The sequence below is a fragment of the Oncorhynchus keta genome, chromosome 19, assembly GCF_023373465.1.
Source record: "Oncorhynchus keta strain PuntledgeMale-10-30-2019 chromosome 19, Oket_V2, whole genome shotgun sequence".
Lineage (NCBI taxonomy): Eukaryota > Metazoa > Chordata > Actinopteri > Salmoniformes > Salmonidae > Oncorhynchus > Oncorhynchus keta.
In genome coordinates, this window is record NC_068439.1 from 17,903,468 (window position 1) to 18,025,363 (window position 121,896).

At 44.7% G+C, this 121,896-nt stretch overlaps 4 protein-coding genes and 3 long non-coding RNA genes across 11 annotated transcripts; 3 read left to right on the forward strand and 4 right to left on the reverse strand.

Annotated features, from left to right (window-relative positions):
- Positions 1–6,634: 6,634 nt before the first annotated feature.
- On the reverse strand, positions 6,635–22,678 carry LOC118375653 (ubiquilin-4-like). Its single transcript, XM_035762244.2, has 11 exons — positions 22,481–22,678; positions 20,847–20,998; positions 20,340–20,494; positions 19,914–20,176; positions 12,911–13,069; positions 12,497–12,722; positions 10,530–10,669; positions 8,914–8,997; positions 8,645–8,760; positions 8,143–8,344; positions 6,635–8,046 (listed from the first exon to the last, which is right to left on the reverse strand). The coding sequence occupies exons 1-11, from the start codon at positions 22,676–22,678 to the stop codon at positions 7,894–7,896; spliced, it is 1,848 nt and encodes a 615-aa protein (XP_035618137.1). The 3' UTR covers positions 6,635–7,893.
- LOC127909277 (uncharacterized) lies at positions 13,696–19,611 on the reverse strand. Its single transcript, XR_008070587.1, has 6 exons — positions 18,033–19,611; positions 17,783–17,996; positions 16,709–16,816; positions 14,821–14,892; positions 13,963–14,356; positions 13,696–13,818 (listed from the first exon to the last, which is right to left on the reverse strand). It is a non-coding gene; the product is annotated as an uncharacterized LOC127909277 (long non-coding RNA).
- Positions 22,654–26,966, forward strand: LOC118375654 (lens fiber membrane intrinsic protein-like). The gene is made up of 6 exons (XM_035762245.2): positions 22,654–22,801; positions 23,166–24,345; positions 25,092–25,306; positions 25,753–25,902; positions 25,989–26,123; positions 26,443–26,966. The coding sequence occupies exons 3-6, from the start codon at positions 25,132–25,134 to the stop codon at positions 26,505–26,507; spliced, it is 525 nt and encodes a 174-aa protein (XP_035618138.1). The 5' UTR covers positions 22,654–22,801; positions 23,166–24,345; positions 25,092–25,131; the 3' UTR covers positions 26,508–26,966.
- A 2,656-nt stretch (positions 26,967–29,622) lies between these two features.
- On the reverse strand, positions 29,623–121,598 carry LOC118375655 (tubulointerstitial nephritis antigen-like). The gene is made up of 18 exons (XM_052469918.1): positions 121,420–121,598; positions 112,682–112,992; positions 101,736–101,802; positions 75,108–75,200; positions 72,661–72,775; positions 64,446–64,572; positions 61,771–61,921; positions 61,329–61,515; positions 58,929–58,942; positions 48,075–48,106; positions 45,980–46,103; positions 37,622–37,667; positions 36,138–37,505; positions 35,838–35,949; positions 35,390–35,725; positions 35,059–35,198; positions 34,751–35,002; positions 29,623–34,666 (listed from the first exon to the last, which is right to left on the reverse strand). Exons 1-13 carry the CDS (start codon positions 121,524–121,526, stop codon positions 37,347–37,349), a joined length of 1,533 nt encoding a protein of 510 aa, XP_052325878.1. The 5' UTR covers positions 121,527–121,598; the 3' UTR covers positions 29,623–34,666; positions 34,751–35,002; positions 35,059–35,198; positions 35,390–35,725; positions 35,838–35,949; positions 36,138–37,346.
- On the forward strand, positions 86,366–86,639 carry LOC127909280 (uncharacterized). The gene is made up of 3 exons (XR_008070592.1): positions 86,366–86,407; positions 86,441–86,515; positions 86,582–86,639. It is a non-coding gene; the product is annotated as an uncharacterized LOC127909280 (long non-coding RNA).
- LOC127909279 (uncharacterized) lies at positions 113,156–115,342 on the forward strand. 4 transcript variants are annotated; one of them, XR_008070590.1, is made up of 4 exons: positions 113,156–114,762; positions 114,811–114,954; positions 115,002–115,097; positions 115,168–115,342. It is a non-coding gene; the product is annotated as an uncharacterized LOC127909279 (long non-coding RNA). The 4 variants fall into 4 exon arrangements; XR_008070589.1 differs by lacking the exon at positions 114,811–114,954 and having other exon boundaries at positions 113,156–114,786; XR_008070591.1 differs by lacking the exon at positions 114,811–114,954 and having other exon boundaries at positions 113,156–114,786; positions 115,002–115,073.
- Positions 118,076–120,247, reverse strand: LOC127909278 (uncharacterized). 2 transcript variants are annotated; one of them, XM_052469917.1, is made up of 2 exons: positions 119,927–120,247; positions 118,076–119,789 (listed from the first exon to the last, which is right to left on the reverse strand). In XM_052469917.1, the coding sequence occupies exons 1-2, from the start codon at positions 120,207–120,209 to the stop codon at positions 118,750–118,752; spliced, it is 1,323 nt and encodes a 440-aa protein (XP_052325877.1). In that variant the 5' UTR covers positions 120,210–120,247; the 3' UTR covers positions 118,076–118,749. The 2 variants fall into 2 exon arrangements, with proteins under 2 accessions (XP_052325877.1, XP_052325876.1); XM_052469916.1 differs by having other exon boundaries at positions 119,867–120,247.
- Positions 121,599–121,896: the final 298 nt, after the last annotated feature.

The window sequence follows — 121,896 nt, forward strand, 5'->3', positions numbered from 1 at the left end:
TATAGTGTTGAGTCATCCGCATACATAAACACATCCAAAGCCAGTAGCATGTTGTTAGTAAATATTGACAAAAGTAAGGGGCCTAGACAGCTGCCCTGGGGAATTCCTGATTCTACCTGGAGTATGTTGGAAGAAGAACACTTTGTGTTCTGTTAGACAGGTAACTCTTCATACACAATATAGCAGGGGTTGTAAAGCCATAACACATACGTTTTTCCAGCAGCAGACGATGATCGATAATGTCAAAAGCTGCAATGAAGTCAAGCAAAACAGACTGCTTTAGTCCCCCACAATCTTTTTATCATACATTTCTCTCAGCCAATCATCAGTCATTTGTGTAAGTGCTGTGCTTGTTGGATGTACTTCCATATAAGTGTGCTGAAAGTCTTGTCAATTTGTTTAATGTAAAATATCATTGCATCTGGTCAAACACCATTTTTTCCCATGAAAACAGCTGGATGTAATGATGTCACACAAAAAAAAGTACATTTTAAGTGGTTGAAGTGTTTCCATGATCCATTTAGGAAAGTTTCTCCTTAATAAATTGGCGACAGCCTGTATGCCCTCCCACCTATCAGTTTCATGTCTCAGGTAGCCTGTGAAAGCCAGCATGGATAGAATGCAAGAATTGACTAATATTTGACATATTCTAATTCTATTGTGTCAAAGTATCGCCACGGTCTGTGTGGTGGTGAAACTTGCACTCCTGTAGATCTGAAATAATTGGATGGTGAAACTTACCAACCAACCAGAAAAGGAAGGCGAAGCAATTCTGCCATTCTTGAAAATCAGGACAATCCCTGTACTGCAAAGAAAGATTATTTTTATAGTTGAAAAAAATGTATTTTGCAAGAGGTAGGCATTTAGAATGAATTGTGGAGTCAAGCATTATGGTTACGAGGGTGACATCACATGCCCCGCATAGGCCAACCCATCAAAATGATTTGTCAATAATAATGTATTCGAAAAACACAGTTTACATCATTTGTCGCAAGAAAGAAAGTTAGTTAGACAGAAGAAAAATATACCCGTGGAACGGATGAAAATATTGTTAATAACATTTCTCCTATTGACCTATCTGCTGTTTCCATTACACATATCACAACATTGATTTTATCAAATAAACCTGGGTCAATGGAAACCTGCCTCGTGTTGTTCGGAACCCACTGCACGCAAGTTGTCAAGTTTGTCACTCCACACACCATTGGTTGCCAAGGCCAGGGACCATGGCAAAGTCTCAGCTCACTCAACAAATAGCTGCAGATGAGCATTTGCCTGTTAGCTCTTATGGGAAGGCTCTGAAAACCCCCTCTGACTTTAAATATCACAGGGGGCTTGGACTAATGCACCTAAATGTGTGAAGTATGATTTAAAAAATGGACACAATTGACATTTGGGTACAGGACTTATATCCTGACATTCTGGTTCTCTTGGAAACATGGTTAGATGGTTCTGACTCTGACAAAGACATTGAAGTAAATTATTGTAATGTATTTAGATGAGACAGATTACAGAAAGGGGGAATGAGTGGCCATATATGTCAAATCTAATTTCATGGAATCTCAATCTTTAAATATTTCTGATCCTTATAAATTTCAGCTCCTGGTTGTAGATGTGTCCATAAATCAGAATACACATGTATTTGTTGCTGGGATTTTACTGCCCCCCTGCTGCCATGGTGGATGCTATTGGTGCTATATCAGAGTGTTTAACACATTTTCTGTCCTCAGTTGGTCATTTTAGGGGATTTGACTCTGATTGGCTATCTCTGGCCTCAGATCAATTTAAAAATATATGCATTCCCTGGGGTGGCAGGGTAGACTAGTGGTTAGAGCGTTGGACTAGTAACTGAAAGGTTGCAAGTTCGAATCCCCGAGCTGACAAGGTACAAATCTGTCGTTCTGCCCCTGAACAGGCAGTTAACCCACTGTTCCAAAGCAGTCATTGAAAATAAGAATTTGTTCTTAACTGACTTGCCTAGTAAAATAAAAAATAAATAAAAATTCATTTGAATCTGACTCAAGTGATCTGAAAGCCCTATTCTCTCTTTATTTAATTATTTAAATCTAATATTTGTCTAGTGGTGTATTTGCATATGATCTCAGTGATCATTGTCCCATAGTATGTGTTAGAGCTGGTGTACTCAACTCTTACCCTACGAGATCTGGAGCCTGCTGGTTTTCTGTTCTACCTGATAATGAATTGCAAACACCTGGCATCCCAGGTCTAACTCAGTACCTGAATATGGGAACAATTTTTAAAAATCCAGTGGAACTGGTTTCGAGGTCCAGAGTTGAGTTTGATGGCATTAGAGTTACAAAACACCAAAACACTTATCTACGTTTTAGAAAATACATTTTTTAAATGTTTTCTGCTCAAGGGTTTTTACATGACATAGTCTGCTCTCTGATTTAACCACGTTCTCTTGTATTTCTGACTCTGAGTTGGCTACAAAAAAATGTATAATCCATATTTATTTCTCTGGCAGATAAGCACGGCCCTTTTAAACAATTAACAGTCAGAGATAGATCGAAGCCTTGGTTTTCTTCAAAGTTATCTGAGCTCATTCAGATGAGAAATCAGGCCTGGGACAAGGCAAGGGAAAACTGTCTCCGTAGTGGACTGGCAATCTTTCAGACAATTGAGAGACAGATGTACTATCTCGATTATAAAAGCTAAATCAAGCTACTTTTAAGCTCTCTCTGACTCTGCTGGTGATCCTTCAAAATGTTGGAAAACAGTAAATGCACTGAAGCGTATAAATTCCTCATCTTCCGTGCCTAAGCAAGTTCTGTCTGACTCTGGCATCATAACTGAGATGAATGGGATAAGTTATGCTTTTAATCATCATTTTTATCTCGGCAGGCTTTTTATTTGAGAGAAACGGTGGTGTAGTTGACCCTGGTCAGTCAATCAACTGCTCTTTTCTCTGCCAGCCTCTAGCTGACTCCACAGTTAACCCGTCAACTTCAAGTCAATCTTCTGTTTATATTTCAACAATTTACTAGACAGACATTTTATTGCTCAGCATTTGCAATACTGTGTATCCATATCCACTGGCACTGATATGATTCATCCATTTTTGCTGCAGCTCTCTGCCCCCCGATAGCTGAATCATTTACTCATATTTTTAACCTGACGATTATATCTGGTACTTTCCCCAAGATTTGAAAGACGACCAGTGTGGTCCCCCTTCACAAAGGTGGTGACCCTTGTGACCTAAATAATTAAATCGGCCTATTTTTAAACTATCTTGCCTAGCTAAAATATTTGAATCCTTGATTCATTCTCAGCTAAGATGTACATCAGTTGGGATTTAGACCAGGTCATAGCACTGCTGCATCCTTATTTATAAATGATGTGGTTAACTGTATGGATAAAAGGCAACATTTTGTTGCCCTCTTCATAGACCTGACAAAGGCTTTCCATACTGTTGATCACTCAATGTACAGTGCATTCGGAAAGTATTCAGACCCCGTGACTTATTCCACAGTTTGTTATGTTATTCTAAAATGGATTACATAAAACAATTCCTCAGCAATCTACACACAATAACCCATAATGACAAAGCAAAAATAGGCTGAGAAATGTGCATTTATATATAAAAAAGATACTGAAATCACTTATTTACCTAAGTATTCTGCCCCTTTACTATGACTCGAAATTGAGCTCAGATGCATCCTGTTTCCATTGATCATCCTTGAGATGTTTCTACAACTTGATTGAAGTCGACCTGTGGTAAATTCAATTGATGGGACATGATTTGGAAAGGCACACACCTGTCTATATAAGGTCCCACAGTTGACAGTGTATGTCAGAGCAAAAACCAAGCCACGAGGTCGAAGGAATTGTCCGTAGAGCTCAGAGACAGGATTGTGTCGAGGCACAGATCTGGGGAAGGATATCAAACATTTTCTGCAGCATTAAACGTCCCCAAGAACCTGATGGTCACTCTGGAGATGGGAGAACCTTCCAGAAGGACAACCATCTCTGCAGCACTCCACCAATCAAGCCTTTATGGTAGAGTGTCCAGACGAAGTCACTACTCAGTAAAAGGCACATGACAGCCTGCTTGGAGTTTGTCAAAAGGCACCTAAAGACTCAGACCATGAGAAACAAGATTCTCTGGTCTGATGAAACCAAGATTGAACTCTTTGGCCTGAATGCCAAGCGTCACGTTTTGAGGAAACCTTGCATCATCCCTACGGTGAAGCATGGTGGTGGCAGCATCATGCTGTGGGGATGTTTTCAGCGGCAGGGACTGGGTGACTAGTCAGGGGAAAGATGAACGGAGCAAAGTAGAGAGACCCTTGATTAAAACCTGCTACAGAGCGCTGAAGACCTCAGACTGGGGCAAAGGTTCACCTTCCAACAGGACAATGACCCTAAGCACACAGCCAAGACAACGCTTTGGGACAAGTCTCAATGTCCTTGAGTGGCCCAGCCAGAGCCCGGACTTGAACCCGATTGCACATCTCTGGAGAGACCTGAAAATAGCTGTGCAGCAATGCTCCCCATCCAACCTGACAGATCTTGAGAGGATCTGCAGAGAAGAATGTGAGAAACTCCCCAAATACAGGTGTGCCAAGCTTATAGCGTCATACCCAAGAAGACTCGATGCTGTAACAACTGCCAAAGGTGCTTCAACAAAGTACTGAGTAAAGGGTCTGAAAACGTATGTACATTAATTTTTTCAGTTTTACATTTTTTGCTTTGTCATTTTGGGCTATTGTGTGTAGCTTGATGAGGGGGAAAAACACATTTGAGTAGGTGTGTCCAAACTTTTGACTGGTACTGTTTATAATATCTATGCCAGAAGAGCATTAGTGAGGTCGGGCACTTATGTTGGGGGATGAGGCCTGGCTTGCAGTCGTGGTTCCAATTCATCTCAACTGTGTTTGATTGGGTTGAGGTCAAGGCTCGGTACAGACCAGTCAAGTTCTTCCACACCGATCTCGACAAACCATTTCTGTATGGACCTCGCTTTCTACACGCGGGCATTGTTATGCAAAAACAGGAAAGGGCCTTCCCCATACTGTTGCCACAAAGTTGGAAGCACAGAATCATCTAGAATGTCATTGTATGCTGTAGTGTTAAGATTTCCCTTCACTGGAACTAAGAGGGCCTAACCCGAACCATGAAAAACAGCCTCAGACCATCATTCCTCCTCCACCAAACGTTACAGTTGGCACTATTTTACTGGGGCATGTAGCGTTCTCCTGGCATCCACCAAACCCAGATTCATCTGTCGGACTGCCAGATAGTGAAGCGTGATTCATCACTCCAGAGAACACGTTTCCACTGCTCCAGAGTCCAATGGCAGCGAGTTTAACACTTCTCCAGCTGGCGCTTGGCGATCCCATTTCATGAAGCTCCCACTAATAGTTATTGTCCTGACGATGCTTCCAGAGGCAGTTTGGAACTCTGTCGTGTGTGTTGCAACCCAGGACAGATGATTTTAACGAGCTACGCGCTTCAGCACTCGGCAGTCCCGTTCTGAGCTTGTGTGGTCTACCACTTTGCCGTCGTTGTTCTTAGGTTTCCACTTCAAAATAACAGCATTTACAGTTGACCAGGCAAAAAGTAATTGAACTGACTTGTTGGGAAGGTGGCATCCTATAAAAAGGTGCCACGTTGAAAGTCCCTGAGCTCTTCAGTTAAGCCATTCTACTGCCAATGTCTGTCTATGGAGATTGCATGGCTGTGTGGTCAATTTTTATCTACCTGTCAGCAACAGGTGTGGCTGAAATTGCCAAATCCACAAATTGACCATGTAGGGTCAACTTCTTTTGGCCATGTTGTGTATATGGCTCTGGTTTCTCCTGCTTGACCACCCTGTATGGAGCTCACACGCACCCGGTATCCAAACTTACATGGCTTGAGCTTTGCGGTCACAAGTCGAGTGTGTGTTGCTAGCTAACTAGTAAATATCAACAGTACTGCCACAGCAGCATGACATTTGTTTAACATTTGATTTAGCCTTCATCATCAATATTTGGTCTGGTTGGCTGATATCCACAGCAAAGAGATGCAAAAAGACAAGTTAATTCACAATTCTTAAAAGAGCATGTGAATCAATCAACAACGATCAGCTGACAGCCCACACTCTTTTCCCCGAGGTCAGTCATGTCTTTAGGAGGCATTAAGTAAATAGCTTGCTTACAATTTGTGATGATTAGTGTGTTGTTGCAGAAATAAATAGGCCTATGCTATTTGTAGTTTTTTTTTTTTTTTTTCCACTACAGAGGCATTTGGTATGTTATTAGATATTATTATAATATTATATATTATGAAAATAATTATCAAGCGGGGATGGGGGTGCCCATTTTTCATTTTGAGCACCTGCCCACTGAAAGGTCTGTGCACGGCCCTGACTACAGAGGTGCACTAAACTAAATGACAGTTTCAATGCACCGTGACAAATCCTCACTTGACAGGTAGATACTACAGTAGACAACAGTATAACATCGAGGAGCCTCCAGGCTACCAGGAAAATGCATTATTCATTCAACTTAAATGAAACTGTTTCACTACTTCCAGAATAAGTGATGTATAAGTGGAGTGGACTGCTGAATGGAACGCGCAGTATAATTCTGTTCTTCATACTACAAGTCAGGATGGTCACAATTTGAAATAGGGTTCTTATTGACCAACTTAGTTTTATTTTGTAGTACAGTACTGTTAAAAGTTAGTTCAAACATGTTGAATTGGGTATGGATTTTTAGCTGAGGCCAACAGACAAATCACAGCTATGGAAGCCATTGCCAAGGTTACCACAACTACAATGCTAAAATAAAAGCAAAAAGCCAGAACCTAAATTTACAACAACGTATGGTGCCACACCATACCAAAAATGTAAAGCCTTTTTTCATAATATTTTATTCATACATTTTCCAGGAAGAGTTTTGTTTAATGAGACAAAACAGATTATCTATAGGTAGGTACGACTTACACCTCAAATTAAAATACATAATGAATCGGATTAAATTGAAAAGGAAATCTGTCTCGTCTTTGTCTTCCTCAGAACCACACCTTTCTTCCTTCATTAACGATTATCATGACATTTCTCAATCTTATCAAAGGTCTCAATCTTGTGGCACCGCCTGTGTGAAGTCAATCTACACCAGCAGACTCATTTGATTTGAAGTGTGGGGGATGTGGAAGTGTGGGGGATCTTTTCTTTTCAGCACTAGCAATAAATAGAAAGGGTTTTGGACGGTTAAAGTAGTGGAAAGAGGGGGAAGGGATTGGAGCCTGATATCCGTGTGAGATTGACAACTATTTTGTATTTCTCTCTTCCTTCCCTCTCCATATACCCTGCAGATCAGGGGTTTGGTCAAAATGGTGGATTGTTCACATCACTGTAGACAGAAATGCAACATATAGACAGGAAACAAATGCGTCATAACAGCTCTATGCAATGCAGTGAATGCATTTCTATCTGCCGCACTCTGAACTCTCATCTCATCTCATTGAATAAACCCCTCAGATTTATTAGAGAGGAAGATGGATGAATGAATCTTGTTGGGTAAAGCATCCCTGTTTAAGAGAGGGTACCTTTCGCCCCCTTCCCTTTCGCACCCTTCTGTTGAGGAGGTCTGGTCAGTCTGGTTCTGCTGGGCAGAGCTCTGTGGATGAGGCTAAGAACAGGGGATATAGGTGTGTGGGGGAGGGGCATGATCTGACAGGAGGCTGCGGTGGATGTTTAGAATGGTACATATCCTGACCGGGTCTCATCTGTGTCGGTTTGGGACGGTTCATTTCACTTCTTGGTTCTCTGTAGACAGTATGTGTGTGTGTTTATCCCTTGCTACCCAGAGCTGGATAGTATGTATGCGTGTGTCTGTATCGACGTATGCTTATATACGTAACTGTGTGTGTGCGAGTGTGTCTTTATGAGGGCTGAGAGCCCAGCAGTCTCTCAATGGCAGCGTTGACATCTCCTCCTGTAGCGATGAGGGCCTGCAGGTTGGCCTCTCGGTTGATGAAGCCCATAGCACCCAGCTGCTCCAGCTGCTGCTGGAACTGTACCTCCGGGGTCTGGCTCTGTAGGGGGGACCAGTCACAATCACTCAATCAAATCAGTCAACCAATCAAACAGTAAAACAGAATGAGGGAAGACAGGATGTGTGTGGTACATACCGAGGCATTCCCTCCTGCGAACATTTGGAGCATCTGCTGCATCATCAGCTGCTGGGCGGGGTTTGTTCCAGCGCTCGGCGAAGAGGCGGGGTTCTCTGGAGCCACACCCCCTCCTACGGACAGGGGGGTTGTGGGTATTCCACCTGGTAATCCACCTACTAGCCCCCCTGGTAGACCACCTGGCAGCCCACCCGGTGCCAAACTGGGAGACACAAAGGTGTTAGGCAATATGTTCTCTGAGTCTGTACTAACAGAGGATTCAGGCTACTACCCAAAGTGTCTCAGTGTGTGTGTCAGTATTTGTCAGCAGAGGCTGCTGAGGGGAGGACGGCTCACAATAATGGCTGGAACAGAGCGTTTGCTGTATTTGATACCATTCTGCTCCAGCCAGTACCACGAGCCCATCCTCCCCAATTAAGGTGCCACCGACCTCCTGTGGGGTGTGTGTGTGTATATATATACAAAAGTGTGTGTGTGTGTGTATATATCAGTGTGTGTGTACCTGGGCATGAGTCCCGGTGCTTCTGTCTGCAGCGTCTGTAGACCCTGTTGTATCTGGAGGAGAGCCTGCATGGCTCGGGGGTTGGTCATGACAGAGAGCGCCTCTGGGTTCTGCATCTAAACAACATCAGTCACAATCAAACTAACAATGAATCAATTAACATTCTGAAACAAATCATCCAGTCCAGACTAAATTTAATCAAGTCCTTGGGACAGGTTCAGCTCTCTGTTTGATATGTATGTATGTGTGTATGTGTGTGTTGTATATACCTGCTGCAGGAAGACAGGCAGCTGGCTCCTGAACTGTTCCTGCAGTTGGGGGTTTCCAGCAAAAAGGGGATTATTCATCAACACCTGCGGGAGACACAGAAGGTGAGAGAAGATCAGGGTCCTGTCGTTCGCCAGCTGCAACCTGCTGCTTCCCCTGTGGGGAGGTTGTTCACCCTCCTCCTCACATCGGTCTATCTATATGGAGACAGGTAAAGCACTGCCAGCTGGACCTGTTCTAGATACCTCGAGGTACAGCACTGCCAGCCAGCTAGACCTGTTCTAGATACCTCGAGGTACAGCACTGCCAGCCAGCTGGACCTGTTCTAGATACCTTGAGGTACAGCACTGCCAGCCAGCTGTACCTGTTCTAGATACCTCGAGGTACAGCACTGCCAGCCAGCTGTACCTGTTCTAGACACCTCGAGGTACAGCACTGCCAGCCAGCTGTACCTGTTCTAGATACCTCGAGGTACAGCACTGCCAGCCAGCTGTACCTGTTCTAGATACCTCGAGGTACAGCACTGCCAGCCAGCTGTACCTGTTCTAGATACCTCGAGGTACAGCACTGCCAGCCAGCTGGACCTGTTCTAAATACCTCGAGGTAAAGCACTGCCAGCTGGACCTGTTCTAGATACCTCGAGGTAAAGCACTGCCAGCTGGACCTGTTCTAGATACCTCGAGGTAAAGCACTGCCAGCTGGACCTGTTCTAGATACCTCGAGGTAAAGCACTGCCAGCTGGACCTGTTCTAGATACCTCGAGGTAAAGCACTGCCAGCTGGACCTGTTCTAGATACCTCGAGGTAAAGCACTGCCAGCTGGACCTGTTCTAGATACCTCGAGGTAAAGCACTGCCAGCTGGACCTGTTCTAGATACCTCGAGGTAAAGCACTGCCAGCTGGACCTATTCTAGATACCTCGAGGTAAAGCACTGCCAGCTGGACCTGTTCTAGATACCTCGAGGTAAAGCACTGCCAGCTGGACCTGTTCTAGATACCTCGAGGTAAAGCACTGCCAGCTGGACCTGTTCTAGATACCTCGAGGTAAAGCACTGCCAGCTGGACCTGTTCTAGATACCTCGAGGTAAAGCACTGCAAGCTGGACCTGTTCTAGATACCATGAGGTAAAGCACAGCCAGATGGACCTGTTCTAGATACCTCGAGGTAAAGCACAGCCAGCTGGACCTGTTCTAAATACCTCGAGGTACAGCATTGCCAGCTGGACCTGTTCTAGATACCTCGAGGTAAAGCACTGCCAGCTGGACCTGTTCTAGATACCTTGAGGTACAGCACTGCCAGCCAGCTGGACCTGTTCTAGATACCTCGAGATACAGCACTGCCAGCTGGACCTGTTCTAGATACCTCGAGGTACAGCACTGCCAGCTGGATCTGTTCTATACAGCTGCCAATGAATTACAGACAACCCATTCCCATCGATTCCTATGGATCCCCCTGCGTTCAGATTAATTGCGTCCCAGATGTCACCCTATTCCCTTTATAGTGCACTACTTTTAACCATGGCCCCTATGGGTGCACTATAAAGGGAATAGGGTGCCGTATGACACACTTAAAGTGACTTTATGAACCATGATAACCCCCACTACTCTGTTGCTACAGACCTGGGAGGCCATGTCTGGATTCTGGGCCAGAGACTGCATCATACTGCGCATGTAGGGAGCAGACAGCATGTTCTGCATCAGCTGGGGGTTCTCTGAAATCTGCTGCATCAGACTCTGCATGCCTGGACTGCTGAACATGCCTGGGAGACACACACACACACACACACACACACACACACACACACACACACACACACACACACACACACACACACACACACACACACACACACACACACACACACACACACACACACACACACACACACAGAGGGAGGGAGGTTGGGTAAGTGCCGTTGTGTGTGCGTGTGCTTACAATCCCCAAACTGACATACAGCGCATTCGGAAAGTATGCAGACCTGCTTGACTTTTCCCAAAAATCTGTTAGGATACATCTACACACAATACCCCATAATGACAAAGCGAAAACAGGTTTAGACATTTCAGCAAATGTATTAAAAATAAAACAGAAATACCTTATTGAATAAGTATTCAGACCCTTTGCTATGAGACTCAAAATTGAGCTTGGTTGCATCCTGTTTCCATTGATCATCCTTGAGATGTTTCTACATCTTGATTGGAGTCCACCTGTGGTAAGTTAAATGGATTGGACCTGATTTGGAAAGGCACACAACCAATTTCTACAGCATTGAAGGTCACCAAGAACACATTGGCGTCCAAGTTTGGAGCCACCAAGACTCTTCCTAGATCTGGCCACCCTGAAAAACTGAGCAATCGGGGGAGAAGGGCCTTGGTCAGGGAGGTGGCCAAGAACCCGATGGTCACTCTGACAGAGCTCCAGAGTTCCTCTGTAGAGATGGGAGAACCTTCCAGAAGGACAATCATCTCTGCAACACTCCACCAATCAGGCCTTTACGGTAGAGTGGCCAGACGGAGGTAAAAGGCACATAAAAGCCCGCTTGGAGTTTGCTAAAAGGCAACTAAAGGACTCTCAGACCATGAGAAACAAGATTCTCTGGTCGGATAAAACCAAGATTGAACTCTTTGGCCTGAATGCCAAACGTCACATCTAGAGGTTCTTCTACACCTGCATTGATTGTGTTTGGGGTTTTAGGCTGGGTTTCTGTACAGCACTTTGAGATATCAGCTGATGTACGAAGGGCTATATAAATCAATTTGATTTGATTAGAGGAAACCTGGCTCCAATCCTACGGTGAAGCATGGTGGTTGGCAGCATCATGTTGTGGGGATTTTTTTCCCCAGAGGCAGGGACTGGGAGACGAGTCAGGATCAAGGGAAAGATAACTGAGCAAAGTAGAAAGAGATCCTTGATGAAAACCTGCTCCAGAGCGCTGAAGACCTCAGACTGGGGCGAAGATTATCCTTCCAACAGGACAACGACCCTAAGCACACAGCCAAGACAACGCAGGAGTGGCTTCAGTCCCTGAATGTCCTTGAGTGGCCCAGCCAGAGCCTGGACATGAACCTGATGGAACATCTCTGGAGACCTGAAAATAGTGCAGCGATGCTCCCCATCGAACCTGATAGGGCTTGAGAGGATCTACAGAGAAGAATGGGAGAAACTCTGCAAATACAGGTGTACCAAGCTTGAAGACTTGAGGCTGTAATTGCTGCCGAAGGTGCTATAACAAAGTACAGAGGGTCTGAATACTTACGTAAACGTGATATTTCCGTTTTTAATTTGAATACATTTTCAAAAATGTCTACACTTGGTTTTTTTCTTTGTCATTGTGGGGTATTTGTCATTATGGGGTATTGAGGAAAACATATTTTATCCCATTTTAGAATAAGGCTGTTACGTAAAAAAATGTGGAAAAACTCAAGGGGTCTGAATACTTTCTGAATGCACTGTATGTATGGGTGTCACGGACTGATAAGTATGCATTTAGGAATTCACGTCCATGTGATATTGCAGTATGTGAAGCTGTAGTATATCAACTGAATGCTGTCACTTTAACAGGAAGTCAGTCTATGTATTACCGTACCATTTCCCAGACTGGCAGAGTTGACACCCAGAGGGTTGGAGACACTGGGGTTGGTGCTGCCAGTGGTAGAGGAGCCTGTGGTGCCCGTGCCCCCTCCACCCTCAGAGGGGTTGGTGGAGCTGGGGAGGCCCCATGGGTTGGGCAGTGGTTCCCGGTTCTCTGTCCTCGATGGCTGCACCCCCCCATCAGAGTTGCCCCCCAGGGCTGAGAAAGGGTTGTTTCCAAACTGGGAGAAATAAGTCATTATCAACTTCTTGAATACCAATGGAGTTTATGTTCAGCACTCTCCACAGGATAGCGTAGAGTTCGTTTCAGAGTCGGAAAAACTTTTTTTTTAAATGGGTGAATCTCTGGTTTGAATTTTAACTTAGTCGTGATGTCAACTAATTTTAAATCATTGTCATCAGTGGGTACCTGGTCTCGTGCGGCGCTGAACATGGGTTCCTGGATGTCTGTGTACATCCTTCGCAGGGCGTTGTAGCCCCCCGGGATGCTCTCCAGGTTGCTAAGCGCCCGATCCTGGTTACGCATCATCTCCTGCATCATAGCAGGGTTCCTGGCCAGCTCCATGGTCTGAGGAGAAGGGAACAGGAAGGGGTGGACAGGATTTTTTCAGCTTGGCTGGGTTCTGGGGTACAGGGACTAGAAGGGCAAGGTAGACCCAAACACCATTCCCAGACACAGATAAGGCTAAGCCTTATTCTGGACAAAAATCATTTTCAATTTTCTCAATTGAGCTTTCTTTTTAGTCCAGGACTAAACTTAATCTGTGTCTGAGAAACCTATATCTTTAAATAATTAAGAATGCAGCTAAATGTAAAGATTCCTCTCAAAAAGCAGTCGACTTTAAAAAATAAATGAAAAAAAAACAGCAGCTGCTACATTATTTGCCAAATCTAACTTCTTTGTACACTCCAGGCATCCCAAATCGTCATTAACACAGTACACTCCAGGCATCCCAAATCGTCATTAACACAGTACACTCCAGGCATCCCAAATCGTCATTAACACAGTACACTCCAGCCAATCACAACCTGTCAGTGACACAGTACACTCCAGGCAATCCCAAATCGTCATTAACACAGTAGACTCCAGGCAATCACAACCTGTCAGTAACACAGTAGACTCCAGGCAATCACAACCTGTCAGTAACACAGTAGACTCCAGGCAATCACAACCTGTCAGTGACACAGTAGACTCCAGGCAATCACAACCTGTCAGTAACACAGTAGACTCCAGCCAATCACAACCTGTCAGTAACACAGTAGACTCCAGGCAATCACAACCTGTCAGTGACACAGTAGACTCCAGGCAATCACAACCTGTCAGTAACACAGTAGACTCCAGGCAATCACAACCTGTCAGTAACACAGTAGACTCCAGCCAATCACAACCTGTCAGTGACACAGTAGACTCCAGGCAATCACAACCTGTCAGTGACACAGTAGACTCCAGACAATCCCAACCTGTCAGTGACACAGTAGTCTCCAGCCAATCACAACCTGTCAGTGACACAGTAGACTCCAGCCAATCACAACCTGTCATTAACACAGTACACTCCAGCCAATCACAACCTGTCAGTGACACAGTAGACTCCAGGCAATCACAACCTGTCAGTAAAACAGTAGACTCCAGCCAATCACAACCTGTCAGTGACACAGTAGACTCCAGCCAATCACAACCTGTCATTAACACAGTACACTCCAGCCAATCACAACCTGTCAGTGACACAGTACACTCCAGCCAATCAACCTGTCAGTGACACAGTAGACTCCAGGCAATCACAACCTGTCAGTAACACAGTAGACTCCAGCCAATCACAACCTGTCAGTAACACAGTAGACTCCAGCCAATCCCAACCTGTCAGTGACACAGTAGACTCCAGCCAATCAACCTGTCAGTGACACAGTACACTCCAGCCAATCAACCTGTCAGTGACACAGTAGACTCCAGCCAATCACAACCTGTCAGTAACACAGTAGACTCCAGGCAATCACAACCTGTCAGTAACACAGTAGACTCCAGCCAATCCCAACCTGTCAGTGACACAGTAGACTCCAGGCAATCACAACCTGTCAGTAACACAGTAGACTCCAGCCAATCACAACCTGTCAGTAACACAGTAGACTCCAGCCAATCCCAACCTGTCAGTGACACAGTAGACTCCAGGCAATCACAACCTGTCAGTAACACAGTAGACTCCAGCCAATCACAACCTGTCAGTAACACAGTAGACTCCAGCCAATCCCAACCTGTCAGTGACACAGTAGACTCCAGGCAATCACAACCTGTCAGTAACACAGTAGACTCCAGCCAATCACAACCTGTCAGTGACACAGTAGACTCCAGGCAATCACAACCTGTCAGTAACACAGTAGACTCCAGGCAATCACAACCTGTCAGTAACACAGTAGACTCCAGCCAATCACAACCTGTCAGTGACACAGTAGACTCCAGCCAATCACAACCTGTCAGTAACACAGTAGACTCCAGGCAATCACAACCTGTCAGTGACACAGTAGACTCCAGCCAATCACAACCTGTCAGTGACACAGTAGACTCCAGCCAATCACAACCTGTCATTAACACAGTACACTCCAGCCAATCACAACCTGTCAGTGACACAGTAGACTCCAGGCAATCACAACCTGTCAGTAACACAGTAGACTCCAGCCAATCACAACCTGTCAGTGACACAGTAGACTCCAGCCAATCACAACCTGTCATTAACACAGTACACTCCAGCCAATCACAACCTGTCAGTGACACAGTACACTCCAGCCAATCAACCTGTCAGTGACACAGTAGACTCCAGCCAATCACAACCTGTCAGTAACACAGTAGACTCCAGCCAATCACAACCTGTCAGTAACACAGTAGACTCCAGCCAATCCCAACCTGTCAGTGACACAGTAGACTCCAGCTAATCAACCTGTCAGTGACACAGTACACTCCAGCCAATCAACCTGTCAGTGACACAGTAGACTCCAGCCAATCACAACCTGTCAGTAACACAGTAGACTCCAGGCAATCACAACCTGTCAGTAACACAGTAGACTCCAGCCAATCCCAACCTGTCAGTGTCACAGTAGACTCCAGGCAATCACAACCTGTCAGTAACACAGTAGACTCCAGCCAATCACAACCTGTCAGTAACACAGTAGACTCCAGCCAATCCCAACCTGTCAGTGACACAGTAGACTCCAGGCAATCACAACCTGTCAGTAACACAGTAGACTCCAGCCAATCACAACCTGTCAGTAACACAGTAGACTCCAGGCAATCACAACCTGTCAGTAACACAGTAGACTCCAGCCAATCCCAACCTGTCAGTGACACAGTAGACTCCAGGCAATCACAACCTGTCAGTAACACAGTAGACTCCAGCCAATCACAACCTGTCAGTAACACAGTAGACTCCAGGCAATCACAACCTGTCAGTAACACAGTAGACTCCAGCCAATCCCAACCTGTCAGTGACACAGTAGACTCCAGCTAATCAACCTGTCAGTGACACAGTACACTCCAGCCAATCAACCTGTCAGTGACACAGTAGACTCCAGCCAATCACAACCTGTCAGTAACACAGTAGACTCCAGGCAATCACAACCTGTCAGTAACACAGTAGACTCCAGCCAATCCCAACCTGTCAGTGTCACAGTAGACTCCAGGCAATCACAACCTGTCAGTAACACAGTAGACTCCAGCCAATCACAACCTGTCAGTAACACAGTAGACTCCAGCCAATCCCAACCTGTCAGTGACACAGTAGACTCCAGGCAATCACAACCTGTCAGTAACACAGTAGACTCCAGCCAATCACAACCTGTCAGTAACACAGTAGACTCCAGGCAATCACAACCTGTCAGTAACACAGTAGACTCCAGCCAATCCCAACCTGTCAGTGACACAGTAGACTCCAGGCAATCACAACCTGTCAGTAACACAGTAGACTCCAGCCAATCACAACCTGTCAGTGACACAGTAGACTCCAGCCAATCCCAACCTGTCAGTGACACAGTAGACTCCAGCCAATCAACCTGTCAGTGACACAGTAGACTCCAGCTAATCAACCTGTCAGTGACACAGTAGACTCCAGCCAATCAACCTGTCAGTGACACAGTAGACTCCAGCCAATCACAACCTGTCAGTAACACAGTAGACTCCAGCCAATCAACCTGTCAGTGACACAGTAGACTCCAGCCAATCAACCTGTCAGTGACACAGTAGACTCCAGCCAATCACAACCTGTCAGTAACACAGTAGACTCCAGGCAATCACAACCTGTCAGTGACACAGTAGACTCCAGGCAATCACAACCTGTCAGTGACACAGTAGACTCCAGGCAATCACAACCTGTCAGTGACACAGTAGACTCCAGCCAATCAACCTGTCAGTGACACAGTAGACTCCAGCCAATCAACCTGTCAGTGACACAGTAGACTCCAGCCAATCACAACCTGTCAGTAACACAGTAGACTCCAGGCAATCACAACCTGTCAGTAACACAGTACACTCCAGCCAATCAACCTGTCAGTGACACAGTAGACTCCAGCCAATCACAACCTGTCAGTAACACAGTAGACTCCAGGCAATCACAACCTGTCAGTAACACAGTAGACTCCAGGCAATCACAACCTGTCAGTAACACAGTAGACTCCAGGCAATCACAACCTGTCAGTAACACAGTAGACTCCAGGCAATCACAACCTGTCAGTAACACAGTACACTCCAGCCAATCACAACCTGTCAGTGACACAGTAGACTCCAGCCAATCACAACCTGTCAGTAACACAGTAGACTCCAGGCAATCACAACCTGTCAGTAACACAGTAGACTCCAGGCAATCACAACCTGTCAGTAACACAGTAGACTCCAGCCAATCACAACCTGTCAGTAACACAGTAGACTCCAGCCAATCCCAACCTGTCAGTGACACAGTAGACTCCAGGCAATCACAACCTGTCAGTAACACAGTAGACTCCAGACAATCACAACCTGTCAGTGACACAGTAGACTCCAGCCAATCCCAAACTGTCAGTGACACAGTAGACTCCAGCCAATCACAACCTGTCAGTAACACAGTACACTCCAGCCAATCCCAAACTGTCAGTGACACAGTAGACTCCAGCCAATCCCAACCTGTCAGTGACACAGTAGACTCCAGACAATCACAACCTGTCAGTAACACAGTAGACTCCAGGCAATCACAACCTGTCAGTGACACAGTAGACTCCAGGCAATCACAACCTGTCAGTGACACAGTAGACTCCAGCCAATCACAACCTGTCAGTAACACAGTAGACTCCAGGCAATCACAACCTGTCAGGGACACAGTAGACTCCAGCCAATCACAACCTGTCAGGGACACAGTACACTCCAGGTATCCCAAAACGTCATTAACACAGTACACTCCAGCCAATCACAACCTGTCAGTGACACAGTACACTCCAGGTATCCCAAAACGTCATTAACACAGTACACTCCAGCCAATCCCAACCTGTCAGGGACACAGTACACTCCAGCCAATCACAACCTGTCAGTGACACAGTACATTCCAGCCAATCACAACTTGTCAGTGACACAGTACACTCCAGCCAATCCCAACCTGTCAGTGACACAGTACACTCCAGCCAACAATACCCTGTCAGTGATCCCTCCAGCCAATCCAAACCAGTCAGTAACACAGTACACTTCAGCCAATCCCAACCCGTCAGTAACACAGTACACTTCAGCCAATCCCAACCCGTCAGTAACACAGTACACTTCAGCCAATCCCAACCCGTCAGTAACACAGTACACTTCAGCCAATCCCAACCCGTCAGTAACACAGTACACTTCAGCCAATCCCAACCCGTCAGTAACACAGTACACTTCAGCCAATCCCAACGCCAATTGCAACCTGTCATAAACACAGTACACTCTAGCAAATCCCAATCTGGATGTTACACAGTACACTCCAGCCACAGTACACTCCAGCCTGCCACGCAATCTGCTCGTGGATTGCAATGTAATCGTCGTCCAAAAAAAGCAGATTACCGATTGTTATGAAAACTTGAAATCGGCCCGAATCAATCTGCCATGCAGATTAATTGGTCAAGCTCTAATCTCTATTGCACTCCACACTGCCCTTTCCCACCTGGACAAAAGGAACACCTATGTGAAAATTCTATACATTTACCACAGCTCAGCATTCAACACCTTAGTGCCCTGAAAGCTCATCAATAAGCTAAGGACTCTGGGACTAAACACCTCCCTCTGCAACTGGATCCTGGACTTCCTGAAGGCCACCCCCATGGGGTAAGGGTAGGTAACAACACATCCACCACGTTGATCCTCAACACGGGGGCCCCTCAGGGGTTCGTGCTCAGTCCTCTTCTGTACTCCCTGTTCACTCATGACTGCACGGCCAGGCACGACTCAAATACCATCATTAAGTTTGCCGATGACACAACAGTGGTAGGCCTGATCACCGACAACGACGAGACAGCCTATAGGGAGGAGGTCAGAGACCTGGCCGTGTGGTGCCAGGCCAACATCCTCTCCCTCAACGTGATCAAGACAAAGGAGATGATTGTAGATAACAGGAAAAAGTGGACCGAGCACACCCTCATTCTCAGTGACGGGGCAGCAGTAGAGCAGGTTGAGAGCTTCACGTTCTTTGGTGTCCACATCACCAACAAACTAACATGGTCCAAGCACACCAAGACAGTCGTGAAGAGGGCACGACAAAACCTATTCCCCCTCAGGAGACTGAAAAGATTTGGCATGGGTCCTCAGATCCTCAAAAGGTTCTACAGATGCACCATCGAGAGCATCCTGACTGGTACACATCACTGCCTGGTATAGATACTGCTCGAACCTCCAACCGCAAAGCACTACAGAGGGTAGTGCGAATGGCCCATTGCATCACTGGGGCCAAGCTTCCTGCCATCCAGGACCTCTATACCAGGCAGTGTCAGAGAAAGGCCCTAAAAATTGTCAAGGACTTCAGCCACTCTAGTCAGACTGTTCTCTCTGCTACCGCACTGCAAGTGGTACCGGAGCGTCAAGTCTAGGTCCAAGAAGCTTCTAAACAGCTTCTATCTCCAAGCCATGACCCCTGAACATTAATTAAATGGCTACCCAGACTATTTGCATTGCCCCCCCTCTTTTACACGGCTGCTAATCTGTTGCTATCATCTATGCATAGTCACTTTAATAACTCTACCTACATGTACATACTACCTCAACTAACTGGTGCCCCAGCACATTGACTCTGTACCGATAACCCCCTGTATATAGTCTTGCTATTGTTATTTTAATGCTACTCTTTAATGACTTGTTACTTTTATCTCTTATTCCTATCTGTATTTTTTTTAAACTGCATTGGTGGTTAGGGGCTCTTAAGTAAGCATTTCACTGTAAGGTCCCTCACCTGTCTCATAAGCTCGGGGTTGTTGAGCATGTGGGATATCTCGGGGTTACGCTCCATCAGCTGCTGCATCTGAGGGTTGGCCACGATCATCTGCCTCATCAGGTCTGGGTTGGACATCATGTTCTGCACCAGGGGGTTCTCCATGATCTGAGACAGCATCTCTGGGTTGGACATTAGCTGGCTCTGCATCTGCTGCTGCAGCTCCATGAAGTTAGCTGAGCCCATGCCCATACTGCTCAGGCTGGACAGGTCACCGAACCCGGCTAGGAGGGAGGGAGAGGGGCATAGTCAGAGGTCGTGATGGTGATAGTAATGATCTTTGGAAATTGTTGTCGGATGTCTTTTTCAGTATAAACTGTTGGGGGTGTGTGAAGGGGTGGATAGATAAGATTAGAAGTCTGTACTTATTAAGCTTTGTAAACTCACTCAGTATGTTGGGGGTCTGTGGGGGTGCCGAGGCAGGGCCTCCAGTGGACCCTACTGTGGAGGAGTGGGCTGCAGAACTGGGGCCCGAGGAGCTGCCACTACTGCTGCCTATCTGGGAGGTGCAGGAGGTGGAGGAACTAGCACCATCTCCTGCCCTGGAGGGACAATGCACTGATCAGTTATTTTTCCAAATTCACATTAAAGCTACAATATGCCATATGAATTTGGCGACCCGACCAAATTCACATAGAAATGTCAGTTATAGATCTGTCAGCTCAAACTTGCAATACTATTCTGCAAAACACGTGACCGGCCACTTTAATACATACTAACCAGTTGCGTTACCGAAAGCTATTCAGCGATGCAAGTGGAGACACTACATATAGCCTATTCACCTATTCAAAAGTTGACCAAGCAATTCCTTTTCCAATTTTCCCTTCCTGCCAAATGTCCGAAGAAGACGACAGTATCCAACTAAAACACAATATCCATTTTGCATCATCTTACTTGTGTGCCGTCTTTATGACCAGGTGGACTGTCAGGCCGTCCTTGATGCCGTGTTGGTTGAGCGAGTCCCCGTCTTTCAGTATCTTCCCTGCAAAGATCAGAACCAACTGATCCTGCTTGGCTTTGAACCTCCTCGAGATCTCCTCCTTAAACTGGGAAAGGAGAAAGATATATAGAGAGAGGAGGGATGGACAGCAAGAGAAAGAGGGCGGAAGATGAGGGAAGAAAGGGAAACAAAGTGACGTAGTCAAACAATTCTAAATTAACTGATTTTAATTCTAAAGCCTTGTTTCTGGGTAAATCCTCATTGCTTATCTCTGGGTAAATCCTCATTGCTTATCTCTGGGTAAATCCTCATTGCTTATCTCTGGGTAAATCCTCATTGCTCATCTCTGGGTAAATCCTCATTGCTTATCTCTGGGTAAATCCTCATTGCTTATCTCTGGGTAAATCCTCATTGCTTATCTCTGGGTAAATCCTCATTGCTTATCTCTGGGTAAATCCTCATTGCTCATCTCTGGGTAAATCCTCATTGCTTATCTCTGGGTAAATCCTCATTGCTTATCTCTGGGTAAATCCTCATTGCTCATCTCTGGGTAAATCCTCATTGCTTATCTCTGGGTAAATCCTCATTGCTTATCTCTGGGTAAATCCTCATTGCTTATCTCTGGGTAAATCCTCATTGCTCATCTCTGGGTAAATCCTCATTGCTTATCTCTGGGTAAATCCTCATTGCTTATCTCTGGGTAAATCCTCACTGCTTATCCTATTACAATAATCATACTACCCGATCACAAATACCAAATCACTCTTAGTGTTGTGCCTCCAGTGAGCACAAGAATACTACACATATGAGAGGCATATTAAACAGGAGTAAAAAATAAGCTGTAGGCCATTTAGCTGTTCAGGATATCAAATCAGGACTGGAGTGACCGGGAGAAAAGAGACATTAGCTGACAGATTCATAACACATCAGCTTGAATGTAACAGGGGGACTTGTGTATGGGAGAGATGATTCACATGGACAGAAATCTAAAGTCCAGTAACTGATATTCAGAACAATGAGGTTCCGTTACATTCTGAAGAAGAAGACTGTTTATAGAGTACCAAGGCCAGCACAAAGTTGTTTCTGGAGAAACAGCTAAGAAACTAGATAGCTAGCATTTAGCTAACAACATTTATCCAACGTTAGCTAACAATTTACCTAGTTAGCTAACTACTTCGTTAAAATCTTTTTTTTTTATGACTAACATACAAAAGTCACACGATACATTGCCTTGACTGTGCAGGGAATCAGCTGTCATTTGTTGAGTTGGAAAGCCGGTTAGCTAACGTTAGCTAGGCTACATAAAACAACTAAGCACCTAACAATATGGAGGACTAGAGTATTTGAGAGTGGTATTATAACAAAGTTAGTGAATAGTTTGCTAAGTAAATAGCTATAAATATCGCTACACCGTCCAATTCTGGAATATTAGCTCGCTAACTAACTACACACACACACACACACACACACACACACACACACACACACACACACACACACACACAAGTGGGCATGATGATGATGTAGCATAGCAGCTAACGTTTGTGGCCGCTCGCTAGCAAGCTACGGATTAACAAAATAAACGAACCTGAGTGACCGAGGCATCTTCCGATATGGCGATTTCTTCCTTATCTTTCGGGGTTTTGACTGTAACCTTAATAATAGATCCATCCGAAGATACCGTTGTATCATTGTTGTTATTAACAGGATCTTCACCGCCGTTGTCCTCCATTTTTACTCCTCCGATAGAATCGCTCGGATTTGGCGTCCAATTCCGGGTCAACATAGGTCACCACTTCCTTTCCAGAAAATTTGCCTCATGATGACGGAAATTTGAACCAAACACAGACCGCAGTACATGCCTTTGCACAGGGACGATAAAGCCGCTGCCTTAGCATTGTCGTCTATGGTAGGCTAGTGAAATATTCAAATGCACAACATTTAATATAAACATTTAATATATACATCACACTTGGCAACAGGGGGTAAGCCATCCTCAAACAAAAATATACAATTGCAGGTTGACAGCAATGATGTATACCGTGCAAAGGCTACCTAAATGCACCAGACCGGATGACAAATGTAATAGCTATTTCACTCCACAAGGCTATACCTGGTCCTGATGACTATCTTACATGTTGATTTGACTGGCAACGTTTTCTTTGTGTTCCAAACTTATTCAAATCAATATTTTTAAGTTGTATATGTCAATATAATCTATATATAACTGTTATAATATAAACATGTATTATTGTGTTAATCTCTTCCCACAGCTGCTGACACAACAAGTGCCCCTGGAGAAGCTCATGAGTCTGTCTAGCAAACAAGAAGACTATGGTGTCTGTAGCCTACCACACAAACCAAGTGTGATTTGGAGTTCCAGTTTGAAAAAGCTGTTGTAGCCTAATTTTTTAAAGAAAAATACCAAGCAGATAGCATATGTACCTCCATATGCACAGCCTTTAAAAAAAAATGCACACCACTTTTCACACCGTCAAAACATGCCCTGAAATTGTCAACCAGCGCTTTTACTTTAAATTATCCCCACCACTCACCTTGCATAATGAAGCAGTCATAAACAGAACCTTATCTGCATGTTTGGCGTCTGCATCCTCTGGACATAAATGCTAATACTGATGTATTGGGAAATTAAATGGCAGTCATAATTGCTATGTTTTGATCCACTGATTCTGTTAAATGACACATTGATGTTGGCTTTTGAAGAAGGGTATGACATTTCTGTCACTGAAAGATGGCCTATCCCTTAATCAGACCTCACAGACTGTCTGTATCTGTCTTTAGGTGGCAGTTTGTGAGCGTGTGTGTGTGTGTGTCTAAAACATTCACTGTATAAATACTGTCATGGAAAACTATGATTGCAGAGTATTCAATTTACAATGTATTTAAAAACAGTATTATGAGGAAGCAGGTGAGCAACATATTACAGATATATTCTGTATATTAGAGAGAGGACGACCAGATAGACAGAGGGGCTTTCCATCCCTACACTGTATGTGTGTCTGACAGTCTATCCATGCCGCCATAGCCACACATCCATTGAAAGAAAAAATGTTGGCTTCAGCATGTTGCATTGACTCCAACAGTACTGCATACCTATGCACATCCACAATTCTAGAACATACCAAATACAAACCAGCCAAAGCCCCTACTCTAACCCCCTGACCCCCTCCCAGCCGCCTACACTGAAAGGGCTGTGGGGGTCACATGATCCCGTGACCCTAGTGATGGCTTGTTCAATTGCATCTGTTACATGGGGACTGATTGTTTAAGAATTTTGCTTCCATCAACAGAGGGGATAGCCCAGTGGAGTCCTCTTCCACTCTCCTATCTCTCCTAGGCTTGCAACGTCTCTCTCTCTTTCCCTCTATCCCTCTCTCCCTTTCTCCCCAGAAAGGTAAACGATTAAGAGGGTGTTTTTACTGAAGAAACAAGGTAAGGGGCATCCTAAATACATTATATCTATATAATGTTCCCTTGATAAAAATGTATAGTTGTGCCAAAGACACAGTTATTCATAAACTGAAGTCTGAAAAGAAGACAATGGTGAACTAGTGGTTGAATAAACACTGATCAAACTCAATTAAGTGCTTGGCAGAACTTACTTGGCGAAAGAGCTGTTTAAGGGTATTAGTTGTAAATGTGCATTCTATGACAATGTAAAAACTGCATGCGTGTTTGTTTATGCTATATGGAGCAAATGTTCATATATGTTAACAGGTGTCGTATAAAGCTTAGATTGTATCTGACTTATTGTCTGTGCCATAGAATCATATGAAGTAGTGCTTATGAGTGAGCTCAACTGATAATAATTATAAACTCTGTAATATATATGATCCAAAAATTACCAGTATTTTGAGACTACTGTGATTCAGCAATTTGTACTTTGGCTTTCAAATATTGTTGTCCATGTAACAGTTATTTCCTGTGTCAATAATTGTACTGAATTTATTTCTGTTTCTATTACATTCTTTCCAGTATGGAATAATAATTATTCAAATTGAGTGTGTTCTACATACGTAGATCATACCATATAGGTACAGGTGTGTCTGTCTAGCATCATCATCTCCCTCCCCAGTATGAAGAACTACAAAGTGGCCAGAGCAAACTGAGTGTGTGTCATACAAAACATTGTATAATCCAGGTGTGTTTTACCCACCCTCCTTCGTCTTCCCATGCAGTATCAGGTACCACACAGTGGCCACAGCAGCTTCTCTTAGGATGTACAGTTTCATGGGAGGGGGCCTGTTCTGTGCCATGGTGGGGAACATCCTGCTGGTGGTCTCCACAGCAACAGACTACTGGATGCAGTACCGTCTGTCGGGCAGCTTCGCCCACCAGGGCCTGTGGAGGTACTGCATGTCGGGAAAGTGTTACATGCAGACGGACAGCATCGGTGAGAACACACATCAAGCAAAACCTCCCAAATGGCACCCATAGGGCTCTGGTCTAAAGTAGTGCACTATATAGGGAGTAGGGTACCATTTGGGACACAGACTAAGAGAGCAATAGTAATTAAAACTATGTTTACCACTCCTGTACATGGCCCAAGAGAATAGGCTACCTGCAGCATCTCAGTAGTTAATAGAGGCTTCCTCCTAGTCTAGTTAAAGTAATTTGTCAGAGACATCTCATCAATGGCTGCTTTGTTTCATGGTACAATCCTGTTGTCACAAACCCGTTACTGGAATGTATTTTAGAGTAATGTTGCACATGAGGAGAAATATGGCGCCATCTAGAGGCTGAGAATGGTACTAGGTTTAGTTGTCAAACTGCCTGAAGGAGGGATGCTGGGGCTCTGTTGTTGTTTTCCTGTTCACCTCTCTGTCTGTCCCCTTCTAGCATATTGGAATGCCACCCGGGCCTTTATGATCCTGTCAGGGATGTCGTGCTTTGCGGGCATCATCGCAGGCATCCTCTCCTTCGCCCACTTCTCCGCCTTCGAGAGGTTCAACCGTTCCTTTGCTGCAGGGATCATGTTTTTCGTCTCCAGTGAGTCTCACACATGCACACACGCACACACACACACATGTTTAGTACAGCATATTTACCTGTTATATTCCCCTGCCTTCTCCCAGCCTTATTTGTTCTTCTGGCAATGGCCATCTACACGGGTGTGACAGTGAACTTTCTGGGCAAGCGTTTCGGTGACTGGCGTTTCTCTTGGTCCTACATATTGGGCTGGGTGGCACTGCTCATGACCTTCTTTGCAGGTAAGAACTGACATACAGGGTCAATCACAGTACTCAAAACTGGTTCCATACCAACATGCCCAATATTTCTATTGCCCGGTCCAAAAACAACTCACAAGCCCTGAGTCCCCCAGCATTAGCAGATCTGAAGAGTCTGATGAAAGCAATATGGTGATGATTTCCCCTAGCCTTCCAATTGGTTAGGGGGGCCTTGCTCCATCATAGTGCTGAACCTTCAGACCTGATAGATAGTGTAGGTGCTGATGGGAGGCTTGTGTTTTTTTGGGTGTCTACAGCTGGTCCATTGTCCATTAACCTGTGTGTGCTCTGTGTGTTCCAGGGATATTTTACATGTGTGCCTACAGAATGCATGAATGTAGGAGAGGAGGCGGCCCTACACGCTAGAGAGAAAGACACAGCAAATCCCACAAACTGTTTAAAAAAACAACATTTAACACTGAATGAATGACCTTAACATATGACAGAAAGCCTTCGTGCCTACATGGGCCTCCATCCCCTGATGCTTCCAATGGATTTCCTGGATAAATAAAGACTTGATAGAAAAATATACAACAGCTTTCTGCCATTCACATGAAAAGAAGAATGATAACAACTTTATTTAGAAAGACAATTCCACTAGCTTCTTTATCTATGTACAGTAAACAGGAAAATATGTTTCCCAATGGCTAGCACTGCAATGGTTATGGTATCTCCTTAGTGCCCTTTTCAAGCATATATGCGAGATGAGAACAGGCATTTTGTACATGCAAATGTAGCCTATTGTAGTTTTGGTTAGGAATATGGGCAGGTGGAGCCATGCTGACTAGGCAAGTTCTCATATTTTCCAATAAAGTTCCTCTCTAAATGCTCTGTTGTCTCTATGTTGATACTTAGTGCACAGTCCACCTTTTTAGGGTGTATTTAGTGATGGCTGTCATATACATGATGCACACAAAGTTTTACCACAAGATGGCGGCCCTAAACCAGCTTTTATTAGCAGGGCTTCTTTGCACATACTGCTAGACAAGTTGCTTCCATTGCCTGGGATGCTTCTGTTGCCAGGCAAATCCCAAAGCCAAAGCAACTGCCTGAAGCTGAGAGGGCCACATCTTGCAAAAGGTAAAGATTTGTCATACATTTTCTGTAACATTGACTGGTATTATGCAGATTTTCCCCGTTCAATATTTACCACAATTAATAATGTTTTACTTTCCCCAAGGCAAAGAGCTAAGAAGTGGACCCAAGGTGGCCCCAGACACAAGCTAATACATGAGACCTCCAGGACATGTTTTTGCATTGTTATGTATAGTTTGTAATGAAGAAACTACTGCACAACCAAGTGGAAAACAATTCCCTAGGGCTACATTAACTGGCATGATGTCAACACTAATAGGAGATAAGAATCCCACACGTTAAGGGAAACCAGTCTCCTTTATTTCACAACTTAGTTTTTTGTGAGAAAAGGCTTCCCTCGAACCCCAACCCTCATCCTGTGGAAACTTCTATTGTCCTTTACAGTTGTTGACATCTTCAAGAATACTCTAGGTTTCACATAACTACTGAAGGAACCCATGGAGGGTTCTAGAACACCCTGTAGACAATGAGAGAAGAATTGGACAGAATGTGATGGATAATTCCTGGACCACTGGGGTGGGTTGGCGATGTGTTTGTTGCAATGCATATGTCCACAGTCACAGCTTACACCTCGATTGAGATATTTGGCAATTGTCATAATCTGGAAGGTTAAAGAAACAGTAGGCGTTGAGGTAATGGGTGATTGGGCTATTCCTGAACCAGGGACAATGGGAGAAATGTAAATATGTTGTTATCGAATGCATGCCTCTGTCCACATTTCCTTACTTGGCCCCCTTGGTCCACACGGTGAACTGTTCTGGACAGATTTATTCATTGCCAAAAACAGGAAATCTAAATAAGCAAAAATGTCATGTGTCCGCACTGCAAAATACATGACATAAATCTTACTTTTATTAAATTAATTTCAATGCATCATGGATAGCATATCTGTTGTTTTGGCTTAACAGCCATCTTAGCGTGAAGGTCTTCATATCACCAACAGTCAGTTCCCTAGCTACATATAAGAAACAAAATAAACAGATATACAGTATCAGTTCAAAGTTTGGACACACCTACTCATTCAAGAGTTTTCCTTTATTTTGACTATTTTCTACATTGTAGAATAATAGTGAAGACATCAACCATGAAATAACACATATGGAATCATGTAGTAACCAAAAAAAGTGTTAAACAAATCCAAATATATTTTATATTTGAGATTATTCACAGTAGACACCGTTTGCCTTGATGAAAGCTTTGCACACTCTTGACATTCTCTCAACCAGATTCACCTGGAATGCTTCACCAACAGTCTCGAAGGAGTTCTCACATATGCTGAGCACTTGTTGGCTGCTTTTCCTTCAATATGTGGTCCGACTCATCCCAAACCATCTAAGTTGGGTTTTGTGGGATTCGGGGGATTCTGAAGCCCAGGTCATCTGATGCAGCACTCCATCCCTCTCCTTCTTTGTCAAATAGCCCTTACGCAGCCTGGAGGTGTATTGGGTCATTGTCCTGTTGAAAAACAAATGATAGTCCCACTAAGCCCAAAACAGATGGGATGGTGTATCGCTGCGGAATGTTGTGGTAGCCATGCTGGTTAAGTGTGTCTTGAATTCTAAATAAATGACAGACAGTGTCACCATAACACCTCCTCCTCCGTGCTTTATGGTGGGAACCACACATGCAGAGATCATCCGTTCCTGTGGCGGTCCTCATGAGAGCCAGTTTCATCATCGCGCTTGATGGTTTTTACGACTGCACTTGAAGAAACTTTCAAAGTTATTGAAATAGTTCCATATTAAAGTAAAGATGGACTGTCGTTTCTCTTTGTTTATTTGAGCTGTTCTTGCCATAATATGGACTTGGTCTTTTACCCCCACCCCCTTATCACAACACAACTGATTTGCTCAAATGCATTAAGAAGGAAATAAATTCCACAAATTAACATTTAACAAGGCACACCTGTTAATTTAAATGAATTCCAGGTGACTACCTCATGAAGCTAGATGAGAGTGTGCAAAGCTGTCATCAAGGCAAAGGAGGGCTACTTGAAGAATCTCAAATATTTTTTAAACACTTTTTTGGTTACTACATGATTCCATCATGTTATTTCATAGTTTTGATGTCTTCACTATTATGCTACAATATACAAAATGGTAAAAATAAAGAAAAACCCTTGAATGAGTAGGTGTTCTAAAACTTTTGACTGGTAGTGTATGCAAATGAACTCACCCTCGTTCCCTGTTCCTTGGCCTTCCTATCTGTTTGTCTGAGTTATGACTCTCAGAAGTGGAAAGAACTGCTACAGCACTGTCCTACTCAAACTGTCCTCATCCCACCCTCGCCCGTCCCATGAGCCACTCGGTGTTGATACCCCCACCCCCCTTACCTTTGTATTATCTCGGTATTGTCTTCCATTATTAGACAATGAGTCAGACAGGGATGGTTGTTTTAAGAGACTTTATTGTGCCACGCAGGTAAAAACTATAGGGGTGTTTCATTTAGTGCACACAATACAAGAGACAGATCATAATAATAAACATTGCACAGAAAATAAAATATATCATTTATACATCTTGTCATAAATAAAGTCTATGTATCAATGAATGTGAAGTGGGTCTTTGACTTTGAATACACAACTTCTGACTGGGGTCCTGTGGTTTTGAAGGAGTCCTATAGTATAAGATACATGTTTGGTTGAGTGAGTGATTGGCTCTTTAATGTCAGAGTAACTTTAACCCCTGAATACCATCCAAATAGTTTTTTAAGACTGACAAAGATCTCATTGTTAGTCGACTCGAGAGAGTGTCTTCTACAGATCTGGGCACCTTGAATAGGCAGACTAAAGATGGAATCCAGTGAATCATCACACTCATGATTCACTCAAACTAAAAAAGAACAGTCAGACCAACTTGGATCCAGCTTTGGCCAAATTCTTTTCCTCCAATTGCCTTCTCATCTCGTCCCATTGATCCAGACAGGCTTATCTGTCTATCAATGGTTTATCCCTATAAGGACATAACTATCTGGATGACTGCATGGGAATGAGGATCCATCTGGTTAGCCAACATATTGACAATAACCTTATACAGTAGGCCTAGCTGTGTCCCAGGGCACTGGTCAAAGTAGTGCACTACTGTATATGGAATAGGGTTTCATTTGGGACAGAGCCCTGGGGTTTTTCATTGGCTAGGGGCTGTATCTCATAGTCTAATGGGATAGTACTATAACATTATTTTAAAGGATAAAACTGATTTGACTTGCACGAATAAACTACTAGGTCTATAAACAGTTATGGTAGCTTATAACGGTAATGTAAAATCTAGAATAAATTAATCATGCGGAAACACCTCCCAATTCTACTTGTTAATATTTTGCAAAATGTAAGAAATGACACAATGACATGTAGCCTTCTTTATTGCCTAGCAACGCATTAGCAGATTCCTTTCATATTGCTTTTAGAAGTCACAATTTTAACAATTTATTCGTTTTTATTAATTTAATGAATGCAATAAAATTATGTAATGTCTACCAAAAAACTAAATGATGTTGCACATCAGCTTTCACTTGTTGATTTGTTGCATAGCTATGGCAGTGGAGGCTACTGAGGGGAGAACGGCTCATAATAATGTCAGGAACGGCGCACATGGAATGGCATCAAACACTTGGTTTCCAAGTGTATTTGATAACATTCCACTGATTCCGCTTCAGTCATTACCACAAGCCCGTCCTCCCCAACTAAGTTGCCACCAACCTCCTGTGAACTGTGGTTATGTTTGGCATGAGTCCGTCCATCATGTGACTATTGAAGCATTCCGCTTCAGTCATTACCACAAGCCCGTCCTCCCCAACTAAGTTGCCACCAACCTCCTGTGAACTGTGGCTATGTTTGGCATGAGTCCGTCCATCATGTGACTATTGAAGCATTCCGCTTCAGTCATTACCACAAGCCCGTCCTCCCCAACTAAGTTGCCACCAACCTCCTGTGAACTGTGGCTATGTTTGGCATGAGTCCGTCCATCATGTGACTATTGAAGCATTCCGCTTCAGTCATTACCACAAGCCCGTCCTCCCCAACTAAGTTGCCACCAACCTCCTGTGAACTGTGGCTATGTTTGGCATGAGTCCGTCCATCATGTGACTATGGAAGCATCAGGGGTTAGAACCTATAAAGGATTAAAAGTCAAGTGAAAAACACAACTGAGGGCTCTATTCAATACATATTGCAGAAAATCAAGCGTTCTATAACGCTTCAGCGATACTGGCTTAACAAAGCCCTAAATAGTGGTCAAGTTTTCTGGTGTACTCTTTTCTAAACAACACAATGTCATCGTATCTGTTTTCAGCTCTGTTGACTCCCTCCCCAGTCCCCCCCTCAACCCCCACCTCCCTTCTGTTCTCCATTCTTTCTGCACTGTCATGCCTCGTGAACTCATGATGCACCTCACCATCCCCCCATTTGATCGTACTCATCCTCTCTCGCTCCATTTGAAGTGAAAGTAAATATTCTGTAGACCGCATGGTTCACACAACATGCGGCTATGTCTGCCCTACCTCCTATAGCCTAACCTTCCTCCACATTCAACATTGCTTGTCCATCCACACATGTCTGTTTTCCTGCGCCTCTGTACTTTTCTCAGAGGTGATGGTTGCAACGGGGGTTTAAAACGAAAGGCCTACTTGAAATGTATGAAATGGTGTAGGCTTATAGGAGCCTTGGCTGAGTTACAGTAACAATGTGACAACTGGAAGCCATATTGGAAAGGTGTCACAGTTGAAAATACATCACTTCTGGGAAGCCAAGCAGTTTATTGTGGAGTGAGACTGTAATATGATGTGGTCTCTGAAAGGACTGTTGGCACCTCTGGAATCTGATACATTCAAAACTAATGACAAAACTATATTTCAAATTTGAACAAAATTAGAGAGACAACATAAAAAGAGCACCTGGGGCAACACTACATAAGGTAGTTATATCAAGTTAAATCAGTATATCAGAACCTGTGTGTTCACTGGATTCAGTTGAGGTTTGAGCTACTTACTTAAACATTTTGGGGAGATGCACAACCTTTGAAACGTCACAATGAGTCTGTTGTATAGGCCTACACATGCCTATTGCTAAATACTGAAGTGTTAGTGGCATGTTGTGTCTGAGATATTAGGCTTATACCATCAAACTGACAAAAAAACTACAATGAAACAGCACTGAACAGACTTTGGCAGCTGAGTGCGGCGACCTCCTCACCTTTTGATGTGTGTGTGTTTTTGCAGAAGAATATGCACCTCCTGAGCACCCTTTAAAGCACATGTGCCAAACTCATTCCACGGAGGGCTGATTGTCTGCGGGTTTTCGCTCCTCCCTTGTACTTGAGTGATTAATTAAGTTCACTAATTAGTAAGGAACTCCCCTCACCTGGTCATCTAGGTCTTTATTGAAATATAAAACCAGCAGACAGTATGGCCTCTTATGGAATGGGTTTGACACCCCTGCTTTAAAGCAACTGGTCAGGGGAGGTGGGAGTTTGTGTGGGAGACACACATCTCTCAAAGCAACTAATACACAACAGCAACAATAACAATATTTTCAGCATAACCATATCACTGTGTACAGGTAGCCTAGTGGTGAAGAGCATTGGGCAGTAACCCGAAAGGTTGCTGGTTCAAATCCCCGGCACGACGAAAATGGGGGGGGGGGAACCTGCCGGTGTGCCCTTGAGCAAGGTACTTAATCTTAATTGCTCCTGTAAATTGCTCTGGATAAGAGCCTCTGCTAAATGACTAAAATGTAAATACACAGAATGAAATAGATTAAGACTATAATACACAATGGGTCTAATCTTTCAACCAGAGGCTCCCCAAAAAACTGCACTTATTTCATTAAGGCATTGGATAACCCATAAAGTTGTCACGTTGAAGGATCATCAAAGATAGTGGATAACTTAGATGGTTTCCTCAGGCTGTTTACCATTGAAAAGAAATGGTCACGGTTCCCTCTCTTGCGTGAACATGCTTTCCTGTGTGACCTCACAGCTTCTCCATAATGTCTGGCATGCTCAAGTGAGAGAGGGAAGAGCTGGTTCTGGTCTACTTAGTGTCCACTCTTGCTCGTCCCACCCACCAAACCAGAAAAAGTGAGACGGGCCACTAAGTAGCCCAAAGTGGCTCCACCCCGATCAGAAAAGAATTAGGGACTCAAGTGTCTCTCTTTCTCTTCTGTCTCTGGCATCATCTGGTGGTGACCATTTCACCTTCTTCAAACCAAAAGGACAACACTGTTATTTCAATCGATCTCATATTCTTCCAGGATATGATTTTATCAACCAGTTTATTTAATAAACGGAATGTGTTTTTCAAAGGCTGTTGTTAAGCTCCTCGCTTGCTACAAACACATCCACACATATTAAACAAGCTTCATCTCTGCTTTTATACGTACTTTATAAATAGTAATAAGGGAGATTTATAAACGGCTGATCCACTAATATTATTTCTAATGAATAGTTGTGTTCAAGCAGTTGGTTTCAGTCAAGAGCTGTCATGGTCATGAGATCGAAGTTGATTTGATATCATTGGAAGATTGACACCATCTCTTCCATAAACAGGTACTGAAAACTCAAGAGAAATTTGGCATTGAGTTTCACTTCCAGAGCTTGCTTAAACTCAATACTGTACTGTGCAATTAACCTAAAAAGAAAACAGCAATCTTTGGTAAATGAATGAATTAAATGAATTATTGGTCAAATGGACAGCTCACTAAACCCTCAACCCCACCTACCTCTAGCCCAACACCCTTTCCAGTGTAAGATTCTGCATTTTTGGAACATGTGAAGATATGCGAGGCTACTGCAACTGCACTAGATCTGCTGACAGTAATAGGAATACATTAATCAGCGATGTAAGTAGCTAGACTAAGAGTTAGTGATAACGTTAAACTAAACTGTAGTAGATTGTTAGTTTCTATCGTCTCTTGTTGTGGGAACTGCCCAGTCTGGTGCCTGTATCATCTACCCCTCTATCACTCTGGTTCGCCCCATCCCAATCTGTCCCTAAGGGGTTGGCTTTCAAAATACACAACAACAGAGAAACACAGAGAGAGGGTTAACCAAGACCAGAGATAGATAGCCACCTGTCATGGCAGCCAAATGGATAGCCACCTGTCATGGCAGCCAAATGGATAGCCACCGGTCATGGCAGCCAAATGGATAGTCACCTGTCATGGCAGCCAAATGGATAGCCACCTGTCATGGCAGCCAAATGGATAGTCACCTGTCATGGCAGCCAAATGGATAGCCACCTGTCATGGCAGCCAAATGGATAGCCACCGGTCATGGCAGCCAAATGGATAGCCACCGGTCATGGCAGCCAAATGGATAGTCACCTGTCATGGCAGCCAAATGGATAGCCACCTGTCATGGCAGCCAAATGGATAGCCACCGGTCATGGCAGCCAAATGGATAGCCACCGGTCATGGCAGCCAAATGGATAGCCACCTGTCATGGCAGCCAAATGGATAGCCACCTGTCATGGCAGCCAAATGGATAGTCACCTGTCATGGCAGCCAAATGGATAGCCACCTGTCATGGCAGCCAAATGGATAGCCACCGGTCATGGCAGCCAAATGGATAGCCACCGGTCATGGCAGCCAAATGGATAGCCAACGGTCATGGCAGCCAAATGGATAGCCACCGGTCATGGCAGCCAAATGGATAGCCACCGGTCATGGCAGCCAAATGGATAGCCACCTGTCATGGCAGCCAAATGGATAGCCACCTGTCATGGCAGCCAAATGGATAGTCACCTGTCATGGCAGCCAAATGGATAGTCACCTGTCATGGCAGCCAAATGGATAGTCACCGGTCATGGCAGCCAAATGGATAGTCACCTGTCATGGCAGCCAAATGGATAGCCACCAGTCATGGCAGCCAAATGGATAGCCACCGGTCATGGCAGCCAAATGGATAGTCACCTGTCATGGCAGCCAAATGGATAGTCACCTGTCATGGCAGCCAAATGGATAGCCACCTGTCATGGCAGCCAAATGGATAGCCACCGGTCATGGCAGCCAAATGGATAGCCACCGGTCATGGCAGCCAAATGGATAGCCAGCGGTCATGGCAGCCAAATGGATAGCCACCGGTCATGGCAGCCAAATGGATAGCCACCGGTCATGGCAGCCAAATGGATAGCCACCGGTCAGCCAAATGGATAGCCACCTGTCATGGCAGTCAAATGGATAGTCACCGGTCATGGCAGCCAAATGGATAGTCACCTGTCATGGCAGCCAAATGGATAGCCACCTGTCATGGCAGCCAAATGGATAGCCACCGGTCATGGCAGCCAAATGGATAGCCACCGGTCATGGCAGCCAAATGGATAGTCACCTGTCATGGCAGCCAAATGGATAGCCACCGGTCATGGCAGCCAAATGGATAGTCACCTGTCATGGCAGCCAAATGGATAGCCACCTGTCATGGCAGCCAAATGGATAGCCACCGGTCATGGCAGCCAAATGGATAGCCACCGGTCATGGCAGCCAAATGGATAGTCACCTGTCATGGCAGCCAAATGGATAGCCACCGGTCATGGCAGCCAAATGGATAGCCAACGGTCATGGCAGTCAAATGGATAGTCACCGGTCATGGCAGCCAAATGGATAGCCACCGGTCATGGCAGCCAAATGGATAGCCAACGGTCATGGCAGCCAAATGGATAGTCACCGGTCATGGCAGCCAAATGGATAGTCACCTGTCATGGCAGCCAAATGGATAGCCACCTGTCATGGCAGCCAAATGGATAGCCACCGGTCATGGCAGTCAAATGGATAGTCACCGGTCATGGCAGCCAAATGGATAGCCACCTGTCATGGCAGCCAAATGGATAGCGGTCATGGCAGCCAAATGGATAGCCACCTGTCATGGCAGCCAAATGGATAGCGGTCATGGCAGTCAAATGGATAGTCACCGGTCATGGCAGCCAAATGGATAGCCACCGGTCATGGCAGCCAAATGGATAGCCACCGGTCATGGCAGCCAAATGGATAGCCACCGGTCATGGCAGCCAAATGGATAGCCACCGGTCATGGCAGCCAAATGGATAGCCACCTGTCATGGCAGCCAAATGGATAGCCACCGGTCATGGCAGCCAAATGGATAGCCACCGGTCATGGCAGCCAAATGGATAGCCACCTGTCATGGCAGCCAAATGGATAGCCACCTGTCATGGCAGCCAAATGGATAGCCACCGGTCATGGCAGCCAAATGGATAGTCACCTGTCATGGCAGCCAAATGGATAGCCAACGGTCATGGCAGCCAAATGGATAGCCACCAGTCATGGCAGCCAAATGGATAGCCACCGGTCATGGCAGCCAAATGGATAGCCACCGGTCATGGCAGCCAAATGGATAGTCACCGGTCATGGCAGCCAAATGGATAGCCACCAGTCATGGCAGCCAAATGGATAGCCACCTGTCATGGCAGCCAAATGGATAGCCACCGGTCATGGCAGCCAAATGGATAGCCACCGGTCATGGCAGCCAAATGGATAGCCACCGGTCATGGCAGCCAAATGAAGAGCTACACAATGAGAAAGAGGAGAGTGAGAGAGTTCAGATCAAGACAGTTATTTCATCAATATAGCAGTGGAAGTGAAGACTTAAGAACAGAAGTAGGAAGTAGACAGTCTATGCCAGGCTGAAGCCGAGGAGTCGGGGAAGGATGGTCTTTGGAATAATGAGTCCTGAGGTGCTTATTGCTGTGTCCTGAAGCCAGAGGAGGCTGTATGGAGAAGCCTCTCTCAGCCTGCAGGCCTGGAGCTTGTTTTGGTGCCATCAACCTTGAGTTGGGTTGGGGGGGGGGGCGGTTGGGGTATCAAAACCCCTAGGCTGCCGTAAGGGGAGGTGGGTGCAAGGGGGTAAGGGGTTAAGAGTTTAAGTTCTTGGGGTAGTTGTTGTTGGTTCCCCCAAAGGTCAGAGTGGGAACTGGTTGAGTTGTTCCCCCAAATTTTGGCGTGGGGGTAAAGGAGTAAGAGCAGGGCCTCAGGGGATGGTTGGGTTGCTCCCCCAGGGTAGGGAGGGGAAGAGGGTATGGGCTGAAGGGTAGGCACTCTGGGGCTAGTTGAGTTGCTCCCTCAGGGTAGGGGAAGAGGGTGCTGAGTTCCTGGAGTGTATGTCTCTACTTGAGTCGGCGGTGATGGTGGCTCTGCATGTCTTCCATAGTGACCCTACCCCACGCACCGATCACAAACGCCTCAATCTCACACTCGTTCTCACCGCGAGCGATACGGAAGTAGCCGTTCTCCCCCCAGTTCTTCCCCCACGAGTTGGCAGCGATCTGGAAAAGTCAAGCGTTATAAGGAAGAGTGGCATGGGTTAGAATGTGCTGTAGATATAGTTGATACATAATAGACAAGAGAGAGAATATGTGATTAGTTAGGAATCCTTTCTTACCCAGAACTTCTTTGTTGTCCCATCATAGTTCCTCTCCTCTCCCCACCTGGAACAGAACACACCGAGATGGATTACGGACATGATTGTTTTCCACTAAAGGGCACAAACTGGAACTAAGAACAATCGGACAATGAAGATGTGTGAGAACACAAACACACAAGGGGACGAAAAAATATTATCTTAGTTCTTCATAATATGCATGCAGGCTGTTCCACCAATTAGGTGCCCTTTGAATAGTGTCATTTTTTATTTTTTATTTCACCTAATTTGAACATTCTGTCATATAGAGCACATGTTTAACTTCATTTAAAAACAGTTTTCCATCTCAAGAGGTTAAATAAAAAATGACAGTGCTCATTAAGTACAAAATAAAATAACATGGTCGACCGTAAAAGTGTTGACGAATGAATCTTAGATCCGCCATAAATCCCCTTGTGACAGGGGGGATGGAAGTTTCTTGTGTGAACAGAGAGGGGAAATTGAATACAAGCTTCACAAAAAAATTTAAATTGTGAAAACATTTCTAGCCTATCTATGGGTAACAGGGTTGGCATGTTATGTTTGACCCGCTCAGTTTTCCACCACAAAATAGCAGAAAATTGTCAGAAAGAGTAGAACCAGCTCACCTGCATTTAGAATATGATTTTACTATTAGATGTTCAATGTTTCTTTTGAAAAATGTATTTAAAAAGGAATAGTTTCACTCTATAAAAATGTGAGTTCAGTTCAAGTAAAGTGGCTGATCTTAAAATGAGGGGACAGGTTATTAACCTTAAAATGAATCACTAATCAGATTAAATAAATATGAATCTTTAGAAATGACTTTGTCAAAGCATCAAAATAAGTAGGGCTTCACAATGATGGTGAAAACTTGGAGAAATGTTGGGGTTAAGAGGGTTCAAATCTTTCTACACTCTTAGAAAAAAAGGGTTCCAAAAGGTTCTTTGGCTGTTCCATAGGAGAACCATGTTTTGGTTCCAGGTAGAACTATTTTTGGTTCCAGGTAGAACCCTTTTGGGTTCCAATGTAGAACCCTCTGTGGAAATGGGACAGCCAATGAACCCTTTTAGGTTCTAGATAGCACTTTGTTTCTAAGAGTGTAGAAGACACAGGGGATGCAGAGAGGGACATGTAAATTTTCCATATGGTCAATATTAAAAGGGCACTCATTTTATATGAAATGTCATATGTGCACAATTTCTACTTAAATATGAAAGGGACTCAAAAGGCACTAATTTCATGGAACGACCCATCCACTGAATTGTCAAATCATGCAATTTTTTTTTGTACATATATAGTTCAAATGTTGTGTATTTTTACTTTTTAAATATATCCCACCCCATAGCAATGTTAAACCTGAGAGCTAAAACTGATGGTGAATTCTAGGAAGAGCCAAGTAGAGCTGATGTACTGGGTACAAACCATCTTACATCTCTTAAATAGTATCCTGAAAACAAGAGGTTATTTATGACCATGGCTAAGGAACACCAGAGCAGTTATATTACCCACACACATGTACATGTCTCCCCTGCATCCTACATCATTCAGATTCCTCAGCAGCACATGGAATTCCCCCCTCTGCCACTTCCCCCTCGCAGCACAGGAAACAGGAAGGAGAGGGACTGCCAGGGAGGAAGTGGTCACCGCCCGACTCCTGTCATCTCACAGACAACAACATTGCTGAAGGTCTAGCGAGGCTCTCATAAATAAACCTTACCCCTGCAGAGGAATCTTTTACTCTCTCCCTGTCTCTCTCGCTCCTTCCCTAACCAGCATGCTTTGATCTCAAGAAGTCCAAGGCCCATACATTCCCATCATCCTGAGCTTCTGGTCCTATCTGGCAGTTGCCCCCAGTCGGAGGCGGCCCAGCATCTCAGACCGACCTTCCCTCCTCCTTCCTCGCTCCAGTTCTATTCCCATCCTGTTTTGTGAACACCAGGCCCTAGGGCCTCTAGGAGCCTCCAAGGGAGACTTTCTCCTTATATAAGAGAAAAGGAATGCTGGGAAAGAGATGTGATATTTTCAGTCGTTTCCAAAACATTGGTGAATAATGCCAACCTTCAATCAGCAAGTTTCTTTATAAGTCTAGTCTGGTTCGGACAAGAGTTCAAGGGTCATCATTCTCTGAATAGGCAAATACAAACAGCTGTACACACTGGGGGTCAAGGATTTGGGGCTGTGTGTGTGCACGCGCGTGTGTGTGTGTGTGTGTGTGTGTGTGTGTGGACGTGCATGCACCTACTTGTGGGTGTGGGTGCTTATGTGCGTGTGTGTGTGTATATACAGGCAAAGCCAGAGAGCCAGACAGAAATGGACCACAACGGAGCCCTTATCTCCCTCAGTTAGCATTGTTCCTCCAGGACAATGAGGGACATACCAGTCCTCCCCTCCCCTACCTCTGACCTCCTCCATGGGCCTGATCCTCTCTCTGTCCCGTACAGTTGGGATCAACGCCCCAGACAATGCCTTTTCCACCAGATTGGACCTCTATGTGCTAAACACAAACTTTCCCAGGCCCTTGGCTTAATAGAATGCACTGCAGCGGGATTTCGGCTGTAAAAACAGTTATTGGTGTGATGGTCAGGCTCTATGCACCCTGGCCCTCCTTTCTTTTCCCCAGCCCGTCCCTAAATCCATACCCTTGGTGCCCCCGAGCCTCACGTTTGCAGCCCAAACCAGCGAAAGAACCGCAGTGTCAGCGGAGGAGGGTGGAGACTAGCTTCAACCGTCATCATCATCAGTGGAGCATGCTGCTCAGACCAGACCCCAGCAGCATGCCAGGACCGACCAGACACCAGCAGTATGCCAGGACAGACCAGACACCAGCAGCGTGCCAGGACAGACCAGACACCAGCAGCGTGCCAGGACCGACCAGACACTAGCAGTATGCCAGGACAGACCAGACACCAGCAGCGTGCCAGGACCGACCAGACACCAGCAGCGTACCAGGACCGACCAGACACCAGCAGTATGCCAGGACCGACCAGACACCAGCAGTATGCCAGGACCGACCAGACACCAGCAGTATGCCAGGACCGACCAGACACCAGCAGTGTGCCAGGACAGACCAGACACCAGCAGTGTGCCAGGACAGACCAGACACCAGCAGCGTGCCAGGACAGACCAGACACCAGCAGCGTGCCAGGACAGACCAGACACTAGCAGCGTGCCAGGACCGACCAGACACTAGCAGCGTGCCAGGACAGACCAGACACCAGCAGCGTGCCAGGACAGACCAGACACCAGCAGCGTGCCAGGACAGACCAGACACCAGCACAGCAGCGTGCCAGGACAGACCAGACACCAGCAGCGTGCCAGGACAGACCAGACACTCAGCAGCGTGCCAGGACCGACCAGACACTAGCAGCGTGCCAGGACCGACCAGACACCAGCAGCGTGCCAGGACAGACCAGACACCAGCAGCGTGCCAGGACAGACCAGACACCAGCAGCGTGCCAGGACCGACCAGACACCAGCAGTATGCCAGGACAGACCAGACACCAGCAGCGTGCCAGGACAGACCAGACACCAGCAGCGTGCCAGGACAGACCAGACACTAGCAGCATGCCAGGACAGACCAGACACCAGCAGCGTGCCAGGACCGACCAGACACTAGCAGTATGCCAGGACAGACCAGACACCAGCAGCGTGCCAGGACAGACCAGACACTAGCAGTGTGCCAGGACAGACCAGACACCAGCAGTGTGCCAGGACAGACCAGACACTAGCAGTGTGCCAGGACAGACCAGACACCAGCAGTATGCCAGGACAGACCAGACACTAGCAGTGTGCCAGGACAGACCAGACACCAGCAGTATGCCAGGACAGACCAGACACTAGCAGTGTGCCAGGACAGACCAGACACTAGCAGTGTGCCAGGACAGACCAGACACCAGCAGTATGCCAGGACAGACCAGACACTAGCAGTGTGCCAGGACAGACCAGACACCAGCAGTATGCCAGGACAGACCAGACACTAGCAGCGTACCAGGACTATGTATATAGTGCACTACTTTTGCGCCGAACCATATAAAGAGAATTTGGTACTATTTGGGACTCAGCCTTATGCAATTGGCATCGATATACCAAGACCCTAGACCAGGGGTTCTTAAACTTTTTCAACCTGGGACCCAAATTAGAAATTCTGTGTTTTCCTGGGACACAAGCTTAGGATAAAATGCAACTATATAAGTAAATATCGGTACATTTCATTGCCTTTATGCCTAAAGAAAAATGCAATATAGACAAAAACAAATAACAATGAAATACCCACAAATATCTTTTCATGTTTATTTTTTCCCATTAAAACACTCTTACATACCTGTCTAGGTTGGAACTGTTGCTGTTAAAATACAATAAATCATTTAATTCTTAACTGGAATAAACAGATTGATCACATCACACAAATAAAAGCACACACACACACAGGCTTTTTGATTGTGCAACCCTAAGTAACAGTACAGATAAAACATTCAGGCCTACTGTACATCTTACTGTAGAAATGATCAGGCCTACTGTACATCTTACTGTAGAAATGATCAGGCCTACTGTACATCTTACTGTAGAAATGATCAGGCCTACTGTACATCTTACTGTAGAAATGATCAGGCCTACTGTACATCTTACTGTAGAAATGATCAGGCCTACTGTACATCTTACTGTAGAAATGATTGTTGATAGAAAGTCTAGATTGGAACTGTTGCTGTTTTAATACATCTTTTTTAAAATTCTGAACTGGAATACAGATGTAGACCAGAAAACACACACATACACACAGTCCTAATGAGAGGTGTGTGGCTGGTTGAAGTATACAACAAGCATGTATGTGGTGCCAAACTGGATCAGAACAGGAGACCGCTTCCTGCTGCAGATGAGCGACCCAGAACTGTGAGTGTTTGCCTCAAAAAGCATCTTGCTTCAATCAGTTTATTCCAGTTCAGAATACAAATTCTGGATGTTTGGTCCGGACGTGTCGTTTTATTAATTTGTTCGTTTGAGACTCATTACTAAGCACTTCCCCACACAAAACACATTGTGGGAGCTCCTCGTTATTTCTCAAAGTTTGTATGAAAGAGACAAAAAGTAATTACTGTATTTGACGATTGAGCTCAGTCGGAATTTGTGGCTAGCATGAGTCCATTTCATGATGGCGAGTGGGAATAACAAGGCAGTGCCTTGAACGACAGTGCTGCAGCGTGTGGGTCGTGGAGTGATCATCAACAACACCTCAGAAAAAAAGATCCGGTAAACCGCGAAGCACACCGGCATCTCCCTCTACCTTTACCTCTGCCTCTGCCACTCGCGCAGCAGCCAAACTGAGCAGAGAGCGCACTGAACCGAGAGCGCAGTTGCACTTGGTCAAATCAATTCCAGTAATGAATGAAATAATTATACATTTACGTCGCGACCCATGACCCACCATTAACAATTAATGACAAAGTGAAAACATGTTTTTTGAATCTTTTCAAATGTATTGAAAATAATTTACACAAGTACTCACATCCCTCAGTCAATACATGTTTGAATTGGTAAGTCACTAAGAGCTTTGTACACCTCGATTGTACAATATTCGCAAGTTATTATTTTTAAAAATCTTCACGCTCTGTCAAATCATTACTAGATAGCCATTTGCAGGTTATTCCATAGATGTTCAAACCAATTTAAGTTTAAACTGTAACCTGGCCACTTAGGAACATACAATGTTATCTTGGTAAGTAACTCCAGTGTATGTATATGTGGCCTTCTGTTTTAGGTTATTGTCCTGTTGAATTTGTCTCCCTGTGTCTGTTGGAAAGCAGACAGAACCAGACTGAACCAGGTTTTCCTCAAGGATTCTGCCTGTGCTTAGTTCTATTCTGTTTTTCTTAACCTAAAAAACGCCCTAGTCCTTCCCGAAGACAAGTATACCCATAACATGATGCAGCCTCCACTGAGTGGTACTCAGTGTTGTGTTGTATTTGTATTCAGGACATAAAGTTTTGCAGTTTTACTTTAGTGCCTTATTGCAAACAGGATGCATGTTTTGGAATATTTGTTTATTCTGTAAAGGCTTCCTTCTTTTTACTCTGTCATTTAGGTTAGTATTGTGGAGTAACTACAATGTTGTTGATCATCCTCAGTTTTCTCTTATCACAGCTATTAAACTCTGTGACTGTTTAAAAGTCACGATTCGCCTCGGTGAAATCCCTGAGCGGTTTCCTTCCACTCCGCCAACTACGTTTGGAAGGATGCCTCTATCTTTGTAGTGACTGGGTCTATTGACACCCAAAGGGTCATTAATAACTTAATCATGCTCAAAGGGGTATTCAAGTTTCCCTTGTTTGAGAAGCATTGGAAAACCTCCCTGGGGTTTGTGGTTGAATATGTGTTTGAAATTCACTGCTCAGCTGAGGGACCTTACAGGTAATTACACGTATGTGTGGTGTACAGAGATGAGGAAGCCATTAAAAAAAACATGTTAAACACTATTATTGCACACAGAGTGAGTAACTTATGTGACTTGGTAAGTATATTTTTACTCCTGAACTTATTTAGACTTCCCATAACAAAAGGGTTAAATACTTACTGACTCAATTGACATTTCAGCTTTTCAGTTTTTATTAATTTGTAAAAATGTCTAAAACATAATTCCACTTTGACCTTATACTCACAGACACACACAAACATTATGAAAAGTTAAATGACACATCATCATATTATGAGACCCAAACTGAATCAGAAGAACAGGGCCGGAAGTGGATCCCCTACAGGGCCGATCAGATAAGGAGCAGATAAACTGCCTCAATGACAGCTCTCAGCAGCTCTACTTAGAGTTGTTCAAGCCAACAACAGCAAACCTTCCAACTCCAGTTTTTATTATGTGGCTTTAACATTATAAATAGGGTTAAGTGCCTTGCTCAAGGGCACATTGACAGATTTTTCACTTTGTAGGCTCAGGTATTCAAACCACTGACCTTCTGGGTTACTGGCCCAATGCTCTAACCGCTAGGCTACCTGCTGCCTTTACAAGGGAAAGGTGTGTTCATAAACCTTATCATTCCTAATCCTAGTCACCCATGTTTTCATGTCTAGAATAGACAGCCCAGTCAGACAGTACTCAACGAATACCTGATGACTCAGAGTAGACTAAACAATAGAGTATTTGGCCGGGACGGTGTGTTGGGGGTTGGGATTTAGAGAGGGATGGGGTGTTGGGGGTTGGGATTTAGAGAGGGACGGGGTGTTGGGGGTTGGGAGAGAGTGGGATGGGGTGTTGGGGGTTGAGGGTTGGGAGTCAGAGGGATGGGGTGTTGGAGGTTGAGGGTTGGGAGAGAGAGGGATGGGGGGTTGGGAGTTAGAGAGGGATGGAGTGTTGGGGGTTGGGTGTCAGAGAGGGAAGGAGTGTTGGGGGTTGGGAGTCAGAGAGAGATGGGGTGTTGGGGGTTGGGAGTCAGAGAGGGAAGGAGTGTTGGGGGTTGGGGGTCAGAGCGGGAAGGGGGTTGGGAGTCAGAGGGGTTGGGAGAAATTGCCCTTTGGCACAGATCTAAGATCAGCTTACCCTCCCCAAAACCTACCCTCACATATATTGATCTCTAAACATCTAAACTGACCCTTCATCATCGTCTAGGGACAACTTCATTCTCCTTCTAGGGAGACAGAAGATTTGGAGTGGGGGTGGGGAGATAGAAGGATTGGGGGTGTGGCGCCAGAAGAATTAGGGTGGGGGTGAGGAAATATAAGGATTGGGTGTGAGGAAATATAAGGATTGGGGGTGGGGGTGAGGAAATATATGGATTGGGTGTGAGGAAATATAAGGATTGGGGGTGGGGGTGAGGAAATATAAGGATTGGGGGTGGGGGTGAGGAAATATAAGGATTGGGGGTGGGGATGGTGAGCCAGAAGAATTGGGGTGGGGAGATGGGGCAGGAGAGGGGTGGGTAGCTAGGCAATCCAGGTGTGTAGTGTCTGCCAGCCTACATTTTTGTGGTCTCCGCGGTCTGTCTGCGTGACAGAGGACTGAAGCCAAGGTCTGTCTCAGAGACTCAGATCGACCGACAGACCGACAGAGAGGGAATCTCTTACTCACACTGAACACAACACACCTGTGGTAGTATGCAGGTCTGGGAATGTTGACGGGTTGATGTTTTTTTATTTGATCATTTGGTATATGTAAACAAATACTAGACTTAGATATTGATAATCTAAAAAATTTAAAATATAATAAAATATGAATGCATGGATTTATTCCAGAATTTAGAAAGGTTAACACTGAATCCATGAGATCAAAAGTAATACATTCATTTTCCTATAAGTGCTGCCTCTAACATACTGTACAATGGATAAAAGCTCTATCAGATGGGAGATGATTGACAGCCTTACCCTGTGATTCTGACGGAGTGTGTGTTGTGTTTGCGGTAGTGTGGTGGTTTGGTGAAGCTGACGTCTGTGTGTCTGTAGATTCCACTCTTATAGACGAAGAAGTCCTCATGGACCTCCAGGATGGCTGCAGGATACACAGGGGGAAAAACACTATCAAAGGACTGGATACACAGGGGGAAAAACACTATCAAAGGACTGGATACACAGGGGGAAAACACTATCAAAGGACTGGATACACAGGGGGAAAAACACTATCAATGGACTGGATACACAGGGGGAAAAACACTATCAATGGACTGGATACACAGGGGGAAAACACTATCAATGGACTGGATACACAGGGGGAAAACACTATCAATGGACTGGATACACAGGGGGAAAAACACTATCAATGGACTGGATACACAGGGGGAAAAACACTATCAATGGACTGGATACACAGGGGGAAAACACTATCAATGGACTGGATACACAGGGGGAAAACACTATCAATGGACTGGATACACAGGGGGAAAACACTATCAATGGACTGGATACACAGGGGGAAAACACTATCAATGGACTGGATACACAGGGGGAAAACACTATCAATGGACTGGATACACAGGGGGAAAACACTATCAATGGACTGGATACACAGGGGGAAAACACTATCAATGGACTGGATACACAGGGGGAAAAACACTATCAATGGACTGGATACACAGGGGGAAAAACACTATCAATGGACTGGATACGCAGGGGGAAAAACACTATCAATGGACTGGATACACAGGGGGGGAAACACTATCAATGGACTGGATACACAGGGGGAAAAACATTATCAATGGACTGGATACACAGAATAAAAAACACTATCAATGGACTGGATACACAAGGGGGAAAACACATTATCAATGGACTGGATACACAAGAATAAAAACATTATCAATGGACTGGATACACAGAATAAAAAACACTATCAATGGACTGGATACACAAGGGGGAAAACACATTATCAATGGACTGGATACACAAGAATAAAAACACATTATCAATGGACTGGATACACAAGAATAAAAACACATTATCAATGGACTGGATACACAAGAAAACACATTATCAATGGACTGGATACACAAGAATAAAAACACTATCAATGGACTGGATACACAAGAATAAAAACACTATCAATGGACTGGATACACAAGAATAAAAACACATTATCAATGGACTGGATACACAAGAATAAAAACACATTATCAATGGACTGGATACAAAAGAATAAAAACACATTATCAATGGACTGGATACACAAGAATGGAAAACAGGGGGAAACACTATCAATGGACTGGATACACAGAATAAAAACACATTATCAATGGACTGGATACACAAGAATAAAAACACATTATCAATGGACTGGATACACAAGAAGAAAAACACATTATCGATGGACTGGATACACAAGAATAAAAACACATTATCGATGGACTGGATACACAAGAATAAAAACACACTATCATTGGACTGGATACACAAGAATAAAAACACATTATCAATGGACTGGATACACAAGAATAAAAACAGATTATAGATTAACTTGACACACAGATACACACACTTTTTACACCCAAACCAAACCAATCTATAGCTTTGCAGGTGGTTATAAAAGGACCAACCAAAGGCAGTGTCATGCCTCAATATTGTTGAAAAACATAGATAGAATCAACTTGACCATTAATTCTAGTCAGGTAGGGCCTAATTCAGACTTGAGATAAGGAGACTCAACATGTACTTAAGTAAAACATGTTAAGTCTACTTATATCAAGTCTGAATAGGGCCCATAAAGCATAGCTGTAGTTTGAAGGTAACCAATTTAGACTCCAACTTTGTACATCGGGCATATAGTTTCTATGCTTGACTGATAGCAAAGAGAGTTCAGCCATATAAGTTCCTTCTTGCACTAAACTGAAATTAATACACCACTAGGAAAAAACAAACTCAAAAGCTAATTCAATTTCCTAATTTCTTAAATTTTTCCGAGCACGGTTTCCCATTTCCCCCTGAGAAGAAAACATCCAAAAATCAGAGTGCAGCTGTGGTGTTGGGCCACTTTGAACCGGTGCATTATAAACTCTGAACTCCCTGTGACTTTCTCATTAGTAACCCACCTGGGATAAACAATCTGGAACGCTCACTGAGTCATTTCCACATTTGGAAGGACTACCTGTTCTTACTGGGCTACCGTTCTCTTTGTCTCCTACGGACAAACAAGGACACACACTGCTCTCTGGCAAAGGTAACAACAGAAATTCAAGGGAGAAGAAAAGAGGAAAATGTGACAAAAGGCCAATGTTTCAGTCCTGCTGTTTGGAACAATACAACAAGGCTGGCACAGGCTCACAGACTATCTCTGCACAACCACACGTACACGCACACAAATATATTTTTTATTTGATTTAACCTTTATTTATAAAGGTTTTTCTCATTGAGATGAAACAAAACAACTTACATACACAATATTGAACAAAACTATAAACACACATACAGTACAACAATTACATATTACGTAAAGAAACCCAAATGTCATAACTAAAAACAGCTGTCCTAAAGACAATTATACTGTTCTATGATATTTACATCAACCAAGTGTAAAAAAAAATCCACCAACGTGACTAGATCATACAATTTAAAATGTTCAGGAGAGAAATTCCAGGACCACGGCGCTGAGTAACTAAAACTATTTCTACCATGACCTGTTCTAATTCTTGGTGCTGTTAAAAGCAAATGAGAATGGGACCGTAAATTATATTTATTTACTGACCTGATTAAAAAAGATAGTGGCATTTTACCCAATATGGCCTTATAAATCAGTGTATACCAGTGTTTAAGCCTATGCAAGGTCAATGACAACCAGCCAACAATGCTGTAGAGATCACAACCTGAGGGCCACATGATATACTGAATCAAGTGCTCTCGGGGTGGTGGTTGAGGCCTGCATATATATAACATCACTAAAATCTAAAGCCGCCAGTAATGTACATCGTACCAGCTCCTTCCTGGCCTCCAGAGAAAAACAAAGACTTATGCCGATAGTAAAAACCTATTCTCAGCTTGAGCTCTCCATATGAACAGTGAAGCTCAGCTTGTCATCCACCCACACTCCCAAATATTTATACACTTTGACTTGCTCTATAGTATGTCCACCCAATATAGCAATGAAAAGATTAGTAACATGCCTGGCATTTGAAAATACCATGCGTTTTGTTTTACCTGAATTCAGAACCAGCATCAAATGATACAGATTTCTTTTGTATGTTGTTAAATGATCTTGGGCATTTTCAAAAGATAAAGATAAACTACTACCACTTGAATGAAGAACAGCATCATCTGCATAAAAATGAACATCCGCTGTTTTAATATGATCCCCAATGTTGTTGATATACAAAATGAACAACAGTGGGCCCAAAATAAAACCTTACGGAACACCTGAGCACAACTCTATGGACTCAGATTTACAACCATCTGCTATTACCCATTGTGTACGATTTGAAAGGTAATTTATAAACCAATCTAGAGCATGACCAACAATTCCACAACATTTTAACCATTGCACTAACACAGCATGGTTCACGGTGTCAAATGCCTTCGACAAATCAATAAAGACAGACGCACAATGTAACTTCTTGTCAAGAGCCCAGTGGATGTCATTTAAAACCTTCAATGTTGCAGAAACAATGCTGTGGCCAGACCGAAAACCTGATTGCATTCCATTTAAGATGTTGTTTCTTGGAGGTAGGCCTTCAGCTGCCTACTAACAAAGGACTCCAGTACCTTAGACAGTACAGACAATTTTGATATGGGTCGATAGTTGTCAAGTAGCGAAGGATCTCCACCTTCCAGGAGAGGCAGTACAAAAGCAGATTTCCATAACTTCCGGGTGCGCAGTGGTTAAGGGCGCTGTACTGCAGTGCCAGCTGTGCCACCAGAGACTCGCGCCCAAGCTCTGTCGTAACCGGCCGCGACCGGGAGGTCCGTGGGGCGACGCACAATTGGCCTAGCATCGTCCGGGTTAGGGAGGGTTTGGCCGGTAGGGAAATCCTTGTCTCATCGCGCACCAGCGACTCCTGTGGTTGGCCGGGCACAGTGCGCACTAACCAAGGTTGCCAGGTGCACAGTGTTTCCTCCGACACATTGGTGCGGCTGGCTTCCGGGTTGGATGGTCGATGTGTTAAGAAGCAGTGCGGCTTGGTTGGGTTGTGTATCGGAGGACGCATGACTTTCAAGCTTCGTCTCTCCCGAGCCCGTACGGGAGTTGTAGCGACGAGACAAGATAGTAGCTACTAAACAATTGGATACCACGAAATTGGGAAGAAAAAGGGGTCAAATTTAAAATATATATATTTTTAAAACATGTTAAGGGAGAGCAATGATGTCTGCAGCTAGGTGTAGGAGGCGGAGGTCTAGATCATTAGGATTTCCTTTCTATCAATTTCTTACACAGGATCGGTACATCCGAATATCACACTTGCGGGACAGGTACAGGATGGCAACAACAACTGCCCGAGTTACAGTAGGAATGCACAATCCCTCCATCAGTGCTTAGACTGTCCTCAATAGGCTGAGAGAAGCTGTAATGAGAGCTTGAAGGCCTGTTGTAAAGGCAGATCATCACCAGACCTCACCGGCAAGAACGTCACCAATGGGCACAAACCCACTGTCGTTGGACCAGACACAGGACTGGCAAAAAGGGCTCTTCACTGACAAGTCGTGGTTTTGTCTCACCAGAGGTGATAGTCGGATTCGTGTTTATCGTCGAAGGAATGAGCCTTACACCGAGGCCTGTACTTTGGAGGTGGAGGGATCGATTTGGAGGTGGAGGGTCCGTCATGGTCTGGGACGGTGTGTCACAGCATCATCGGACTGAGCTTGTTGTCAATGCAGACAATCTCAACGCTGTGCGTTACAGGGAAGACATCCTCCTCCCTCATGTGGTACTCTTTCTGCAGGCTCATCCTGACATGACCCTCCAGCATGACAATGCCACCAGCCATACTGCTTGTTCTGTGTGTGATTTCCTGCAAGACAGGAATGTCAGTGTTCTGCCATGGTCAGCGAAGAGCCCAGATCTCAATCCCATTGAGCACGTCTGGGACCTGTTGGATCGGAGTCTGAGGGCTAGGGCCATTCCCCCCAGAAATGTCTGGGAACTTGCAGGTGCCTTGGCGGAAGAGTGGGGTAACATCTCACAGCAGGAACTGGCAAATCTGGTGCAGTCCATGAGGAGGAGATGAAAATCATTTAGAAGACAACTAGAAGCCCGTGTTTAGAAAACAACGTGAAGCCCGTGTTTAGAAGACAACGTGAAGCCCGTGTTTAGAAGACAACGTGAAGCCCGTGTATAGAAGACAACGTGAAGCCCATGTCATGAAGACAACTAGAGGCCCGTGTTTAGAAGACAACTAGAGAGGCCCGTGTTTAGGAGACAACGTGAAGTCCATGTTTAGAAGACAACGTGAAGCCTGTGTTTAGAAGACAACTACTAGCCCGTGTTTAGAAGACAACTAGAGAGGCCCATGTTTGGAAGACAACGCGACACCCATGTTATGAAGACAACGTGAAGCCTGTGTTTAGAAGACAACTAGAGAGGCCCGTGTTTAGGAGACAACGTGAAGCCCATGTTTAGAAGACAACGTGAAGCCCATGTTTAGAAGACAACGTGAAGCCCATGTATAGAAGACAACATGAAGCCTGTGTTTAGAAGACAACTAGAAGCCCGTGTTTAGAAGACAACGTGAAGCCCGTGTTTAGAAGACAACGTGAAGCCCGTGTTTAGAAGACAACTAGAAGCCCGTGTTTAGAAGACAACTAGAAGCAAGTGTTTAGAAGACAACGTGAAGCCCATGTATAGAAGACAACGTGAAGCCCATGTATAGAAGACAACATGAAGCCTGTGTTTAGAAGACAACTAGAAGCCCGTGTTTAGAAGACAACTAGAAGCCCGTGTTTAGAAGACAACGTGAAGCCCATGTATAGAAGACAACGTGAAGCCCATGTTAGAAGACAACGTGAAGCCCATGTATAGAAGACAACATGAAGCCCGTGTTTAGAAGACAACTTGAAGCCCGTGTTTAGAAGACAACGTGAAGCCCGTGTTTAGAAGACAACGTGAAGCCCGTGTTTAGAAGACAACGTGAAGCCCGTGTTTAGAAGACAACGTGAAGCCCGTGTTTAGAAGACAACGTGAAGCCCGTGTTTAGAGACAACTAGAAGCCCATGTATAGGAGACAACTAGAAGCCCGTGTTTAGGAGACAACTAGAAGCCCATGTATAGGAGACAACTAGAAGCCCATGTATAGGAGACAACTAGAAGCCCGTGTTTAGGAGACAACTAGAAGCCCGTGTTTAGGAGACAACGTGAAGCCCATGTTTAGAAGACAACGTGAAGCCCATGTTTAGAAGACAACGTGAAGCCCATGTTTAGAAGACAACATGAAGCCCGTGTTTAGAAGACAACTTGAAGCCCGTGTTTAGAAGACAACGTGAAGCCCGTGTTTAGAAGACAACGTGAAGCCCGTGTTTAGAAGACAACGTGAAGCCCGTGTTTAGAAGACAACGTGAAGCCCGTGTTTAGAAGACAACGTGAAGCCTGTGTTTAGAAGACAACTAGAGAGGCCCGTGTTTAGAAGACAATGTGAAGCCTGTGTTTAGAAGACAACGAGAGGCCCGTGTTTAGAAGACAACGTGAAGCCCGTGTTTAGAAGACAACGTGAAGCCTGTGTTTAGAAGACAACTAGAGAGGCCCATGTTTAGAAGACAACGTGAAGCCTGTGTTTAGAAGACAACTAGAGAGGCCCGTGTTTAGAAGACAACGTGAAGCCCGTGTTTAGAAGACAACTTGAAGCCCGTGTTTAGAAGACAACGTGAAGCCCGTGTTTAGAAGACAACGTGAAGCCCGTGTTTAGAAGACAACGTGAAGCCCATGTATAGAAGACAACATGAAGCCCGTGTTTAGAAGACAACGTGAAGCCCGTGTTTAGGAGACAACTAGAAGCCCGTGTTAAGAAGACAACATGAAGCCCGTGTTTAGAAGACAACGTGAAGCCCGTGTTTAGAAGACAACGTGAAGCCCGTGTATAGAAGACAACATGAAGCCTGTGTTTAGGAGACAACTAGAAGCCCGTGTTTAGGAGACAACTAGAAGCCCATGTATAGGAGACAACTAGAAGCCCATGTATAGGAGACAACTAGAAGCCCGTGTTTAGGAGACAACTAGAAGCCCATGTTTAGGAGACAACGTGAAGCCCATGTTTAGAAGACAACGTGAAGCCCATGTTTAGAAGACAACGTGAAGCCCATGTATAGAAGACAACGTGAAGCCCATGTATAGAAGACAACATGAAGCCTGTGTTTAGAAGACAACGTGAAGCCCGTGTTTAGAAGACAACGTGAAGCCTGTGTTTAGAAGACAACTAGAGAGGCCCGTGTTTAGAAGACAACGTGAAGCCTGTGTTTAGAAGACAACTAGAGAGGCCCGTGTTTAGAAGACAACGTGAAGCCCGTGTTTAGAAGACAACGTGAAGCCTGTGTTTAGAAGACAACTAGAGAGGCCCATGTTTAGAAGACAACGTGAAGCCTGTGTTTAGAAGACAACTAGAGAGGCCCGTGTTTAGAAGACAACGTGAAGCCCGTGTTTAGAAGACAACTTGAAGCGCGTGTTTAGAAGACAACGTGAAGCCTGTGTTTAGAAGACAACGTGAAGCCCGTGTTTAGAAGACAATGTAGAAGACAAAGCCCATGTATAGAAGACAACATGAAGCCCGTGTTTAGAAGACAACGTGAAGCCCGTGTTTAGGAGACAACTAGAAGCCCGTGTTAAGAAGACAACGTGAAGCCCGTGTTTAGAAGACAACGTGAAGCCCGTGTTTAGAAGACAACGTGAAGCCCGTGTATAGAAGACAACATGAAGCCTGTGTTTAGAGACAACTAGAAGCCTGTGTTTAGGAGACAACTAGAAGCCCATGTATAGGAGACATTTAATACTATCCCCATGTATAGGAGACAACTAGAAGCCCGTGTTTAGAGACAACGTGAAGCCCATGTTTAGAAGACAACGTGAAGCCCATGTTTAGAAGACAACATGAAACCCATGTTTAGAAGACAACATGAAGCCTGTGTTTAGAAGACAACTAGAAGCCCGTGTTTAGAAGACAACGTGAAGCCCGTGTTTAGAAGACAACGTGAAGCCTGTGTTTAGAAGACAACGTGAAGCCCGTGTTTAGAAGACAACGTGAAGCCCGTGTTTAGAAGACAACGTGAAGCCCGTGTTTAGAAGACAACGTGAAGCCTGTGTTTAGAAGACAACTAGAGAGGCCCATGTTTAGAAGACAACGTGAAGCCCGTGTTTAGAAGACAACGTGAAGCCGTGTTTAGAAGACAACGTGAAGCCGTGTTTAGAAGACAACGTGAAGCCCGTGTTTAGAAGACAACGTGAAGCCCGTGTTTAGAATGGCTTTGCATTCTAGAAAGGGAGAGGTAGTTCAGATTTATTTTGTTTTTTAATACTATCCCTTACATAAGAGCAGATACTTGCTGATACTTGCTGACGTTAACCAGTCATTAACCTTTCTTTAGCCAGGTGTTTTCCAGGTGACACATTTTTTTATTTATATATATATATATATATTTTTATCCTGTTTTTTACCCTGTTTTCTCCCCAATTTCGTGGTATCCAATTGTTTCAAGTAGCTACGATCTTGTCTAATCGCTACAACTCCTGTACGGGCTCGGGAGATACGAAGGTTGAAAGTCTCCGATACATAACCCAACCAAGCCGCACTGGTTCTTAACACAGCGCACATCCAACCCGGAAGCCAGCCGCACCAATGTGTCGGAGGAAACACCGTGCACCTGGCAACCTTGGTTAGCGCGCACTGCGCCCGGCCCGCCACAGGAGTCGCTGGTGCGCAATGAGACAAGGATATCCCTACCGGCCAACCCCTCCCTAACCCGGACGACGCTAGGCCAATTGTGCGTCGCCCCACGGACCTCCCGGTCGCAGCCGTTTCCGACAGAGCCTGTCGTAAAGTCCTCAACTGGCAGCTACATTAAGTACTACCCTCAAAACACCAGTCACAAAGTCAACAGTAAAGAGGTGACTCCGGGATGTTGGCCTTTGCTAGTTGAACTACATGTAGTTCACTACTCCCCAACACTGACCACAGTGCAATACTAAATATAATACATTTAATATATCATACTATATATAATATTATAACCTGGGTGGTTTGAGACCTGAATGCTGACTGGCTGACACCTGTGGTATATAGTGGCAGTGTAGCCTAGTGGTTAGAGCGTTGGACTAGTAACCGAAAGGTTGCAAGTTCGAATCCCCGAGCTGACAAGGTACAAATCTGTCTTTCTGCCCCTGAACAGGCAGTTAACCCACTGTTCCTATGCCATCATTGAAAATAAGAATTTGTTCTTAACTGACTTGCCTAGTTAAATATAGGTAAATAATAATATCAGACTGTATACCATATGACAAAACATTGCTTTGTACTGCGCTAATTAAGTTGGTAGACAGTTTATAATAGCAATAAGGCACCTCTGGGTTTGTGGTATATAATATGGTGGTTGCGTTGTGCATAAGAACAGCCCTTAGCTGGTGTTTAATGGCATTATTGCTTAATTCAATTCCACTATATTATAAAAACAAACACATTCTGTAGCCTGACTCCAATCACTGACAAAGAATCTCTCATACCCAATCCTGCTCTTTAAGCAAAACCCAAGGCTTTGTTGCCCTTCTGAATTCATTCCTAAAACCAAGAGATTGCTCTGAACGCTACAGCAAACACACATGGTTCCAGTAGCTCATTCTTTTATAGCTGCTAATGGCAATAACACACACACACACACACACACACACACACACACACACACACACACACACACACACACACACACACACACACACACACACACACACACACACACACACACACACACACACATCACACACACACACACACACACACACACACACACACACTTCATGAGTCATCTTCTGAAGAAACATCCTACCTTGCACTGGGAAAAGATTACAGAATCTGATTAGATGATCTCCTTCTCCTGATTGATGAAACAAAATGTATAGAACTGTGATTAGATGAAAGGAAAAAGATGGACAGAACTGTGATTAGATGAAAGGAAAAGATGGACAGAACTGTGATTAGATGAAAGGAAAAGATGGACAGAACTGTGATTAGATGAAAGGAAAAGATGGACAGAACTGATTAGATGAAAGGAAAAAAAATGGACAGAACTGTGATTAGATGAAAGGAAAAAAGATGGGCAGAACTGTGATTAGATGAAAGGAAAAAGATGGACAGAACTGTGATTAGATGAAAAAGATGGACAGAACTGTGATTAGATGAAAGAAAAGATGGACAGAACTGTGATTAGATAGATGGACAGAACTGTGATTAGATGAAAGGAAAAAGATGGACAGAACTGTGATTAGATGAAAGGAAAAAGATGGACAGAACTGATGAAAGGAAAAAGATGGACAGAATGATTAGATGAAAGGAAAAGATGGACAGAACTGTGAAAGGAAAGAAAAAGATGGACAGAACTGTGATTAGATGAAAGGAAAAAGAAAGAAGATGGAAAGAAAAAGATGGATTAGATGAAAGGAAAAGATGGACAGAACTGTGATTAGATGAAAGGAAAAGATGGACAGAACTGTGATTAGATGAAAGAAAAGATGGAAGAACTGTGATTAGATGATGGACAGAACTGTGATTAGATGAAAGGAAAAAGATGGACAGAACTGTGATTAGATGAAAGGAAAAGATGGACAGAACTGTGATTAGATGAAAGGAAAAAGATGGACAGAACTGTGATTAGATGAAAGGAAAAAGATGGACAGAACTGTGATTAGATGAAAGGAAAAAGATGGACAGAACTGTGATTAGATGAAAGGAAAAAGATGGACAGAACTGTGATTAGATGAAAGGAAAAAGATGGACAGAACTGTGATTAGATGAAAGGAAAAAGATGGACAGAACTGTGATTAGATGAAAGGAAAAAGATGGACAGAACTGTGATTAGATGAAAGGAAAAGATGGACAGAACTGTGATTAGATGAAAGGAAAAAGATGGACAGAACTGTGATTAGATGAAAGGAAAAAGATGGACAGAACTGTGATTAGATGAAAGGAAAGAGATGGACAGAACTGTGATTAGATGAAAGGAAAGAGATGGACAGAACTGTGATTAGATGAAAGGAAAGAGATGGACAGAACTGTGATTAGATGAAAGGAAAGAGATGGACAGAACTGTGATTAGATGAAAGGAAAGAGATGGACAGATATGTAATTAAATAAAAGGACAGAGAAAGTGGAGGGGATAGCAACATAAATTGTTTGACCATGTAGAACAGCTCCACATCTCTAGATGCATGGCTTGGTGACTTGAGAGGTCTGTACAACCCTGTGTGGATGAACCAGTGAGAGCTGGTCAAACTTTTAGCTTTTTTGCCATTCTCAGTGCAGGTGGTCCATAAAGCCCTGAAATCCTTAGATCAGAGAAAGCCTGCAGGTCCTGATCTTTTGGATCCCTGCTATTTAAAACTGGCAGCTGATTTCATTGCTGAACGACTTACATCTCTGTTCAATCTAACCCTGGAATGTAATGAAATTCCAAAGATCTGGAAAAATCAGCATTTGTCCTGCCACTTTTAAAAGGGGGAGATCCAACTCTTTTAAAAAATTATAGGCCAATCTCAAAGCTGTCACCCCTGGTGAAAATACTTGAAACCCTTGTAAGTGAACAGCTAAAATAGTTTTTATTTACTAACTCTATTTGATCAATGTACCAATCGGGCTTCAGGAAGAAGCATAGCACAATTACAGAAGACATGAAGGTTGTAAATTATATCACTGAAGCCATTGACAGAAGACAGCACTGTGTCTCACTTATTATTGATCTCTCTAAGGCTTTTGATACAGTTGATCATGCTATACTAAGGCAGAGATTGTCGAGTGTAGGTCTTTCGGAGCATGCAGTTGCATGGTTTGCTAACTATCTGTCTGATAGAACTCAGTGCACTCAGTTTGATGGGCTTATGTCTGTTAAATTGTCTGTCTTGAATGGTGTGCCCCAAGGCTCTGTACTTGGTCCTCTCTTATTCACTATTTATATAAATGATTTAGACAAAAATGTCCAAAATGCACAACTTCATTTTTATGCTGATGATACTGTTATTTACTGTTGTGCCTCATCTCTTACAAAAGCTTTCCAGAACATGCAAACTGCTATTTATACTATTCAACATACCTTGTGTCAATTGAAGCTTAACCTTAATACTGACAAAACTAAACTAATGGTGTTTTCTAATGCAAGAAATAGACCTCTGAACCGTTCACATATTACTACTACCTGTCAGGGCAAGGGGATTGAGGTTGTAACCTCATATAAATATCTTGGAATTTTAATTGATGATGGCCTTGAAGCTGAAATTGGGATTTTATTTTAGGAATGAGGCCTGTTTGTCTTTTGAAGCCAGAAGGAGGCTAGTATCAGCTACATTTATGCCTTTACTAGACTATGGGGATATTTTATATATGAATGCTTCCGCTCAGTGTTTGAGATCAATTGACACTCTTTACCATGGCACTTTGAGATTTATTTTAAACTGCAAAACCCTTACGCACCACTGCACTTTGTATACCAGGGTTGGCTGGCCTTCTAGTCACTCGTAGGCTCAGGCATTGGTATACTTTTATTTACAAAGCCATTTTGAGTTTACTACCTTTTTATTTGTGCATTTCTATTGTTCAGAAATGTGGTGGGTACTCTCTTCGTTCACTGGACTTTATCCTGCTAACTGTTCAAAATGTCCGAACTGAATTTGGTAAAAGGGCTTTTATGTACTCTGCGCCATCGTCTTGGAACACCTTACAAAATACTTTTAAACTAGAGGAACTTGTCCCGATTGGTGTTTTTAAATCACTGATGAAGGATTTTGAGGCTGATTCCCTGACCTGTCAATGTTTTTAATTTGCTGTTTTATACTCTTGTATATTGAATGGTTTTTACTAGATTACTTGTAGTTTTTCATGTTGTCTGTCTGTAATTTTATTGTAATGGCTTGGTGCTGCCTATCTTGGCCAGGGTGTTTTTGAAAAATACATTTTAATCTCATTGAGCCCTTCCTGGTTAAATAAAGGTTAAATAAAAAATAAAAAGAGGAAGATAAACATGCTGTAATGATTTCCAACATTAAGCATCATTTAGAATGCTTGATAATAAGAGGTAATAAAGCCTACGCTGTAACTCGGTGGGTATACTTTGATTAGGATATGAAACAAGTGGATGCATGTGGATTCTGTTACTGCTCATGGCCTCTGGAAATAGTTAGGCGGAGTCCCAAATGGCCCCCTAAATAGGGCACTAGTTTGACTAGGGCTCTGGTCAAAAGTAGAGAATAGGGTGCCATTTGGGACACCACCATAATGTAATAGATACAGGCTTTCCAGTTGATCTACTGTAGCTTACTTCAGAGAAGGAGTTATAACATTCTCTACTGCTACCCCTTCTTGTGTCTTAGATCAGGGTTTCCCAAACTCGGTCCTGGGACCCCTCCTGGGTACACATTTTGTTTCTTTCCTAGCTCTAGACAGCTGATTCAAATAATCAAAGCTTGATGACTAGTTGGTCATTTGAATCAGTAGTGTAGTGCTAGGACAAAAACCAAAACATGGGGGGGCCCCAGGACCAAGTTTGGGAAACCCTAGCTGTGTTCAAATACTCATACTAACTGTACTATTTGTGATGTGAATTGAGTATATAGTATGCTTATTGGTCATAGTATGGATATAGTTAGTATACCAAAAGTTCCCGGATGACGTACTAAATTTGTCAAAATTCGATGTATGCAAGCAGTGGACAATATTCCTGTGCTGTTAGGGCACATAATGCAATTCTTCCCGAAAATGGGCGTAGCTTCATAACTTTTCAGATTTGATGAAAATTGTGGAAAATATGCAGCCAAAGTCCGATGAGAGCGGATACAAATTCATTGCTTTAACTAATTATGACAAATGTTAAGAAAATTTTGAAAAATTTAATAAAGTAATGCCAGCGTAGCCTAGTGGTTAGAGCGTTGGACTAGTAACCGGAAGGTTGCGAGTTCAAACCCCCGAGCTGACAAGGTACAAATCTGTCGTTCTGCCCCTGAACAGGCAGTTAACCCACTGTTCCCAGGCCGTCATTGAAAATAATAATATGTTCTTAACTGACTTGCCTGGTTAAATAAAGGTAAAAAATAAATTAAAAAATTAAAAAATAAAAATGTTGGCTAAAAGTTTTTTAGCTACACTATCCTTACGAACCGCATAGCATTACAGCAGTATGTACCGGTATGTTAGCTAGTTACCTCACGTTAGTTGGCTACTAATACATTGAACTTGCCAGGCAGTATTTTTTCAGTCTCCTGAGGGGGAATAGGCTGTCTGTGCAAAGCTGTCATCAAGGCAAAGGGTGCCTACTTTGACGAATCTCAAATATAAAATATATTTAGATTTGTTTAACACTTTTTTGGTTATTACATGATTGCATAGGTGTTATTTCACAGTGTTGATCTCTTCACTATTATTCTACAATGTAGAAAATAGTCTAAATAAAGAAAAACTTTTGACTGGGACTGTATGTCAGGCTGGGATTCACCGTTTCAAAAGGTCTTTCCCCAGATGCACGAACAATGAGGATATTTACTGCGACTTGGATGAGAACCTATGGCCAAATGCTCAAGACCGGTTTGATGCAAACTAGTGCCGGCTAAACGTTATGTTTATTTAATTTCTTTCATTTGATTACATTGTGAAAGATGTCTTCAGTTATCACACCTTTGATCACACATAGGGTAGAAATTATGGACATTTTATGATCAGTACATTTTAATGGGGGTAGTGCAAGTGTATTGCCTAATGTGAAAACAGTGTAATGTACTGTAATTGTCAGTACTGTAGCATACTACATTTTAAAACATGTATCTACAAATGTTTGCTATTGGATTGACTGGTTGTTAAAATTAGTAAATTGAGAGCACATCATTATGTTGGGTTTTGGTGATTAAATCAATGTACTCATTATATTTCACAGCAAAGTTATATTTTGGATCAATGGTCGTGTGGTGAAAAATGTCTACAAACAAAATGAATGCACAATGAAAGGTTTTGAATGTAAGACTGGCTGCGTTACAATTGTTACCAGTTTGGAGTTTTTTAAATTCACCACCAACTTGGGAAAATAGTACCAAAGTGATAAAAAACGGTATGTGTGTGTGTGTATGTGTACATACGTTTGATGAGAGCCTGTAGGGAGGTGTAGACTGGTAGATGTCATTGTGGTAGGTGTGTGTGCTGGGGCAGCGTGCAGTAGCCTGTCTCTTTCCACGGCCCACAGAGCGACTCTGCATCATACAGCGGCCCACCTCTGCTGGTGTCTGCTGGGGAGCAGAGAACGGGTAGCACTCCTCTGTCACCACACTGACAGAAAGACAGAAAGATAGAGAGAGATGGAGAGTAGAGAGAGATGGTGAGTAGAGAGAGATGGAGCGAGAGAGAGCGAGAGAGAGAGAGAGAGAGAGAGAGAGAGAGAGAGAGAGAGAGAGAGAGAGAGAGAGAGAGAGAGTGTAAAGAGAATCATCAATTCACAGCTAAAGATCCAAAAATCCACTCTTCATTTGATCATTTAAAAAGTTCCTAATATTGTGCCTGGTGTTGCAATAAAATATGTCTTACCCTATGCGCCTCATGTACCACCAGGCTCCGTCGATACGGCCTCCAGCACAGCCCCCTTGGTTGCGTGTATCACAGGAAATTAGGTTCTGGGGCGACAGTTGAGGGGTCATGTGACCCATCGACTGGATGGAGATTCGATCAGATGCCACCGCTGAGCGAGGGAAAGAGAGATGGAGGGAAAGAGAGATGGAGAGAGATGGAGGGAAATAGAGATGGAGGGAAAGAGAGATTGAGGGAAAGAGAGATGGAGAGAGATGGAGGGAAAGAGAGATGGAGGGAAAGAGACATGGAGAGACAGTGCGAAAGAGAGAGAGTGAACTTCTGGGAAATATTCTAAGAGATGTTAAAGAAATGATGAGGGGACGTTCTGGTACTTAAATGATTAGGGGACGTTCTGGTACTTAAATGATTAGGGGACGTTCTGGTATGTAAATGATTAGGGGACGTTCTGGTATGTAAATGATAAGGGGACGTTCTGGTATGTAAATGATTAGGGGACGTTCTGGTATGTAAATGATTAGGGGACGTTCTGGTACTTAAATGATAAGGGGACGTTCTGGTATGTAAATGATTAGGGGACGTTCTGGTACTTAAGTACTGTAAATGATAAAATTAGGGACGTTCTGGTATTAGGGGCGTTCTGGTATGTAAATGATTAGGGACGTTTGGTATGTAAATGGGGACGTTCTGGTATGTAAATGATTAGGGGACGTTCTGGTATGTAAATGATTAGGGGACGTTCTGGTATGTAAATGATTAGGGGACGTTCTGGTACTTAAATGATTAGGGGACGTTCTGGTATGTAAATGATTAGGGGACGTTCTGGTATGTAAATGATTAGGGGACGTTCTGGTATGTAAATGATTAGGGGACGTTCTGGTATGTAAATGATTAGGGGACGTTCTGGTATGTAAATGATTAGGGGACGTTCTGGTATGTAAATGATTAGGGGACGTTCTGGTATGTAAATGATTAGGGGACGTTCTGGTATGTAAATGATTAGGGGACGTTCTGGTATGTAAATGATTAGGGGACGTTCTGGTACTTAAATGATAAGGGACATTCTGATATGTAAATGATAAGGGGACGTTCTGGTATGTAAATGTTTAGGGGACGTTCTGGTACTTAAATGATTAGGGGACGTTCTGGTATGTAAATGATTAGGGGACGTTCTGGTATGTAAATGATTAGGGGACGTTCTGGTATGTAAATGATTAGGGGACGTTCTGGTATGTAAATGATAAGGGGACGTTCTGGTATGTAAATGGTAAGGGGACATTCTGGTACTTAAATGATTAGGGGACATTCTGGTATGTAAATGATATGGGGACATTCTGGTACTTAAATGATAAGGGGACATTCTGATATGTAAATGGTAAGGGGACGTTCTGGTATGTAAATGATTAGGGGACGTTCTGGCATGTAAATGATTAGGGGACGTTCTGGTATGTAAATGATTAGGGGACATTCTGGTACTTAAATGATTAGGGACGTTCTGGTATTCTTAAATGATTAGGGGACATTCTGGTATGTAAATGATTAGGGGACATTCTGGTAAATGTAAGGGGACATTCTGGTACTTAAATGATTAGGGGACGTTCTGGTATGTAAATGATTAGGGGACATTCTGGTACTTAAATGATTAGGGGACATTCTGGTATGTAAATGATATGGGGACATTCTGGTACTTAAATGATAAGGGGACATTCTGATATGTAAATGGTAAGGGGACGTTCTGGTATGTAAATGATTAGGGGACGTTCTGGTATGTAAATGATAAGGGGACGTTCTGGTATGTAAATGATTAGGGGACGTTCTGGCATGTAAATGATTAGGGGACGTTCTGGTATGTAAATGATTAGGGGACATTCTGGTACTTAAATGATATGGGGACGTTCTAGTATGTAATTGATAAGGGGACGTTCTGGTATGTAAATTATTAGGGGACGTTCTGGTACTTAAATGATAAGGGGACATTCTGGTATATAAATGATTAGGGGACGTTCTGGTATTTAAATGATTAGGGGACATTCTGGTATATAAATGATTAGGGGACGTTCTGGTATGTAAATGATTAGGGGACATTCTGGTATGTAAATGATTAGGGGACGTTCTGGTATGTAAATGATTAGGGGACGTTCTGGTATGTAAATGATTAGGGGACGTTCTGGTATGTAAATGATTAGGGGACGTTCTGGTATGTAAATGATTAGGGGACGTTCTGGTATGTAAATGATTAGGGGACGTTCTGGTATGTAAATGATTAGGGGACGTTCTGGTATGTAAATGTTTAGGGGACGTTCTGGTACTTAAATGATTAGGGGACGTTCTGGTATGTAAATGATTAGGGGACGTTCTGGTACTTAAATGATTAGGGGACGTTCTGGTATGTAAATGATTAGGGGACATTCTGGTATGTAAATGATTAGGGGATGTTCTGGTATGTAAATGATTAGGGGACGTTCTGGTATGTAAATGATTAGGGGACGTTCTGGTACTTAAATGATAAGGGGGCGTTCTGGTACTTAAATGTAATTTTGAAAGCATTTTACAATTATTTTTTTTACAATATTTGCAATATTGCGATTTAAAAAAATATTTTTAATGAAAATGAATTTTAACAAAATGCCAGTACCAGTATTCTGCCAGTATTTTACTATCATGAAGTGTCTCACCTGCAGTGGAGAAGGCCCAGGAGGCAGCGCAGTTACCCTGGTCCAGAGGTTCGTGGATCTTTCCAGGCCACTTCTCTGCTGCGTTGAAGTACTGAGGCAGACGGTCATTCTGAGGGTCCATATTCAGCTGAGCAGGGGGATAGAGAGAAGGAGGAAAACAGGAATTCGCTACTGTACAATTTCAATCCTGTTTTAATGTACTTGACCACCTTGATATTTTATTTGGAAGTAAAATACAATTTCTTATTACTCCCAAAAACATACAGTAGGTGTTCCAATGGCCAGACAGCAAGAGAAGACTGACAAACCAACAGCAAGAGGAGACTGACAAACCAACAGCAAGAGACTGACAAACCAACAGCAAGAGACTGACAAACCAGCAGCAAGAGGAGACTGACAAACCAACAGCAAGAGGAGACTGACAAACTAACAGCAAGAGGAGACTGGCAAACCAACAGCAAGAAGAGACTGACAAACCAACAGCAAGAGACTGACAAACCAACAGCAAGAGGAGACTGACAAACCAACAGCAAGAGGAGACTGACAAACCAACAGCAAAGGAGACTGACAAACCAACAGCAAGAGGAGACTGACAAACCAACAGCAAGAGGAGACTGAAAAACCAACAGCAAGAGGAGACTGACAAACCAACAGCAAGAGGAGACTGACAAACCAACAGCAAAAGGAGACTGACAAACCAACAGCAAGAGGAGACTGACAAACCAACAGCAAGAGGAGACTGGCAAACCAACAGCAAGAGGAGACTGACAAACCAACAGCAAGAGACTGACAAACCAACAGCAAGAGGAGACTGACAAACCAACAGCAAGAGGAGACTGACAAACCAACAGCAAGAGGAGACTGACAAACCAACAGCAAGAGGAGACTGACAAACCAACAGCAAGAGGAGACTGACAAACCAACAGCAAGAGGAGACTGACAAACCAACAGCAAGAGGAGACTGACAAACCAACAGCAAGAGGAGACTGACAAACCAACAGCAAGAGGAGACTGACAAACCAACAGCAAGAGGAGACTGACAAACCAACAGCAAGAGACTGACAAACCAACAGCAAGAGGAGACTGACAAACCAACAGCAAGAGACTGACAAACCAACAGCAAGAGACTGACAAACCAACAGCAAGAGGAGACTGACAAATCAACAGCAAGAGGAAACTGACAAACCAACAGCAAGAGGCGACTGACAAACCAACAGCAAGAGACTGACAAACCAACAGCAAGAGACTGACAAACCAACAGCAAGGAGACTGACAAACCAACAGCAAGAGACTGACAAACCAACAGCAAGAGGAAACTGACAAACCAACAGCAAGAGGAGACTGACAAACCAACAGCAACAAGTTCCTAATGATACTTTTGTATGGAATGTGCAACGTTGATTATTTATCCACAATAAAACATTCATGAATGTAATAGAGTCAGAGTGTCTGTTAAGTTATTCTATTATAAAGGACTTACTCACAGACAATTCATACCATTTGGCCTAATGAGTTAGAATGGAAACAGAAACTTTGATCTGTCTCCAGACCATAGAACTGATTGAACTGACTGAGGGAAGCTACACTAACAGACAGCCTCAGTGTAACAAAGAACATAGAACTGACTGAGGGAAGCTACACTAACAGACAGCCTCAGTGTAACAAAGAACATAGAACTGACTGAGGGAAGCTACACTAACAGACAGCCTCAGTGTAACAAAGAACATAGAACTGACTGAGGGAAGCTACACTAACAGACAGCCTCAGTGTAACAGATAACATAGAACTGATTGAACTGACTGAGGGAAGCTACACTAACAGACAGCCTCAGTGTAACAGAGAACATAGAACTGACTGAGGGAAGCTACACTAACTAACAGCCTCAGTGTAACAGATAACATAGAACTGATTGAACTGACTGATGGAAGCTACACTAACAAACAGCCTCAGTGTAACAGATAACATAGAACTGATTGAACTGACTGGGGGAAGCTACACTAACAGACAGCCTCAGTGTAACAAATAACAAAGAACTGATTGAACTGACTGAGGGAAGCTACACTAACAGACAGCCTCAGTGTAACAGATAACATAGAACTGTTTGAACTGACTGAGGGAAGCTACACTAACAGACAGCCTCAGTGTAACATAGAACTGATTGAACTGACTGGGGGAAGCTACACTAACAGACAGCCTCAGTGTAACAGATAACATAGAACTGATTGAACTGACTAGGGGAAGCTACACTAACAGACAGCCTCAGTGTAACAGATAACATAGAACTGATTGAACTGACTGAGGGAAGCTACACTAACAGACAGCCTCAGTGTAACAGATAACAAATAACTGACTGAACTGACTGAGGGAAGCTACACTAACAGACAGCCTCAGTGTAACAGATAAAACATAGAACTGATTGAACTGACTGAGGGAAGCTACACTAACAGACAGCCTCAGTGTAACAGATAACATAGAACTGATTGAACTGACTGAGGGAAGCTACACTAACAGACAGCCTCAGTGTAACAGATAACAAATAACTGACTGAACTGACTGAGGGAAGCTACACTAACAGACAGCCTCAGTGTAACAGATAACATAGAACTGATTGAACTGACTGGGGAAGCTACACTAACAGACAGCCTCAGTGTAACAGATAACATAGAACTGATTGAACTGACTGAGGGAAGCTACACTAACAGACAGCCTCAGTGTAACAGATAACAAATAACTGACTGAACTGACTGAGGAAGCTACACTAACAGACAGCCTCAGTGTAACAGATAACATAGAACTGATTGAACTGACTGAGGGAAGCTACACTAACAGACAGCCTCAGTGTAACAGATAACATAGAACTGATTGAACTGACTGAGGAAGCTACACTAACAGACAGCCTCAGTGTAACAAAGACATTGAACTGATTGAACTGACTGGGGAAGCTACACTAACAGACAGCCTCAGTGTAACAAAGACATTGAACTGATTGAACTGACTGAGGGAAGCTACACTAACAGACAGCCTCAGTGTAACAGATAACATAGAACTGATTGAACTGACTGAGGGGAGCTACACTAACAGACAGCCTCAGTGTAACAGATAACATAGAACTGATTGAACTGACTGAGGGAAGCTACACTAACAGACAGCCTCAGTGTAACAGATAACATAGAACTGATTGAACTGACTGAGGGGAGCTACACTAACAGACAGCCTCAGTGTAACAGATAACATAGAACTGATTGAACTGACTGAGGGGAGCTACACTAACAGACAGCCTCAGTGTAACAGATAACATAGAACTGATTGAACTGACTGAGGGAAGCTACACTAACAGACAGCCTCAGTGTAACAGATAACATAGAACTGATTGAACTGACTGAGGGAAGCTACACTAACAGACAGCCTCAGTGTAACAGATAACATAGAACTGATTGAACTGACTGAGGGAAGCTACACTAACAGACAGCCTCAGTGTAACAGATAACATAGAACTGATTGAACTGACTGAGGGAAGCTACACTAACAGACAGCCTCAGTGTAACAGATAACATAGAACTGATTGAACTGACTGAGGGGAGCTACACTAACAGACAGCCTCAGTGTAACAGATAACATAGAACTGATTGAACTGACTGAGGGGAGCTACACTAACAGACAGCCTCAGTGTAACAGATATCATAGAACTGATTGAACTGACTGAGGGAAGCTACACTAACAGACAGCCTCAGTGTAACAGATAACATAGAACTGATTGAACTGACTGGGGAAGCTACACTAACAGACAGCCTCAGTGTAACAGATAACATAGAACTGATTGAACTGACTGAGGGAGCTACACTAACAGACAGCCTCAGTGTAACAGATAACATAGAACTGATTGAACTGACTGAGGGAAGCTACACTAACAGACAGCCTCAGTGTAACAGATAACATAGAACTGATTGAACTGACTGGGGAAGCTACACTAACAGACAGCCTCAGTGTAACAGATAACATAGAACTGATTGAACTGACTGAGGGAGCTACACTAACAGACAGCCTCAGTGTAACAGATAACATAGAACTGATTGAACTGACTGAGGGAAGCTACACTAACAGACAGCCTCAGTGTAACAGATAACATAGAACTGATTGAACTGACTGGGGAAGCTACACTAACAGACAGCCTCAGTGTAACAGATAACATAGAACTGATTGAACTGACTGAGGGAGCTACACTAACAGACAGCCTCAGTGTAACAGATAAAACATAGAACTGATTGAACTGACTGGGGGAAGCTACACTAACAGACAGCCTCAGTGTAACAGATAACATAGAACTGATTGAACTGACTGAGGGAAGCTACACTAACAGACAGCCTCAGTGTAACAGATAAAACATAGAACTGATTGAACTGACTGAGGGGAGCTACACTAACAGACAGCCTCAGTGTAACAGATAACATAGAACTGATTGAACTGACTGAGGGAAGCTACACTAACAGACAGCCTCAGTGTAACAGATAACATAGAACTGATTGAACTGACTGAGGGAAGCTACACTAACAGACAGCCTCAGTGTAACAGATAACATAGAACTGATTGAACTGACTGAGGGGAGCTACACTAACAGACAGCCTCAGTGTAACAGATAAAACATAGAACTGATTGAACTGACTGGGGAAGCTACACTAACAGACAGCCTCAGTGTAACAGATAACATAGAACTGATTGAACTGACTGAGGGAAGCTACACTAACAGACAGCCTCAGTGTAACAGATAAAACATAGAACTGATTGAACTGACTGGGGAGCTACACTAACAGACAGCCTCAGTGTAACAGATAACATAGAACTGATTGAACTGACTGAGGGAAGCTACACTAACAGACAGCCTCAGTGTAACAGATAAAACATAGAACTGATTGAACTGACTGAGGGGAGCTACACTAACAGACAGCCTCAGTGTAACAGATAACATAGAACTGATTGAACTGACTGGGGAAGCTACACTAACAGACAGCCTCAGTGTAACAGATAAAACATAGAACTGATTGAACTGACTGAGGGGAAGCTACACTAACAGACAGCCTCAGTAACAGATAACATAGAACTGATTGAACTGACTGAGGGGAAGCTACACTAACAGACAGCCTCAGTGTAACAGATAAAACATAGAACTGATTGAACTGACTGGGGAAGCTACACTAACAGACAGCCTCAGTGTAACAGATAACATAGAACTGATTGAACTGACTGAGGGGAGCTACACTAACAGACAGCCTCAGTGTAACAGATAACATAGAACTGATTGAACTGACTGGGGGAGCTACACTAACAGACAGCCTCAGTGTAACAGATAACATAGAACTGATTGAACTGACTGGGGGAGCTACACTAACAGACAGCCTCAGTGTAACAGATAACATAGAACTGATTGAACTGACTGGGGGAGCTACACTAACAGACAGCCTCAGTGTAACAGATAAAACATAGAACTGATTGAACTGACTGGGGGAAGCTACACTAACAGACAGCCTCAGTGTAACAGATAACATAGAACTGATTGAACTGACTGGGGGAAGCTACACTAACAGACAGCCTCAGTGTAACAGATAACATAGAACTGATTGAACTGACTGGGGGAAGCTACACTAACAGACAGCCTCAGTGTAACAGATAACATAGAACTGATTGAACTGACTGAGGGGAGCTACACTAACAGACAGCCTCAGTGTAACAGATAACATAGAACTGATTGAACTGACTGGGGGAAGCTACACTAACAGACAGCCTCAGTGTAACAGATAACATAGAACTGATTGAACTGACTGGGGGAAGCTACACTAACAGACAGCCTCAGTGTAACAGATAACATAGAACTGATTGAACTGACTGGGGGAAGCTACACTAACAGACAGCCTCAGTGTAACAGATAACATAGAACTGATTGAACTGACTGAGGGGAGCTACACTAACAGACAGCCTCAGTGTAACAGATAAAACATAGAACTGATTGAACTGACTGGGGAGCTACACTAACAGACAGCCTCAGTGTAACAGATAAAACATAGAACTGATTGAACTGACTGGGGAAGCTACACTAACAGACAGCCTCAGTGTAACAGATAAAACATAGAACTGATTGAACTGACTGAGGGAAGCTACACTAACAGACAGCCTCAGTGTAACAGATAACATAGAACTGATTGAACTGACTGAGGGAAGCTACACTAACAGACAGCCTCAGTGTAACAGATAAAACATAGAACTGATTGAACTGACTGGGGGAAGCTACACTAACAGACAGCCTCAGTGTAACAGATAAAACATAGAACTGATTGAACTGACTGAGGGAAGCTACACTAACAGACAGCCTCAGTGTAACAGATAACATAGAACTGATTGAACTGACTGAGGGAAGCTACACTAACAGACAGCCTCAGTGTAACAGATAAAACATAGAACTGATTGAACTGACTGGGGGAAGCTACACTAACAGACAGCCTCAGTGTAACAGATAACATAGAACTGATTGAACTGACTGGGGGAAGCTACACTAACAGACAGCCTCAGTGTAACAGATAACATAGAACTGATTGAACTGACTGAGGGGAGCTACACTAACAGACAGCCTCAGTGTAACAGATAACATAGAACTGATTGAACTGACTGGGGGAAGCTACACTAACAGACAGCCTCAGTGTAACAGATAACATAGAACTGATTGAACTGACTGAGGGGAGCTACACTAACAGACAGCCTCAGTGTAACAGATAACATAGAACTGATTGAACTGACTGGGGGAAGCTACACTAACAGACAGCCTCAGTGTAACAAAGACATTGAAAGCGGGGAAGGAAAAATATCTGCTCTCACTGGAAATAATATGCAACTATTTGATTAATCTAAACGCCTAATATGGACTCATTGGGGAAGCCTCCAACTCCAGAATTAAATCACTATGATAATACTTCAGACAAATACCTGGTATAGCAAGCTTATCATAATGCTTATCACATTAAGTCATGAAGGGGAATTTCTATGCTGCCTCACATATTCCTCACCAGTCCAAGAGGTTCTGCTGTATGTGTCATGAGTCATCTAACTAAAAGGGCTGCATCCCAAATTGAACCCTATTCCCTACATAGTGCACTACTTTTCACCAGAGCACTACAGTGTATAGGGAGTATGGTGTAATTTGGGACGTAGACAGGCCAAGTCTGGAGGTGGGAGGCATGCTTAACACTGCCGTTGTGTAGCATTAGCATGTAACTCTATCTTTGTTTAGACAGAGCACAGCGGCTGATACGTCCTCCTCACATTCCTCCCCGCTAATATCTATGTGTGTGTGTGGCTCCAACCCCCCAGGATTTAGGAGTGGAGTGGGAGTGAGTTAGGGAGTTAGGAGTGGGCCTATCCGTTACCCAGTATGACTGTTAGACGTGTGGGGACTGAGCTGGGAGACAGACAACAGACAGAGAGATCTATGAATAAGCTCTCCTGCTTAGATCTGGCTCCTGGTACAGGTAGGGGCATGTTGGGCTGGGGGAGTGGGGGATTGGAGAGAAGCAATTTGAAGGGGAGGAGGAGTGGGGGAGTTAAGTCTGGAGGATGTAGGGGGAGAGGTGGGGATGGTGGCTGGGAAGGGTAGGGGGGAGAGAGGAAGGCCAGTCAGTTGTGTTGTCTGAAATGGAGATGGCTCCACCCCATCCTCCCCTCTCTTCCACACCATCCACCCCATCCTTCCCTCCACCCCTATCCTATCCCCTCCACCCCCCCTCCACCTCTATCCTCTACCCCATCCTCTACCCCTATCCTATCCCCCATCCTCTCTCTCCTAAACCTGTCTCTGATAGGCTCTTACATAATCTGTCTGGTTAGATGTAAACAAAGCTAAAGATGGCACATAGCAGAGAGTAGGCTTCCAAGATCCAGACAGACAAAGAATTATCAACAGACCAATAACAGGCTTCACCTGGTAGCCATAGCTGGTAATGACACAGGCCAGGCCAGCAGAATCTTTATATAAAATGTTATGTCATGGGTCCTTCTTGATGCACACGCAATTTAAAAAGCAGACTGGACTGTTCCTCACTCTCAAGCCTGTGTCAGCATATCTGCATCCCAGGTAAAAGTAGTGCATTATACAGGGAATAGTGTGCCATTCGAGATGCATCCCATGAGTCACCCAGCCCAACCCTTCCCCTACCAAGCAGACAGGTCTTCTCACCTGCATCTCGTTCATGCTCATGATAGTCCTGGAGGGCCTCTGTGTCCCCAGGCGATACCTCAGGCCCTCGTCCAGAGACATGCCATAGAACTGGCTGTAGTTTGCTGCCCGCCAGCTAGGGACGCAGAGGAGAGGAAAGTCCAAACAGTGAGTGTGTGTGTGTGTGTGTGTGTGTGTGTGTGTGTGTGTGTGTGTGTGTGTGTGTGTGTGTGTGTGTGTGTGTGTGTGTGTGTGTGTGTGTGTGTGTGTGTGTGTGTGTGTGTGTGTGTGTGTGTGTGTGTGTGTGTGCATTAAGGCAGCCACACAGTTTACGTAAACGGCGCCAACAGAGTGTTGCAGTGTCCTTTTACATATTACGTACAAGAACGCCCCATGAAATTGGGAACGCAACGTGTAGTTCCTTGCGCAGACTTGAGAGGCAGTATTGAGGAAGTGGTGAACGGGTCAGCTGTTTGTTCCCCTGCACCCACCCGCAATTGCTAATAACCCATCTGCAACCACCCGACTATATGTGATAAAGTGAAAATCTGAGGCCCACACCCAACACTAACCAGCTAATATAGAACATGCACTGTTGTCTACAGTCAGACAGCAGAATGATTTTTTGAGAGGCTGTTTGTTAGTCAACTTGTCTAGAATTAGATACATGCAGCTTCTCTTCTGTCGTATACAGTATCCTGCCCTAGAAGACTAAATACATCCTTGCTCACTTGATTAATGTCATAAATTGATCGAATGAAAGCTTCAATCTAGTTGACATCGGCAAAGTTTTCTCTGTCATCTCTGCTTCTTTCAGGGAGCCAAGACGTTTAGGACCCGGGGAAAGAATGTAGCAACAACCAATAGAACTAAGGGAAAGATTTCCTGTGCAAATGTCCAAACGACATCAGTTTGACTGGTTGTAAGGAGATAGGAAAGCTGTAAAAACGACCCAACATGTTTCTGATAGATTTCAGTTCTGCTTGGATGCATATTTTATGTGGTTGAAATACTATCAGCTTTTATGATGCTGATAAAGACAGCACCTCTACATACGGTATCTAACTGCACATTCACATTCTCTCAAGATGCTGAAAGAAAGAAATCATGTTTCTCCACTCTTGTTCCTGAGTAAAAATGTAGCCTACAATTGTTGTATCATTTTACTGTAAGAGTTAGTATTCAGGTTGTGTGAGAGGTTATAGACCTACAGTCAGTGTCCAGATTTCAGTTCCCGTTTAACCCATCTGAACAGTAGGCTACAGTTCCCTTCATGTGCCATAGGCCTGTTTGAAGTCCCCTTCTTGTACGGCTCTTCACAATCATGAATTGTTAGATATTACTGTACAGTTGGAACTAGAAGCATAAGCATTTCACTACACTTGCATTAACATCTGCTAACCATGTGTATGTGACCATTAACATCTGCTAACCATGTGTATATGACCATTAACATCTGCTAACCATGTGTATGTGACCATTAACATCTGCTAACCATGTGTATGTGACCATTAACATCTGCTAACCATGTGTATGTGACCATTAACATCTGCTAACCATGTGTATGTGACCATTAACATCTGCTAACCATGTGTATGTGACCATTAACATCTGCTAACCATGTGTAACCATGTGTATGTGACCATTAACATCTGCTAACCATGTGTATGTGACCATTAACATCTGCTAACCATGTGTATGTGACCATTAACATCTGCTAACCATGTGTATGTGACCATTAACATCTGCTAACCATGTGTATGTGACCATTAACATCTGCTAACCATGTCTATATGACCATTAACATTTGATTTTGATCACATACAACATAACTGGCCCTGCTATCATCCTCTATTACCACTCATGGGAGGCAGGTAGCCTCGCGGTTAAGAGCATTTGGCCAGTAACTGAAAGGTCGCTGGTACGAATCACAGAGCCGACTAGGTGAAAAAATCTGTCGATGTGCCTTTGAGCAAGGCACTTAACCCTAAATGCTCTAGAAAGTCTCTCTGGAGAAGAGCATCTTCCAAATGTAAAAAATGTACTTTTCTGGCCTTCCTTATATTTATGTTCAAGAGTGGAATTAGCAGCTTCTCCCTTATTGAACTCAACTCTGACGTTGTCCTTTGTACCTCCGTGGATCGATGTGAACTTTTTCTGCCTGTTCCCGAAAGCATTTGGCGATTGGCGTGTAGACTATTTGACACGCAAAGAGTTAGGCCCTGAAGTTTAGGCTTACGCATTAATGCCAGATGATGAAAGAAAAACATCACAGTAGACTATAGATATAAATTGCACAAGAGTTAACTCTTTATTCAACCCGCCCCCAACAACTCACCCTTGATCCACACAATATTTCATGACCGTAAACACGCCCGCAGGTTATGAGTCAACCCCGTGCATCACTAGCGCACATGGGTATGTTTGTGTGTGTGTGCATACGTGTGTGTATGTTTAAGTGCTCTTACCCATAATTTCCTCTGTTGACAGCCTGGATCATGTCATTCTCTATCAGACAGGCATGCTGCTCACACTCCCAACGCCCAGTTGTTCCACATGTACTGTAGGAGGTAGAGGAGGGAGGGGGAGAAGAGCAGAGATGTAGAGGAGGGTGAGGGGGAAGAGCAGAGAGGTAGAGGAGAGAGAGCAGGGAGGTAGAGGAGAGGAGGGGGAGAGAGAGCAGAGCGGTAGCGGAGGGGGAGAGAGAGTAGAGTGGTAGAGGAGGGGAGAGGAGAGGGAGAGAACAGAGGTAGAGGAGGGGGAGAGAGCAGAGAGTTAGAGGAGGGGAGGGGGAGAGAGCAGAGAGGTAGAGGAGGGGAGAGGGAGAGAGAGGTAGAGGAGGGGAGGAGAGAGAGCAGAGGTAGAGGAGGGGAAGGGGAGAGAGCAGAGAGTTAGAGGAGGGGAGGGGGAGAGAGCAGAGAGGTAGAGGAGGGAAGAGGGAGAGAGAGGTAGAGGAGGGGAGGAGAGAGGGCAGAGGTAGAGGAGGGGAGGGGGAGAGAGCAGAGAGTTAGAGGAGGGGAGGGGGAGAGAGCAGAGAGGTAGAGTAGGGAAGAGGGAGAGAGAGGTAGAGGAGGGGAGGAGAGAGAGCAGAGGTAGAGGAGGAGAGGGGGAGACAGCAGAGAGTTAGAGGAGTTGAGGGGGAGAGCAGAGAGGTAGAGGAGAGGAGAGGAGGGGAGCGGGAGAGAGCAGAGAGGTAGAGAGGGGGGGGGGGAGCAGAGAGTTAGAGGAGTTGAGGGGGAGAGAGCAGGGAGGTAGAGGAGGGGAGGGGAGGGGGAGAGAGCAGAGAGGTAGAGGAGTTGAGGGGGAGAGCAGAGAGGTAGAGGAGGGGAGGGGAGAGAGCAGAGAGGTAGAGGAGGGGAGGGGGAGAGAGCAGAGAGGTAGAGGAGGGGAGGGGGAGAGAGCAGAGAGGTAGAAGAGGGGAGGGGGAGAGAGCAGAGAGAGAGAGGAGTTGAGGGGGAGAGCAGAGAGGTAGAGGAGAGGAGAGGAGGGGGGGGGGAGAGAGCAGAGAGGTGAGGAGTTGAGGGGGAGAGAGCAGAGAGGTAGAGGAGGGGAGGGGGAGAGAGCAGAGAGGTAGAGGAGGGGAGGGGAGGGGGAGAGAGCAGAGAGTTAGAGGAGTTGAGGGGGAGAGAGCAGGGAGGTAGAGGAGGGGAGGGGAGGGGGAGAGAGACAAAGAGAGACACAGAGAGAGCGAAAGGTAAAAAGGACAGGGAAAGGGGCAGATAAAGAGGGGGAAGATAAAATAAGAGGGCAGCAGAGGGAGGATACAGGAGACATAAAGTTAGAATGGACAGGGGTCAGAACTGAGAACATTGCTTTAGATTCATGACTAATGGTGACACATTTTTAGGGCTTACTTATAATAACTGGAAGGGTATTAATGTTTTGCACACACTGAAGTTCAAGTGATCAATGTAATTTACTGATTGTTGTCCACTGTTGTGAAGACATTTTTCTAAATTTACAAAAGGGACAAGGAAGCCAACAGTCAACAGAGAACGTTTGAAGAATAACAAATAAATAAGAAGCTATGCTGTATACTCTAATTCCATGAGAGAGACTGAACAAGTGGAACAAGAGACTTGGCAAAGAGAATGGGAAAAGAAAGGGAAAGGGAGGGGGTAGAAGGAGAGAGAGGGGGGGCAGAAGGAGAGAGAGAGAGATGGGGGTAGAAGGAGAGAGAGGGGGCAGAAGGAGAGAGAGAGGGGGCAGAAGGAGAGAGAGAGAGGGGGGCAGAAGGAGGGAGAGAGAGGGAGAGAGAGCGAGAGAGAGGAGGGTGCGACAGAAGGAGAGAGAGAGAGAGAGGGGGTAGAAGGAGAGAGAGAGAGATGGGGGCAGAAGGAGAGAGAGAGATGGGGGTAGAAGGGAGAGAGTGAGAGAGAGGGGGTAGAATAAGAGAGGTGGGGCAGAAGGAGAGAGAGAGAGATGGGGGTAGAAGGAGAGAGGGGGGCAGAAGGAGAGAGAGAGAGAGGAGGGTGCGACAGAAGGAGAGAGAGAGAGAGGGGCAGAAGGAGAGAGAGAGAGAGGGGGCAGAAGGAGAGAGAGGGGGACAGAAGGAGAGAGAGAGGGGGCAGAAGGAGAGAGGGGGCAGAAGGAGGGAGAGAGAGGGAGAGAGAGAGAGAGGGTGCAGAAGGGAGGAGAGAGAGAGAGGGGTGCGACAGAAGAGAGAGAGAGAGACAGAGAGAGAGAGAGAGAGAGAGAGAGAGAGAGAGAGAGAGAGAGAGAGGGGGTGCGACAGAAGGAGAGAGAGAGAGGGGGCAGAAGGAGGGAGAGAGAGGAGAGAGAGAGAGAGAGAAGGGGGTGTGACAGAAGGAGAGAGAGAGAGAGGGGGCAGAAGAGGGAGAGAGAGAGAGAGAGAGAGAGAGAGAGAGAGAGAGAGAGAGGGGGTGCGACAGAAGGAGAGAGAGAGAGAGGGGCAGAAGGAGGGAGAGAGAGGGAGAGAGAGAGAGAGAGAGAAAGGGGGTGCGACAGAAGAGAGAGAGAGAGGGGCAGAAGGAGGGAGAAAGAGGGATAGAGAGAGAGAGAAGGGGGGTGTGACAGAAGGAGAGAGAGAGAGAGAGGGGGGCAGAAGGAGGGAGAGAGAGGGAATGAAGGGGAGGAACAAGATACCTTTTAAGGCTACAGAGCACTGAAACATATCCATCTTTAGTCAGGAGGAACCAGGGGGGAGTGAATACTGACCAGTCTGAATGGACTCCTTAGGTGGATATTAAAACATGACCACATTAAAATGTTTGAGATCCACTGATATAGAGCATTCCTACTGTCTGTGTTGTGCTGTGGGAATGTGTGTGTGTGTGTGCCAATACCCCCAGAAATAACTAGCAGCCACACATATTACAGTACAGTAATACCCTGTGCCCCAAATGGCACGCTATTCCCCATATAGTTCACTATTGGTCCGTAAAGTTCTGGTCAAAAGTAGTGCACTATGCAGGGAATAGGGTGCCATTTGGGCCATAGAATCTGATAGGCCTACTGTATAACATACTGTATGGAAGAGCGTGTGATGTAGCTGTACATTGTCATGGTAACACCTCTTTAAGCCAACTATGTATAATATGTTTAGGGCCTGCCAGCCGTAGTTCAATAGAAGACTTGTTGTAAACATTCATTATAAAAATATATGCATTCATAATGAGTGACATAATCACACAGGTTGGTCACATACAGTGCTATCTAAAGGAAGATGATGACTTAACTTCGTATCCTCAACCTTAGATACTATGAACCCTAATGACTGGTCTCTCTCACACAGCTCTACCTACAATCCTCAAACTAGAGAGTCTGCTGTATCGGTGGTCCTGTTTTAGGGACTCCCTGTCAACGCCCCAGTCAGACAGAAAATTACCACCAAAACACGCAGCGCGATGAGACGACCCCAGCCAGATCATTAGGAAGACGACCCCAGCCAGATCATTAGGAAGACGACCCCAGCCAGATCGATAGGAAGACGACCCCAGCCAGATCGATAGGAAGACGACCCCAGCCAGATCGATAGGAAGGCGACCCCAGCCAGATCATTAGGAAGACGACCCCAGCCAGATTGATAGGAAGACGACCCCAGCCAGACCGATAGGAAGACGACTACAGCCAGACCGATAAGAAGACGACCCCAGCCAGATCATTAGGAAGGCGACCCAAGCCAGATCCGACCCCAGCCAGATCGATAGGAAGGCGACCCCAGCCAGATCATTAGGAAAGACGACCCCAGCCAGATCGATAGGAAGACGACCCCAGCCAGACCGATAGGAAGACGACTACAGCCAGACCGATAAGAAGACGACTACAGCCAGACCAATAAGAAGACGACTACAGCCAGACCAATAAGAAGACGACTACAGCCAGACCAATAAGAAGACGACTACAGCCAGACCAATAAGAAGACGACTACAGCCAGACCAATAAGAAGACGACTACAGCCAGACCAATAAGAAGACGACTACAGCCAGACCAATAAGAAGACGACCCCAGCCAGACCAATAAGAAGACGACTACAGCCAGACCAATAAGAAGACGACTACAGCCAGACCAATAAGAAGACGACTACAGCCAGACCAATAAGAAGACGACTACAGCCAGACCAATAGGAAGACGACTACAGCCAGACCGATAGGAAGACGACTACAGCCAGACCAGACCAATAAGAAGACGACTACAGCCAGACCAATAAGAAGACGACTACAGCCAGACCAATAAGAAGACGACTAACCAGCCAGACCAATAAGAAGACGACCCCAGCCAGACCAATAGGAAGACGACTACAGCCAGACCAATAAGAAGACGACTACAGCCAGACCAATAAGAAGACGACTACAGCCAGACCAATAAGAAGAGACGACTACAGCCAGACCAATAAGAAGACGACCACAGCCAGACCAATAAGAAGACGAGCCCAGCCAGACCAATAAGAAGACGACTACAGCCAGACCAATAAGAAGACGACTACAGCCAGACCAATAAGAAGACGACTACAGCCAGACCAATAAGAAGACGACTACAGCCAGACCAATAGGAAGACGACTACAGCCAGACCAACCAACTACAGCCAGACCAATAAGAAAACGACTACAGACAGACCAATAAGAAGACGACTACAGCCAGACCAATAAGAAGACAACCACAGCCAGACCAATAAGAAGACGAGCCCAGCCAGACCAATAAGAAGACGACGACAGCCAGACCAATAAGAAGACGACTACAGCCAGACCAATAAGAAGACGACTACAGCCAGACCAATAAGAAGACGACCACAGCCAGACCCAGACCAGCCAGACCAATAAGAAGACGACTACAGCCAGACCAATAAGAAGACGACTACAGCCAGACCAATAAGAAGACGACCCCAGCCAGACCAATAAGAAGACGACTACAGCCAGACCAATAAGAAGACGACTACAGCCAGACCAATAAGAAGACGAGCCCAGCCAGACCAATAAGAAGACGACGACAGCCAGACCAATAAGAAGACGACTACAGCCAGACCAATAAGAAGACGACCACAGCCAGACCAATAAGAAGACGACTACAGCCAGACCAATAAGAAGACGACGACAGCCAGACCAATAAGAAGACGAGCCCAGCCAGACCAATAAGAAGACGACGACAGCCAGACCAATAAGAAGACGACTACAGCCAGACCAATAAGAAGACGACTACAGCCAGACCAATAAGAAGACGAGCCCAGCCAGACCAATAAGAAGACGCGACAGCCAGACCAATAAGAAGACGACTACAGCCAGACCAATAAGAAGACGACTACAGCCAGACCAATAAGAAGACGACGACAGCCAGACCAATAAGAAGACGACCCCAGCCAGACCAATAAGAAGACGACGACAGCCAGACCAATAAGAAGACGACTACAGCCAGACCAATAAGAAGACAACTACAGCCAGACCAATAAGAAGACGATTACAGCCAGACCAATAAGAAGACGACTACAACCAGACCAATAGGAAGACAACTACAGCCAGACCAATAAGAAGACGACCACAGCCAGACCAATAAGAAGACGAGCCCAGCCAGACCAATAAGAAGACGATTACAGCCAGACCAATAAGAAGACGACTACAACCAGACCAATAGGAAGACAACTACAGCCAGACCAATAAGAAGACGACCACAGCCAGACCAATAAGAAGACGATTACAGCCAGACCAATAAGAAGACGACTACAGCCAGACCAATAAGAAGCGAGCCCAGCCAGACCAATAAGAAGACGACGACAGCCAGACCAATAAGAAGACGACTACAGCCAGACCAATAAGAAGACGACCCCAGCCAGACCAATAAGAAGACGACGACAGCCAGACCAATAAGAAGACGAGCCCAGCCAGACCAATAAGAAGACGATGACAGCCAGACCAATAAGAAGACGACTACAGCCAGACCAATAAGAAGACGACCACAGCCAGACCAATAAGAAGACGACCCCAGCCAGACCAATAAGAAGACGCGACAGCCAGACCAATAAGAAGACGACTACAGCCAGACCAATAAGAAGACAACTACAGCCAGACCAATAAGAAGACGAGCCCAGCCAGACCAATAAAAAGACGACGACAGCCAGACCAATAAGAAGGCGACTACAGCCAGACCAATAAGAAGACGACTACAGCCAGACCAATAAGAAGGACGACAGCCAGACCAATAAGAAGACGACCCCAGCCAGACCAATAAGAAGACGACTACAGACAGACCAATAAGAAGACGACTACAGCCAGACCGATAAGAAGACGAGCCCAGCCAGACCAATAAGAAGACGACGACAGCCAGACCAATAAGAAGACGACTACAGCCAGACCAATAAGAAGACGACCCCAGCCAGACCAATAAGAAGACGACGACAGCCAGACCAATAAGAAGACGAGCCCAGCCAGACCAATAAGAAGACGACGACAGCCAGACCAATAAGAAGACGACTACAGCCAGACCAATAAGAAGACGACCACAGCCAGACCAATAAGAAGACGACCCCAGCCAGACCAATAAGAAGACGACGACAGCCAGACCAATAAGAAGACGACTACAGCCAGACCAATAAGAAGACAACTACAGCCAGACCAATAAGAAGACGAGCCCAGCCAGACCAATAAAAAGACGACGACAGCCAGACCAATAAGAAGACGACTACAGCCAGACCAATAAGAAGACGACTACAGCCAGACCAATAAGAAGACGCGACAGCCAGACCAATAAGAAGACGAGCCCAGCCAGACCAATAAGAAGACGACGACAGCCAGACCAATAAGAAGACGACTACAGCCAGACCAATAAGAAGACGACCACAGCCAGACCAATAAGAAGACGACCACAGCCAGACCAATAAGAAGACGACTACAGCCAGACCAATAAGAAGACAACTACAGCCAGACCAATAAGAAGACAACTACAGCCAGACCAATAAGAAGACGATTACAGCCAGACCAATAAGAAGACGACTACAACCAGACCAATAGGAAGACAACTACAGCCAGATCAATAGGAAGACGACCACAGAGCCAAATAAATGAGATAGCTACTGAAAGAGTGAGGTGTCAGCAACAGACATGGCCTCGACGAGGCAAAGAGTAATCAGGAGTTATTATCACGGCCAACTGCTTAATTACCCGAAGCCTCCGTAGCAGATCCTAACATGACCACAAAAGCCTGGACTTATCAGATACGAACGCTTCTCACACACATGGTGATAGATAAATAAACATTAACAAACACACATGCAGATATTCACAGACCTCAGGAGGCTGGTGAGTGTAGGACGTCTCATAATAATGGCTGAAATGTAGTGGTATCAAACACATGGTTTTACCATTCCAGTCATTCCGTTCTAACAATTACTATAAGCCTGTCCTACCCAGTTAAGATGCCACTAGCCACCTGTGCCACAGACACTTCACACACTACACATTGAAAAACAAATGGATGCACGTGTAACTGATGTGAAATGGCGAGCTAGTTAGCGGTGGTGCGTGCTAATAGCATTTCAATTGGTGACGTCACTCGCTCTGAGACCTTGAAGTAGTTGTTCCCCTTGCTTTGCAAGGGCTGTGGCTTTTGTGGTGCGATGGGTAACGATGTTTCGTGGGAGGCAGTTGTTGATGTGTGCAGAGGGTCCCTGGTTCGAGCCCAGGTTGGGGTGAGGAGAGGGACGGAAGCTATACTGTTACACACGGACAAAGCTTTCGCAGATACTCAAGCAGATGTAGAACTGCATGTTAGTAGTGTAGTGTTAGCCATGACTGCTATGATATAGTAGCCTACTGTTGTAAGGAGATCACAATGGGGAGGAGGAAGAGATAAGGACAGTTGGGGCTGACCAGAGCAGAGGGGAGAGGGGGGCACACTGAGGGAGAGGGACAAGGAGAGTGTTTGGTTATCTCGGAACAGAAGTACTGTCCTCCACCCAAAACCCTGTGTGTTACTGTTTTTTTTATCACTTTGGTACTATTTTCACAAGTATGTGGTAAAATATCTTAGTTCAAAACTGAAAACAGATCATGATCCCTCAGTAACATTTTCAGTAACATAATTATCTTCTTATTTATTTAAATACAACCCCCTTGGGTTGTACCGTGCGGAGATCTTTGTGGGCTATACTCGGCCTTGTCTCAGGATGGTAAGTTGGTGGTTGAAGATATCCCTCTAGTGGTGTGGGGGCTGTGCTTTGGCAAAGTGGGTGGGGTTATATCCTTCCTGTTTGGCCCTGTCCGGGGGTGTCCTCGGATGGGGCCACAGTGTCTCCTGACCCCTCCTGTCTCAGCCTCCAGTATTTATGCTGCAGTAGTTTATGTGTCGGGGCTAGGGTCAGTTTGTTATATCTGGAGTACTTCTCCTGTCCTATTCGGTGTCCTGTGTGAATCTAAGTGTGCGTTCTCTAATTCTCTCCTTCTCTCTTTCTCTCTCTCGGAGGACCTGAGCCCTAGGACCATGCCCCAGGACTACCTGACATGATGACTCCTTGCTGTCCCCAGTCCACCTGGCCATGCTGCTGCTCCTGTTTCAACTGGCCTGGGCCCTAGGACCATGTCCCAGGACTACCTGACATGAGGACTCCTTGCTGTCCCCAGTCCACCTGGCCATGCTCCTGCTCCAGTTTCAACTGTTCTGCCTTACTATTATTCAACCATGCTGGTCATTTATGAACATTTGAACATCTTGGCCACGTTCTGTTATAATCTCCACCCGGCACAGCCAGAAGAGGACTGGCCACCCCACATATGCTCTCTCTAATTCTCTCTTTCTTTCTCTCTCTCGGAGGACCTGAGCCCTAGGACCGTGCCCCAGGACTACCTGACATGATGGCTCCTTGCTGTCCCCAGTCCACCTGACTGTGCTGCTGCTCCAGTTTCAACTGTTCTGCCTTATTATTATTCGACCATGCTGGTCATTTATGAACATTTGAACATCTTGGTCATGTTCTGTTAGAATCTCTACCCGGCACAGCCAGAAGAGGACTGGCCACCCCACATAGCCCGGTTCCTCTCTAGGTTTCTTCCTAGGTTTTGGCCTTTCTAGGGAGTTTTCCTAGCCACCGTGCTTTTACACCTGCATTGTTTGCTGTTTGGGGTTTTAGGCTGGGTTTCTGTACAGCACTTTGAGATATCAGCTGATGTACGAAGGGCTATATAAATAAATTTGATTTGATTTGATTTGATTTGAAATACATTTGACAATAAAATAATCCAACTGCGCTTACTCACTAAACCGTTTGGTAAACTTATAGGTTTTAAACTGGTTTGTCTACTATATATGCTACATAAATAAAATGTGTGTTTGTAAATGATAAACATCTAATGACATGTATGATACATGATAACCATACATAATGACTACTGTAAATGATAAACATCTAATGACATGTATGATAAATGATAACCATACATAATGACTACTGTAAATTATAAACATCTAATGACATGTATGATACATGATAACCATACATAATGACTACTGTAAATTATAAACATCTAATGACATGTATGATACATGATAACCATACATAATGACTACTGTAAATTATAAACATCTAATGACATGTATGATACATGATAACCATAAATAATGACTACTGTAAATTATAAACATCTAATGACATGTATGATACATGATAACCATACATAATGACTACTGTAAATTATAAACATCTAATGACATGTATGATACATGATAACCATACATAATGACTACTGTAAATTATAAACATCTAATGACATGTATGATACATGATAACCATACATAATGACTACTGTAAATTATAAACATCTAATGACATGTATGATACATGATAACCATACATAATGACTACTGTAAATTATAAACATCTAATGACATGTATGATACATGATAACCATACATAATGACTACTGTAAATTATAAACATCTAATGACATGTATGATACATGATAACCATACATAATGACTACTGTAAATTATAAACATCTAATGACATGTATGATACATGATAACCATACATAATGACTACTGTAAATTATAAACATCTAATGACATGTATGATACATGATAACCATACATAATGACTACTGTAAATTATAAACATCTAATGACATGTATGATACATGATAACCATACATAATGACTACTGTAAATTATAAACATCTAATGACATGTATGATACATGATAACCATACATAATGACTACTGGTTATTTCTGATGGATTCACATAGTAGTAACCACAATTGTGGTGAACACTTGTAATTTATTTCAACATGGAGCAGATAGACAGCAAGGGAGAGAAAGAAATCAAAGAGCTAGTGGACAAGGGGCCCATCAGAGAGGTGGGCATGGACCCTGTCACAGAGGTCAAAGAGGTGGGCATGGACCCTGTCAGAGGTCAGAGAGGTGGGCATGGACCCTGTCAAAGAGGTCAAAGAGGTGGGCATGGACCCTGTCAAAGAGGTCAAAGAGGTGGGCATGGACCCTGTCAAAGAGGTCAAAGAGGTGGGCATGGACCCTGTCAAAGAGGTCAGAGAGGTGGGCATGGACCCTGTCAGAGGTCAGAGAGGTGGGCATGGACCCTGTCAAAGAGGTCAGAGAGGTGGGCATGGACCCTGTCAAAGAGGTCAAAGAGGTGGGCATGGACCCTGTCAAAGAGGTCAGAGAGGTGGGCATGGACCCTGTCAAAGAGGTCAAAGAGGTGGGCATGGACCCTGTCAAAGAGGTCAAAGAGGTGGGCATGGGCCCTGTCAAAGAGGTCAGAGAGGTGGGCATGGACCCTGTCAAAGAGGTCAAAGAGGTGGGCATGGACCCTGTCAAAGAGGTCAAAGAGGTGGGCATGGGCCCTGTCAAAGAGGTCAAAGAGGTGGGCATGGACCCTGTCAAAGAGGTCAGAGAGGTGGGCATGGACCCTGTCAAAGAGGTCAAAGAGGTGGGCATGGACCCTGTCAAAGAGGTCAAAGAGGTGGGCATGGACCCTGTCAAAGAGGTCAGAGAGGTGGGCATGGACCCTGTCAAAGAGGTCAGAGAGGTGGGCATGGACCCTGTCAAAGAGGTCAGAGAGGTGGGCATGGACCCTGTCAAAGAGGTCAGAGAGGTGGGCATGGACCCTGTCAAAGAGGTCAAAGAGGTGGGCATGGACCCTGTCAAAGAGGTCAGAGAGGTGGGCATGGACCCTGTCAGAGGTCAGAGAGGTGGGCATGGACCCTGTCAAAGAGGTCAAAGAGGTGGGCATGGACCCTGTCAAAGAGGTCAGAGAGGTGGGCATGGACCCTGTCAAAGAGGTCAGAGAGGTGGGCATGGACCCTGTCAGAGGTCAGAGAGGTGGGCATGGACCCTGTCAAAGAGGTCAGAGAGGTGGGCATGGACCCTGTCAAAGAGGTCAAAGAGGTGGGCATGGACCCTGTCAAAGAGGTCAGAGAGGTGGGCATGGACCCTGTCAAAGAGGTCAAAGAGGTGGGCATGGACCCTGTCAAAGAGGTCAAAGAGGTGGGCATGGGCCCTGTCAAAGAGGTCAAAGAGGTGGGCATGGACCCTGTCAAAGAGGTCAGAGAGGTGGGCATGGACCCTGTCAAAGAGGTCAAAGAGGTGGGCATGGACCCTGTCAAAGAGGTCAAAGAGGTGGGCATGGACCCTGTCAAAGAGGTCAAAGAGGTGGGCATGGACCCTGTCAAAGAGGTCAGAGAGGTGGGCATGGACCCTGTCAAAGAGGTCAGAGAGGTGGGCATGGACCCTGTCAAAGAGGTCAAAGAGGTGGGCATGGACCCTGTCAAAGAGGTCAGAGAGGTGGGCATGGACCCTGTCAAAGAGGTCAGAGAGGTGGGCATGGACCCTGTCAAAGAGATGGACATCAGAGAGAGGGAGGCAGACAACAGAGGCCTTACCATGGCAGAGGCAGCCAGATTAGAACATTTGAGGACATTTCGCCAAGAAAACCATTAAGTCTGCAGGATATGGACTGTGCTTTACCATTACATTTACAGTAAATTAATATTGTAATGCATGTCAATTCACAAAACATGTTACACTATTCTTACTGTATGATCTATTGACAGTATACTCTGTTCTACCCTCAGAAGACCCCATGGTGGTGGCCGTGTGCTGACCGACCAGCAGGAGTGGGCAGTGGTGGAAATGATGAGGGCCAGGAATGACATACGTCTGTCTGAAAGAAAGCAGGCCATTGATGAGAATGATGACACCTTTGCCAATGTGTCATCCATCAGCCTGCCAACACCTTTTGAAGAGGCATTCAGGTATCTATGAAACACATTTACCTGGTGCCTTTTGGGAGAAATAACGACCAGGTGAAACATCTGCAGGCTGAGTATGTTCAGTTACAGCACTATATACGGTATTACTGTTACTGTTAATGCACATGCTACTTCACAATATCATATTGGAACTATACTGCAAAAATAACTAAGCAAAATATATTTTTAGAGGGTGATGGTACTTGATAATGATGTGAACCATCACACGTACGTATGTGTCTGCTTTGAAAGTGAACTGCGTTTGCGCGAGATCAGGGGTGTATTCGTTCCGCCAATTCGGATGAAAAACGTTTCTTAAACAGAAGCAAACGGAACGAAACAGGGATAAGCATATCTGAATATATCCAATAGAAGCTCTCGTTTGCAACTGTTGGACTTATAATTACACCCTAGATCAGCTAGATGCAGGCAAGAGTGTGCAGGTGGTATTGAATGAGTCAATGTCTGTCACATTCATTACAAAAATGTCTCTGGACCTGTGCACCTACGTTGTAAACCTTCATTCGTATGCTAGGTTGTAGCAACCTCATGATGGGGAAAACGTGAGTATCATGTAGTAGCCTAAACCTATCCATGTTACATTGAGCTGGGCGAATTGAATATGAATGACAGTCATCCAATTTGCTGTAATAGAAATAAGGCCATGCTCATACATTTTTTTATTGTCTCCCTCATCTTAAAAGGTACCGACCGCCACGGGTAGGAGTGTTAAGGACAATATGCAAGCATGGGAAATGAGGGGAGAGTAGTGGAGTGTGTGTGTGTGTGCGCGTGTGATTTCATGCTTGAATGCGAGTACATGATTGGTGTTTATTGCGTGGGACCATTTGTTTGAACTTAACAGTTAAAGGGGAGTTTAGACTTAAAGGAGAAGTTTTATTTTTTACAAACAAATCTACATTTTTTTATGTAAATGGGATGTTATAGAAGGGTCCAGACAGCTTTTTGGGGATTTCCTTTGTTTTACAGAAACTTGCCCCAAACAGCAAATCACTTCCTCATTTACTCAAATTTACTCAAATACTTTACTAACTGTAGAACAGACCTATCGCTCGAGCCGCAACAAAATGAAATATAACGTTGCGGATAAAGTTCGGAATGACACCATTTAGGTGTACAACATCTAAAGCCCTGCATCACTATACCGAGAGCTTTGCCGTTTAAAATGACGTATCTGGGTGTTTTTGGAGCCTTTGTTCATGTTTTTCAGGGCCCTCATTATACATAACGAGGATGAAGAAGTGATTTGCTGTTTGGGGTAAGTTTTTTGAAAAACAAGTGAAATCACAAAAAAGGCATCAGGACCCTTCTATAACACGCCATACATTTTCCAAACAAATTGATATTTGTTTGTAAAAAAAAATAAGAAAACTCTCCCTTTAAATGCTGCACCATGCTGTACTGAAAGCAGGGTCTATTTTTACCATGGCTGTGCTTATTAAACTTCCAAATGTCTCTCTCAAAGGAGAGGAAGAGAGTGGGAGACACATTAGGTTAGACTGGACGTCTATAGGCTCCCCTTTACTAACTCTGCTCCTATCTGACCCATAGGTCTCTACCACACCCATCCACCACTCCATGCAGGCTAAAGCAAACACTCAAAGTCTTTGAAAGATGTGTAACAGTATTTGAGCCCAGGTGTGCTATTCAGCCTGCAGGAGGGACCAGATCAGAGGTCAGTAGGAATAGACTGGAGTTAGACTGGATTAGAGAAAAACCCACAGGATACTTTGCATGTGTGTGAAAGTAAATATGATATGGATACATGAATTGTGGCAGACGCCAACCAGACACTCGCCTTTGCGTCGCCAGTATACACACACATACACACATACACACACACACACACACACACACACACACACACACACACACACACACACACACACACACACACACACACACACACACACACACACACACACACACACACACACACACACACACACACACACACACACACACACACACACTCTCTCTCTCTCTCTCTCTGAGAAACAATCCATGGCGGGGGATGTGAGAAACCGTTCTGGCAGATAGGTGAGGAATTCTATCTCCCCTCATCATGGAACCCCTCCTTTGGGAAAAGCTGACCAAGACTCCATTTTGTTGATCTGTCCAACGCTGGTCCGACCAATCTGATTCCACATTCCAAGACTGCTTCCATCACGTGGACTGGGATATTTTCCGTATTGCGTCAGACGACAACATTGACAAATACGCTGATTCAGTGTGCGAGTTCATTAGAACATGCGTTCCCATAGCAACGATTAAAACATTCCCAAACCAGAAACCGTGGATTGATGGCAGCATTCGTGTGAAACTGAAAGCGCAAACCACTGCTTTTAATCAGGGCAAGGTGACTGGAAACATGGCCGAATACAAACAGTGTAACTATTCCCTCCGCAAGGCAATCAAACAAGCTAAGCGTCAGTATAGAGACAAAGTAGAATCTCAATTCAACGGCTCAGACACAAGAGGTATGTGGCAGGGTCTACAGTCAATCACGGATTACAAAAAGAAAACCAGCACTGTCACGGACCAGGATGTCTTGCTCCCAGGCAGACTAAATAACTTTTTTGCCCGCTTTGAGGACAATACAGTGCCACTGACACTGACACTGCCTGCAACTAAAACATGCGGACTCTCCTTCACTGCAGCCGAAGTGAGGAAAACATTTAAACGTGTCAACCCTCGCAAGGCTGCAGGCCCAGAAGGCATCCCCAGCCGCGCCCTCAGAGCATGCGCAGACCAGCTGGCTGGTGTGTTTACGGACATATTCAATCAATCCCTATCCCAGTCTGTTGTTCCCACATGCTTCAAGAGGGCCACCATTGTTCCTGTTCCCAATAAAGCTAAGGTAACTGAGCTAAACGACTACCGCCCCGTAGCACTCACTTCCGTCATCATGAAGTGCTTTGAGAGACTAGTCAAGGACCATATCACCTCCACCCTACCTGACACACTAGACCCCTCCAATTTGCTTACCGCCCAAATAGGTCCACAGACGATGCAATCTCAACCACACTGCACACTGCCTAACCCATCTGGACAAGAGGAATACCTATGTGAGAATGCTGTTCATCGACTACAGCTCGGCATTTAACATCATAGTGCCCTCCAAGCTCGTCATCAAGCTCGAGACCCTGGGTCTCGACCCCGCCCTGTGCAACTGGGTACTGGACTTCCTGACGGGCCGCCCCAGGTGGTGAGGGTAGGCAACAACATCTCCACCCCGCTGATCCTCAACACTGGGGCCCCACAAGGGTGCGTTCTGAGCCCTCTCCTGTACTCCCTGTTCACCCACGACTGCGTGGCCACACACGCCTCCAACTCAATCATCAAGTTTGCGGACGAGACAACAGTGGTAGGCTTGATTACCAACAACGACGAGAAGGTGAGGGCCCTCGGAGTGTGGTGTCAGCAAAATAACCTCACACTCAACGTCAACAAAACTAAGGAGATGATTGTGGACTTCAGGAAACAGCAGAGGGAACACCCCCCTATCCACATCGATGGAACAGTAGTGGAGAGGGTAGTAAGTTTTAAGTTCCTCGGCGTACACATCACAGACAAACTGAATTGGTCCACCCACACAGACAGCATTGTGAAGATGCAGCAGCGCCTCCTCAACCTCAGGAGGCTGAAGAAATTCGGCTTGTCACCAAAAGCACTCACAAACTTCTACAGATGCACAATCGAGAGCATCCTGTCGGGCTGTATCACCGCCTGGTACGGCAACTGCTCCGCCCACAACCGTAAGGCTCTCCAGAGGGTAGTGAGGTCTGCACAACGCATCACTGGGGGCAAACTACCTGCCCTCCAGGACACCTACACCACCCGATGTCACAGGAAGGCCATAAAGATCATCAAGGACAGCAACCACCCGAGCCACTGCCTGTTCACCCCGCTATCATCCAGAAGGTGAGGTCAGTACAGGTGCATCAAAGCTGGGACCGAGAGACTGAAAAACAGCTTCCATCTCAAGGCCATCAGACTGTTAAACAGCCACCACTAACATTGAGTGGCTGCTGCCAACACACTGACTCAACTCCAGCCACTTTAATAATGGGAATTGATGGGAAATGATGTAAAATATATCACTAGCCACTTTAAACAATGCTACCTAATATAATGTTTACATACCCTACATTATTCATCTCATATGTATACGTATATACTGTACTCTATATCATCTACTGCATCCTTATGTAATACATGTATCACTAGCCACTTTAACTATGCCACTTTGTTTACATACTCATCTCATATGTATATACTGCACTCAATACCATCTACTGTATCTTGCCTATGCCGCTCTGTACCATCACTCATTCATATATCTTTATGTACATATTCTTTATCCCCTTACACTTGTGTCTATAAGGTAGTAGTTTTGGAATTGTTAGCTAGATTACTCGTTGGTTATTACTGCATTGTCGGAACTAGAAGCACAAGCATTTCGCTACACTCGCACTAACATCTGCTAACCATGTGTATGTGACAAATAAAATTTCATTTGAAAAATTTGATTTGAACTGTCCTCGAGCCCTCACCCCAACCCACTACCTCCTCTGTTATATTCAGCTACTGTACACCCCCCAGACAGGAAAACCATCCATACCATACATACAAAAGTGATCAGGACTTGAATAGTCCATCTCGTAACACAAAAAGCCTAACGCTAATAATGAAGGTCACTCAATTATTTAGTCCAATTGAAAAGCTACAGGTGAGAAGAAGTCAATGTATAAGTCAAATCAAAGAGTTAGGGGTCTATGAGATAGCCTGGCATTGTCGTTCTCCATATTCTTGTGTTCGAAAGAGGTTATCAGGTGGTATTCGTGTACTAGACATGATTTTGGAGATCAAAGTTCCTGCACACTTGGGCAGTTAGAGGAATTTCTGTCCCAATTATCTTTAATTGCAGCCGTCTTACTCAGTGGGTGGTGTGGAGACACTGTTGGAGAGCTTGGCACAGACACCAACACAAAACACCAGCACACGCGACCCGTGCACGTGCACATGCACACGCACACACACACACACACACACACACACACACACACACACACACACACACACACACACACACACACACACACACACACACACACACACACACACACACAATATGGGGCTTGGGCCAAATGCATTTTCAACTGTATGTCATGCTGCTATTCAAGAGCCAAATTGTCTTCAGTCTTATACTGTATCACAGACCAACCTACAGGTATTCTGCTATCAGTAGAACAGAGTATAGTAGTAGTAGTAAGGTACTAGTATAGTGGTACTAAAACAGAAGCAAAAAGACTAGAATGAGATAGGTCACTAAGTCTATGCTCTAGATCAGGGGTGTCAAACATACGGCCCGCGGGCCGGAACCGGCCCCAAGGAGGTTCGATCAGGCCCGCAGGATAATTTGAAAGTGGAAAAAATGCATAAAGACATGGAATTAATTTTTTTATTTTAAGACAAGCCGCATCACTGAGACAGACTGAAAACAGCAGACGGTATCAATGCGCCATCTGCTGCTTGTTACGACGTTGTTAAGATTGTTAATGTCTCTACCTCTCCACTACACCCTCATTAGCCAAAATGTCGTTATCCAAACGGAGAAAAGTAGATAAGGAGTGTAGAATTTTCAAAGAAAAATGGACCACGTCCTATTTATTTACAGAGATGCACGGAAAACCTTTGTGCTTGGTGTGTTGCAACAAGTTTCGGTATTGAAGGAATATAATATTCGACGCCACTACGAGACTCATCACAGCGAAAAATATGACGGCTTGCAAGGACAACTGAGAAGAGATAAGATTAACGAATTGCTGGCGGGTCTGAGGAAACAGCAGTCAACTTTCATCCAGAGCCGAGAAGTCAGTGAAGCAGCGGTAAAAGCCAGCTACCTAATTGCTAGCGAAATAGCATTAGCATCGAAGCCGTATTCGACGGTGACTTTGTTAAACGATGCATGATGAAGGCGGCTGAACTTGTATGTCCCGAGCGACAAGCTTTTGCCAATATTAGCATGACGAGGAATACTATAGCAGAGAGGATTTCGTAACTATCGGCAGATTTAGACAGTCAATTGAAACAGAGAGTCAAGTCATTTATTGCATTTTCCGTGGCAATTGACGAGCACTGACATCACAGACGTGGCCCAACTGGCCATATTTATTCGAGGAGTTGATGAGACATTGACTGTTACTGAAGAGTTTCTTGAGTTGGTGCCAATGATGGACACCACAACAGCCGAGGACATTTTCGGCTCTGTCCTTGCTGCATTGGACAGAGTTGGAGTGGACTGGTCCCGCGCTGTCAGCCTGGCTACAGACGGCGCGCCATCCATGGTCGGAAAGAAAGCAGGTGTCGCGACAAAGTTCAAAGACAAAGTACAAGCCCTTAATGGAGGAGATCGTTTCTGGACATTTCACTGTATTTTGCACCAGGAGGCATTGTGTTGCAAGTCGCTGAAAATGGACCACGTCATGGAGGTGGTTGTTCGCACTGTAAATTTCATCCGGTCCAGAGGTCTGAACCATCGTCAGTTTGACAAACTTCTCAGCGACAGCAACATTACCCACAGCCTGCCATACCACACTGAAGTGAGATGGTTAAGCCGAGGCGCTGTGCTGAGGCATTTCTTTGATCTATGAGAGGAAATCGGACAGTTCATGGAGAAAAAGGAAAACCGGTGTTGGAATTACAATCTCAGGAATGGCTACGGGACCTTGCATTCTTGGTTGATATTACTGAACACTTGAACAATCTGAACAAAATGTTGCAAGGCCGCAAAAAGTTGTCACACAGTTTTCTGACAACATACATGCATTTAAGTTGAAGCTGACTTTGTGGGAGATGCAACTGGCAAATGGCAACCCTGCTCATTTCCCCTGTCTGAGAGATGTGTGTGTGACCAGACCTGATGCGGACATGAAACGGTACAAAGACAAAATTGCAGGACTACTGCGGGAGTTTGAGAAACGTTTTCAGGTATTTGGTGAACTTGAGACAGAATTTTCAGTTTTCGCTCACCTTTCACAGTTAAAGCTTCTGATCTGCCGGTCGAAATTCAGCTAGAGATAATTGATTTGCAGTGTGATGCAGATTTGAAGGGCAAATTTGCCTCTGTAGGTCTGGACAGATTTTATCAGTATCTACTACCAGGGTACCCCAAATTAACAGCCCTGGCTGCTAAAATTTTGTGCATGTTTGGGACAACCTACCTTTGTGAACAAATTTTCTCAGTGATGAATATCAATAAAACAAAAATGCGTTCAAGGCTCACAAACAAGCACTTAAATGACATTCTGAAAGTGACAGCTAGTCAGGACATGACACCTGGTGTTGATGCACTTGTACAGGCCAAAAGATGCCAAGTTTCAGGTACAAATACAAGTCCAGACTAGACTAACACCTTTAAAATGCTGCCTTAGATACTGTTTGCATTGAAAGAATACAGCTCTGTGAAGATGAATCCTTACTGTGGTGATTTAAAAAATGTGCACTTTAATGTTAGTCAGCAGCTTCAAAACAAAAGTTGTGTGATGGAATTCTACTGTTCATACAACTCCATACATTTTCAGTATGTATTGTATGTGTATGTATGTTTCATGTATGAAGTTTACAGATTTACAGGACAGGCGAACACTTTCTTCATTACACATTTAAAATCACTCTCCTTAGTTTGTAAGGTGTACGCAGGGATTACATTTAGATTTTATATGCGTATGTGTAAGTGGTTTAAAAATTCCTTTCTTTAAAAGTCTCATTTAATCTTAAAGTGCATTACTATATTTTTCAGTACCAATTAAAGTTTTGTGCCTTTGTACAATCAGTGGGATCAGTTGCAATGCATATTTGTGAATGATAAAAGTAAATTGCACATTTGTCTAAGGAAATATGAGGTGTTTCATGAAATGTTTTGTAAAAGGATAGTTCATTAAATTTCAATATTTTCCTAATGTTCTTGTGCTTCTTTACACCAAAACAAAGGAAAGACATGATATTTTGGTTATTTATAGCAGAGTATGGTATAATTTTAATGGTCCGGCCCACTTGACATCTCCCTAGGCCGTATGTGGCCCACGATGCGAAATGAGTTTGACACCCTGCTCTAGATTTAACCTAGTGGAATATCTAATTCTGGTCTTTTTAGATCTATGTAGATTGATTTATCAATAAGGTAAACTACATTTCTGCTCTGGCAAATATAAATATATTTTCTAGAAACAAGCACAAAACCCTGAATAAGTCATCATTTTAATTTTTCTTTTACCTTCAGTTAAGAACAAATTCTTATTTACAATGACGGCCTACCAAAAGGCCTCCTGCGGAGACGGGGGACTGGGATTAAAATAAATAAATAAATACAATATAAAGAGAGAGAGACAACACAACACTACATAAAGAGAGACCTAAGACAACAACATAGCAAGGCAGCAACACATGACAACACAGCAGGGTAGCAACACAACCTAACAACAACATAGTAGCAACACAACATGGTAGCAGCAAAAAACATAGTACAAACATTATTGGGCACAGACAACAGCACAAAGATCAAGAAGGTAGAGACAACAATACATCACACAAAGCAGTCACAACTGTCAGTAAGAGTGGCCATGATTGGGTCTTTGAATGAAGAGATAAAACTGTCCAGTTTGAGTGTTTGTTGCAGCTCGTTCCAGTCGCTAGCTGCAGCGAACTGAAAAGACGAGCGACCCAGGGATGTGTGGGGACCTTTAACAGAATGTGACTGGCAGAACGGGTGTTGTATGTGGAGGATGAGGGCTGCAGTAGATATCTAAGATAGGGGGGAGTGAGGCCTAAGAGGGTTTTATAAATAAGCATCAACCAGTTTACAGAGGAGTATAGTGTGCAGTGATGTGTCCTATAAAGAGCATTGGTGGCAAATCTGATGGCCGAATGGTAAGAACGTCGAGCCGCTCGAGAGCACCCTTACCTGCCGATCTATATATTATGTCTCCATAATCTAGCACGGGTAGGATGGTCATCTGAATCAGGGTTAGTTTGGCAGCTGGGGTGAAAGAGGAGCGAAACCAAGTTTAGATTTAACTTTAGCCTGTAGCTTTGATATGTTCTGAGAGAAGGACAGTGCACCGTCTAGCCATACTCCCAAGTACTTGTATGAGGTGACTACCTCAAACTCTAAACCCTCAGAGGTAGTAGCAGGAGCGGAAGAGATACTCTGAATGATCGGCTATGAAAAGCCAACTGACATTTACTCCTGAGGTGCTGACCTGTTGCACCCTCGACAACCACTGTGATTATTATTATTTGACCCTGCTGGTCATCTATGAACATTTGAACATCTTGGCCATGCTCTGTTATAATATCCACCCGGCAGTCAGAAGAGGACTGGCCACCCCTCATAGCCTGGTTCCTCTCTAGGTTTCTCCCTAGGTTCTGGCCTTTCTAGGGAGTTTTTCCTAGCCACCGTGCTTCTACACCTGCATTGCTTGCTGTTTGGGGTTTTAGGCTGGGTTTCTGTACAGCACATTGTGACATCAGCTGATGTAAGAAGGGCTTTATAAATTAATTTGATTGATTGATTGATAGTAACACCTGTGGAAAGAGGGACATTTTTCTTACCAAACCACATTGTCTTTGTTTTGGAGGTGTTCAGAACAAGGTTAAGGGTAGAGAAAGCTTGTTGGACACTAAGACAGCTTTGTTGTAGAGCATTTAACACAAAATCCGGAGATGGGCCAGCTGAGTATAAGACTGTATCGTCTGCATATAAATGGATGAGAGAGCTTCCTACTGCCTGAGCTATGTTGTTGATATAAATTGAGAAGAGCGTGGGGCCTGGGATTGGGGTACTCCCTTGGTGACAGGCTGTGGCTGAGACAGCAGATCTTCTGACTTTATAGACTGCACTCTTTGAGAGGTAGTTAGCAAACCAGGCCAAAGACCCCTCAGAGACACCAATACTCCTTAGCCGGCCTACAAGAATGGAATGGTCTACCGTATCAAAAACTTTGGCCAACTCAATAAAAATAGCAACACATTATTGCTTAGAATCAAGGGCAATAGGGACATCATTGAGGACTTTTAAGGTTGCAGTGACACATCCATAACCTGAGTGGAAACCAGATTGTATACCAGAGAGAATACTATAGACATCAAGAAAACCAGTCAGTTGATTATTGACATGTTTTTCCAACACTTTTGATAAACAGGACACAACCAGTGCTGCTATAGCATCAGGTTAGAGTAATGCACAGCTGAGCGGTGATTATCTTCTGGAAGGTTTATACAGCATTGGGTCTCTAATGCCTATCAAACACATAAGCCCCAGTCTGAATGAACATACTCGGCTTGGCCTGTGCAGTATATTGGTTAACTAAATCATACCTGGGATGTTACTGTAGTTTAGCCTGTATTAATGAACTAAATCCTAGCTGGGATGTTACATTTACATTACATTTAAGTCATTTAGCAGACGCTCTTATCCAGAGCGACTTACAAATTGGTGCATTCACCTTATAACATCCAGTGGAACAGCCACTTTACAATAGTGCATCTAAATCTTTTAGGGGGGGGGGGTGAGAAGGATTACTTTATCCTATCCTAGGTATTCCTTAAAGAGGTGGGGTTTCAGGTGTCTCCGGAAGGTGGTGATTGACTCCGCTGTCCTGGCGTCGTGAGGGAGTTTGTTCCACCATTGGGGGGCCAGAGCAGCGAACAGTTTTGACTGGGCTGAGCGGGAACTGTACTTCCTCAGTGGTAGGGAGGCGAGCAGGCCAGAGGTGGATGAACGCAGTGCCCTTGTTTGGGTGTAGGGCCTGATCAGAGCCTGGAGGTACTGAGGTGCCGTTCCCCTCACAGCTCCGTAGGCAAGCACCATGGTCTTGTAGCGGATGCGAGCTTCAACTGGAAGCCAGTGGAGAGAGCGGAGGAGCAGGGTGACGTGAGACTATGTTACTGTAGTTTATCCTGTATTAACAAACTAAATCCTAGCTGGGATGTTACTGTAGTTTATCCTGTATTAATGAACTAAATCCTAGCTGGGATGTTACTGTAGTTTAGCCTGCATTAATGAACTAAACCCTAACTGGAGTGTTACTGTAGTTTATCCAGTATTAATGAACTAAATCCTAACTGGGATGATACTGTAGTTTAGCCTGCATTAGTTAACTAAACCCAAACTGGGATGCTACTGTAGTTTAGCCTGTATTAGTTAATTAACTAAACCCGAACTGGGATGCTACTGTAGGTTAGCCGGTATTAGTTAACTAAAACCTAGCTGGAGTGTTACTGTAGTTTAGCCTGTATTAGTTAACTAAACCCTTACTGGGATGCTACTGTAGTTTAGCCTGTATTAGTTAACTAAAACCTAACTGGAGTGTTACTGTAGTTTAGCCGGTATTAGTTAACTAAAACCGAACTGGAGTGTTACTGTAGTTTAGCCGGTATTAGTTAACTAAAACCCTAACTGGAGTGTTACTATAGTTTAGCCTGTATTAGTTAACTAAAACCCTAACTGGAGTGTTACTGTAGTTTAGCCGGTATTAGTTAACTAAAACCCTAACTGGGATGCTACTGTAGTTTAGCCGGTATTAGTTAACTAAACCCTACTTGGAGTGTTACTGTAGTTTAGCCGGTATTAGTTAACTAAACCCTAACTGGAGTGTTACTGTAGTTTAGCCTGTATTAGTTAACTAAAACCTAACTGGGATACTACTGTAGTTTAGCCGGTATTAGTTAACTAAAACCTAGCTGGAGTGTTACTGTAGTTTAGCCGGTATTAGTTAACTAAACCCTAACTGGAGTGTTACTGTAGTTTAGCCGGTATTAGTTAACTAAACCCTAACTGGAGTGTTACTGTAGTTTAGCCGGTATTAGTTAACTAAAACCGAGCTGGAGTGTTACTGTAGTTTAGCCTGTATTAGTTAACTAAAACCTAACTGGGATGCTACTGTAGTTTAGCCTGTATTAGTTAACTAAAACCGAGCTGGAGTGTTACTGTAGTTTAGCCGGTATTAGTTAACTAAAACCGAGCTGGAGTGTTACTGTAGGTTATCCTGTATTAGTTAACTAAAACCTAACTGGAGTGTTACTGTAGTTTAGCCGGTATAAGTTAACTAAAACCTAACTGGGATGCTACTGTAGTTTAGCCTGTATTAGTTAACTAAAACCTAGCTGGAGTGTTACTGTAGTTTAGCCGGTATTAGTTAACTAAAACCTAACTGGAGTGTTACTGTAGTTTAGCCTGTATTAGTTAACTAAAACCTAACTGGGATGCTACTGTAGTTTAGCCTGTATTAGTTAACTAAAACCGAGCTGGAGTGTTACTGTAGGTTATCCTGTATTAGTTAACTAAAACCTAACTGGAGTGTTACTGTAGTTTAGCCGGTATAAGTTAACTAAAACCTAACTGGGATGCTACTGTAGTTTAGCCTGTATTAGTTAACTAAAACCTAGCTGGGATGCTACTGTAGTTTAGCCTGTATTAGTTAACTAAAGCCTAACTGGAGTGTTACTGTAGTTTAGCCGGTATTAGTTAACTAAAGCCTAACTGGAGTGTTACTGTAGTTTAGCCGGTATTAGTTAACTAAAACCTAGCTGGAGTGTTACTGTAGTTTAGCCTGTATTAGTTAACTAAAACCTAACTGGGATGCTACTGTAGTTTAGCCTGTATTAGTTAACTAAAACCTAGCTGGAGTGTTACTGTAGTTTAGCCTGTATTAGTTAACTAAAGCCTAACTGGAGTGTTACTGTAGTTTAGCCGGTATTAGTTAACTAAAACCTAACTGGAGTGTTACTGTAGGTTAGCCTGTATTAGTTAACTAAAACCTAACTGGGATGCTACTGTAGTTTAGCCTGTATTAGTTAACTAAAACCTAGCTGGAGTGTTGCTATAGTTTAGCCTGTATTAGTTAACTAAAACCTAACTGGGATGCTACTGTAGTTTAGCCGGTATTAGTTAACTAAAACCTAGCTGGAGTGTTACTGTAGTTTAGCCGGTATTAGTTAACTGAAACCTAACTGGGATGCTACTGTAGTTTAGCCTGTATTAGTTAACTAAAACCTAGCTGGAGTGTTGCTATAGTTTAGCCTGTATTAGTTAACTAAAACCTAACTGGGATGCTACTGTAGTTTAGCCTGTATTAGTTAACTAAAACCTAGCTGGAGTGTTGCTATAGTTTAGCCTGTATTAGTTAACTAAAACCTAACTGGGATGCTACTGTAGTTTAGCCTGTATTAGTTAACTAAAACCTAGCTGGAGTGTTACTGTAGTTTAGCCTGTATTAGTTAACTAAAACCCTAACTGGAGTGTTACTGTAGTTTAGCCTGTATTAGTTAACTAAAACCTAGCTGGAGTGTTACTGTAGTTTAGCCGGTATTAGAATCTCTCTGTACTTTGATCCATTCCTCTTTTCATCAATCCTGACTGGTCTCCCAGTCCCTGCCAATGAAAACCATCCCCACAGCATGATGCTGCCACCACCATGCTTCACCGTAGGGATGGTGCCAGGTTTCCTCCAGACGTGATGCTTGGCATTCTTGGTTTCATCAGACCAGAGAATCTGGTTTCTCATGGTCTGAGAGTCTTTAGATGCCTTTTGGCAAACTCCAAACGGGCTGTCATGTGCCTTTTACTGAGGAGTGGCTTCCTTCTGGCCACTCTACCATAAAGGCCTGATTGGTGGAGTGCTGCAGAGATGGTTGTCCTTCTGGAAGGTTCTCCCATCTCCACAGAGGAACTCTAGAGCTCCGTCATCGGGTTCTTGGTCACCTCCCTGACCAAGGCCCTTCTCCCCTGATTGCTCAGTTTGTCAAGGCAGTCCACTGTGTTCTTGGGGACATTCAATGCTGCAGATTTTTTTTCACCCTTCCACAGATCTGTGCTTTGACCTAATCCTGTCTCGGAGCTCTACGGACAATTACTTCAACCTCATGGCTTGGTTTTTGCTCTGACATGCACTGTCAACTGTGGGACCTTATATAGACAGGCGTGTGCCTTTCCAAATCATGTCCACATCAATTGAATTTAGTACAGGTGGACTCCAATCAAGTTGTAGAAACATCTCAAGGATGATCAATTCAAACCGGATGCACCTGAGCTCAATTTTGAGTCTCATAGCAAAGGGTCTGAATACTTATTTAAATAAGGTATTTCTGTTTTTTATTTTTCATACATTTGGCAAAATTTCACAAAATAACTGTTTTTGCTTCCTCATTATGGAGTATTGTATGTAGATTTCTGAGGACTTAAAAAAATTGAATCCATTTTAGAACAAGGCTGTAACGTCACATAATGTGGGGAAATGAAGGGGCCTGAATACTTTCTGAATGCACTGTACAGGGAGAAAAGAGAGGAAGAGGTTAGAGACACGTACCATAAGTTGCAGTTCTCTTTGTATGTCTGTCCTGAGAGGAATTTGTGGCTGTTCCTTTCACAGGTGCCTGGAAGGAAACAAAGGAAGGAAATTCAGAAAGATGCTGACAGCCGATAGGATCACATTAATGATAACTTTTTAGTCCAGTTGTGGCGGAAGATCTGAGAGGCTGACTCATACAGATTCCTCCACTATATTTTCTCACCACACTCCCATGTATACACACACACACTCTACACACACACTCTACACACACACTCTACACTACACACACACACTCTACACTACACACACACACTCTACACTACACACACACACTCTACACACACACACTACACTACACACACACTCTACACTACACACACACACTCTACACTACACACACACACTCTACACTACACACACACACACACACACTCTACACACACACACTACACTACACACACACTCTACACACACACTCTACACCACACACTCCACACACACACACACTACACACACACTCTACACTACACACACACACTCTACACACACACTCTACACTACACACTCTACACACTCTACACTATACACACACACACACTCACTCTACACTACACACTCTCTACACACACTCTCTACACTACACACACACACACACACACACACACACACACACACACACACACACACACACACACACACACACACACACACACACACACACACACACACACTCTACACTACACACTCTACACTACACACTCTACACTACACACTCTACACTACACACACTCTACACTACACACACTCCACAATACACACTCCACACACTCTACACTACACACTCTACACTACAATACACACTCCACATACTCTACGCACACTCTACACTACACACACTCTACACTACGCACACTCTACACTACGCACACTCTACACTTCACACACTCTACACTACACTACACACTCTACACTACACACTCTCTACACTACACACACTCTACAATACACACAATCTACAATACACACTCCACACACTCTACACTACACACACTCTACAATACACACTCCACACACTCTACACACACACTCTACACACACACACTCTACACTACACACTCCACACACACTCTACACACCAACTCTACACTACACACAATCTACAATACACACTCTACACTACACACTCTACAATACACACTCTACACACACACTCTACAAACACACTCTACACTACACACACTCTACAATACACACTACACACACACTCTACACACACACTCTACACACACTCTACACTACACACACTCTACAATACACACTCCACACTACACACTCCACACTACACACACACACTCTACACTACACACACAAACACACTACAATACACATCCACACACTCTACACTACACACTCTACACTACACACACTCTACAATACACACTCCACACACTCTACACTACACACTCTACACTACAATACACACTCTACACTACACACACTCTACACTACGCACACTCTACACTACGCACACTCTACACTACACACACTCTACAATACACACAATCTACAATACACACTCCACACACTCTACACTACACACTCTACTCTAGACTACATTTACATTTAAGTCATTTAGCAGACGCTCTTATCTACACACACTCTACACATTCTACACTACACACACACACTCCACACACTCTACACTACACACACTCTACAATACACACTCCACACACTCTACACACACACTCTACACACACACTCTACACTACACACTCCACACACACTCTACACACTCTACAATACACACTCTACACACACACTCTACAAACACACTCTACACTACACACACTCTACAATACACACTCCACACACTCTACACACACACTCTACACACACTCTACACTACACACACTCTACAATACACACTCCACACTACACACTCCACACTACACACACACACACTCTACACTACACACACACACTCTACACTACATACACACACACTCTACAATACACATCCACACACTCTACACTACACACACACACTCTACACTACACACACCTTTTAACATTTTATTTTAGTAATGAGTGGATACATTTTCACAGACACACACACACTTCACACTCCAGACAGACATACACACACACACTCCACACTCCAGACACACACAGACACAGACACACACACACACACTCTACACTACACACACTCTACAATACACACTCCACACTACACACACAAACACACTCTACACTACACACACACACACACACACTCCGCACTGCAAACACACACTCCACACACTCTACACTACACACACACACTCTACACTACACACACCTTTTAAAATGTTATTTTAGTAATGAGTGGATACATTTTCACAGACACACACACACTTCACACTCCAGACAGACACACACACACACACTCCACACTCCAGACACACACAGACACAGACACACACTCCACGCTACAGACACAGACACTCCAGACACAGACACACTCTACACTCCAGACACAGACACTCCAGACACAGACACACATTCTACACTCCAGACACAGACACAGACACACACTCCACACTACAGACACACAAAGGCACGCAGGCATGAGGGGCACACGGGCGTGCTCAAACGCCAGCAGGAGAGGGAAAGTACCCAAGCTACCAGCCATGCAGGCACCCACGTGTCCACAAACACACACCCACACACAGAGTGTGTCGTGAGAGAGTTAACAGTAACACCCTGGCTGTGAGGTGTGTAGTGAGAGAGTTAACAGTAACACCCTGGCTGTGAGGTGTGTAGTGAGAGAGTTAACAGTAACACCCTGGCTGTGAGGTGTGTAGTGAGAGAGTTAACAGTAACACCCTGGCTGTGAGGGGTGTAGTGAGAGAGTTAACAGTAGCACCCTGGCTGTGCGGTGTGTAGTGAGAGAGTTAACAGTAACACCCTGGCTGTGAGGTGTGTAGTGAGAGAGTTAACAGTAACACCCTGGCTGTGAGGTGTGTAGTGAGAGAGTTAACAGTAACACCCTGGCTGTGAGGGGTGTAGTGAGAGAGTTAACAGTAACACCCTAGCTGTGAGGTGTGTAGTGAGAGAGTTAACAGTAACACCCTGGCTGTGAGGGGTGTAGTGAGAGAGTTAACAGTAACACCCTGGCTGTGAGGGGTGTAGTGAGAGAGTTAACAGTAACACCCTGGCTGTGAGGGGTGTAGTGAGAGAGTTAACAGTAACACCCTGGCTGTGAGGTGTGTAGTGAGAGAGTTAACAGTAACACCCTGGCTGTGAGGTGTGTAGTGAGAGAGTTAACAGTAACACCCTGGCTGTGAGGTGTGTAGTGAGAGAGTTAACAGTAACACCCTGGCTGTGAGGTGTGTAGTGAGAGCGTTAACAGTAGCACCCTGGCTGTGAGGGGTGTAGTGAGAGAGTTAACAGTAACACCCTGGCTGTGAGGTGTGTAGTATTGTGTGTGGGGTTTGGGGAACCCTGAGCTGCAGTAATCTTCTGTTGGAATGTCCTGTTGGCTTCTGTCCTCTGTGTCCCAGGGCTAACAGGTCCTCATCATGCCTTAACAAGCTTAATTACACACACACTCAATGAAAACCCTGCCACCTCCAGGGGGTTCCAGGGGACAGGTGCGCCACTCTACCTCACACATCCCACCCCTCACTGGGCAAAGACAACCCCCCGTGTGGCCTCCGAGGGTGGGGTCAATTTAAATTCCATCTAGACCTCCTCAGTATAGGATTAGACATTCCATGGAGTTTGAATCAAAACGTATAATCCATGTATTAACCTCATGGTCCTTTTTTCAACGTTTTCTCAGCACTATTTCCTTTCCAATGTCTTTTGTCATTTTCAAATGCTTACAGGGTCATTCCAATGTTCAGTTGAAGTCCTAGACTGACTGGGACAGATATCTACACCATCTCTGCTGACCTCTTCCCTCTAACACTCCCCTTGTGTAGAAGGAGGGTCAGTTGCCAACGCTGTGTTGGGCCCTGCAGGAGACTGCTGTGTGATTTATGGTAGTAACACTGTAACACTCCAGAAGCTACTCCTCCTTCAGCTGTCTGTCTGGTCTGTCTGTCTGTCTGTCTGTCTGTCTGTCTGTCTGTCTGTCTGTCTGTCTGTCTGTCTGATTAACTCTAAAAGTCTAAGCCGTTGGGGTGGCGGGGGGCTAACATATGGAATTGTTTTACGATGGTGATACCATGGACCATTAACACGACACTACACACTCCAGACACAGACACACAGACACACAAAGGCACGCAGGCATGAGGGGCACACGGGCGTGCTCAAACGCCAGCAGGAGAGGGAAATGCACCCAAGCTACCAGCCATGCAGGCACCCACGTGTCCACAAACACACACCCACACACAGAGTGTGTAGTGAGAGAGTTAACAGTAACACCCTGGCTGTGAGGTGTGTAGTGAGAGAGTTAACAGTAACACCCTGGCTGTGAAGGGTGTAGTGAGAGAGTTAACAGTAACACCCTGGCTGTGAGGGGTGTAGTGAGAGAGTTAACAGTAACACCCTGGCTGTGAAGGGTGTAGTGAGAGAGTTAACAGTAACACCCTGGCTGTGAAGGGTGTAGTGAGAGAGTTAACAGTAACACCCTGGCTGTGAGGGGTGTAGTGAGAGAGTTAACAGTAGCACCCTGGCTGTGACGTGTAGTGAGAGAGTTAACAGTAACACCCTGGCTGTGAGGGGTGTAGTGAGGGAGTTAACAGTAGCACCCTGGCTGTGAGGGGTGTAGTGAGAGAGTTAACAGTAGCACCCTGGCTGTGAGGTGTGTAGTGAGAGAGTTAACAGTAACACGCTGGCTGTGAGGTGTGTAGTGAGAGAGTTAACAGTAACACCCTGGTTGTGAGGTGTGTAGTGAGAGAGTTAACAGTAACACACTGGCTGTGAGGGTTGTAGTGAGAGAGTTAACAGTAGCACCCCTGCTGTGAGGGGTGTAGTGAGAGAGTTAACAGTAGCACCCTGGCTGTGAGGGGTGTAGTGAGAGAATTAACAGTAACACCCTGGCTGTGAGGTGTGTAGTGAGAGAGTTAACAGTAGCACCCTGGCTGTGAGGTGTGTAGTGAGAGAGTTAACAGTAGCACCCTGGCTGTGAGGTGTGTAGTGAGAAAGTTAACAGTAACACCCTGGCTGTGAGGGGTGTAGTGAGAGAGTTAACAGTAACACCCTGGCTATGAGGTGTGTAGTGAGAGAGTTAACAGTAACACCCTGGCTGTGAGGGGTGTAGTGAGAGAGTTAACAGTAACACCCTGGCTGTGAGGGGTGTAGTGAGAGAGTTAACAGTAACACCCTGGCTGTGAGGTGTGTAGTGAGAGAGTTAACAGTAACACCCTGGCTGTGAGGGGTGTAGTGAGAGAGTTAACAGTAACACCCTGGCTGTGACGTGTAGTGAGAGAGTTAACAGTAGCACCCTGGCTGTGAGGGGTGTATTGAGAGAGTTAACAGTAGCACCCTGGCTGTGAGGTGTGTAGTGAGAGAGTTAACTGTAACACCCTGGCTGTGAGGGGTGTAGTGAGAGAGTTAACAGTAACACCCTGGCTATGAGGTGTGTAGTGAGAGAGTTAACAGTAACACCCTGGCTGTGAGGGTGTAGTGAGAGAGTTAACAGTAACACCCTGGCTGTGAGGTGTGTAGTGAGAGAGTTAACAGTAGCACCCTGGCTGTGAGGTGTGTAGTGAGAGAGTTAACTGTAACACCCTGGCTGTGAGGGGTGTAGTGAGAGAGTTAACAGTAACACCCTGGCTGTGACGTGTAGTGAGAGAGTTAACAGTAGCACCCTGGCTGTGAGGGGTGTATTGAGAGAGTTAACAGTAGCACCCTGGCTGTGAGGTGTGTAGTGAGAGAGTTAACTGTAACACCCTGGCTGTGAGGGGTGTAGTGAGAGAGTTAACAGTAACACCCTGGCTATGAGGTGTGTAGTGAGAGAGTTAACAGTAACACCCTGGCTGTGAGGGGTGTAGTGAGAGAGTTAACAGTAACACCCTGGCTGTGAGGAGTGTAGTGAGAGAGTTAACAGTAACACCCTGGCTGTGAGGTGTGTAGTGAGAGAGTTAACAGTAACACCCTAGCTGTGAGGGGTGTAGTGAGAGAGTTAACAGTAACACCCTAGCTGTGAGGGGTGTAGTGAGAGAGTTAACAGTAACACCCTGGCTGTGAGGTGTGTAGTGAGAGAGTTAACAGTAGCACCCTGGCTGTGACGTGTAGTGAGAGAGTTAACAGTAACACCCTGGCTGTGAGGGGTGTAGTGAGAGAGTTAACAGTAACACCCTGGCTGTGAGGGGTGTAGTGAGAGAGTTAACAGTAACACCCCGGCTGTGAGGGGTGTAGTGAGAGAGTTAACAGTAACACCCTGGCTGTGAGGTGTGTAGTGAGAGAGTTAACAGTAACACCCTGGCTGTGAGGGGTGTAGTGAGAGAGTTAACAGTAACACCCTGGCTGTGACGTGTAGTGAGAGAGTTAACAGTAGCACCCTGGCTGTGAGGGGTGTAGTGAGAGAGTTAACAGTAACACCCTGGCTGTGAGGGGTGTAGTGAGAGAGTTAACAGTAGCACCCTGGCTGTGACGTGTAGTGAGAGAGTTAACAGTAGCACCCTGGCTGTGACGTGTAGTGAGAGAGTTAACAGTAACACCCTGGCTGTGAGGGTGTAGTGAGAGAGTTAACAGTAGCACCCTGGCTGTGACGTGTAGTGAGAGAGTTAACAGTAGCACCCTGGCTGTGACGTGTAGTGAGAGAGTTAACAGTAGCACCCTGGCTGTGAGGGGTGTAGTGAGAGAGTTAACAGTAGCACCCTGGCTGTGAGGTGTGTAGTGAGAGAGTTAACAGTAGCACCCTGGCTGTGAGGTGTAGTGAGAGAGTTAACAGTAGCACCCTGGCTGTGACGTGTAGTGAGAGAGTTAACAGTAGCACCCTAGCTGTGACGTGTAGTGAGAGAGTTAACAGTAGCACCCTGGCTGTGACGTGTAGTGAGAGAGTTAACAGTAACACCCTGGCTGTGAGGTGTGTAGTGAGAGAGTTAACAGTAACACCCTGGCTGTGAGGTGTGTAGTGAGAGAGTTAACAGTAGCACCCTGGCTGTGACGTGTAGTGAGAGAGTTAACAGTAACACCCTGGCTGTGAGGGGTGTAGTGAGAGAGTTAACAGTAACACCCTGGCTGTGAGGGGTGTAGTGAGAGAGTTAACAGTAACACCCTGGCTGTGAGGTGTGTAGTGAGAGAGTTAACAGTAGCACCCTGGCTGTGAGGTGTGTAGTGAGAGAGTTAACAGTAACACCCTGGCTGTGAGGGGTGTAGTGAGAGAGTTAACAGTAACACCCTGGCTGTGACGTGTAGTGAGAGAGTTAACAGTAGCACCCTGGCTGTGAGGGGTGTAGTGAGAGTAACAGTAACACCCTGGCTGTGACGTGTAGTGAGAGAGTTAACAGTAACACCCTGGCTGTGAGGGGTGTAGTGAGAGAGTTAACAGTAGCACCCTGGCTGTGACGTGTAGTGAGAGAGTTAACAGTAACACCCTGGCTGTGAGGGTGTAGTGAGAGAGTTAACAGTAGCACCCTGGCTGTGACGTGTAGTGAGAGAGTTAACAGTAACACCCTGGCTGTGAGGGGTGTAGTGAGAGAGTTAACAGTAGCACCCTGGCTGTGACGTGTAGTGAGAGAGTTAACAGTAGCACCCTGGCTGTGAGGGTGTAGTGAGAGAGTTAACAGTAGCACCCTGGCTGTGACGTGTAGTGAGAGAGTTAACAGTAGCACCCTGGCTGTGAGGGGTGTAGTGAGAGAGTTAACAGTAGCACCCTGGCTGTGACGTGTAGTGAGAGAGTTAACAGTAGCACCCTGGCTGTGAGGGGTGTAGTGAGAGAGTTAACAGTAGCACCCTGGCTGTGAGGTGTGTAGTGAGAGAGTTAACAGTAGCACCCTGGCTGTGAGGTGTAGTGAGAGAGTTAACAGTAGCACCCTGGCTGTGACGTGTAGTGAGAGAGTTAACAGTAGCACCCTAGCTGTGACGTGTAGTGAGAGAGTTAACAGTAGCACCCTGGCTGTGACGTGTAGTGAGAGAGTTAACAGTAACACCCTGGCTGTGAGGTGTGTAGTGAGAGAGTTAACAGTAACACCCTGGCTGTGAGGGGTGTAGTGAGAGAGTTAACAGTAACACCCTGGCTGTGACGTGTAGTGAGAGAGTTAACAGTAGCACCCTGGCTGTGAGGGGTGTAGTGAGAGAGTTAACAGTAACACCCTGGCTGTGAGGGGTGTAGTGAGAGAGTTAACAGTAGCACCCTGGCTGTGAGGTGTAGTGAGAGAGTTAACAGTAGCACCCTGGCTGTGAGGTGTAGTGAGAGAGTTAACAGTAGCACCCTGGCTGTGAGGTGTAGTGAGAGAGTTAACAGTAGCACCCTGGCTGTGAGGTGTAGGGAGAGAGTTAACAGTAACACCCTGGCTGTGAGGTGTAGGGAGAGAGTTAACAGTAGCACCCTGGCTGTGAGGTGTGTAGTGAGAGAGTTAACAGTAACACCCTGGCTGTGAGGTGTAGGGAGAGAGTTAACAAAAGGTTTTGAAGTGTTTGTCCTATATCTAGGAGACATAAGAAAGCTCAGAAAATATTGTATTTTTTGGGGACACATATTTAACCCTTTATTTTTGTTGGCACAAAACGATCTCCATACTTACATTGATTTGTATGGGTTACCTTCAGACGAGTCCTGTGGCACGTAGAGCAAAATATTGATTTGTAGCCCACACGGTTTCAGACGCCACAGTACAGACACTTGGCACATCAGCGTTACTGACTTCAGACGAGTCCCATGATACTACAGACGTTTTCGTGAGAAGAACCATTTTCAGGATGTCTCATAGTCTGACAAACACAGCCGTAGCTGCAGATACGGTGGGCCGACATTGAGAAGCAGCCCATGCAAAAAATAGATATCTCTGGCTTAAACTGAATGGATTTTGATGGGGATGTGTTTATTATGTTTCTTACAGTATATTAACTCACGAGTGTATCGAGAAACTCTTCTTAACTCCATCACTACTCCATAATGGTTCTGTGTAGTGGGAACTAGGAGAGGTGAACCTAACCCGAAACCTAACCCTTAACTTGAGCTAATGGTTCTGTGGAGTGGGCACAGGTGAACCTAACCCTAAATAACCCTAACCCTTAACTTGAGCTAATGGTTCTGTGGAGTGGGCACTAGGAGAGGTGAACCTAACCCTAAACCTAACCCTAACCCTTAACTGAGCTAATGGTTCTGTGGAGTGTGATCTATGAGAGATGACCTAACCCTAACCCCAGCTAATGGTTCTGTGGAGTGGGCACTAGGAGAGGTGAACCTAACCCTAAACCTAACCCTAACCCTTAACTTGAGCTAATGGTTCTGTGGAGTGGGCACTAGGAGAGGTGAACCTAACCCTAAACCTAACCCTAACCCTTAACTTGAGCTAATGGTTCTGTGTAGTGGGAACTAGGAGAGGTGAACCTAACCCGAAACCTAACCCTTAACTTGAGCTAATGGTTCTGTGGAGTGTGATCTATGAGAGATGACCTAACCCTAACCCTTAACTTGAGCTAATGGTTCTGTGGAGTGGGAACTAGTGTAACCGATGTGAAATGGCTAGCTAGTTAGCGGGGTGCGCGCTAATAGCGTTTCAATCGGTGATGTCACTTGCTCTGAGACCTTGAAATAATTGTTCCCCTTGTCCTGCAAGAGCCGCAGCTTTTGTGGCGCGATGGGTAACGATGCTTCGTGGGTGGCTGTTGTTGATGTGTGCAGAAGGTTCCTGGTTCGAGGAGAGGGACGGAAGCTATACTGTTACATTGATGCTGTTGACCCGGATCACTGGTTGTTGTGGAAAAGGAGGAAGTCAAAAGGGGGGTGAGTGTATGATTTGAATGAAATGGTTTTGGAATTTATCCTACAGTTTGTCTGATAAGGTGAGCTGAGAGATGGGAAAGAGCAAGTGAGGTAGAGAGAGTGAGAAATGAAGGTGTCACTCCTTTCTCTTTCCCCCGTCTCCCACAGGCTAAGGTGTGTTTATGTCCGTCTTTGGGAAACGCAACCTCCCTGTCATCTAGCGAGCACATACCTACCTCGACCTGTCCCTACTTCCTGTCCCGTTCCCGTCGCCTATCTCTCCCTCTCTCTGCATAGTGTGCATTCTTTCTCCTGACCTCCGACCTCCCCCTCCATCTGTCTCAGACTAATAAGAAGACTACTGTTCCTGGTCTCTTCTCAGGTTGGGCCCTGCTGCCAGCAGAACATTTTACACCTCCACAACAACTAGCAATAACTAGAGTTATAGTGTATGTGAAGCATGTTTTTACTTTGAAAGCAGAGAAAGTGAACCCACTAATCTCTTTTGACTCATCACATACACTGCTGCTACTGTCTATTGTCTATCCTGTTAACTAGTCACTTTATCCCTACCTATATGTACACATCTACCTTAATTACCTCGTACCCCTGCACATCCACTAGGTGCTGGTCCTCTATGTATATAGCCAAGATATCGTTACTCATTGTGTATTTATTCTTTGAGTTAATAGAAAAATAAGATTTCTCTTTTTTTCTTTCTGCATTTTTGGGAAGCGTCCGTAAGCACTTCCCTGTTAGACTACACCTGTTGTTTGTGAAGCATGTGACAAACATTTTATTTTACCACAGTGTGCTAAGGTTTCCCAGGCCAATGGGACCTCCTACCTAATGTACTGTGACAGTTGAAACATAACTTTGCCTGTGCGTAGGATTAGCAGTTGGTAGTTGCCATTCATTCAGTAGTCCCATACACTCAGTGTGGGACCTGAATACTTTGGCTACTCTACAGGTCTCCACTGTACTGGGCCTTTCTGTTTGAATCTTAAGTGGCAGGCCCATACACACGCACACACCATACAACCCCCCCGCCGCCCCACACCCTCCTCCCCACACACACCCTCTCACTTACCAATGAAAGGGGGTGAGATGCCCAGACAGTGGCCCCAGAAGTCAGGGCAGCAGTCTGAGATGGTTCGGTTACAGAACAGGTCACAGTAACAGATGGTGTCCAGGTAGGGCACCGTACACTGGTCGTCCCGGCCCGGGCAGCAGCCCCCTCTCCGCTCGCAGTACGACCCAAACGGGTCCCTGATTCCCCCCATGTGCAGCGGGCTCATCAGCTCCCTCTTGGTCCTCCTGGATGTGCCTCTGGCCGCCATACTCTCCGACACCACCAGGAGGAGCACCACTGCTATGGCCGCAAGAAGCTTCATTTCTACCCTGACAGAAGGGACAAAGAAGAACATCTGTTAGGATGCTGTGAGCAGGTCATAAGTTATGTTGACACTGATAGAGTGTCAGGTCAGACATTTGTCAAAATCCTAATAGATTCTTTCTATTACAGGGGCTGAGTCACTGGCTTACTGGTGCTCTTTCATGCCGTTCCTAGGAGGGGTGCGTCACTTGAGTGGATTGAGTCACTGATGTGATCTTCCTGTCTGGGTTGGCGGCCCCCCCTTGGGTTGTGCCGTGGCGGAGATCTTTGTGGGCTATACTCGGCCTTGTCTCAGGATGGTAAGCTGGTGGTTGAAGATATTGCTCTAGTGGTGTGGAGGCTGTGCTTTGGCAAAGTGGGTGGGGTTATATCCTTCCTGTTTGGCCCTGTCCGGGGGTGTCATCGGATGGGGCCACAGTGTCTCCTGACCCCTCCTGTCTCAGCCTCCAGTATTTATGCTGCAGTAGTTTGTGTGTCGGGGGCTAGGGTCAGTTTGTTATAGCTGGAGTACTTCTCCTGTCTTATCCGGTGTCCTGTGTGAATTTAAGTATGCTCTCTCTAATTCTCTCTTTCTTTCTTTATCTCGGAGGACCTGAGCCCTAGGACCATGCCTCAGGACTACCTGGCATGATGACTCCTTGCTGTCCCCAGTCCACCTGGCCGTGCTGCTGCTCCAGTTTCAACTGTTCTGATTGTGATTATTATTATTTGACCATGCTGGTAATTTATGAACATTTGAACATCTATAATAATAATAATAATAATAATAATAATCTTGGCCATGTTCTGTTATGATCTCCAACCGGCACAGCCAGAAGAGGACTGGCCACCCCTCATAGCCTGGTTCCTCTCTAGGTTTCTTCCGAGGTTCTGGCCTTTCTAGGGAGTTTTTCCTAGCCACCGTGCTTCTACACCTGGATTGCTTGCTGTTTGGGGTTTTAGGCTGGGTTTCTGTACAGCACTTTGAGATATCAGCTGATGTACGAAGGGCTATATAAATACATTTGATTTGAATAAGATGACAGGCCTAGTCCTGCTTAGAGATCAACAAGTGAGATATGTAGGTCTAACAGTAGGATAATATATTCAAATCTAACAGCAAGCCCAAAAGTCACACTCAGTGGGTCATTTAACAGCTGGAGAGAGTTCTTAGGAAGATGGAAGGAGGAGAAGCTGGAGAAGGAGGAGAAGCTGGAGAAGGAGGGGGATGAGGAGAAGGAGGAGGAGGCCTGAGCTACATGCCAACTCTGCAAGGTTTCCCTTGACAGTGGGCTCTGACTGAAATATCAACCCGTGATAACACCTACGTTCATCTGGTTCCTTTATGAAACAATCCACTCACATCCTTCAACAGGGTCATACAGTGTATCAAAAGGATCAACTAACTGTAATAACATACAAACATACATTTGATTTGATGTAAAGGGTGAACCTAGTGTAACAACGGATGATTAAAGTCCCCTATTTCTTTAAACCGCTTCCTATGAGAGGTCTCAAGACAACAGAATACCTCTTGTTTCAGAACTTTTTAAATAAGGCCTGTCATTTGGGTTTAGATTATTTCAACATAACTAGTAAGAATAGCACCTTTTCATGTAATAAGCGTTTATAAATCAACAAGTATGGAACATATCACACATATCCAAAACAGATTCAAATGGGGCGTTTACATCTAACAGGTTAGGGGCGTTTACATCTAACAGGTTAGGGGCGTTTACATCTAACAGGTTAGGGGCGTTTACATCTAACAGGTTAGGGGCGTTTACATCTAACAGGTTAGGGGCGTTTACATCTAACAGGTTAGGGGCTTTTACATCTAACAGGTTAGGGGCGTTTACATCTAACAGGTTAGGGGCGTTTACATCTAACAGGTTAGGGGCGTTTACATCTAACAGGTTAGGGGCGTTTACATCTAACAGGTTAGGGGCGTTTACATCTAACAGGTTAGGGGCGTTTACATCTAACAGGTTAGGGGCGTTTACATCTAACAGGTTAGGGCGTTTACATCTAACAGGTTAGGGGCGTTTACATCTAACAGGTTAGGGGCGTTTACATCTAACAGGTTAGGGGCGTTTACATCTAACAGGTTAGGGGCGTTTACATCTAACAGGTTAGGGCGTTTACATCTAACAGGTTAGGGGCGTTTACATCTAACAGGTTAGGGAGTTTACATCTAACAGGTTAGGGGCGTTTACATCTAACAGGTTAGGGGCGTTTACATCTAACAGGTTAGGGGCGTTTACATCTAACAGGTTAGGGGCGTTTACATCTAACAGGTTAGGGGCGTTTACATCTAACAGGTTAGGGGCGTTTACATCTAACAGGTTAGGGGCGTTTACATCTAACAGGTTAGGGGCGTTTACATCTAACAGGTTAGGGGCATTTACATCTAACAGGTTAGGTCAAGATTTTAAAGGACCTCTCCACAAATCCTTACGCTACTCTTCAAAGAACTCTATAGCATTCACAGAATGTTCTACTGTATTTGAATTTGAACAGTGCAAATCTATACTTCACTATGATGAAGGTAAAGCTGCAAAGATTGAACTGCCCAATACTGTCACTGTATTTCAATGGTTTCAGGTCTGAGACATTACTAGACTGTGTCAATGGCCCAAATGACACCCTTTTCCCTATAAAGTGCACTACTTTTGACCAGGGACCATAGAACTCTGGTCAAAAGTAGTACACTTTATAGGGAATAGGGTGCAGCCCTGGTCAAAAGTAGTGCACTATGTAGAGAATAGGGTTACATTTGGGATAAAGCCTGTAAGCCTGCTATAAATATGGCTCTCTGGGGTCTCTTTGCATAATACGTTGTTCGATGCGGCCACACTAAAATAGCACTCAATGCAATACTTCACTGTTTATTAAAAAAGGGACATTCCACCTCCGCTCAGTCAAACAGGGGGGTTATGACATTATTATCATCAACATGAGAATATAAAGCTATCACATCATCATGGAAACAAACGTCCTGCTGTCTGTCAGAGCTAATCTGTCAATCTTCAGGAAATGTCCCAAAGAGCATGCCTCTTTCTCTCTCTATCCTGTCCTACACAGACTACGCCTCTCTCTCTATCCTGTCCTACAAACCACGCCTCTCTCTATCCTGTCCTACAAACCACGCCTCTCTCTATCCTGTCCTACAAACCACGCCTCTCTCTATCCTGTCCTACAGACCAGGCCTCTTTCTCTCTCTATCCTGTCCTACACAGACTACGCCTCTCTCTATCCTGTCCTACAAACCACGCCTCTCTCTCTATCCTGTCCTACAAACCACGCCTCTCTCTCTCTCTATCCTGTCCTACAGACCAGGCCTCTTTCTCTCTCTATCCTGTCCTACAGACCAGGCCTCTTTCTCTCTCTATCCTGTCCTACACAGACTACGCCTCTCTCTATCCTGTCCTACAAACCACGCCTCTCTCTCTATCCTGTCCTACAAACCACGCCTCTCTCTATCCTGTCCTACAAACCACGCCTCTCTCTATCCTGTCCTACAGACCAGGCCTCTTTCTCTCTCTATCCTGTCCTACACAGACTACGCCTCTCTCTATCCTGTCCTACAAACCACGCCTCTCTCTCTATCCTGTCCTACAAACCACGCCTCTCTCTCTCTCTATCCTGTCCTACAGACCAGGCCTCTTTCTCTCTCTATCCTGTCCTACAGACCAGGCCTCTTTCTCTCTCTATCCTGTCCTACACAGACTACGCCTCTCTCTATCCTGTCCTACAAACCACGCCTCTCTCTCCATCCTGTCCTACAAACCACACCTCTCTCTATCCTGTCCTACAAACCACGCCTCTCTCTATCCTGTCCTACAGACCAGGCCTCTTTCTCTCTCTATCCTGTCCTACACAGACTACGCCTCTCTCTATCCTGTCCTACAAACCACGCCTCTCTCTCTATCCTGTCCTACAAACCACGCCTCTCTCTATCCTGTCCTACAGACCAGGCCTCTTTCTCTCTCTATCCTGTCCTACACAGACTACGCCTCTCTCTATCCTGTCCTACAAACCACGCCTCTCTCTATCCTGTCCTACAAACCACGCCTCTCTCTATCCTGTCCTACAAACCACGCCTCTCTATCCTGTCCTACACAGACTACGCCTCTCTCTATCCTGTCCTACAAAACATGCCTCTCTCTATCCTGTCCTACAAACCACGCCTCTCTCTATCCTGTCCTACAAACCACGCCTCTCTATCCTGTACTACAAACCACGCCTCTCTCTCTATCCTGTCCTACAAACCACACCTCTCTCTATCCTGTCCTACAGACCAGGCCTCTCTCTCTATCCTGTCCTACACAGACTACACCTCTCTCTATCCTGTCCTACAAAACATGCCTCTCTCTATCCTGTCCTACAGACCAGGCCTCTTTCTATCCTGTCCTACAAACAAGCCTCTCTCTATCATGTCCTACAAACCACGCCTCTCTATCCTGTCCTACAGACCATGCCTCTCTCTTTCCTGTTCGACACATGTACTAGACATACAGTTGAAGTCGGAGGTTTACATACACCTTAGCCAAATACAGTTTAACTCAGTTTTTCACAATTCCTGACATTTAATCCAAGTAAAAATTCCATGTCTTAGGTCAATTAGGATCACCACTTTATTTTAAGAATGTGAAATATCAGAATAATAGTAGAGAGAATTATTCATTTCGGCTTTTATTTATTTCATCACATTTCCATGGGGTCAAACGTTCCCATACACTCAATTAGTATTTGGTAACATTGCCTTTAAATCGTTTAACTTGGGTCAAATGTTTCAGGTAGCCTTCCACAAGCTTCCCACAATAAGTTGGGTGAATTTTGGCCCATTCCTCCTGACAGAGCTGGTGTAACTGAGTCAGGTCTGTAGGCCTCCTTGCTCGCACAAACTTTTTCAGTTCTGCCCACAGACTTTCTATAGGATTGAGGTCAGGGCTTTGTGATGGCCACTCAATACCTTGACTTTGTTGTCCTTAAGACATTTTGCCATAAATTTGTAAGTATGCTTGGGGTCATTGTCCATTTGGAAGACCCATTTTCGACCAAGCTTTAACTTCCTGACGAATGATATTGCTTCAATATATTCACATAATTTTCCTTCATCATGTAGCCATCTATTTTGTGAAGTGCACCAGTCCCTCCTGCAGCAAAGCACCCCCACAACATAATGCTGCTACCCCCGTGATTTACAGTTGGGATGATGTTCTTCGGCTTGCAAGCAGCCCCCTTTTTACTCCAAACATAACAATGGTCATTATGGCCAAACAGTTCTATTTTTGTTTTAACAGACCAGAGGACATTTCTCCAAAAAGTACGATCTTTGTCCCCATGTGCAGTTGCAAACCGTAGTCTGGATTTTTTTATGGCAGTTTTGGAGCAGTGGCTTCTTTCTTGCTGAGCGGCCTTTCAGGTTATGTCAATATAGGACTCGTTTTACCGTGGATATAGACACTTTTGTACCTGTTTCCTCAAGCATCTTCACAAGGTCTTTTTCCTGTTGTTCATTTGCAAAAATGTTTTTAAAAAAATGTTTGTGCTTTGTCATTATGGAGTATTGTGTGTAGATTGCTGAGGATTTTTATTTAATTGATACATTTTAGAATAAGACTCTATGTGCAAAATGTGGAAAAAGTCAAGGAGTCTGAATACTTTTCAAAGGCACTGTACATAGACATAGAATCCCTGGTCACTTTAATAATGTTTATGAATATACTGTTTTACTCATTTCATATGTTTATACTGTATTCTATTTTATTGTATTTTAGTCAATGCCACTCTGACATGGAGAGAATCTTGACCACAACTTTTTGGCTGGTGTGTGAACTCTCACTCTCTGCACAGCCATGGGACGGACAAACAATGGCCCCTAGCCACATCTTATTGTGTGTGATTGTATCATCATCACCACCATCAGCCTTGCTTTGGTTCCATGGTAGCGCCTCAGACATACAGAATGACACAGTACCGTAATCAGCCTTGCTTTGGTTCCATGGTAGCGCCTCAGACATACAGAATGACACAGTACTGTAGTCAGCCTTGCTTTGGTTCCATGGTAGCGCCTCAGACATACAGAATGACACAGTACCGTAGTCAGCCTTGCTTTGGTTCCATGGTAGCGCCTCAGACATACAGAATGACACAGTACCGTAGTCAGCCTTGCTTTGGTTCCATGGTAGCGCCTCAGACATACAGAATGACACAGTACCGTAGTCAGCCTTGCTTTGGTTCCATGGTAGCGCCTCAGACATACAGAATGACACAGTACCGTAGTCAGCCTTGCTTTGGTTCCATGGTAGCGCCTCAGACATACAGAATGACACAGTACTGTAGTCAGCCTTGCTTTGGTTCCATGGTAGCGCCTCAGACATACAGAATGACACAGTACTGTAGTCAGCCTTGCTTTGGTTCCATGGTAGCGCCTCAGACATACAGAATGACACAGTACTGTAGTCAGCCTTGCTTTGGTTCCATGGTAGCGCCTCAGACATACAGAATGACACAGTACCGTAGTCAGCCTTGCTTTGGTTCCATGGTAGCGCCTCAGACATACAGAATGACACAGTACTGTAGTCAGCCTTGCTTTGGTTCCATGGTAGCGCCTCAGACATACAGAATGACACAGTACCGTAGTCAGCCTTGCTTTGGTTCCATGGTAGCGCCTCAGACATACAGAATGACACAGTACCGTAGTCAGCCTTGCTTTGGTTCCATGGTAGCGCCTCAGACATACAGAATGACACAGTACCGTAGTCAGCCTTGCTTTGGTTCCATGGTAGCGCCTCAGACATACAGAATGACACAGTACCTGTAGTCAGCCTTGCTTTGGTTCAGCCTTGCTTTGGTTCCATGGTAGCGCCTCAGACATGCAGAATGACACAGTACCGTAATCAGCCTTGCTTTGGTTCCATGGTAGCGCCTCAGACATACAGAATGACACAGTACCGTAATCAGCCTTGCTTTGGTTCCATGGTAGCGCCTCAGACATACAGAATGACACAGTACCGTAGTCAGCCTTGCTTTGGTTCCATGGTAGCGCCTCAGACATACAGAATGACACAGTACCGTAGTCAGCCTTGCTTTGGTTCCATGGTAGCGCCTCAGACATACAGAATGACACAGTACCGTAGTCAGCCTTGCTTTGGTTCCATGGTAGCGCCTCAGACATACAGAATGACACAGTACCGTAGTCAGCCTTGCTTTGGTTCCATGGTAGCGCCTCAGACATACAGAATAACACAGTACCGTAGTCAGCCTTGCTTTGGTTCCATGGTAGCGCCTCCGACATGCAGAATGACACAGTACTGTAGTCAGCCTTGCTTTGGTTCCACGGTAGCGCCTCAGACATACAGAATGGCACAGTACTGTTATCAGCTGTAGCCTTGCTGTTGATCCCTCCAGCACAGTAAAACAGAAAAGCCTCATCGCACAACCAACTTAGACATTCCACGGTTATTATAACCCATAACGACTGCAACTCAGAGGGATGCAGTGCCCTAGAACCAGCTGCTCAACAACTTCCAGAGTCCATTGCCGGCTGCCTGTCTGCCTCATATTGTATGGAGTCATGAGGGTAGAACACTGAACAAGCACAACACACCCTGGTTTCATCTCACCTGGGCAGTATCATTCACCTGTGCTGAGACAGCCAGACAAACAAACACATACACGCAAGAAACACACCCACACACGCACACGCATAGACACACACACCAACTCTCTTTTCTCTCTCACCTCTCTTCACATACAGACAAATAGGATCAGCTGAACTTTGAAACATTGCTTCACAACCCACTAGATAACTCAATCACTCACAGTCGGTATCAGTCTAAAAGCATTTCAATGGAGTGAGGTATTTCTAGAGAGTTCTATGAGTGTGTCATGGAGTCCTTGAGTTCTGTTTACTTTTATTCTCAACTCAAGGATACACTAAACAAAGTAACCATTTATTTTACAGGTGTCACACAAACCTCCCTTGGTTTAAAACAGGAGACACAGTCCAAAGACAAAATGAACAATAATCTTAGTATTATTATTAGTATCTAGAATACATAAGATGTACACTACACTTTCAGACATTTTCCACATATCAAGTCTAATTTTGTAGTATTATATGTGGGTTAAATCATAGTTTTTTAAAATATATTTTTTTATTAACCCTTTATTTAACTAGACAACTAATCTAATTCTGAAAACAAACTTTCCTAAGAATCTTATTAGGAAGCCTGAACATATCTGAAACTAGTCACAGTAAATGCTAATTACAATCACATTATAACAAAACTAGCATAGCCAAGGAAATCCAACTAGCTTTATTTATTTAGTTGTTTACCATCAAACCTACTTCCAAAATGTTTGTTGCATTTTTTAGATAATGATGTGAATCCTGCACCTGTCTGATCTGGCTCAGAGAGAGGGAAAGAGGTAATCCATTTTACCTTGTATGTGTGTTCTGTGAAAATCTCTCTTCTTGTTTGTAATCCAATAGAAAAACCCAGTCCTGTAAAAGATGATATGATTTTCTGCTGCTTTCTCTGTAATTCATACACAGCGAGAAAGTCTGTCTCCCTTTCTCCCTCACTCTCTTCTCATTCACTGCACTGTCAGGCTAAACAACTGAGTTATATATACTGTACAGCCACTAAGTATGAACAAACCACTCCTCCCTCCCCCTCCTTCACACTCTCTCTCTGCCCTATCCTCCTGACTCCTAGCCTAATCCTTATTTTCTCTCTCTCTTGAATAAACCTAAAACAGTTATTTTCAAAAGCAACTGCCATTTACCTCTTTCTTTCTATTTTGTCCCTGTGATTAAGCTTTTTTAATTTGTGACATCATCACAGGGTCATCCACTTGTTTCCCTTTGGCACAGTGACCACCTCGCTACCCCCTAGTGGTCACTAGAAAAACTTGAC

Excerpts from the sequence above, each read along its gene's own strand:
- LOC118375653 (XM_035762244.2), bottom strand. The coding sequence starts at position 22,678 with ATGTTGACCCGGAATTGGACGCCAAATCCGAGCGATTCTATCGGAGGA. Across the intron at positions 20,177-20,339 it reads ACAGACCCCCAACATACTGA|CCGGGTTCGGTGACCTGTCC; the intron begins GTGAGTTTACAA and ends CCTCCCTCCTAG. Across the intron at positions 13,070-19,913 it reads ACCCCGAGCTTATGAGACAG|ACCATGGAGCTGGCCAGGAA; the intron begins GTGAGGGACCTT and ends CCTTCTCCTCAG.
- LOC118375654 (XM_035762245.2), top strand. The coding sequence starts at position 25,132 with ATGTACAGTTTCATGGGAGGGGGCCTGTTCTGTGCCATGGTGGGGAAC. Across the intron at positions 25,903-25,988 it reads GATCATGTTTTTCGTCTCCA|CCTTATTTGTTCTTCTGGCA; the intron begins GTGAGTCTCACA and ends GCCTTCTCCCAG. Across the intron at positions 26,124-26,442 it reads GCTCATGACCTTCTTTGCAG|GGATATTTTACATGTGTGCC; the intron begins GTAAGAACTGAC and ends TGTGTGTTCCAG.
- LOC118375655 (XM_052469918.1), bottom strand. The coding sequence starts at position 121,526 with ATGAATTACAGAGAAAGCAGCAGAAAATCATATCATCTTTTACAGGAC. Across the intron at positions 101,803-112,681 it reads CATCTCACCCCCTTTCATTG|GCACCTGTGAAAGGAACAGC; the intron begins GTAAGTGAGAGG and ends GTTTCCTTCCAG. Across the intron at positions 37,506-37,621 it reads GGACAACAAAGAAGTTCTGG|ATCGCTGCCAACTCGTGGGG; the intron begins GTAAGAAAGGAT and ends TGACTTTTCCAG.
- LOC127909278 (XM_052469916.1), bottom strand. The coding sequence starts at position 120,209 with ATGTCTGAGGCGCTACCATGGAACCAAAGCAAGGCTGACTACGGTACT. Across the intron at positions 119,790-119,866 it reads CCAAAGCAAGGCTGATTACG|GTACTGTGTCATTCTGTATG; the intron begins GTACTGTGTCAT and ends GGCTGACTACAG.